The 139,781-nt window shown below is 43.1% G+C and overlaps 10 protein-coding genes across 12 annotated transcripts in view; 4 read left to right on the top strand and 6 right to left on the bottom strand.

Moving 5' to 3' along the window:
• Nucleotides 1–14,409, bottom strand: part of kcp (kielin cysteine rich BMP regulator) — a 23,883-nt gene extending 9,474 nt beyond the window's left edge. The window contains exons 1-21 of the mRNA XM_073471338.1: nt 14,307–14,409; nt 12,819–13,357; nt 12,490–12,562; nt 11,654–11,943; nt 11,389–11,563; nt 4,186–4,259; nt 3,992–4,085; nt 3,685–3,767; nt 3,508–3,601; nt 3,348–3,427; nt 3,156–3,241; nt 2,899–2,989; nt 1,988–2,087; nt 1,798–1,883; nt 1,487–1,580; nt 1,251–1,400; nt 1,064–1,170; nt 889–982; nt 632–805; nt 464–546; nt 265–358 (exon numbers count right to left, since the gene is read on the bottom strand). Of these exons, the coding sequence (XP_073327439.1) occupies nt 265–358; nt 464–546; nt 632–805; nt 889–982; nt 1,064–1,170; nt 1,251–1,400; nt 1,487–1,580; nt 1,798–1,883; nt 1,988–2,087; nt 2,899–2,989; nt 3,156–3,241; nt 3,348–3,427; nt 3,508–3,601; nt 3,685–3,767; nt 3,992–4,085; nt 4,186–4,259; nt 11,389–11,563; nt 11,654–11,943; nt 12,490–12,562; nt 12,819–13,357; nt 14,307–14,409 (2,764 nt within the window). The remainder of the gene's footprint in view (nt 1–264; nt 359–463; nt 547–631; nt 806–888; nt 983–1,063; nt 1,171–1,250; nt 1,401–1,486; nt 1,581–1,797; nt 1,884–1,987; nt 2,088–2,898; nt 2,990–3,155; nt 3,242–3,347; nt 3,428–3,507; nt 3,602–3,684; nt 3,768–3,991; nt 4,086–4,185; nt 4,260–11,388; nt 11,564–11,653; nt 11,944–12,489; nt 12,563–12,818; nt 13,358–14,306) is intronic.
• A 4,221-nt stretch (nt 14,410–18,630) lies between these two features.
• LOC141000884 (uncharacterized) lies at nt 18,631–25,220 on the top strand. Its single transcript, XM_073471768.1, has 14 exons — nt 18,631–18,721; nt 18,813–19,027; nt 20,655–20,711; nt 20,806–20,898; nt 20,981–21,067; nt 21,155–21,265; nt 21,508–21,678; nt 22,073–22,163; nt 22,250–22,356; nt 22,445–22,645; nt 22,750–22,881; nt 23,014–23,092; nt 23,191–23,381; nt 24,213–25,220. The coding sequence occupies exons 1-14, from the start codon at nt 18,631–18,633 to the stop codon at nt 25,218–25,220; spliced, it is 2,634 nt and encodes an 877-aa protein (XP_073327869.1).
• Nucleotides 25,221–27,133: 1,913 nt separating this feature from the next.
• Nucleotides 27,134–31,699, bottom strand: calub (calumenin b). Its single transcript, XM_073472117.1, has 7 exons — nt 31,651–31,699; nt 30,327–30,559; nt 29,942–30,135; nt 29,672–29,838; nt 29,521–29,581; nt 29,137–29,336; nt 27,134–28,484 (listed from the first exon to the last, which is right to left on the bottom strand). The coding sequence occupies exons 2-7, from the start codon at nt 30,545–30,547 to the stop codon at nt 28,380–28,382; spliced, it is 948 nt and encodes a 315-aa protein (XP_073328218.1). The 5' UTR covers nt 30,548–30,559; nt 31,651–31,699; the 3' UTR covers nt 27,134–28,379.
• A 431-nt stretch (nt 31,700–32,130) lies between these two features.
• gtf3c6 (general transcription factor IIIC, polypeptide 6, alpha) lies at nt 32,131–35,197 on the bottom strand. 2 transcript variants are annotated; one of them, XM_073472119.1, is made up of 6 exons: nt 35,086–35,197; nt 34,606–34,686; nt 34,415–34,478; nt 33,340–33,384; nt 33,126–33,233; nt 32,131–32,971 (listed from the first exon to the last, which is right to left on the bottom strand). In XM_073472119.1, the coding sequence occupies exons 1-6, from the start codon at nt 35,107–35,109 to the stop codon at nt 32,823–32,825; spliced, it is 471 nt and encodes a 156-aa protein (XP_073328220.1). In that variant the 5' UTR covers nt 35,110–35,197; the 3' UTR covers nt 32,131–32,822. The 2 variants fall into 2 exon arrangements, with proteins under 2 accessions (XP_073328220.1, XP_073328221.1); XM_073472120.1 differs by having other exon boundaries at nt 32,131–32,968.
• An 8,546-nt stretch (nt 35,198–43,743) lies between these two features.
• Nucleotides 43,744–58,558, top strand: LOC141001559 (zinc finger homeobox protein 3-like). Its single transcript, XM_073472675.1, has 10 exons — nt 43,744–45,418; nt 45,507–46,045; nt 46,163–46,376; nt 47,023–47,130; nt 47,617–47,753; nt 47,938–48,048; nt 49,551–49,713; nt 49,883–54,627; nt 54,737–55,402; nt 55,530–58,558. Exons 1-10 carry the CDS (start codon nt 43,744–43,746, stop codon nt 55,644–55,646), a joined length of 8,475 nt encoding a protein of 2,824 aa, XP_073328776.1. The 3' UTR covers nt 55,647–58,558.
• An 8,738-nt stretch (nt 58,559–67,296) lies between these two features.
• Nucleotides 67,297–73,021, top strand: LOC141001561 (deoxyribodipyrimidine photo-lyase). The gene is made up of 9 exons (XM_073472677.1): nt 67,297–67,689; nt 69,045–69,717; nt 69,843–70,154; nt 70,282–70,454; nt 70,547–70,631; nt 70,741–70,973; nt 71,141–71,335; nt 71,436–71,661; nt 71,807–73,021. Exons 1-9 carry the CDS (start codon nt 67,456–67,458, stop codon nt 72,349–72,351), a joined length of 2,676 nt encoding a protein of 891 aa, XP_073328778.1. The 5' UTR covers nt 67,297–67,455; the 3' UTR covers nt 72,352–73,021.
• Nucleotides 73,022–73,032: 11 nt separating this feature from the next.
• Nucleotides 73,033–75,769, bottom strand: LOC141001563 (glycine cleavage system H protein, mitochondrial-like). The gene is made up of 5 exons (XM_073472679.1): nt 75,602–75,769; nt 75,292–75,374; nt 75,109–75,172; nt 74,176–74,307; nt 73,033–73,607 (listed from the first exon to the last, which is right to left on the bottom strand). Exons 1-5 carry the CDS (start codon nt 75,750–75,752, stop codon nt 73,510–73,512), a joined length of 528 nt encoding a protein of 175 aa, XP_073328780.1. The 5' UTR covers nt 75,753–75,769; the 3' UTR covers nt 73,033–73,509.
• Nucleotides 75,770–77,163: 1,394 nt separating this feature from the next.
• On the bottom strand, nt 77,164–95,774 carry fam107b (family with sequence similarity 107 member B). Of its 2 annotated transcripts, none has more exons than XM_073472681.1 (4): nt 95,608–95,774; nt 82,240–82,411; nt 79,439–79,595; nt 77,164–78,691 (listed from the first exon to the last, which is right to left on the bottom strand). In XM_073472681.1, exons 2-4 carry the CDS (start codon nt 82,365–82,367, stop codon nt 78,572–78,574), a joined length of 405 nt encoding a protein of 134 aa, XP_073328782.1. In that variant the 5' UTR covers nt 82,368–82,411; nt 95,608–95,774; the 3' UTR covers nt 77,164–78,571. The 2 variants fall into 2 exon arrangements, with proteins under 2 accessions (XP_073328782.1, XP_073328781.1); XM_073472680.1 differs by lacking the exon at nt 95,608–95,774 and adding an exon at nt 83,327–83,467.
• A 17,569-nt stretch (nt 95,775–113,343) lies between these two features.
• On the top strand, nt 113,344–128,696 carry elapor2a (endosome-lysosome associated apoptosis and autophagy regulator family member 2a). The gene is made up of 22 exons (XM_073472676.1): nt 113,344–113,590; nt 115,048–115,168; nt 117,702–117,891; nt 117,976–118,123; nt 118,920–119,009; nt 119,788–119,893; nt 119,987–120,139; nt 121,152–121,240; nt 121,329–121,509; nt 121,594–121,722; nt 122,621–122,711; nt 122,814–122,916; nt 123,003–123,140; nt 124,273–124,536; nt 124,631–124,804; nt 124,914–125,100; nt 125,246–125,342; nt 125,437–125,538; nt 125,652–125,778; nt 126,126–126,304; nt 127,621–127,789; nt 127,977–128,696. Exons 1-22 carry the CDS (start codon nt 113,495–113,497, stop codon nt 128,043–128,045), a joined length of 3,003 nt encoding a protein of 1,000 aa, XP_073328777.1. The 5' UTR covers nt 113,344–113,494; the 3' UTR covers nt 128,046–128,696.
• Nucleotides 128,697–135,041: 6,345 nt separating this feature from the next.
• Nucleotides 135,042–139,781, bottom strand: part of grm3 (glutamate receptor, metabotropic 3) — a 20,507-nt gene continuing 15,767 nt past the window's right edge. Inside the window, exons 7-11 of the mRNA XM_073472678.1 lie at nt 138,806–139,115; nt 138,505–138,698; nt 138,250–138,382; nt 136,388–136,569; nt 135,042–135,108 (exon numbers count right to left, since the gene is read on the bottom strand). Coding sequence (XP_073328779.1) covers nt 135,042–135,108; nt 136,388–136,569; nt 138,250–138,382; nt 138,505–138,698; nt 138,806–139,115 — 886 coding nt within the window. The remainder of the gene's footprint in view (nt 135,109–136,387; nt 136,570–138,249; nt 138,383–138,504; nt 138,699–138,805; nt 139,116–139,781) is intronic.

Genomic DNA, 139,781 nt, shown 5'->3' with positions numbered 1-139,781 from the left:
AAACATGTAAGTCACACTGAATCTTCGAAATATATGTATCAAAGAAGAAGTTTTTTGACACGAATGGGGCGCTAATGGTTTTCAAGTACCTCCATGAGCTGTATCACAGCAACTGCTGCTGCTCCAGCTTCTGACTGTGTTCATAAACGAGTCCGATCAAGCTGCCGAACTGGAGCGCTGGCATGCACCCTTAAACCCTCACAGTGTGAATACCACTGCTGTGGTTATTTCTCAACACTCTCAACTTCTCTTGCACATCCTTACCAGGACACTGGGGGCAGCAGTCTCCAGGCAGCACATTTGGGTTGGAGCACGACAGTGGTGGACACCTCTTCATCAGACACTGAACATTGCCATTCTGTAAAAAAACACAACACAGACTGAAATAAAAACCTGCTCCAAGTGGACCACAGGTGATCAGCACATCAGGGGTTAGCCATGCTTTGATGCTCATTATTCTTACTATGCAGCTGCATGTCCTGCAAGTGTCAGTAGGATGGGGAAACTCCTGTCCATTGAGATACTCCTTCCCAGCGTAGCTGCAGCCTAAGGTAGAGGAATTTTGTGTCATTGTGAGATTTAACTGTGTTAAATGTATTTTTGTTTCTGACAGAAGATGCATATTCCTCACCGTTGCAGTTGTTCTGACAGCAGCTTCCAGGCAGAGGTGCGTTACAGCGAGGATGAGGGCACTGTGCCTGGTGGCAGTCAATCGTGCCGCTCACACACTTACACTCCTCACACACACTCACGGGGTTCGGAAACACCTCTCCATCCACAAATACACGATTTTCAAAGGCGCAGTCTGGCAAAGATGCAAACACTTAGAAGCTACTCAAAAACCATTTGCTTTGATTTGTGACCGTATCTGTCTCTGACTTTGAGTACCTGGACATTTAGCGCAGCACTCTCCAGGTGGTGTGTACGAGTTGGAACAGTTGAGTGGAGGACAAGGTCTCCTCTCACACTCCACGCTGCCATGCTGAGGAGAAGAGGAGGCTGTATCAGCTGGTTTGAAGGGGAACAATACTCTGTTCTGTGTGTGTGAATTGGTCATGCTTACCTGACAGGTGCAGATGTGGCAGGGCTGGTCAGGGGTCATAAACCTCTGGCCATTGTTATAGATACGATGGTTATAGGTGCAGCTTTCACACACTGCACAACAGGAGCCTGAGGAGAGGAAAGAGATTGTATACTGCAGTTACACAGGCATCTGTATTTATAAAAAGCCCAAACACACACGTTCTTACCGGTGATCTTGGTGGGATGACGACACTCGGTGGAGGGGCAGCGTGTGTGTGTACACAAAGTCTCTCCGTTCACACAGGTGCAGCTGGAGCAGGGACCCTCAGGCTGCCAGTTGAGGCCTTCCTCATATTCCACCCCGTCCAACACACACGCTACGTTGAGACAAGAGGAGTTATACTCATTGATGGGCTGCAGCTGCGTGTGAGTGTATGTATGTGTGTGTGAATGCATTATTAACCTTTGCATATCGGACAGCAGAGATGTGGGTCTGTAATAGGGTTGGAGCACTGGACAGGAGGGCACTTCTCTTCTCGGCAGATAACATTACCGCCCTATAACAGACACAAAGTGTGAAAACATAATGGAAAGGTTTATTAGTTACTTTGAAAAGTATAGAATAGAATGATTTTTAGACATAAAACAAAGGTAGAAACATGTCTCCCTTTGAGATGTCTGATGCAGATTTGCTCATTAAACTAAACTTTCTTTCAGACATAAAAACCTCAAATTCCACCACAATTTTCGAGAATATATACTGAAAAGACTTGCCTTACACCTGCACTGCAGGCAGGGTCCACTTCCAGCGGGGGTGAACACTTTTCCGTCGGCATACACCCTCCGGTCATACTCACATTCTGTGGGAACAAATGCAAACTCGGATCATGTTTGCTTGAGTTTAGATAATAAAAGTCAAACTGGAGGGTGGAAAAACAAACTGTGTTACATGAGATACACTGACCATCGCATGTGGGACAGCACTCTCCTTTGCGCTTAGCTGGATGACTGCAGCGAGGTGTGGGACACGATGCATCCATACGCTCACAAGACACTTCACCTGCCTGACAGGTAGACACAAGAAGGGATTAAATGTGTCGCTATGATAGAGCATTCTAACATTCAGTTACTGTCAGATACAAAGCTCAAACCTATAAACTAGAGATAGACAATAAAAAAAGATAAAGATAAATCTGCCTGATATTGGTTTATTGCGGATATGTCTGTGTGTTTGTCGGCAGATAAGCTCTTTAAACAGATATCTGTATGGACAAAATGTTGGTATCGTAAGTCTTCTAGTCCCTGTTTGTAGTCGGAGTTGTATTTGCCAATCACATTTGAGCTGGGCATGGGTTGCATGCATGTAAACTGTTCATCTGGAGAGCAAAAACATTGGCTCATATGCAGTCTTGGAACACAAACGTTTATATGCATTCATATGAAGTTATCTGTTTATAGAGATTAGTACCGGTGTACAGAAGGCGGAAGTAGCAATGTTTTCTGTGAGAGAGAGGAGCTTCTGTTGGTGCAGACTTCCATGACATAAAAAGCTGAATAGGTCTCCTTTAACAAAAACATATCTATACGATCCGTATCAAGATCGTTTGTCAAAGATTACCAGCCTATATATTGTCCTCAATCTGCCTTAAAAAAACCCTGGATTAGTTATGCTATGCTTTAAACTCCTTTTTTAGGACTTAAAAAAACCATTTCATTGTCACGCTTAATCCTATTATCAGATTATCAGACAGTATTCAAATTGCCGTCTGAAAGTGCGATAGGTTTTGACAGGTTTTCTTTGAACGCCTGCCAAAACAGTATGAGTCCAGTCACATGAACATCACATCAGACAAAACACACTCAGACTGAACTCACAGAGCAGCGGCACTGCAGGCAGGGGTCTCTCCTGGAGGGGAACTTCTGTCCATCCACAAACACTTTGGACTCATATTCACACTGCTCGCACCTACAGGATTGAAAAATTCTTGGAAATATTTCAGCCGTCTTGAAAAACCTCCAAAGTCTCATGTTATTTTATACCTAGACCACCTCTGTGTTCAAAGAAAGGGGCTGAAAAGGCCGACTGATGCCGGTGTGAAACTGAAATGAATGAAGTTATGAAGGATGGTTACCGTGGGCAACAGTCTCCAGCACGATGCACAGGGTTTCGACAAGACAAGGCAGGACAGGGAAGGGGTGAACAAGCCACATTACCATTCTGGAGGAGAACATACATACTAAAGATAAACTTTAAAACAATTTCCAAATGATTTATACACAGAAAAAAAAAGCTTTTATGGTGAAAACGATGATAAATGACATACCGCACATGTACACTCCTGACAACGGTCTCCAGTCGGGATCACACCTCCGTTAGGGAAGTCATGACCGTTCACACCGCAACCTACAAGACACACACGCACAAACACACACTGTGTCACTGCAGTTCACTGAACCCACACACAGTGAACTAAAGAAACTCACCTTGACAGACGGGACAGCAGGTATTAGGTGGAGGAGCAGCTGGGTTTTTACACGGGGGGTTACACCGCTCCCTCTCACAGCGAACGTGACCCTCCTGGTGAGAGCAGAGAACGATATTAATGCAGATGAAGGTGACAGAAAAGATGTAATGTTAACCTCAGTCAGTATCAGACCCACCAAACAGTAGCAGACGTCACAGGGGTTCTCTACTGGGCTCCACTTGGCTCCGTGATCGTACTGGACACCAGAATGGACACAGCCTGCAAACACATTTGACATCAGTGGTTAAATGTTAATTTATATACAGCAAATACGCAGTGTCAGGCAAAGACAATCTGTGCGAAAGATCTGAGGAGAGACTACCAAAGATGAGCCCCTATGTGCATCCTGTGCACTGGTAATATTTGTGATGTTGATGATGAATACACCGCAACAATCCAAGTTCATTTCTTGAATAAAGTTGTTGTTTCTCCCGTGCTCTTACCTCTGCATCGTGGGCAGCAGTCTCCGGTTGCAGTCTCCTTCTGGGTGCAGTCCAGTGAAGGGCAGGGTAGAGGATAGCATTCCCTGTTACCCCCCTGTTGTCAACAAAGGGACACAGTGCGAGAACAATTAGGAAGATCGAAGCTCAGGTCGGACAAATGTTTGTGTTGGTGTAGGTGTATTTCAAATACTCACTTTACAGGTACATGTCTGACATCCATCATTATTGCTGTAGGACACATTATGAACTGTGCCATCCAGCTCACACCCTGAAGACGAGACACACGTTTAAGTGCACACACATTTTTTGAGCTTGTGGGAGTGTGTCTGCATATCCCAAGTCAGAAAAAATGAATGTGGAATAAAGTTTGACCATTATAGCTGGTCCCTCTCTGTCTATGAATCCAGATTTTCTTCACCTTGTCTCTACACTAGGTCACTGGGGAACATCTGGCTCTGCTCTCTCTCCAGTAATGACAGAACAGCATGGTTCTGATATAATATACACGTGCTTGCTCTCTCACACACTATGTTTTATGGGCCGTAATAATAACCACAAGTGCCTGCAGCCTTCCAGCAGTTAAAGACTACCACCGGCAAGTCTATTAACGCTGAAAGAGAGTTGCTGTTGGAGAAACAGGGGAAAAAACTGAATGGGTTAGCAGTTTTCTGGAGGATACCCACCAAACCATACCCCATTCTACGGCTCTTTAAGTTATTGTGATGAAAAACAAAGCTGTTTACAGTATCACGCATAACGAACATTGGGAGGTCAATGTCAATTTTTTTCATCAAAGGCTTTCCGGCACCTCATCAAATATTATTTTTGCTTAGCCAGGACGTCTCAGCAGATAATTATTTTAATGATGACTCGCCAAAGGACAGAGACAATGTCTGTGTGTGAGAGACGGGAGTAATCACAGAGTGTGAGAGAAGCTAGTGAGGCTGCCTACTGTGCCAGCAGCCAAAAGGCATTTCCTCTAGCAAGCCAAGCATGCATGAGATCAAAGTGTGTGTATGTGTGTGGGAGTGTGAGTCTGCGAGTGTGTATCAACTGGGTGCCATTGGAGTCTTCAGGCCTACATGCAGAAACAATTAAGGGCAAGATGGATGAAAAGGCAGAGACAGTAACAGAGAATAGTCAAAGGGGGTGAGAGAGCAGACAGTGGGTTGTTTGTGCACATGTGTATTACATTGTTGGCAAGAAATGTGCACAATAAGCAGCACAGAACAGAAGTTTACATAACTCTAAGAGAAAGACAGAGAATCCTTCATGAGGCCAGTCCAACCTCAATTAAAGTCCCACATGTTTGTTGTTCACTCTTCTATGACAGCCGCTTGAACACAGTTGCACCAACTAGGAAGTTGCTAACAACTATATAATCACCTAAAACTTACAGAAATGCTTTGGCAAATGTTAGTAGCACAAAATGCATTGGCAAAAACACGTAAAACTACCAAGACGATGCTTCAACTGCATTAACTGTTTTTGGACTCTTGGTGGCAAGCTGTAAACAAAACATGAACAAATGATCCCCTTATAAAGTTGATATATTGAATGTCATAGCAAACAGTTATCTCTTTGCACATCCAGCAATCACAAGCAGCATTAGCATTCATTTAGAGTCGTGTTTCTTCCCTCAGAAGAATCTGAGTCCAATTTTCAGTCTCCTTTTAGCTCTGTTTTTGGTCTCTACCAACTCCTGAGTGGAATATCTGGCTCATTAGCAGCTAATTGGTGCACTATGTTCACCATGTAGTTGCTAACTTTGTCTGTAGCGTATGTAGGGATTTTTCTTTCTTTCCAAAAACAGGAAACAGTGTTAAAGTTATAATTTGTAGAATATGGGCATTATTCAAGGTAGCTCCAAAAACAGAAGGGGCAGCATATTACCACAGTGACTGACACCTGCTGCTCTTTGGTAGCTATCCTTGGCTGTAGCTAGCTAACGTTAGCGAATTAGCTCATGGCTCAGTCAGCCATGGAGCCAGTGGTATTACATACAGAACAGGCCAGGGGGGAACCTGGTTAGCAAGCTAGCTTCAGTAGCCATCTCTGAAAACTCAATACATCAACATCAATGTTGTTGTTTTTACACACTGTATTGTTAGTTAATTTTTTAAAACTTTTAAACCAAAATTCTGGCCATATCTTCCAAATTTCTCCTTTAATGCGAGTGGTAAGAGCGAACCTGGAGAGTTGTGGGATGTAAAACCAAAACAATGAGCTGCTTTAACATCGTATATAGACGAGATAGAGTACATCAAACAAGGTTCATGTCAAAATGTAAATGTGCTGGAATAAATGGAAAATCTTGGAAAGATGAAAAAATGTTTCAAAACATATCTTTCGCAGTCATCCTTCAGTCAATCTTCGAGTTTTTTCTGTATCTCTGCGCTCACAGAGATGATGTTGGCACATTAGTACCAACTGATGGTTCAATCTGTGGTGAAAAGCTGTGAAAGGTACTTTGTTCCTGCATTTTTCTGGGAAAAAATCCAGTTTTTACCAGCCATGGCATATCACATGGTTTCCAGTGGCTGGATCCCGCCACTCTGTGAAACAGGAACCACAGTTGTGCATATGACAGACAGCCTCAGGGTAAACATGGCAACGGGCCTGACGGCAGAGGTCGGGACAGGTGATAGGCGCAGAACCAAGGGGACAGCCGCTGAACCAGTGGAGCTTGAAACAAAACCTACAGAAAGCGTTTTGAGGGAAAGGGGATCACAACATTGGTTGGAATTGGAAAAGATGTAACTTACTATTCATTATATAACCATTGACATATTATCCCCATAAAGCCAGCTGATATATCTCAAGTTCTGTTTCCACCAAAAGAATTTAGTTTCAAAAACCTTAACTGAGATTTGCTTAAGCTTTAAATTTGGATGCTAAAGTTGTGGGGAGAACTGATCATGTGACTCTGGAAACTTGAGAACATCTGTTTAACTGGCTGCTGTAGCTGTTAAATAAAGTGTGTTGATGTTTTAACATCAAAGTTGTTGAAAAAATTATTTTAATGGATTGAAATAATTTACAGCCTAAGTGGTGTGTTTGCCAAACCAGGTGTAGGGAGGGTCATGTTGAGTTCTAGGATAAGGAAAGCCATTAATCAACTGTGCAACCTACTTTTAAGCAAATCCTACTGTCATACCAGAACAAACATTTAACCACAAACTTTGGGACGGCTTTGCGAGACAATTGCCACTTTTTTCTAATGATGCTCATACCTGTGATCTGGTGTGATTGGCAGCCATGTTTCGCTCCTATTTTTAGTAGCTGCCTTAAAAGTATCATCACTTTCTGGCATATATTGTCCCGTCCATTCCTGCTGTGGTTTACCATTCAGAGCAAAGCTTTTGTCTGGATCAAAAGTCATCCAGTCCTGGATGGCCCAGCTCTGGGGCAGGGAGGTGATTGGAGGGCAGATACGGGAGATGCGACTTAAAGCTCCGTCACTGGATGACACCAATTGTTGCTGCGTGTGGAAGTAGAACCGCAGATAGTGCGGCCCGTTGAAGAACCAGTTGCACCTGTCCTTGTCGTAACCGTCTGTTCGAAAGCCAAATGCGTCAAACCCACCACGATCTAAACCAAACGGATCAAACCCAGTGATACTGTAGCCTGTGTCACTGAAGAGCTCAGACATTATCTTGTCTCTGTGTATCTGATCACTCTTCTCCTTTCCATTCTTTTCCCCATTCTCAAAAACCCCATCGTTACGCATGCCAAACCAGGTGACATTAGAACGGTTGAAGCCATAGCGGTTGAAACCAGATACGTCATATCCATCCCTATCAATGAAGTCCCGGTTGAAGCCATCTTTGTCATAGCCCCACCTGTCCCAACCACTCCGGTCATAGCCATCACCATCATATCCATGCTGGTCATAACCACTGATGTCAAGGCCACCAATGACAAAAACATCATCGTTTGATTTGTGTTTGTCAAACCTACCCCGACTTCCTTGTGGGTGTGTATGTAACAATGTGATATTACAAGGTGCACCAATGGTTATGGGCACATATACAATACACATCTGTTGCTGGGAAGAAATCACATCATCAGGGGTGACATCAAAAGGCTTCATCTTGACATGCATCTGTTCAGCAGGGTAAAGGAACTTGCTCTGAGCATGATTGTCGCTAGAAGTTTGTCTTATTGATCCATGCTGATGTTTCTCTTGCCACTGTACCCACAGTTTGTCCATGAATGCCATGTGTGACAGGTATAAAGGGTCGTAAGAAGCTAGAGGTGACGCCATGTGGCCCCCTACCCAGAGCCTAAAGAGGCCTGAAAAGGTCTGCAGAGACTGGGAGAACATTTTGAAGTCTGCCTGATTTATAGTCCTCTGTAGGGTCACTGCGTCTGGCAGCCACACCTAGAGGAATCAATGGAGATCAGTTAGACAAACCTGGTTCCAGTAATACAACTCAAAACACTATCATTGCAAGTTGTTTGACAAACCGAGGAGTTGAAGCTCCGTCTGAGACAAGGGGACCAGTGGAAGCGGGATGTCAAGCCTTGGAAAGGGTGATGTGGGACGCAGCCAGAGTCGGGCTCACCGTCTCCTCCGAACAATCCAGCCTGCCAGGCAGCTGAGAACTTTATTGACCCAGAGTCCACTGTCCATTCAAAATATGGAAGGGCTAGTTTGCATGATGACATGGACTGCAGCTCACGCTCCACTAGTCGCAGAAAGTAGCGGTGCCAGGGGAGGAAGAAGGCATGATCACCGGCAAGAGGGGAGAACTCCGCTCTCAGTAGTGCAAAGCCCTTCCATAGAGCTAAATCCACATGTATGCACACACAAACACAAGTAAACCAATAAGATACAAAGGTATACTTGGAATTCTGAAAAGGTTAGCAAGATAAGGAACAAAAGCATTTAGATTTAAAGTCTTACCTGGCCTTGCGTAGAGTTTCCTCACAGCCCGTTGGTACAACCTCATCTCTCTCGGCGTCAGGTCTCTAATCTCTTTACGCTGGGTCAGGTGTCTGCACACACAGTCAACTCTGCCACTATGTGTGCATATGCACTCTTCACAGCCTTGCCTGAACCTTTCCCTGTATCTCCGGAGCTTGTGTTGAAAGAAACATCCACAACCTCCACCACATTTCATGTCAGAGCACTTCACTCCGGGAGAGAAGCTCATTACTTGTGCCTCTCCAGCTTGGTCCTTCACCAAAGTTTGACACTGTGTTACAGTGAGGTAATCACAGGTGAAAGTGAAATCCGGATCCTCATGGCACTCTATCTTTGTATGGTTTCCTGTAAGATCGTCCAGCTCAGTATGGTTAAACTCTATAATGCTGTACCATATTTCATCATCCAAATTATGCTGGTCGTATCCCGAGAGAGTCCAGTTCACAGAGGAGGTGTTGTATCCATGTTGAACGTAATGCTGGCGGCCAGAAGACAAACCCTGTCTTGGTTTACGGAGGCAGCATGCACCCAACATGCACTGGTCCCTACAGGCATTAAAGGAAGGGAAGTTGTTGCTGCTGTTTCCAGTGCAGTAGAGGAAGTCCTCACAGAGGCCAGAAGTAGGATTAAAGGCCCAGTGGCGTTGAAATGGCTGCACGCCTTCACAGTTGTTCTCTGGTTTGGGTACCCAACATGCCTAGAAGTGGGGAGGGGGGACACAGGGCCTCTTACCCAGCCTTAAACCCCACTGCAATGCCCATAGCCAGAAGTTATAAAGGACAAAAGTAAAGCAAAGCACTACTATTGGACTCACCCAATGCAGCAGGCAAAGCAATGTTTCTACAGCTAAACCACTGGCATACAGACACTGGTAAGTGATCTAAAATCTGGATCAGTTACATTCAAGGAATGGTTCGACATTTTGAGATACAGTCATTCGCTTTCTTCCTGAGAGTTAGATGAAAAGATACCTCTCTCATATCTGTCTCTTAAATATGAAGCTACAGCCAGGAGATGTTAAAATTAGCTTAGCACAAAGATTGGAAACAGGGCAAGCTACAGCTAGCCTCACTCAGCCTAACACAAGAAATCAGCCAAACAGCATTTATGAGAAGGTATCTTCGTATCTTTCTTGCGAATGTAATTGGTGTTCTTCCCAAAATGTCAAAGTCACTACTGTGATAGCACCTTGCCTTGTAAAATGCTGAAAGGAACAAAGGAAAAAAAACAAAATGACTTACAAGAAAATGCTAAAACTATAAGAAACTATAAGAAAACTACAGTAGGGGGTTTCAAACCTTTGTTTCATTTGAGATTGTGACCCACCTCAAGCATTTGAAAAGCTCTGGAGACCTGCCGGGTAATCAAACATACAATAAGCAAATCTTCTAACTAAAACCCAATCACCTCCAGTAGTAATTTGGGAAAAGCACTCAAGGTCACATGCTCAAACATATAACACATACAATCTACTGCCATGCTAGCTGCTCTGTGAGGGTGCACTTAGGCACAGTGCCTTGAGCTAAATAAGCATAATAATGTTGACATGCTAACATGCTCACAATGACAATAGCTGCATTTCCACTGCAGGAAACAGGGTCTAAATTCAGTTCCAGGGACATTATTGCCATTTGATTGGTCGAGTACTTGGAGAATTTTATTTCAGCCACCATTTTGAAAAATCTGCACTCACAAGCCAGTTCGGCTTTGGTCATTGTGCTTCAATGCTTTTCATAATAATAATAATAATAATAATAACAACGTGCTAACATATAGCAGGTACTACTGTAAGATTTGACATGTTCTCCATCTTAGATTAACATGTTAGCATGCTAACATTTGCCAATTAGCACAAAACACAACATACAGCTATGACCTAATGAAGGCACTAGATAAAAAACGGATCACCAAAGTTATTACAAATCGTTCTCTGGGTACAAATGTTCATTGCAATATATTCAATAGTTGTTGAGATATTTGGACATAAGTTTTGGACTGACTGGCTGACATTGCCATTGCCAAACATGGCTTAAAAAAAGTCTGGAATTGATATATACATTTTCACATCATGGACAAAATGACTGACACCAACACGGACATTTTTGTTGATTTGTAAAACTTATGAATCTACTCTATTCTACTTATCCTGGCATGATAATACCTGTCTCAGCTGTCTGTGACACACTGGTCCTTTGGTGTTGGGCGGACAGGAGCAGTGAAACCCAGCAGGATCAGAGGTCAAGACGAAACATACGCCTCCATTTTGACAGGGGTTAGACAGACAAGGGTCTGAGAGAGGGACGGCCATCTGCACACTAGCTACTTAAAAGCAGTTGAATGTTTGTTAGTGTTAGGTTAAGTGTGTCAAAATAAGTGTGTTTTTGTTCGTGTGCGACCAAGTTAAACAGAGAAAGCAAATGATCAAAGGAATGAGTGAGAGAAAGAGAGCTGTCAGCAGCAGAGTCACCTTTACCTTTGATGTTTGCTTGACATGTGACCTTTCCAGATGTGCACGTACACACAGTGTTGAGGTCAACCTGCCAACGCTGGCCATCCTCCACTTCACGGCCCTCCCACACACATCGCAGCCTCACACACTCACATCCCTCCAGGTACAGCACACGAGACTCTAGGACTGCATTCTGCAGAAAAGCGATAAAAAATACCACCATTTTACAACATTTCATACCACTTCATCATGAAAAGTTATACTTTTGAAATGCAATATGTACCTGAGTTTTGACCATGTCCAGCATACGAGCCAGCTCCTCCAGTCTCTTCTCCAGCTTCTTCAGCCTGTCATCTTTCTGTGCCTGAGAAACAGACTTTACCCCTTGAGGAGATCCTGGGGGCCCCAGCACCATACCTCTCTGCAGCTGGTCACCCTGGACGTCATGGGGATAATGGTTGGTTTGGTCTGTTGGCCTGTGGCTTGTTTGAGGTTTACTATGGGATGCATCCTGCTGGAGCATTCGACTGCTGTCGGTCCGAGAATCTGTGTAGCGAGACGACGGCAGAGCATCTAGAAGGAGAAAGAAGCAGTCGGTGGGAGAAGAGATTCCTCAATAATTCTTGAATGAATAAGGGAACAAATTCGGAGCCTAAACAAACATCCTGAGAAAATGCTGTCAAAATTAAGACCCACACTGAGGAATAATAAACAAACTGTTCAGGAGACTTTCTGCCTGAGGGCTTAAAGATATGATCTCATGCACATAAACCATGGTGGTCCCAACACTCTGCTCTAACTCATTGTGAGAGCGAGAGGAGTAAATCGCTGCATGGATTTCTAGACAGAGTTGCAAAATACAGCTCAGAAACTCAAAATTATTGTTATTATGTAAGTCATGTAGAGAAAAAATGACACTGCAACCATTGGGCCTCAGCATGCTGTTACAAACTGATATATGAAGAATATTTGTCACATAGAATCATATTCAGTACAACAGACTGATATATGCACATAGTGTCTCATAAAAAGGAAAAGTCCCTGGGTTTTTTTTGGGCAATCTTCAAATGCTTTTTGTCCCTGCAAACAAATAAAATGATGTAGATACTTTTCATTTACCTGTAACATTGTCACAGAGCCACGGCCGCTTACGATATGCTTTCATTGAAATCTCAGCCGTCTTCAGGTATCCCTTCATTCATAAAGAAACACAGAAATGATCACATACAAAATGTTACTGTATATACAGAAGGAACATTAAATGGATGCAGAAAATATGGAAAGTTATGTAGAGTAGTAGGCAAACACTCGTGATTACATGGTTTATATAGCATGATATCTTTGTTGAACTTCTATTAACTCAAAAAATAGCAAACGTCAGTAACGATGGTGTCTCTTGTTTCAGTGTGTGAATGTGCACAGGGATCCAGTATGTGTGAGAAACTCACACTAAATTTGCTGTCCTTCTTCCCTGGTGTGCTGGCGAGAGTGACAGCAACATCCTGAGGCAGCTCCAGGTTGATTCTCTCTTCACTTTTTATCGGTACAACCACAGCTTCTTGACAGTCTACAAAAAATGCCACTCTATCAGTCTCCAGGCTCACAGCCAACTGTACCCACTCCTCCCGGGAGAAGGGGTTTCTCCTGGGGAAGTGAAAGCTGGCGAGGCCCTGACCTCCTCCTCCTCCCCCGGCCTGGTAGTCCAAACGCAGGGTGTTATTGAGGGTGGAGGAGATGATTTGGAGAATGGGGGAGGACCCAGAGGAGAGAGAGAAAAGAGTGGCACTGGAGCTCGACGCCTGATGCCCCACCAAATGCACCCCAATGCCGGCCTGAAGGTTGGAGTATAAGAAGTTGGAATATTCACGAGGAAGACTCAGGTACGGGGCTCTGGGACGTATTCTGTAAGTCACACTGCCGGCACTCTGCACTCTGGACACACCGTTTATGTGGTGGGACATGTTTAGAGCTGCCAGGAGGTCAATCACTGGGAAGGAGATAAAACAGAGAGTCCCACATGAGACACATACATGCTACATGAGGTCGTGCTCTGTCTAATGGACGACTGCACTCAGGTTTCGGGGCTGTGATGAGTGTGAGTCTTTGAGAGGGAATCAGAATGAAGCCATTCATCAGCCGGTCACACATGGCTGCCTCACTGACCTCAAACACCAACAGGCCTGCATGACACAGTCCGACCCATCTGCCTCTTTTTTCAGGCTGTTACGACCCTTTAAATTTGGAGGTAGCTCTTCAAAAGTTACAAGAAAGCTTGTTTTGGTTTAATAACTTGTATTTGAGTACACTATCTACTTCTGCTCTACTGAATTTCAGAGGAAAACACTGCACTTTTTTAATTTTAACTACATTTATGTAGAGAAAATGAAAAATATTAGGCCTATTTGTGACATCTACAGTTACTATGAAAATAAAGCAAACCTTTAGCATAAAAAAAGTGAAAAAAGACACCTACAGTGTGTATTGTGTTGCATACTGAAGTTAGCATGCTAACCAGCTAGCCGTAGCACATCCTCACTCGCAATACCACTCCCAGCGCCCAGTCTGGACCACTAGCTACATGGCTAACTGAACTTAATAGCGTACAGCAGCTACAGTAAGCAGCCGTTACAGTAACTCTGGTGATATGCTGCCCCCTGCTTGTCCGGAGTATGAATTTGAGGGGTGGCCACTTCTTACATATTGCACCTTTAATTAGCATTAATAATGCAATATTAACAGCCTGTAACACTCTCTGTGACATAACTTGAATTTGATTTCTTAAATTTACTTTCACACTGTAGTTTTGCTACTTTTACCAAAATAAAATATCTTTTTCCACAACACACAAAGTATAACATCCACATAAAATCAACATGAAAAATAAACAAAACTACATAAGTGTGACTAGAGATCCAAGCAAATGATTGCAATCTCACCATTGTCTTGATCTGGACTGGAGTGCCCCTGCACAGACAGCGCAAGGACCCAGAGCAAATGTACCTCCAGCAGCATGAGCGTCCTCAGTCTGCCGCTCTCCATTCTCCAGACGCAAATAAAAAAAAATGGACACCCTGGATTCAATTCCAAACACCTTTACACAAAAAACATGTTATTCAGCGTCCTTTTAAACCCGATATGCTGACATGGAGCTTGAACTGTGTGTTTAAGATCCCCCTGTTCCTCTGCGAGCAGGACCTTTCCAAAGAGCGCGCAGGGGAAACATGAAACATCTGGATGCAGGCAGGGCGTCACTTCTCTGCAGTCACACACTTACATTTCCCCCTGGGGCCATATCTGCAGCACACTTTCACTCCAGGATCACAAAGGCGGATGGCTGTGAAAAAAAGTTGATGATTATTACTATCCTTGCTGGTCCCTGTTATTTCTGATGAGAGGGAGATAAAGAAGGCGTGCACGCAGAAAAGTTCAGGTGTGCAGTGCGCGTGAGGACACCGGGTATTGTCTCTGCCTCGTTCAGTGTCCAGTCCCAGAAGGATAGCTGAGAGTGGACTCTTTTCTTCCAATGTTTTCCCTCATTTTGTCAGAGGGGGAAAAAAAAAAACTCTCCTCCCAGCACTGCTCAGTGGCGATGATTCCCAAAGACCCCCGTTTTGGTAATCAGCTAAAACCTGGTCTGGAGACTGGAGGGGAGCCATGCTGCTGCTGAGGCAGCCAAAAAAATGTATGTGTGTGTACAGAGACAGAAAGAAGAGGGCGGGGGTAAACACAAGTAGTCATGTTTCACTGCTTTGGAAACAATCCCAGAGTGCATCCCACTGTGCCCGATCCCCCCACATCTGTCTCCACAACTCTTGGCTTTCCCCTCATGTTGTTGTCCTTCTCCTCTCTCTGCTGTGTTTATTAGTTCAGAGCCTTTCCATGAGTGCACCCTCACAGACAACAGATCTGAGACTTGCATAGAAAACACACATGTCCCTTTGAGGAGTGTTTTTTTGGTGTGATGAAAGGACACCCAGGTGTTTGCTGATGGATGTAGCAGACCTGAGAGCCCATCGCCACTCTGGTGCCAGATTGTTTTCAGTAAAGTTGGAAATTATATCTGTTGGAGATCCAGGAGAATGAGACACACATCCGAACCGCTGATTTTAACTAAGATTTTCACAGCCTCTGTCCATGACTCATGCTGCATTGCCTATAATAATCACAATTAAAAGGTTTTCCCGTAAGACTTGCTGTCTTCGCTTCAGTGGTTTTTCCAACAAACACTCCCTTTGGTTGGCATGGCACTTCCAGGCCGAGAGGGCTGATTGAAGACTGCGATAAAGCAGTAGAAACTAGAAGAATGCGACACGTCAAAGGGGGATTTGGCATTTAAAGTAGTGTTAAGCTTTATGAAAACAAATTCACAAGTCAAAAATGCCTCCCAGATGAACACTGACAGGAACAAAATGTTGCTACTCACACCCACTTTGTACCCAGAGGGCCTTTCTCTTGTGTGGAAGAAGGAGATAAGTGTTACACCCAGACGGTTTTGGGTCAATGTGCTGGACAAACAGTCTGCTACTAGCCAGTAAGCAATTTGTTAATTGCTCAAACTCTGTTTACTTAATACTAACCCTAAACCTATCATAAAAAACAATCAGGGAGTGTAGTTTCAGCTGCACAGACGCTACTGAAGAGGGATGTGCACGATTAGTCGAATTAACTTTGCTTCCCTCACTAGTCGGTACCAAAAATACTGGTCCGTTAAACATATTATTATTATTATTTTATTAATCTGCGCCTCTAAATAACATGTTGGCATAATTTGCACTGAAATGTCATTTCATTCTGGTCAAATATAAAACAAAAACGAGCATCTGTTACTAATGTTGGCAACACCAGTAAACTGTTGCACCTAAGATATAATATAAACAATATTTTTCAATGTGTCACCTTATAGATTAAATCGACTGTTTTCTGAGTGTTGTCTTACTTTTAGACTAGGAGATGGAGAGAGGGGAAGGCAGGTCAGAAAGATCATTTTGATGACTTCCCCCCTCATATTGCCTGTCTTCTGCAAAAGCTGTTCAGTGGAGCTGGATGCACATGGGTGCTTGAGCTAAATGCTAACATGCAAGCACCAAAATGGTGATGCTAAGCAGATATAATGTTTACCATGTTCAGAACCAAAGTACTACCAAAAGTACTGGACAAATTTTGAATGTTGACCAGATGATGGTGCGAGATGAACACCAAAGTTACAGTTCATCCTGAGGGGGAATTGAACGTCAGCCCAAATTCCATTGTAATCCATCCAATAGTCGTGGAAACATTTAGCTCAAAACCACAAATGAACGAACCTTATGGTGGCGCTAAAGGAGAGGTCAAGGGGTCACCAAAGACCAGAGGTTTCATCCTCCGGGTTGCATTTAATCTTAATCCATGGAATAGTTTTTGAGATATTTCAGTGTCGACTGACTTGACAGACTGACTCTGACATTCTTAGAGTAGTATTAATGCATTAATACACGTGTGTTACATGTAACTACACACAGTGGAAACAAAATGCACTGAAAAAATCTTGTCTTCAATTTCATATGCATCAACACACCTCTGCTGACATCCAGTGGTCACATCCAGTCAGAGCAGGAAACTCAACAAGTCTGCTCGTCTGTTAATCCGCTCAGCTATTGTTAACTTTAGCTTGTTGCGACAACACACAGGGTTTGTTTCCTCCTCTCAATTCATGCCGTTAATTCTGCTTGAAAATACCATCTTGAAACATTTATCTGATCTGAGAACTGCTCGTCCTCTGTGTTGTCTCTCTGTCGGGGACACAGATGGTGCAGTGTTCACCCTTTCCCCTGAGGCAAACTTTAGTTTCCACACACTTCTGCTCCCCCTGCTTTTATCTCACAATGGAAACCACTCACAAGGCCGCACTAACCAAAACATTTCTCATGGAGCCAGACGATAGCTTTCATCGCGGGAGTCTCTCTCTCTCTCTCTCTCTCTCTGTGTGTGCATGCTGGGACAAGTGGGGAAAAGGATGTGGGTTAATCTTCAGAAGGTGAACAGCTGATGTTTGATAGCTAATCCCTTGTCAGACCCCATTAGGTAACTGAACAAATCCAAGAGGCGCAAGCTGTGTGGCCAAGGTACATGCTCAGACTCCTTTAGCAGCTTCTAACCTATACATAAACATTTAAGTATGATACCTATTTTACTACAGTCAATTACATTTCCTGTTGTGCTCGTAAACACAGAAACTACAGCTTGAACAAGATCTACGGACACTCTGACTGCTGAGCTTCGATTGCATGTCAAACCCTTTACAAAGGTCAAGTGTCTTGTACCAGACAAATCTCTTAAATTCACTTGTGACCCATGTCTCTCACCTCACCACCCAGTATCTAAGCTGATTGGCTCGGTCTTTGTCCCTGTCCAGGTAAGCCCCGCCTTCAGGCTTTAGCCTCCGAGCTGACATTTATCCTTGGATACACACCATAAGCTGCTGTCTGCTTTTTAATGTATGTAGGGGGGGATCAACGTGTGTTTGAGTGTGTGTGTTTTGCCGGTGTTATCTACTGTTGTCACTTTGATTATTCCAAAAAGCCTCAGTCTGTCATTCTGAGGGGCGTTTAGTGGCTTTTGAGGCTTTTGGGGAATCAGAGATGCTGCTTCCATCACAAGTCAGGAGGATATGGAGACTGACAGACGAGCTGCAGAGGATTTGACAACAACAGGTCAGTCAGCTGACAACAGTCTGTTTTCATAGTTTAGCTCAATTGAGTGTGTAATGGAAGGCTTATATGTGTTAGTTTACCTCACGTTTGCAGCAGAGGAGTTGCTTCAGTAAGATGTGACCCCAGATTCTGCTAAGCCACCAGATACAGGAAGAGTATAAATCAGAAGATCTATGCTACGTGAGGTCAATGTTAACAGATTTACAGGTGGGTCTCCACTCATAATAGTACCAGTGTGTAGAGATGGACAGGGAAAGAGAAAGGAAACCATGAGGAGAAGAAGGATTACTGGTTACTATTCTGCTGGTCTGCTCCCTCAGACTGGGGAAAGCCAAGCAGAAACCCACTTAAAGGGGATTTAGAGGAATTAATGGACAAGGCAGAGTGTATCTGTGTACCAGAGTCTTAACTTAATGATGATTCTTAAGACATGTTGCCATCAAGGCACAGCTAAGCCCATTCATTCACACTGTAGAAGGGGAAAGGATGACTTTGTTTACTTAACTGTGATGGTTATTTGTCTCTCTTCCCTCAGCAAGAACTGGTTCCTGAGGCCTGACTGAGCCCAGGAATGGCCCTTATTGAACTGAAATGGAGTTTGTTCCAAGCCAAGGCTCTAGTCTGCTCACTGCTAGTCCCCTTGTGTCTGCACACAGCCACAGGTACAGCCGCTCCACATTTGTTCGCATTAGAGTTGAGCTCTTGGCAGGGATTCATTTCTTACATTTTGCATTTGTGTTTGCGCTGACACAGGGATGTCAGGGTGGGGTGGATGTCTGGATGGTCAGGATGTGTTTGCAACAATCAGAGAAAACAGCCCTCCAGGAGAAGTTGTCGCTGAACTCATGGCTGACACCACAATGGAGGGGGTTGAATGGAGGCTGGATGGAAAGGACGCTCATTGGTTCTTGTTGGATGAAAGAAACCTCCGGCTGAACGCGTCAGCTGACAAGGTCCTCGACCGAGAGGTAAATGAGTCAGGATATGCCCTCGTACGCACTGATATGAGCGTTGGAGCAATCCCATTTCCTTGAGGCTGTTGGAACGCTTGTGATAGTGGGGAGCCGCAGTGAGGAGGTTACTAAGTTTAGAACAAACTGTAAGATTGAACCCTACAGCCTCTTCCTTGGACCGGACACAGTCGCTCTTACCGTCATCCTGTTCTCAGCCAGCTGTCTTACATCATGGCAGCTGTGAAAGGGTCAACCAGATTAACAGTCTCTCTCTCTTTATTTGTCTGTCTCTTAATCAATTTCCATCATCCTATCGTATTATTTAATATATATAAACTAAAGATAGTTTCTACAGCTACAAAGTTTGAGCATTAAATCTTCATCAAATATACTTGGCATGTATCTTTTGTTTCACACAGCACCCTAACTTTTTGGGAATCAGGGTTGTGTAAAGTATGTTATGTGCCCTATGTGCCACTTGGGGATCTTGTATGACTCATACACTGCCTGGCCAAAAGAAGTCACCACCTGGATTTACTGTAACTAAGCAAATAGGTAAGAGCCTTCAATTGGATAATCGCTGATCTTCTCACTGCATCAGTAAGATGCAGTGAGAAGCTTCACATTTCTTAATCGACCATGTCGGAAGACATATCCTGTGTTTGTGGAAAAGATGTTACTCTGGTTCAGAAGGGTCAAAGTGTTGGCCTGCATCAAGCAAAGAAAACAACTAAGGAGGTTGCTGAAACTACTAAAATTGGGTTAATAACTGTCCAACGCAGTATTAAAAGCTGGAAGGATAGTGATGAACCATCATCTTCGAGAAGAAATCTTGAATGATCACTAAAACGTTTGGTGAAATCAAATTGTAAAAAATCAACTGTAGAACTCATGGCTATGTTTAACAGTGAAAGTAAGAGCATTTCAACACGCACAGTGCGAAGAGAACTCAAGGGATTGGGACTAAACAGCTATGTAGCCTTAAGAAAACCACTTATCAGTGAGGCTAATAGGAGAAAAAGGCTTCAATTTGCTAGGGAGCATAAAGATTGGACTCTGAAGCAATGGAAAAAGGTCATGTGGTCCGATGAGTCCAGATTTACTGTACCGTACAAGACTGTGGGGGTAGTGTTATGATCTGAGGTTGCTTCGGTTGGTCAGGTCAGCTGACTAGTTGAATAGTGAATGAGCAGGTTTTCTATCAATAGATTTTTTCTACCCTGATGGCGGGGCGTATTCCAAGATGACAATGCCACGATTCATCGGGCTCAAATTGTGACAGCGGTTAAACAAAATATTAGAGTGTGTGACTTTTTTTTTGGCCGGGCAGTGTAGAAACTGCATGTTACAATATTATATTTTTCTACACTTACAAAAAATATCAGACACATATAGGTCATGTTGTTAAAAAAGAGAATGAGAAAGAGAAAGGAGAGAAGAAGAGAGTGTGAGTGAACAATAAATGCAAAAGAAATTCAAGAAGGTTATTAAGCCAGGGTTTGTTCTTTAAAAATAGCATAAAAATAGCTAAATTTTACGAGTTTTTGAAATGAAAAGTTTTTCCATTGTTTTGTCTCGCCACTAGTCTGCTCTTTTGGTTTTCAGGATTTAGAAAATGACTCTTTATTCTCCTGTCTGTCAGGCTCAGGGTCCTGTCCTAATGGCTGAGTTATCGTGTCATGAGGAGGACACACTTCAGGTACACAATGTGCCGTCATCTATCCAACATCTCTTCAGTGTGTCATCCCACATTCAGACTTCTTTAATTTCTTTTGTTGTTGCTGTTGTTGCAGAGTGTGTACAGGATCATGGTGGAGGTTCTCAATGAGAATGATAATTTACCTACATTTGCAGACGACACTGTCCTCTCTCTTATTATCAGTGAGGTATGACTGTTTCACAAACACATGTACACAAAACACACAGGATTAATGTTCTAACGTGTTTTTCTGCTTGTGTGTTTTCCAGCTGACTCCAGTGAACACTGTGGTCTTTACTGTCCAGGCAACAGATGCAGATAATGACAAGATCATTTACACCATTGACCAGACATCAGTGAGTTCAACTTTTTTACTCTCCTCAGTGTTTCTACACAAAACAACCCCTCACACACACTGACATAATTGTGTGTGTGTTCTGCAGCCTGATGCACACTACTTCAAAGTTGATCTCCCCAACAGTGGAGAGGTGATCCTGGCCAAACCTCTCGACTATGAGACCAAAACCCTGCTTACTGTCACCATCCACGCCTCGGTAAGCTGCGTACATTTCATTTCTGTAAATGTCTCCACATTCAACTAAATGAAATTAATTTCTATGTTTCTATCATCCTTCCCGAGAAAATAAAGTTACAAGTTGATTCCATGATGCTCCGGATGCATACTATGTAGAGAAGATGAACTATACTTCAGTTCATGCATCCATCCATATCTTCAGCAGACATGCTTGATCAAGGCAATGTCCTCTAAAGAATTCTTGACTTGTCATTATCTCAGGAAATGACCACAGCTGAGCATTTCAATACCAGCACCAACGTCACCATCAACGTCCTGGATGGAGATGACCAGTACCCACAGTTCCTGCCCTGCATGCTGCTTTTCCAGGATGAGACCAGCACCATTTGTGCCAGCCCTGTGTACATAGTCAATGTCACAGAGGGGGCAGAGGTCAGTTGCTAAACCCTCCTTCAAGGCACACATTACCACTGCGAAAACCAAAAACTGTCCCTTGAAAATCAAGTACCTTCAAAACATAAATCTTTCCAAAAATCTGGAAAACAGCTTTGTAGGCTTGGTGACAATAAAGTACACTTATCATATATTCACTTAACTGAAATCACTTAAATCCAGAAAGTCCAGAAAGCAACACAGATGACTGGATGCAACACTAGACCCATTCTTCGTCTTTGAATATACATACTGTACATCTGTGATAGGTTTATTATTACTCTTACTACATCTTTCCTGGTGAGGTTACTATATGGTTTCAAAATCCAGATTGATTCACCAGGTCAGTGTTTTAAATGTCATAAAAATCTGACAAATGTGTGTCATACTGCAGGACATTGTGTTGGACTTCTCTCCCGGTCCAATTCATGCAGTGGATGGAGACAGAGGACTCAACTCTCCAGTCAGTTATGCCATTCTCTCAGGTACCATGCACACCGGTGCAAGTTAATATTTAAAACTTGCTGTGCTTGCATGTCTGCATCTGTGACTGCGTTTTTGTTCATGCCAGGAGACGATGATGGGCATTTCCTGATGGACAGCGAGACAGGGGAGGTGAGACTGATTCGGGCGATTACAGACAGACTCACAACTCCAGCGCTGCAGCTACAGGTCATGGTAAGTCTCACATATCCAGTTAGTGTTGGGCTTGAAAGATTTCATTCTCACTGCTCTGTCTTACTATCTGTCTGTGTCTTGCAACTAGGCATATCAGGACGGCGACCCCAGGAAGTACTCTGTTGCTACAGTGCTGGTCCAAGTTCTGGCAGTCAACGAGTTTTATCCAGAGTTCGACAGGGCTGAATATCAAGGTTTTGTACTTGCAGGAAAGAGCCTGGCCTCTCTGGTCATTACCTACGGCAACAAGGCCCTGATGTTACATGTTAAAGATCAAGACTTCAACCATGTGTGTACTCAGCATGACATATACAGCCACAGCGCATAAATGCTCAGAGCAGTCCTGTATTTTGCTAATATTGTTACCCATCCCTTGTCTCCATTAATTGACAGGATTTCAATCCAAAAATTCACTTCACCTTCAGTCCTACATCGAATCACACCGACATCTACCAGATCACACAGGACGGTTTTCTGATCACCAGGACCAACCAGCTCAAACCAAAGCAGAAACATGTTCTAGAGGTGAGCCTCAGTGAAAACTTTATCAGTGGATTTTCTTGTTTGATTTAATCAAATGTTACATTATGTTCAAAATCTAAAAACAAATGAAAACGCAAATAAGATGGTGATGACTTGACAAAAAATCCTTTGCAGGTAATTGCTATAGACCAGGAGTCAGGTGAGGCCACCTTTGCTACTGTGGTGGTGGAGGTGTTATCTGAAGGACAATCAGGTAAGGACACACGCTCACACGCTCACATTCATGGCTAATCACTGATGATCCTGCAGTCTGAACCAAACTTTCTGCATGTCTGTCTCTGTGCACTGCAGTCCCATATAGTCCACTGGGAGATGACCGTATGACAGGCTGCACTGTGGGAAAAGCGTTGTTTCTGAGCATGGTGTTCACAGCTATACTCGGATGTATTGTGTCTATGGTGATGTGGTTGAAGAAAAAACACAAGGGAAAGAGGGACCCACTGGAGAGGGGCTGTGTGGCCCAGGGCAAACACCCGAATGTGGTGAGATCCTTAATCTCTATAATCTAAATTTATTTGCCAAGATTTGTTTTTGTGGAAGTTTAAGTTTCTGAAAATATTCTCTTCTGTAATTACTTCTACAGAGCTTACGGTGGTTCCAACTGGTGAGTTAGTCATTTACTACTAAAGCTCATATTACTCCTTTCCTTGTCCTAAACCGCGTTTCCACCACAGGAACTTTCCCCAAGGACTAGGAACCTTTGAGGGACCAGGGTCTAAATTATATTCCAGCGACCCCAAAAGGTACATGCTCGGGGAGTAGTCATTTCCAAAAGTAGAGGAACTCTGGGTCCAGAAAGTCCAGGCCTTAGTTGTGTGCAAAAAATGACATGTAAAAAAAGCCATCGCTTTTCATATGTCAGTGGCTCATTAGACTGCATTGGAAACACAGACAACAATGGGCTGAAGGAACCTTTTAGTTCCTTGAAAAGTAGTCCTAAAAGTTCCAGGTTCTTTGGGTGAACACGTGGCCCTTTACTTCCCGTCTCTTCCCCTTTAATAAACTCCCTCCCCCCTTAACTAAACTGCTACACTTGGATAGCAGCAAGTAAACTGGACCTTGTTTTGATAATTTACATTCAAGCTCAAGTTTATACAGTATTTAAACATGTAAGGCACCTCATCAGTCTTGAAAGTAAATGACACACATAATAACTGATTCGTTCTGTAAAGGTTAGACTTCCTGGTTGTTAGAAGGCCTTGCAGTACCTACCTGTCACACTGAACCAGGATTGTTCACTCACCTCCTCTCTGAGATACAATAGTGGTTTTGTTTTTCCAAATGTTGACCTGATGACTGTGGTTGCTCTTCAGTTGAGTCACCGTAACGCCATGCCACACATGGAGGAAGTGCCCTACAACAACGAAGAATACGGAACCTACAATCCCTCCTTCAACTTACCAGACAACCCTGGCATCTACACTCACCAAGACCTCCCTGCCTCCCGAGGACCCGTTCCACCCAGAACGACCGCTGCCCCCGACACCAGCTTCATCCCCACTGAAACTGTGCACAGCCCTGTGATCCTCAATAATAATGTGTCAACACCAACCAAAAGCTCCTCTAGTTCACCCACCTTTCAGCCAGCCACTGCAGACTTGAGCCCCACACATAGGGCTGAAGATGCACCCAAAGTCATCCCCTGTTCATCACCTGACTCGACTAAGGCACTACCTAACACCAGTCCGAGCCCTCCAGCCCATGATGCCACCACCACCCCACCGTTCACCCGCTCTGATTCACAAACAACCACCAACAATGACCCTGCTGAGCCCGTCACCAGCCCCTCCTCTCAATCCAGTATTCCATGCAGCCATACCCGAATTGCCTCAGCAGAAATAGACAAACCCATCTGTAAACCTCGTGTGAAGACACCCCCATATTCCCCTTTACTGCCCTCACCCCTCCCCAGACAGATCGGCACACCCCCAACTACCCCAGATCATTCACCTTTAAAAGCCAAGCTGGTACATATAGATACATCTCCCCTTGAAACACCCGTAACAACACCACAGCGAACATCGATGACTCTCAGCGCAGAGGCAGACCAACCCTCCACATCACTGGACCAAACAGACGAATCAGAACACCCACACGGGGCTCCAGACGCCGGTAGTCCATCTCAGGACAGAAGGCCCTCAACAATCTCAGGAAATACGCAAGACTGCTGCAAGGCAGAGGAAGTGGATGATGATGGTTTTCTGGGAGATGAAGATGCAGGCAAGAACAGTGAAGATGACGATGAGCTCGAGTCAGATGAAGAGGAGCTGCTGAGGGTGATGGCTCGCTGTAATCCCATATTTCTAACATTTAGTAAGTGACGACTTTGCTATATCGCAGGAATTGAGAGTGATGGGATGGACGACAGGGATGGGAGGAGGTACGGTAAAGATGGATGACACAGACAGGCGACAACGGGCATGTCATCACTGCAGTGTGGGTTTACTTGTGCTGTAGGTACGCACAATTATAATACATACTGTTGTTCCATTTATACCATGTAGATACTAAACATATCAGCATAAACTATGAATAATTTTTTCAAGGATATGACATTCAAGGGAGGGTTAGTAATAGAACAGCCGGAATGAATAAGTCAAGTATACTGTCTGCAAATGTTTAAGACTAATAATGAAATTGTGTGTTCGTCTAAAGATGAATCCACATGAAATCACAGTGTAAAACTTGCATCCCGTGCGGTTCCGTGTAGATTTATCCTTTAAATAGCTGCTACTTCATGTTCAAAACTGTCAAAGCGTACTGCAGCATTAATTGTTTTGTTATGCCTAATCTACAAGCTGCCTCATTTTTTTTTTTCTTTGAACATGAGTAAAGTTATTGTCCAACTGAATCAATGAGCCAAGAGTTGTTATTAAAGCGAACTTATGGGCAGGGGCACTGCTTAAGTTTAGCTATAGCTACAGCTCAAAATGGTTATGTCAGGGTTAAGATAAGAGCTGGTTGGGGTTAGGTAAAGGTTTTGGGATGGTGAAAGTTCAGATAATAATCTGGACAGGACCCTCTTTGCCAAAAAAACTACTGTACAGCAATGCATGCTAGCAACTCAGTGGAACAGAGCTACCCCAGATGTGCCTCTAATGTGTTAGCATCTGTGGAGTACAGTAGTATCAGCCATGTTTGAAAAACCAAGAAGGTCATTTTAAGGCTGTTCTGAAGGTATAGACTCAAGCTTTAGCAGTGTTTCTTAAACAGGTTGATACCAACTACTATTGTTGTTGGCTACAATCTTTGAGGATTGTGGAATTACCCTCAACACAACAGTAAATCGGATGATTAGCACTGGCCTACATAAGACCCACAAACTGGGGCTAGGCACAGCTATGCTTTCAGCTAAATGCTAATGTCAAAATGCTAACATGCTCGCAATGACAACATTATATAAACTGATGTCTGGCAGTGCAATGTGCACCATTGCCACACATTCCCATCTTAATTTTGCATGCTAACATGACAATTGCTAATTAGCACTGAATACAAAGTACAGCTGTGGCTGATGGGAATACCATTAATTTAGCACATATTTAGTCATAAACCAAAGTAGTGGACAAATTGAATTTTTTACCTGATGGGTCAAAAAGGAAGAGAAAGCTGCATTCAGTGGGTTTGCCAAGAACAATGTATGCAGCATGTGACTAATGTACTTTTCTAATTAGCAATCTGTTACCTTCCCTCAGTAGGTCTGTTATCAAACAACAGCTTTTCACCTCTTGCAGATTAACCCACTTCCTCTAACCTCTTACACACACAGGCCTACATGCGCTTACATGCTCACAAAATGACAAAGCTAACATGTTCATGTTTGGCAGGTATGTTGATGTTGGGGTATGATGAAGTTTATTTACTCATAAACAAAAGTACTGGACAAATCTAAATTTTGACCCAATGGTGGCCCTAGAGTCGAAGTTAAGGGATCACACAAGTGAATACAGGGGTATAAAGTGGAGGGCAATGGCCCCTTTCCTACTTCCTGCCTCCTTAGTTTCAGCACCCTTGCTCAGACCACAGCCATTTTTGAGTTAAGCCTTCATTTTTAATTTGAACTGCATGGTGGAGGCAAATGATTCTGCTGAAAGAAGTGGTGAGAGGAAAAGGGTCTGGAAAAAAAAGAAACAGAATAGTGGGTCAACCGGCAGAAAGAAACCAGGAAACAGCATTTCCTGAAAAGGAAGAAAGCTGGGAAAAACACTGATAGTAAAAACAGAAACCAGAAAACTAAAAGTTCCAACTTTTATTTGATTTTATTGAGACATTCTTCTCAATCACAAAAACTGGACCTGATTGTTAAGAGTGCTCTGTTTGCAGACCAACAACTTATTTACAGTAAAGTCACTAGTGAGAGGGTGGTCACTGCAGTGAGCATGTAAAAAAACATTTTCATATACATTATAGTATACCATACAAATTACCAACAGTGGTTATAAATGGTGGTAGTGAGAATACAAGCATAACAAATTTAGGAGGGCAAAGTGTTTGTAGGGAAAATGCTTTTTTCTTTTTTTTTTTTCCAAACCGCTTACAAAACAGGACAAATATTTTTGCTTGGCACACAAATGAGTTAGTTCAGCTGAATCAAACAAAACATAACATCAAAAAAGGGGAATTCAGTCATTAAGAATACAAGTTATATATGTACACACACACAGATTCACACGCACACACACACACTATTGAGGTGATGAGAGAGAAGAAAGGAGGCAGCTTCGAAGACAAAGCATCCATCAGTCTCTAAATTCATCTTGATCCCTATCAGCTAACACAGAGCACAAGCTGCCTTCGAGTAGCTTGCATGGATGCTTTGGGGACCTGTATAGCAAACAGCGAGGTCCCACTGATGAAACTGTATTGCACAAGTCCAAATAGTCTTCATTGTCACTGGAATTTAATATTTACTCCCCATTCCAGACATCACCAGCAATATCAAATTATGGCCAATAAAGACAAGAAAACAAAGTACAAATGGGCCTGATTACATGATTAGACAGAAGAGTAGAACAAATTCTACCGACTAGAAATCAGTTTTACTCTTCAATGTCCAGTGCATTGCAAAAACAAAAAAAGGATGACAAACTATTCTGTATACTGCAAGCCTAAACTTGTCCTATTAGGGTTTTGTAACAAAACATGGCTATTTCATAAAATCATCCTTTCAAAGAAAAAAAAACATTGTCATCTAACACTGTTTGTCCCTTGCCTGACCTGGAAAAGGCAAGTGTAGTGTGTGTAAGCAGAGGAAAGGCTGGCAATATACCCCAATCTTATGGACAACTGAGCATGAGAACACACTGGCCGAGCATGTACACTTTAGTTTGAACATTAGCGTGTGTACAACGGGGCACATTCAAGAAATTAAATAAATTATTGTCCTTGGCGTTGGATCTCGTTTGAAACACTCCATCCACTGTCAGGGGAGTGTGGTGGTACAAAACATGAACACAGAGTCTTTGGAGGCAAGTGGATGTTTAGAACTCGTCGTGTCGAGTCAGAGCTTCTCCGAAGTCGGTCGCCTGGCTGCCCACGAACAGGTCGTACTTATCCACGATTTCTGACTTGGTCAGACGGCCGTCCTGAAAAGGGGAGAGCAAACATGATGAGCCTTGTATTTCTGTCAGTACACAAAGACTTGCTATGTGTTACTGTAGGTATTTGGTATGTGTTGTTTGATTTGCACTAGTGGATTGTGGATGCAGACAATAAATAAGAATAAATAAGAACGTTTCTCATCTGAAATACATATACTGTATCTCAGAGGGCCACAATACCAGCAGAGCTGAGATGAAAGCTTGTATCTCTTGCGTTTATCGTGCTTTGTTACAGCTGAAATTAAGTCAGATCCTCCTGAAATGGACTGGCTGACAAACAAAAGTGCCTCAAACTACAGGCCGACCAACTGACTATTTTCACTGAGAAGCAACTACAGGCATACAATGAGCAGATGTTTCAAGTGAGTTTCTAAAACGTGAATATTTGTCTAAATTTAGACAAACATAATTTTTCTGCCTGTTTGTCTCATTGAGCCTTATATAAATGTTCTCAGTGTTTTGTAGCCCTGCACTACAATCATTCAAACAGACTTGTGTATATACTATATAAACAGACTTATAAATTACTTTGAGCTTTCATACTTGCAGTTCCATTTCCCCCCAGTGAATTAGACGGGAAGTAAAATTCATGACAACAAAGCTTTTCTGTGGAAATGTGAAGTTTTACAGTTCGTACTTTGTCTGTGTCTGATTCATAGACCAGATGTTTGGCCTCAGCGTCAGCATGGTCGTAGTCACTGGGCAGAATCCAGTCCCTGGTCTCATCCTTGTCCATCTTCCCGTCTTTGTTTTTGTCTCTAAATTCAGTAAACTGTTCCCTCTCTGTCTTCACCCACTCGGGTTCTGAGGCATCTCCCTCCTGGTTGTACATGTCACCTAGAGCGAGAAAAGATAGGAACAGGCTGAGTGAGGGTGTGGCTGATGTTGCAATGCTTCTTTGTACACGTACACGTAATATTGGTCCAAGTATTGCGAAATTTCATAAGAGTTCCTCAAACATTTACCAATATGGACTGTTTCTGGCTTTGCAACTGTGTGTAACACACCCTCAAGAACTCACCTATGTACTCGTCTAAATCAATTAAACCATCTCCATTCTTGTCTATGTCTTCCATAGTTTCCTAGAGGAAGAAAAGAGCACACAAGACAGTGAGAAGGGATGTAAACGATACATTATTTAACACCTGTGTGAGTATGTGTTTGTCACTCACCAGCACTACAATGTCTTTCATGTGGTCGTACTCCTCGGGGTGAAGGAAGGCTGTGAACTCCTCCTTGTTTGCTTTCATGTCATTGTCTTGGTCGGCCATTTTAAATCTCCTCTCATCACGAGCCATCATCTGCCTGTAGCTGAAGCCATCATCGGGTTCTGGGTCATCTGCGAGTCAAGACACAAAGTACATTTTTTAAGCATGTCTGCACTCTATGAAGGTAATACTTCAGGGATAAATCAAATGTGTACAATAAAGTATGCATGTTACCAAGAATGTATCCGTATGTGGCGTTTTTGTACTCCTCCCAGGACACCACTTCGTCCCCATTGAGGTCATGACTCTTCCACTGTCTGTCCACATCATCGTAGATCCACCTCTTCTGTGCATGCTTGATCCACCTCTTCATCTCCTCAACTGTCACATAGCCATCCTTATCCTCGTCTATACGTTCAACCAACATGCTGTAGAGAGACGGCATTAAACATTCATTTCATTCCCTTACATGGAATACAGTTAGTAGATCACCTCAGATGAACTTTACTCCTCCTTGAGGTGAAACTAGGTCATTGCCACAGTTTTACTACCACTATGGCTGTAAGAGGACATTCATAAAACAGATTCATTCAATCTCCCAGACATGTTTTCTTCTTACCCGAGCCTCTCCTTGCTCTCCTCTGGTGTGAGCTGGTCGAAGGTCTTGGCCTCATCTTGTCCCAGAAAGGCTTCATGGTCATAGTCAAAGTTGTCTGCGTCATCGTGCTCTCGGTTGCTGAGGGGATCATCATGGTGAACGCGATCCTTCTTCTCTGTCGGTTTGCTGGTGGCGTAAACCACACAGAGTGCAAAGCACATGACAAGTGGTCGCAGCTCCATCCTGCGTTATGTCTGGATGACAGACACAAAATAAGACACCAAACGGCTATGGTTATTTCTCTAACAGTACATTCTGGTACAAAAACCTTATATTTTGAATGCACATCAACATTTACAGTGCACTTTTCTGTCAGTAGTGATCACAGCGTTCAACTTCGGGCTACTCAAGGCTGCACATGCCTGTGCATGACTCACAGTCCAAGCAAATACTTTGACTATGAGAGGTGGATTGCTAGGCTAATCTGTTCCAGCTGATGCAATCCCTTATTTGTTCCTCCTCTGGTACTTGGTAGAAGATGACGATGCACATATTATATTTTCACCAGCTCAACAATTATCAAAATATTAACATAACCAAAAATATGCAACAATTTATAAAGTACACCTAGCTCAAAATATTACAACAGCCCTGCAATTAAACCAAGCATCATAAAAGTATTGTTATGGTTATGTTGAAGCCAATGCTAATATTTAATATCAAACCAATCTATAACAGTTTCAAATAAATCTGAATACTGAAACCTACATGGAGAGTTATTGTAGGGCTGCTGTATTGGACTTCATTGGTTTCATTTTTATCTATCAATGAGAAATCCAGTGTTTACACTTTCTCAAGATCTTCTCAATTAAAAAATATCATCAATCCAAGTTTTTATAAAGCTAATACAACGTTACTGTTACTGTCATTAGGAAATATAATGCAGTATCTGTAGAAACTACTTTACTAGCTACCCTCTTACTAAAAGACGTCCATCGCTATCTTGGCTGCTTTCGTGTGACACACCACAGCGTCTGTGTAATGTCCCGACACATTAAGTCTAGCTAAAGTCGTTGTGTTATGAATCATAGCAACAGTTTTTGAGCACGTTATTTCCAATTAGTTCCCGTTAATATCCCAAATCCAAGGTTAGGGACCAACATCAGACTGGCTAACGTAGCGTACCGTTAGTTTTGCCTGCTAAGCTACATTTTCACTCGTCCAGCGAGGATAAATAAGCAACTATTTAACTGCCCATACTGCGTCTTTCTCGCCAGTAGCTACAGGAGACACACATTTGAGTTATTTTTCGTATTTTAAGCCATAATTTATGAAGAAAACTCACCGGTGTCTTCAGGGAAGTTCTTCGATGCAGTTTAAGACCCGCCCCTCGGAAACACACCCTTACACTTCCTGTGCTAAAACGCCAATCGACCAATCAGAATCCGCGAAGGCGAGTGCGATGTCGCTCGCTCATTGGTCCACTACGAGGGAACATCGATGATTGGATTGGCCGAGAACCGCCACGTCCTCAAAGGCAACAAAACTTGGTTCATTCATAACTCCACTGCACAGTGTCTGGGACAGGTAGGCTGCGCAATGAGCAACCCAAAACAAGCACTTACTCGCTTTTTATTCCAGTTAAACAAATAAAAACATCATAAACTGCAACAGAAATGCGATTTATTTAATTTCTTTACAGTTTAATTACTGTCCTGTCTTAAAAACATGAAGAGTTTTGCCAGATTGGGACGCTTTTGCTTTGTAACCAAATGCAAATTGACACATCTGTTGAAGAAATTCCCCAAAAAATCACAAACTCACATTCAAAATTTATATTTTTAATAAAGACATTTTCATTGAGCTAAATTAATTTAATAAACAAATAAAAAAATATATTTGTTTTGGCTTTATAACTACACACCAATAGTCATAGAAGTGCAGATAAAACAAACTCATCAGCTGCTCTACTCAAATTAGAAACATACAGACTGCGCATTTTTGAACAAGTCATTTCCTTTTTTCTTTAAATGTATAAACGGCTCATTCTCTAATGAGCACATCTCAACTGTAACCTTGCAGATCAAGCAGATTTCTATTCCTCTGCTAGTTAACATGAGCAGTGGGGAAAAAAAAAAAAAAAAGATGATATCAGAGAAACACAATAACAAGACTTCCTTCCAGTTAAACTGAGGGCGCCCAGCACATTTCTGAACTGCCCTTCCCAAGACCATCTGGATCTGAGAGGAATAGATTTTAATGATGATTTGTAAACGCCTCTTTGGCCTTTAGGTGTCATTTATCCATATTCATGTGTTTCAAACATTAAAGAGGCATTATGTGTTTCTGGAAATGATTGTGACACATTGTGCAAGACTGACAGTAGCACTGACACTTCTCCTTATTACTGCTGAGCTGTACTGATCAGTTCAACTGTCTGTTTCACACATGGAGTCCCTCACAGCATCACAAATGCTAGTGTCTACATAATTCATAATACAGCAAAGCCTTCATATCTCAGCTCACTGCTGAGTCATTCAAATCTGTGTTGTCCATGTCTTCTTCTAACTCTAACACTTCTTCTAACTCGACCTGTTGGTCGGCATTTTCTTCTTGATTGGACTGACAGGTTGCGTCGTTCTGTTCGCCACTATCACCACTTCCTGCTGGAGCAACACACACAAAAAAAAACATTTGCAGGTGTGGTGTGCAAAACTGTAGAAAGATTTGTGTCACAATAGTCATAAAAGGTCACATAACTTAAATTAGCTGTATTAGAAGAAAGAGATCACAAAGGTGAGTTTAGCTGTTCTGGCTGACCTGTGCTGGTTTCACCCTCTTTCTTCTCCGTGAGGAAGATTCGTTGCATCATCAGTTTCTTCGCAGTGTGGCACGTGTACTTCAGCTCTGGAACACTGTCTTCTTTTCCTGCAGACACATGTCGAAGTGGACAATAAGCAAAACAAAGACAAAATCCCTCATGTATAACTGAAACACAACAGTAAACATTGAGTGCTAATATAGAGAAGTTTACCTTTCTTTGATCCCTCCTCAAACAGCACGCAAGTTCCCAAAGTGTCTTTGAAGAAGGAAGTATAGCAATTTAGATTTCAGTTTAAAATGTCACTTTGATCAAATCTGTTATAGGAGTTTACTGAGGCTTGTTGGTAACAATTACCATCATTAAAAAATGGTAAATATATTGTTGCATAACTAATGATTTACAAAGCATCTCATTATTTGTGAGCAATGAAACAACCATTAACAAAAGTTACATTAATCAGACACCTACAATTTATTAATGATGGTTATTATAAAGTGTTACTGACTTTTTTGTGCTGGTCAGCAGTGGCTGAAAGTCACTTACTACAATTACCCAAGTACTGTTCATAAGTACAATTTGGAGGTACTTGAGTATTTTCATTTTTTTGATACTTTATACTTCTGCACCACTACAGAGGCAAATATTGTACTTTTTACTCCACTACAATTAGGGCAGCTTCAGTTACTAGTTACTTGCAGATTTAGATTGATACAAACTGACTTTAATGTACTAATTATGGTATATAAAGTATTATATTTATTTATTTAAAAAAATATATATTTTGACTTGTTTATTATGACTGTTTTAACTGATGCTCTCCATTTTGCTATCCCCTTTGCTTCTGTAATATTGCAAATGTCCCCACTGTGGCACTAATAAAGGATTATCTTATCTGATTATCTTATTTACTGTATGATTTTGAACGCACAACTTTTACTCGTGAGTACTTCTACGCTATGGTATTGCAACTTTTACTTTAGCAAAGGATCTGAGTACTTATTTTCAACCGCTGCTGGTCAGCAAAACTATGACTAATGGTGCTTGTTGACATTACGCTTCAATTTCCATACATTCTGTTGCAAAACAAGATATCAGTAATGCTGTTGACTCTGTCATCATCAGACTTTTAAAGGTGCAGTTTGGGCAATCGACTCTTTGGAGGTTGGGTAACGTGTTTCCAAAATGACAACTTGCTTTTGGAAGAGAGAAAGGAGAAGGGTGCCATTTATTTTAAAAGGCACAATTCAGTTACACCACAGAAATCGTCTGTATGTTTCATTCTTACCTTCATATTCTCCTGCAAACACATACTGTCCAACCTGCATCATGGGCTTCTCGCTGTCAATATCCTGGAACACACGAGCAAAATATGATTCAGTGAATGATGCAGTGAGAGACTTACATTAATATTGATGTCATGCATGTTGGCCTGGCTTCTCCTCTTTATTTACTACACGGTGTTAACACCCAACTCACCAGTATCTTGCATGTTCCCCTACACTTTGACAGAAAGTCATTGTTGATGATACCAGAGAGCTCCACCACAACAAGCTGCTCCTGAACACAACACGAGACAAAATGGGTATTAGATTTATAATTAAAATATACACTTTTCATAAGATAAGATAAAGTAATCAGAATATAGTCAACTATTTATATGCCAGGGCTCCTGCACAATATTTTGGTAAGAAAATGAAATAATTATGTCACACGTTTACATCAAGAAACCGATATAAACACATGCTTTAACACAAAACCAACATTCAGAAGGAAGTTTGTCTTCCAGACTCCCATTTTAAAGGTTAAAATGAACACAATAACTAATATTGAAGCTAAACCTGTCGTCGTATAGTAACGTTAGTCCTGCTGACCCCATCAGGACCTCAACTGCCCACTAGCATACTAGCCACATGAAGCTAACGCCGTAAACGCCTGCACGCTGATGTGTTTTCGTACCTCCTCTTCCCATTCCTCTTCCATGTCGAAAGTCCTGAAATACAGAGAAGTAATGTCAATTAATGTAACTGCTCCTGTCCTGTAGTTTTATCTACGCGACTCTCCCAACATGTTTTACTGAGTTATGCTTTGACAACTTCCGCGAATGTACGGTGTCCGTGAAGCCCTTTGTGTTTTTGCAGCCTGGCGAGTTGTCAGTTCTGCGCTCCGGCCATTGAGGGGCGCTGTTGCTCAGTTTTTACAGGCATGTTTTGCAGCTAAGCCACTTAATGTGAGGAGGAAATACAGTCAAATGAATAGCAACCCACCCACCTCCATCCCTCCCTCCATCTATCCGTGCATCTATCTATCTGTTCATTCTACTTATGGCCGAGTATGACTGCATCTAAATATTGGCTACCTGTAGGCACGCTCATCTACATCTAACATTAATGTTATTAATGTTCTCCTGCAGGAGGCCATAGCTGAGGTGATGAGATGAGATGAGATGAAATGAGACGATACACTTTATTGATCCCCAAGGGGAAATTCATCTGTCAAAGGCAGAGGCAACAAAAAACTAAAACAAGCATCAAACGCACCCAAAACAGAAAAAAGAAACAGTCACACAAACAGGAGGCCAGATGAGAAACCTGACGAAATTATTATCAAAGTGCACGATGAGGAGAAAATATTAAGCACAAAAGCAAACCGTGTAGCTCGGTGTGCGGGGGCATCTGAGGGAGAAGATGAGTTTTTCATGTTTTTTCTTTGCTGGGACTGCAGTTATTGAACAAAAGTGAATCTGGAGGCTTCTGTAAGGTGACATGGAGGTAGGTCGGTACCTGAACAAACCTATTTCTGACACACACACATCAAAGGCAAAAATCCACCTCAAAGTCTGTCGTTACATAATTATTTCTAACCCTGAGGTGGAAAGTAAAATTTTAAATAATTAAAAACTGAATGTGTTGGACATATAATTTATGAGCTTAAGATTTTTTACGATTCATCAAAGAGGTTTTATGAGTTTTATGAAGGGGTGGTGAATTCTGCAGTATTTAAACTGTTTACACCATTTAATTCTGGCAAACAAGGTGTAGGCTATCAATTTTAAATCAAACAAATGTTGTGGTGCAGTTTCTGGAGAATAGGGCTTTAATTCTTCATCAACAGAATTATAAGTCTCATGAGTGGTGAAATATTTTCAGTTACCTCCTTTTTGTTTCAAATATTTATATATTTTTGGCCTTGACATGTTTGACTGTTCTGTCAAGGTATCATCAATGCAATTGATACATATAAAACATTTGATATATTTAAAATATAATGTGTATTTAATACTCCTGATTAATTGATCCTTATAGGAAAGGGTGATCCTTCGGTTTGGGGTCAGAGATCAGGGTCAGCTGAGGGGCAGCACTCACGCTGCTGGCTGGGATTCGTCATCTCGCTCAAGACTTGTGTAGTGAGGATGCTTCTTCTCACCGCGTCCTCCAGTTGAAGGGCCATTGTGCTACTGACCTCTTATGAAAAACAGGACGGCCGTAATAAATAGAAATGTGAAAAATACATTAAATGTATTCGCGCAAATCTACAAGGTTGACAATCAACTATCGGTTGTGTCTTTCACACGCATACATTGTGTAACACATTTCATTACATGCCCGTTATTCAATAAATGTTCTGACATATTTACATTTTGTTTGAGAAGGAACCATGACTCCTCTTCCACAGACAGAAAGTCTAATAGACTGATGGAGCAAATAGTAGTAATACTGAACCTGTTTACTGAACTCCTGTTATTACAAAAGTCGATAAGATGGCGCTGGAACAGTAACAGTGCTATCCACAGATTTAGTAAATGGAGTCTTGGGAAGACGGGGGTTTAATGTGTTGATGTCTTTACGCTCTGGCTGGACTTTCAAATATCGGCATTTCCTCGGCAATTTGGTGATAACAGTAAATAGCAGACTCTGCGCTGAAAGCACAATAAGGACAAAGTGTAAAAACATACAGGTTTCCTCACCATTAACAGTATTTTCATTCTGTTTTTAAGAAATTGACTACTGTATTTTAGGTCTTTTGTAGGGACCTGAGAAAGGAAAATAATTAAACGTTATTTTAAAAATACAATATTTAACATATTCATATTTATACTATCATAATTTTATTTTGCATTAATGCCGTAATAAAACAAGGTCGACAAATACGCTTTCCTCCCTCGACAGTGTCCGCCCAGGTGCCGTAGAGAAAGGCAGGCAACACTTTCGCAGACGGTAAATACCTGTATAAATGTAAAGCAGGGTGATGCTGAAGGAGCCTCACCCTTAGAGAGAGGGGGAAAAACAACATTTTGAATCAGAATCAGGCAAACCAAATTAAAGGGGGTGCAAATCCCCCATGTGCCTTCTCCCTCCCCATTTCTGGCCTATCATCTATCTCTGGACCATGTCATGTCGACCAGCCCACAAGTTACTATGACAACGGCTCAAGGGGAAGCACTTGCTAGGGAGGTTATTGCCTCCTTGGGGATGTAAGAAAGACAGGGGGAATGTGAGCAGAGACAAAGATGGAGGGACTTATAGACACCGAAAAGACCTAAATGAAGGGAGAGGTCAACCTGGAGTGTGTTGGCATGGAAGCTTGTTTGTGTGTATAAAGGCTGGTTTACATTAGTAATCATGCAGATGTAGACACAGTGTGTAAATCAGAGATGTCCCATTGAAGCTTTGGATGCAGGGTACAAAGTTTTCTCCCTCCTGGACAAGGCCTTAGCCTCTCCTGCACATGATGTATTACACTTCCTGCTCAGTGCCATACCCCGGGGCAGAAAAGGGCGGGGGCAAGGGAGGGAGTGACATTAAGGACCCTCCAAGGTGTCAGATGGGTCCCCAGCTTCCCCCACATTTTGTCATATAAATGTCATCAAGACAAGTTTGGAGTTGAGGAGCTTTCGGCTCTCCTTCTGCCTGGGGGGTATCGCAGTGGTTAATTGCCCCATTAGCACTGACAGGGTAAATTGGTGGAAGGGCTAACTATATATTACAGTGAAAACAACAACCCCTGGCAAACACCTGAGGGCATGGAAAGCATGGCGTGTTTTACAGTGTGGCCTGTGCATGCGAGAGTGTGTGTGGGTGTGTGTAAAATGTGAATGTAAATGTACACACACACACACGGGAGCTTTAATATTGGTAAAATATTGGAATCCTATATTTATCACTACGGAAATGAACTCAGTCAGTGTCAGTCAGGGGGAGCGTCCCCTCTCATATCTGAACTCTCTCAACGCATACATACAAAACCAATCCGGACAATAATTCTCTATTATTCTATTCTATTCTGTAAAAACATGACTTTGTCTGAGGGCTGAAAAAACATGACTTTATCTGAGGGCTGCTGCGTAGGACGGTGCATTTGCCTGTATTTTAACGGTGAACCACAAACACGCAGACGTATTCCTCGCAGGCAAGCGTAGACATCAAATGTGTGGGTGTTCACCTGCCATTTCATTGTTTTAAATGTTGCAAATAAAATCCAATTGCAAATTTAAATGCAAATTTAAAATTTACATCAATGGCAGGCGATGCAAATAATATGAAGGATCTGGATATGAGGCAGATCTGAGAGCATTTTATTGTTGCGTCACAGCACTGAAGTGTAAACTTAAAAACCTATTGTGTATGATGAAAAACAAATAGGCTGCAAAACTGATTTAAAATCAAAGCAACATTATCAGAGCCCAGTGTTTTTAACAAAATGTTTTTTCCTTAACATCTGTAAACATCTGTTTACAAGTTACTGTTTTATATGTAAACAAGATGCACATATTTGATATGTTACGATTACCCTGCATTCCACAGGATAAACACATCAACACTGTCAAACAGCAAATATTTAGCTTCAATTAACCTTTTAACATTTTTCTTCTAATTTAAAGACATAAACAGGGACGCGCACGCACGTACACGCACACACACCTTGCTAAATGGAAGTGACATTGACATTATATCACCACTCACTGCCATTGTCTTTTTGCTCATAAAACGACATTAAATTGTCACCGTTCTTGCTGCAGCCATAACAGCAGCAGAAAACATCCATGTGGGCATGAAGACGACACATCAGGCACTGATTTATGTTTATGATAACCTGCAATCTCTGCTTGGTGGCATGTGCCACACACACACGCACACGCACACACAGACACACACACAGACGCCCCTTAAACGTTTTCAAATCGTAAAACAATTATTGGATGTTCTGCACACGCAGGTCAAATCACCTGGCTCCTAATTGAATGGCCAATGCATCGATTCTTTACTTATTTATAGTTGCACAATGCAAGAATATAATCAAACCAAACCAGATTAAAAATGTCAGTGCTTTCAAAACCAACATAACGAAATATCATTAATATTCATGTTCTACTCCGATATGGCCTTGTAGTGCGGGTGTTTCACGCAACGCTGAGCTGATAGTAACCTTCCTGCAGTTAATGCTACAGCCCTTTTTACCTCCTGTGTTAACACTGTAATATTCCAATATTTATTTTCCATGTTTCCATGAGTTATTTTGCTGTAATAGGCTACTGTATCTTTGATATCTTTCTAAATGTATATTTATACCAGTCTTAAATAAGGACGGGGTCAGCTCTGACAATCAGAGCTTGATAAAGTAAAAAAGGTACTATTTGATCTTACAAATAAATGCAGTCTTCACCTTCTAAAATATGGACGATCGACAGATTGCACCTCCGGCGTGAAATCCACAATAGTACCTATTATCATAACAATAGAGCGGCGTGGCGAGGATGGGACGGCCGGAGCAGAAAAAGCACTAAAGGTCCTCTGTGGTGACAAACACAGAAATGGACACATCAATTCAAGCTTAAATATTATTTTTTTTATTTTCCAAACTGAGAAAATTCACCAGCAAACCACTGCCCGAAACCCCCAGACCTGCTGCCTGAGTCCAGAAACAATCACAGGTGCAATGTCTCCTTTCATAAACATATTTAAACCTTTATTTTTTAAAAATCCTTTTTGTTTTAAGCATTCATCTTTACATCTCTTTGTTACAGTTGAATATTTGTCTGTTAGAATCTGTCGCAACTTCTCCAAAGCAGCAGGATATAACACAGGAATTTAAATATTTCATGGTAAAAAAAAAAAAGGATTTAAATCTAGGATACATGGCTGCATATGTGCTTTATATCAGACAAAAAGTCAATATAATATTCCTGAAACAATCCTCCGGGGCCTGGCTGTGTCCTTGTAGTCCTCAACAGTGAATCACGGTGATAATGTCGCATTTTGTCGCAGATTTTCTGGCATCATAATATTCCTCTGAAAAGCCTTTTGGGATTAAACGTGCCTGTTTTTTTGGTTGTTTTTTTTGTCAATATTGACTTTATTTTGACATTTTCATACTTCGTTGTATTTGAATGTCTTTTTAATGCAATTAATGATTTTTCTGCGATATTATTCTCTCTTTACATTTTTCAGATCAGCTATTATTTGTCTTAATTTCCGCCTAAAATACATTTTTGAAAATATTTCCCCCTTTATATTCTATTCGTGTTTAAAATCCAACATTTCAGCTGTAATTTCTCTCACTTTTTAAAAAATATTATTCTTTTCCCCCTTGTCTTCTCGATGCGTCCCCTGTAGCCTCTCCCCCTGCCTCCCTCCCTCCCTCTCTGTTCTCCCTCCCTCTCTCTCTCTCGCGGAATCCTATTGATCCAAACGGGCTAATTAGCGGTGTCTGCGCAATTACGCACATGCGCACTGGGCGTAATCTCAGCCATTTTTTGAAGGAAACTAATTAGCAGGAATAAAGAGCCAAGTGTTTTTCCCCCCACAGTGATCAGAACTCATTCTACCTCTGGAGCTCGCACAAACCCCTCCGTCCCCCATTCTTCTGTTTACTACAGCCTATATGTAGCTTTAATTACACTGTTGTTTGGTAACAACTTGGACCCCGCTGCTCTCTCTCCCTCTCCCCGGTTTTTCCTCCTGGCTCCGTAAAAACGCAGAGGATCATTCATAAGGAATGAGTGGGCTCTCTATACGATTGTTTTCTGGACTACTACACATTCAGCGTACGGAGCTTTGTACCAGAGCCGCTGCAGAAATGTAAGTCTGCCATTTGTTTACGATATTAAAGGGACCAGGGGAGGAAGCAGCCCCGGCTACGGGGAGGTGGGGGTGTTTGGTCAGTGTGCAGCTCGTAATTCGCACGAATCAAGCTTTTGTTGATCGGCTTGTGCAGTGAGTCACCTGTTACTGGATAGTGAACGGCGATCACTCTTTTGGTTTAGCTGGATCGGAGTGTGGTACGGTGCGATCCACTGTAAACAAAGGCTGAAGTAGTCTGCAGGCTGAATGTTGGTCAGTGGCTTGACAACACAGACTCAGACGGGGAGTTAACTTCAAGTCGCCTTGCCCGTCCGGTATTCTCTAGCCTGGTATGCTCCCCAGAACGATGCAAAACATAGCTTAGTGCAGTTACCTTGAGACTGGTGTGAGGCTGTGTGTGCTCCAGTGGGTCCTCCTGCGTTCAAAACAGCATCCAAACTGTGTTTATCCAGGTCCTTTAATGACAAACAAAATGCATTTTCCTAAAGTATAGCCACACAACTCTTCTCTCTGTGTCTCTTTCTGTCCCCCCACTCACACCCCTGTCTCTCCTTTCTCTTTTCTTAACACACACACACACACACACACACACACACACACACACACACACACACACACACACACACACACCAGACTATAGAGAGATCCAGGCAACACACTCCATGTTGTATATTTTCTATTGCAAAATCTGCAGCGTGCACACCTGATAACAAACATATATCTCATATATATCTAATATGCATGATACATCTCAGGTGTTTCTGTGTGCGTGCCATTATCAGAATCAGTTTGCAGTGAACAACAGGATGTACCCACATTAACACACACATTCTGTAGATGTACACACACATACACACACACACGTTGTTAAATGATGGTTTCCCGCACTTGTGATCGATAGAGAGCCAGGAATGTTTGTATAAATAGTTACATTGCCGATAGAGCCAGGTTATTGATTGCAGTGTAAATGAAAATCTTTATCAGATTAGAGACTGTTCTCAGCTGCTGGCAGCCAGGCTCAGCCCCCTCAGCGCTCTCCAGCGGGACAGTGGACAGCTGCAGTGGGCAAGGGTCTGTGGCCTGTGACATAAACACAGTACATTAAAGCACTATCAGAGTGCCGATATGAGCCATATATCTTTAAGGTGCAGAGAGGGGAGAGGGGGTGGCTACAGGACGGAGAGGGAGAGAGAGAGAGGGTGTTTAAGGAGCAGGAGGAGGAGGAGGGGGTTGGCTGGTTGAAGGAGAAGGTGAAAGGGTACATTAAGGTCTCTCCTTGATTAAAAAAGGTCAGTAATGAGATTTCGGGACACACACAGACTGAGAAAGATGTATCTGTCTCATCTGGCATCCATCTGTCAGTCAGAGACAGAAGGGGAGGAGGAGAAGCGCGATTTATTTTTTAGGAAGTCTCTGTCGTGATGCATCATTGTGCTTGTGATTCATAATCTTTGTGAGGGACCTAGTTGCTCAATTTCTGAACATTTTAATGATCAACTAGAATTTTTACAGTCAGCCATGTTTAATAAAATGCCACAGCCCTTTGCTAGTTTCATTAAAATCTTTTTTTTTTGTTCAAAAGCAAAGAATACGCTGTCTTAGATTAGGGAGATTTTTTAATACTTGTTTTAAAATGCTTGCTTTTTAAATGCAACATTTTTAACTATAAATGCATTATACATACCGCGTTATTGCAAAAAGGCATTCATTATTTTAATGTGCATCGTTGCTTTAGTGTTTACAGTATGTGTATGGGTGTGTTTTATAATGTGCAAGACTCACAGGGACACAATAATAGACACATACAAAGAGGTGAGAGAGGTCAAAATATAATACTGCACTGTAACACCACAAACTATTGCTTCAAAGATCAACACAGATTTTAATCAACACCCGTCTGAAATCTCAACTAAAAACTGTTTGAGCTTCACACAAGTATTTGTTGTATTTTCAGACTAAATGAGATTATACAGGTATTTATTACATTGCATCCATCCATCCCGTGTGTTATAAATTGGCTCGTGCTAAACAGAGACTCCAATGTCTCACATAATATCTCTGTCCTTGTGCACAACAGAAGATGTAGAGATGGATACAGTGGCTTTAAAAACTGTTCTTTTATCCGCTTTTATCTAAGTGTGGCAATTTAGTGGAAGCCCTTTAGCTCAGAAGCGTTCAGTTCTTTATTTAATCCTATCCCCTGAGGAATATTATAGACCTCCTGCGTAGTCTTTACCCGCATTCCTCTACCTAGTTTAGCGCTGATGCTATTGATTTTCCCATTAAGGGCTAACGCTAACCCCTGAGTAACCAGCCTCTGTATTGCGCACTGTGAAGGCAGTATTGAACAGATGCTATCCAGGGACTGTAATCAATGGCCTCCACTGTTATGCAATACTATTTACATGACTCATGTATTTCATTTTCTCTCCTTTTCCCTTCACTCTTCTCCTGTCTGTCCATCTCTCTCCTTCTCTTCCTCTGTATCTCGAACACACAGGTGGGGAAGTAATGCGTGGCAGCTGTAGCCTCTGGTATGGACAGCGGTGAGGGAGGAGGAGGGGATGGAGGGGGAGGAGAGGAAAGAGATGCTGACCTCAGTCCCCAGGCTTTATCTCTTCCTCTCCTGACCCTGGCGGTCATTCCTGAGCAGGGGTCATCCTCTCATACCTCAGCCATGGCCCCTGCCAAAGAGCCCCTGACCCTGCCTCAGCAGCAGGAGGAGGAGGGCGCAGAGGGGTCCCAGGCTAGAGAAGAGACCCAGGGAGGGGAGCAGAATGAAGGAGGCCGACATTCACAGGAGAATGGAGCGTGTCAAAAGCAGGGGATGAAGGAAGACTTCGGGGAGGGATGTTTGTCAAGGCAAAGGAAGGAAGAAGGGGAGGCGCATGTAGGTGTGGGAGAGGTGTCAGTTACAGGAGGCCTCCGAGCAGCCCTTAGCAGCAGCAGAGGCGGAGAGGAGGAGAAGGAAGAGGAGGAGGCCATCTCAAACCAAAGCCAAACCAAATCCAAATGTTCTTTATTACCTCAACAGAGCCAGCACAGCTCTTCTTCCAGCACTGCAAAGGCCAGTGGCACACTCGACAGCAAAATAGCCGCTTCTCCAAAGCCCTCCCCCACTCCTTCCACCTCTCCAAAGCCCTCCCCTTTTCTTTCCGCCTCTCCAAAGCACTTCACTTGTCCGTCCTCCTCTTCTGCCCTGCTGAGCGAGACAGAGGTAAAAGACATTAAGGGAGATCAGGGCTGGATTTCTGGGTTTCCTCAGAGCTTTAAATCCCAGCAGTCTACTCTGGCTTTTCCAGTGGCAGGAACGGAGCCTGCCAGTACACCTGCTGAGGATGATGGGCCGGCAGGGGTTCCTCACTCTTCCATTTCGAATGGAGATGGTGCCAAAGCTCCAGAACCAAATGACAGCCAGCTATACACAGAGGTGGATGATGAGGGAGACAAAGATGGGGAACAGAAAGAAGCTGTCCTTAAAAACCTCAACCAAGACCTCTCTCCTAATTCCCTAACTAGTCACATGACCATAATGCACTCACGCAATTCCTGCAAGACGCTGAAATGCCCCAAGTGTAACTGGCACTATAAGTCTCAGCATACACTGCAAGTCCACATGAAAGAGAAACATCCAGAGACGGGAGGCCAGTGTGTGTGTGGCGCCTCTGGGGGAAAGTGTGTTTGCGGTGGTGCAACACGAGACGTGTGTGGATATTGCAGTTCGGGGAAACCCCATCCTCGCTTGGCCCGCGGTGAAACCTACGCCTGTGGCTACAAGCCCTACCGCTGCGAGGTGTGTGACTATGCTACCTCGTCGAAAGGCAACCTCAGCATACACATGCAGTCGGATAAACACCTTAATAACGTTCAGAATGGGGGACACTCGAATGGTCACATGCACACCACTCATATTACCAACAATAGCAGCTCCTCCAACGGTCACGCAGTGGAAGAGCCTGCATACAAGCTCCCACTCTCTCTTCCCACGCCTGCCGCCCAGCCCGCCAAGCTCACACCACCTGCACACACTCACTCTCATGGTAAGCGGTGGCGGTGTGATGTGTGCGACTATGAGACCAGCATTGCCCGCAACCTGCGCATACACACCACCAGCGAGAAACACACACATAACATGCTACGGCTCCAGAGAGGTTACTATCTGTCTCACTGCAGGAGCATTGCCCCGCAGCTTAAACATCTACAAAACACAGGTGAGTACTGCGTCACGTCTCTCGCTGCGATCCAACATAAAAGTTTGAAAAAAATAAATCCTAACTGGGTTTCTTCTCTGTCTTTTAGGCGCCGAGCTCTCCCTGAACATGCGACTGACCACTCAACAAGTCGCAGAACAGCCAGTCACCCTTGGGTCTACACTGACTCCATCTCCCTCCCCCTCTCCCTCCCCCCCTCCAGCCCCATCTATGTCCCCTACAGGACCCCTCTCCCAGGGTGTGTTTCAATGCCTTGTCTGCTCCTGCTTTTCGTCCGACAGCTTAGAGTCTGTGGAGCAGCACCTGAACGCCCCTCGCTCTCTGCCCCAGTCCGAGTGGTGCTCCCTGGTTGCTGGCGGCTGCCACTGCAGGCTGTGTGGCTACACCACCCCGCTGAGGGCTAACTTCTCCCTGCACTGCCAGACTGACAGACACCGCACCCGCTACCAGCTCGCTGCTCACCTCCAGGAGGGTGGTGACAGGGGTCAGGAGGGGGCAGCTCTTATTGCTAAGGGCAACCCCGTCCAGCTGAGGTGCAACCTGTGTGACTACGTGACCAGCAGTTTGGAGAAGCTACGAGGTCATTCCCTCAGTTCCCACCATGAGGCCAGTGTCCGGGTTTACAGAGTCAGTATACTTTCAATAATAATCCCTGCAAGCAGCTTTGAAACAAAAATGTATTTAGCAATTGATGGTAATCATATAATCATTTTCTTGCTTTTCCTCTCCTTTCCTTATTTTTAGTTCTTGCAGCAGTATGATGGTGAGGTTGATGGAGGTTCGTGGCTGTTCCATTGTCTCCTATGCAACCACTCCTCCTCTTCTAAACTCCAAGTACTGAAACACAGTCAAACCCCAACCCATCAGCAGAGGGAAGGGCTACTACAGCTGCAGCCAATGGGCGGAGAGGAGCTGGCAGCCATTTTTACCATCAGGAAAAGCCCTGATAGCGACACAGGTGCAAATATGAACTGTGCGGGTGTATTTGATTTCATGCTGCATGTGCTCGCTGACATCAGAGAGCAGACGGGCGATTAAGATGAAAAGAGTGAGAAAATGAGTAATGGCTGTCGCTGAGATATTGATCGAGTAAATTGATTAGTCGATACACATCCTTGTTATATCCCCAATAACCCCTGACAACAGCTAACTAGCACCTGCTAATCAATGGACCAATACAAATCCCCGAGACAAGAATGGGGGAGGTGGAGGCCAGTCGCCAGTCTGCAGTCTGTGGAAGATAAAACACTGATTTTACTCTCTCTGGAGTGCTGGCACATTATATAAAAATGAGTAGTTCAACACTTCAGTTTTGAATTAAGTGTATCCCGTGATTTGTCAATGTACAGATTAAGACTTATCGAGGTGAACTGATGTGTTGTAAGTCCATATTAACTCTACTCCACCTCTGAGGAGAATCTAATGGAGAATCAATACTTGATCAATAGTGTATGGAGGCAAGCAAGAAGAATGAAGTGTGGTCCAAAGACATTGGTCTTTTTGAAGGATGCTATCTAGAGAATTGTATAAACTACAATTAGCCAGATAGTTTGTACGAAACACAATGTTTGTGTAACATAATTATCCGTCTTGTCCCCTCCCAGGAGAGCTCAGTGAGGATATGGATACTTCCAGTGAGACCACCACTGGTCCTTTGGACACAACCAAAGACTCATGTAACTTGGGGGCGAAGCAGATTTCTGAGGAGACGGGTATGGATGCTTCTACTTGCTAAACAATTCAAGACATATAATAGCTGACTCAAATAATGGTATGATAATATCACATACATGGTAAATATCAGTCGTTTTACATGTTTATATAAGGGCTGTGCAATTAATCAAAATATTACTGAAATCACAACATGGTCAAGTGCAATATACAAATCGCAGAGAAAATGTGTGCCAAAACAGCATTATAATGAAGTACTATAGTGCTGCAGAGATGCTCCGGCCAACAAATCTTTTTCTCAAGATGGAAGATAACATGATTGATTGGTACAGACCACGACAACCGTCACATCATGATGTTAATCGTATTTTCTTTTCTTTTTTTTGGTGAAAATGAAAAATGTGATGCAAAAATGATCATTTGCGCTCATCCTGAATCATATCACAATAATCTGTCAAAATAATCGCAATATGCTTTTTTCTTTTTTACCATATTATGCGGCCCTAATATATTTTTTTTCTGTACAGGAGAAACTAGGGAGGAGGAAAGAGAAAAGAAGGAGTCATCACCCCCAGTCAAGCGTCCATCCTCTCGATGTGAGGAAATGGAAAACTCCATCTCAACCAAACGCCCCAGAATACACCAGCAAAATGAGAACCAGCAGGTGAGCGGTCGACACTTAATAATTTAAGTCTGTACATGTGAGTATGAAATGTAACAGCAGCAGACACAATTAGGAGACCTGGCAGGTGCTTGTGTAATCCCACAAACCCATGGACATCTTATGCTCTCTTGCGGCGTTATAATTCATTTTTTCTCACTTCCATCTTTTCTCTCCCCTCTCTTAGACTGTCCAGTGCCCTTTGTGCCAGGTTAAAGTCCCATACATGAACCTTCAACAGCATCTCACACATGTGCACAGTGTGGCGCAGGACTGTGTGGACAAGCTCATCAGCACAGTAAGTGTATGCAAGTGTGTATTTGTTGTATTTGCGTTCGTCAGGAAGCAAAAAGAAAATGAGAAGGGGAAGCGATGGGGGATGGGGGAGAGCGAAATGTAGGGAGACAATTCCATTAAGAAGGCACCAGAGAGAAAGGCAGCGCTTTTTTTAATGCATGTTTAAGTAGCTCCCCGCTATCATCTTTGATGCAGCCGTACATTTTGTGTGTATGTGTATGCGCGTCTTTTAGAGTGGAAGAGAGAGGGTTTGACTGAGTGAGTGAGGGAAAAGCCAGTCTTTCTATAATGCATGTTTAAGTAGCCCTCTATTACCAGAAGTGCAGTCAAGCTAAAAAGGGGCCCCCATGCTTTTTACTGTGTCTCTCCAACTAACAAAGACTGGTCATCTATCCACATCACCATCCTCCATCTCCCTGGCCCGTATGCTAAGTGGCCTTTGTCTCTTGCGCTCTTCGCCTCCACTTGACTGACTGCTTTTCACCCTTTCTCCCCTCTGCTGTCCCTTTCTCCCCCCTCTAGCAACTCCTATCATTTCTATTCAGCAATCTCTGTCCCTGCCCCTCCCTTTCTGTCTCTCCCAAGCTCTCTCTCAATTTCTTATGCGTTACCCCTCCCTTACTTGCTCTCTCTCCCTCCGAAGCAGTTTTTTTTTGTTCATTGCCCCATACTTCCTCCCTCCCTCTCCCTGCTCCCTCTTTTTCATATTCTACAACCCCCCCTCCCGCACCATCGTCCTCCCTCCTTCCCCTCCTACCCCTCCCTCACTCTCTCTGATAGTAATTGAGGTTCATTAATTCAGACTGAGGTGATGATGGCCATTATGTACCTTGCTTTCCAATTACGCTCTCTAGATTAAGCCTGACCTTCAGTTTTCTCTGCAGTGTGTATGTGTGTGTGTCTGTGTGGTTGTTCCTCTCTTTCTCTCTTATGAAGCTGTTACGCAGAGAAAACTCTTGTCATGTAAATCTCATCTTTAGCTGTCCGTCCTTTCCTTAGGGTGGCTAGCTGTTCGCGTAGATATAGTATTTGCTCTCAGTGCTTGAAGCTGTGGAGATGGAGGTTTCTATATGAAGAATGATTTTAAATAAATTCATTATTCAGCTCAGTAAAGTTTTATTAAACCCTTGGGGCATGTTGGAGGGTGTCGTAGGAGCTGAAGGGCAGACCCACATATCTCCATATACACTTATTACCAAATTGATGTGCCTTGCTGTCTGCACTGCTGTGCAGGCAGGTGCAAGATGTAGCGATACACTTACGAATTCACACTTTAATGTTTTATGATATTAGGAGAGGGTGTGCAGGCACTCTTATGTTTATACATCTTGATATTTGCTTGCTTTTATGCTGTACAATTAAACATGTTTTATTCATAATGTTGGATTAAGAAAATATGGTAATATCCTACATTTCTTTTAGTCTGAATTGGTAAAATAACACTTGATTGTAACTGGCAATAAAAACCTCAAGCTGACAGACAATCACTTTTTTTCCCTGCAGGTCACACTTTCCATGGAACAACCGCAGCCTGAGCTGCAGACGGATCCACAGACAGAGTTGCACACAGATGATACGCAGAAAAATAAAAACACCAAGAATAACAATGCAAATTGTTCCCCTCCTGCTGATTCCATTGCCTCACCTGATTCACAGAAAAACAAAGGTTGGTGTATCACGCATGATAAAATTGACCACATTTTAGATGATAATTAATGAATCATAAATTACAGAACCATTTCATGGTCATTTGTTCAAAACACATTGTCTTGTTGGCGTAATATTATTGTTCGATCATTTGAGACCCACAATCACTATTTTTATATATTTTGCAGGCATTTTAGAGGAGAACACTGAGGGAGATGTAGCCGCACCCAAAGATGTCACAGCTCTACTCACCCCACCCCTAGAAGACAACACCACTCACCCTTCCAATGGCAGACTGGCTCCTCAGTCCCCAACTCAGATCTCCCCCTCTTCCCCGCCCACCTCCTCACCCAGCGATCCCCCTCCTCTTTCTGATCGCCATGGTTACCGGTTCCGTTGCAGCAGGTGCAGCCTGGCGTTCCCAACTCAGGAGAAGCTCCAGCTGCACTGGCAGTACCATGCCATGAGAGCGGCGACAGAGTGCCCCCTCTGTTCCAGACAATGCCGCAGTCAGGAGGCCCTGCAGAGACACATGCAGAACACACACTCACAGCTGGACAACACGCAGGGGCAGAATACACTATTACCACCCCATACTGCGCAATACATGGAGCACAATAAGAGTTCAGTCCAGCAAGATTTTAGTTTATCACCTCAAGTGGGTCAAGAAGCAGGAGAAGATGAGGATGAAGAGATAGAGCAAGAAACAATGGGCATGGAAGGAAAGGAGGAACAAAAAGAAGAAGTTCAATTTAAAGAGAAGGACATGGTTAATGAAGTTGATGAAGGTGAGGAGGATTTAACTGAGCCAGAGAAAGGGCCACATGAGGAGATTGTATCAGAACCTAGTTCCAGCTCTCTTGTCAAAAAGAGCTCTAACCCCACAATGGACCGCTATCTAGATCCAACCAGGCCCTATAAATGCACCATATGCTCTGAATCTTTTACCCAGAAAACCATTCTTCTGGTCCACTATAATTCTGTGTCCCATCTCCACCGGGCCAGGCGAGCCTTGCAGGACTCTGGCACAGGTGCTGCTGCCCCTGAGGCTCCCCGTGGCCCAGATTCTAGGCCCTATCGCTGCCGATTGTGTGGAGTGGGCTATAGCCAGAGCTCCACACTGGACATACATCTTCGCTCTGTCCTTCACCAGACTAGAGCTCGTGCTGCCCAGAACTCAGCTCCACAGACCCCAGCATCAAGTGCAACTGCTCCAGCCTCAGTCCCCACTACTGCTACCCAGGCTGCTACCACCAGAGAAGAAACATCCAAAGGTTTTTCTTTTACCAAGAGGTCAGATGTAAGCTCTTCAACCTCTTTGCTATTAGGCTTAACAGCCGAGGCCCAGCCAGCCCTCTCTAACCAAAATGACAGCCAGCAGGCTAAAAAGCGAGTGGCAGAGCTTCTAGCATCAAGAAACCAGCTAATGTTAATTCAACAGCAGCAGTTAGCCCAGGCTCAGGCACAGGCCCAAGCTCAGTTACAACAAACAGCTCTGCTCCAGTCCCAATTGATGCAGCACCTTCCCTTCGGGACAGAGAATCTCCTCAAACAACACTTCTCCCTGACACCAGACAACTTGTTCTCTCTGCAGCAGCAACTTCTTCTGCCCTATTACTTGTCAGGAGACATGAAGCTGAACACAGAGTTAGCTGTTAAGAGCCCAGACCTAAGTCAGTTAATATCTATTAACACCATCCTAAAAGAACAAGTTAAGGCAGAAGCTAAAAGGGAGTCTCAGTCCCAAATAGATGTGAAACAAACACAGAGACAAAGTTCAAACCCAGATGTTAGTCAACTCAAGGATCATGTGCAGCGTGAAGCTAAGGTTGACCAGACAGAAAGAGAACATGATTTTAGTCTTAAGAAGGAAAAAGAAGAAATGCTTGTTCCTACCATCAAAAACGAGAGTCAACAGGAGGAAACCGATTCCTCCTCAGTTAATCTTGCTGGATTGCAGTGTCCTCCTCCCAGAGTGCCCTATGCTGCTGTAAACGGGGAACCTCTCAGAGCCCTGCTGCAGAGTTATGGCTATGAGTTGGCACTGCAGTACATACAAAGTAGACACAGGCACCAGCAGCAGATATCAACTCCTATGATACCAGATAAACAAGAGTGCTCCAATATCAACAAGATGTGCTCAGAGGAGGAAAGAGATGACTCTATTGGATTACAGGATGGAAAGATGGAAGGCTGTAGGGATAACAAAGTAGCAGATGGAAAAGGAGATATAGAAGAGAAAAAGTGGAACAAAGATGAAGAATCAGCAGACAAAGGGAAAGTATGCTGTGGAAAGGGAGAAAAGTGTAGAGACTGCGGAAAGTTTTTCTCAGATGCCTTGATTCTAAAAAGCCACAAAGAGTACATTCACAGGATGCTGTTTCCCACTGCTACACTTGAGAGGTTTTCCAGAGAATACAGGCTGCAGTATGACCAGATGTACCCCCTCATGCAGCCGAAACCTGGGGAGAATTCAACTGCTTGCCCCCAAGCTGCAGCCCCAGCCCCAGCCCCAGCTCCAACCCCATCCTCAGAATCAGAACCAACACCAGAACCAGTTAAGCCTCAAGTTAAAACCCTTGCCCCCTCACCTGTATCTTCAGTTTCAGACCCCTTAACCAAAACATGCCCTCCAGGTACAGACCCAACACCAACTGCCCCTGCACCTTCTCCTCCTTCTCCATCTCAACCTCAAGATTTTTCACAACAAGAGGCACCCATCCCAATCACATCTGCCACAGCAACTTCTCCTACCACATCCCCAGCTAATTCCATACCTCTTACCTTACCTAAAATACCTATGCTTCCCTTACCCCAGCTTCCTTTACCCCCTCTGACGTTGCCTAAGCTTCCCCTACCCCCAATTCCTTTCTCCATGGAGCTACCTCTCCTCTCTCCAGTTGTGATGCAGTCTGTGGCTCTCCAGCAACCTTGGTTAGACTCAAGTATGAACTCTGAGCTGGCAAAACTCTACCAATCTCAACTCAACCCAGCACTGCTAGGTCAACAGCCACAGCTTAGTCCAGCTGTGCTATCCCAGCAACCCCAGCTCAGCCCAGCTCTGCAAGGTCAGCTCAGTCCTGCACTGCTGGCTCAAACATCCCAAACCAGCACTATCCAAACAGGTCAGCAACCCCAAGTCAACCCAACAGTACTTGAACAACAGGGTAAGAGAACCAGAACCCGGATTTCCGAGGACCAACTGACTGTTCTGAGGAAACACTTTGATATTAACAGCCTCCCCAGCGATGAAGAGATGAACAAGATGTCTGCTCTATCTGGTCTGCCACATAAAGTCATCAAACACTGGTTCCGCAACACCCTATTTAAGGAACGCCAGCGAGACAAGGATTCCCCCTACAATTTTAATAACCCCCCAACCATATCCTTGGAGGAGTCTAGAGAGGAAGTAGCACAAAACCAGCCTCTGACCCTTTCCCCCTGTTCACTGTCCCCAGGCCTTCCAGTTAACACCTCCCCACAGGCCCAGACAGTAGACCTCCAGAGAGGAGAGCCCCATAGGGGCAGACGCTCTTCCCGAACTCGCTTCACAGAGCAACAACTTGAAACTCTGCAGGGGGTGTTTGAGGCCACTCCTTACCCCAGAGAGGAAGAATATGACAGGCTGTCTGCTCTGTTGAGTCTCCCTAACCGAGTCATTGTTGTATGGTTCCAAAATGCTAGACAGAGAGCTCGCAAACATCAAGACCGGGGGACAGATGATCGATTAGAGGGGAAGAACCAGCTTGACAACATTCACAGACAGAGAAATGGCTACTTCAAGAATGGTGATGATGATGAGGATAACAGCTATGGGGATGAAGGACAAGGTGAATCTCAGAATGAAAACTCCATGGATCTGACGTATGAGTATTACACCAACCCTGACTCACCTGCCCTTGATTCTTCCTCTCACTCCACAGACAGTGAGCATCCAACAGTCAAAGGTGAACCACCGCTAGTTAATATGAAACAAGAAGATAAAACAAACTCTCCTGTGACTAGCAAGAGCCCAGCTCTTGTTGAAACTCAAAATGGAATTCCAGATGCTGGCATTGAGCGTAAGGAAATTGTTCAGGACATGAAAACAGGATCCTCTCCGGAACTGGACCCAAATCTGCAGCCTGAAAGTACTCCAGAAAGACCCCAGCCTCACTCTTCTTCCCCAAAAACAGTACCCACCATCCCGTCCATGGCTCATTCCAGCCAGGCGCATACAAACAGCTCTACTTCTGATCAAGCAGTTGAAAAGTCTGCTGATACATCACCAAGCATCCCTGCTCAAGCTGCTCCAGAGTCTGACAGAAGCCACACTCGCCTGCCTGGTGCCAACTCTGGCCTATCCACTGAAACCCAGCCAAAAAAACAGGTCCAACCCCAAACCCAGGCTCAGTTCCAGTGCAATCTCTGTCCGATGTCCTTGCCATCATTCCAGCTGTGGCAGGAGCATCAGACCAGGCATGTATTGGCAGCTCAGACCCAGGTCCAGTTTCTCCACTCTGGCTTCACAGACCGTACCTTGCCTTACATGATGCTTCACCCCAACCACACCCTGATGGCCAGTCAAATGCTTTCGGGTGCTATGTCCCAGATGCACCCTAATTCTACACATCCCATGATTTCACACTTAAACAGCATACAAATGAAAAACACATTCTCCGATCACTCAAGCAATACCCTCACCAGTCTCTCTCAAAGTTCCCTGACACCCATGAAGCAAAATTCAAAGCTTATGTCAGAGACCGGTTTTGAAAGCCAAAGGGGCAGTAGAGAGGCTGAGGAGGAGCACCGAAGGGATAAACGTCAGAGAACCACAATCACCCCAGAACAACTGGAAGTGTTGTATCAGCGCTACAGCTTGGACTCTAACCCAACCAGAGGAGTCCTGGAAGGCATTGCACATGATGTAGGCCTCACAAGACGTGTGGTTCAGGTACTTTATGGATGCTTGTTGTATTTGAATTATTGTGAATGTAATATTTTTGAGAGAATGAGTGGTAAAGAAAAGCATAGAAAGTGACTTAATGCTTTTTCATTCACAGGTCTGGTTTCAGAATACACGAGCCAGAGAGAGAAAAGGACAGTTTCGGTCAACTGGGCCAGGATCCACCTTCAGCCTGGGTTTCAACCACCTGCGCTGCCCATTCTGCAGGGCTCTCTTCAAGGTAAAGAGTGCCCTGGATGCCCATATGAGGTCTCGTCACTGGGCTGAAGCTGAAAGAGCAGGCTACACCCTCTCCATGAGCAATGGATCCAGTGGGCAGATGGGGATGGTCATGTCATCTGTCATGGACAGGCCAGGTCCTTCCATCTCCTCCAACCCTATCCCAAACCATGGCTATCTCATCAGCAACAAAGATTTTACTGTGAAGCCACCTGTGACCTCTTTGTCTTCAACCACTGATATGAACAACCCAGACGAGGATGATGACTACGAGGAAGACGATGAGGAGTACCCATGTGAGGAGGGTTCCAGTATGGCAGACCAAGCTTCTCCTAGTCCTGAAGGATCTGGGGGACCGAGCTCAGATTGGGGTGACACACAAAGTCTGCAGCACCACCACCATCAGCAGCAGCGCCAAAGGACACAGATGAGCCACTTCCAGATACTACAGCTTAGAGACTTCTACAGGAGCCACCGTACCCCCAACCGACATGAGTGTGAGGCACTGGGCCAGGAGTTGGGACTGCCTCACCGCGTGGTGCAGGTAAAATTTTCAAATATTCATGAATTATAAAATAATAAAATGTAGCTTGATCTGCATTCATTAGTGATTAAATAAGCCAAGGAGAGGCAATGGCTAATGTTTATTCTTACAAATCTTTTTTTTGCAGGTGTGGTTCCAGAATGCCAGAGCCAAGGAGAAGAGGGCCAGAAGCCTGAGCTCTGACTCTGCAGAGAGGGAGCAGGCCGAGCTGTCCGCAGGGGCAGGGGAGAGAGACAGAGCTTAGAGAGGCAGACTACGGTCCCTTTGCGTCCTTTGACTACGTTCTCCCCAAAACCCCTCCTGCACCTGCTGTCAACCTCTAAACATATACCCTGTCCGCTTTGCTGCCAAACCTGTAACCTGAACACCCCAAAGATGCAGAGCCACAGTGGCCCAAAGACAAACTCTCTCAACTGAAAGTCGGAGAGAGCCCAAACCAAGTCCACAGCTTTCCTTGTTTCATATTGTTCTTAAACTCTCTTTCCTGGTCTGTACTTTCTTGTTGTAAAGAGCTCCTCTCCCTATTCTGTCAGACACCTTACTACAACCAAACACCACCTTGATAAAACCAACCAGATGCCACAGAGGCCAAAGAGCATTCTCCAAGTATGTGACCTCACTGCCCAGCTAGACCTGCAGTCTACCTCTCAGTCTGCATGACAGACTCACAGTGGGCCCTCCACCAGACAGTGCTAGATGACTAGCTGTGTAGCATGTAGTGCCAGTCTGTAAGAGGCTGGGAAAGAAATTGTCAAAGAGATTTTAGTGTAAATAGAGAGCTCCAAAAGATAAACTTGAAGAAAAACAAAGCAGTTAAAAGTGGAAGAAAAAGAAGATGGAAAAAAAACAAAAAAAACGGAAAATATCCTTGAAATAGACGGAGGTATTCGCATAGAGCTTTTGTAAAGACTGACTCAGATTCCAAAGCTCGTAACCAAAATTTTACATGTCTGTGGATTTAGTTTCAACATGTTTGTTTTCAGTAACAAACTGCAGAGCTGACGTCTGTACGGTGAATGGGTGAGATCTGCATCCGGCATATGTAAGCCGAGTACCAATGGACTGATACGGTGCTCGGATGCAGCTTCACCCTCCACAAGCCAATGATGAGTCTTCTGTTGTACATGTACACCTTCTATGTTCCTTTAGTGGATAACAGCCCAAATAGCACAGAACGTAAAGGCCAGTTTGTCCTGTCCGGGCAAACTATTTTTTATAGCACTCAACCATTAAACTGTATATGAAAACTTTAACCAAACTCAAATTTACATTGTGTGTGTTTAGTAATAGTTTCTTAATATAAATCTTATGGATTGAGATAAACTGTCTTGCTTCGATATAATAGTGTCATGATTATGAAAAGATTATGACAGCTTTGATATGTTCAGGCAAGGTGACTTACTGCCTTTCCGTTCTATTTGAATATACCAATGGCTGACCAATGTTATGTGATTAATGTAAAGCTTTCTATGCTCAGGTCAACAGCTCAACATAGCACCACTTCAAATGTGATCTTAATACTATACTTTTCTGTTTTTAAAGCAGAAGAGGCATGGTTTAACCTTGGACTAAGTATTAAAAGATATCTACAAAAACATCTCTGTATTTCAAAGATCTGAGCTTTTCACCTCTGAGTAATAGATTGTTACAAAAACCTTATTGAAACTAAAGTGTTTAATAGTGTGAGGGGTAAATGTACAGTATTTAGCTTTTGTATGGTTGACTCAAGACTTCATTGGATGATTGAGACATAGCTCCCTTTTCCACTTACAGATAGGGAGCTACTGCGCAAAGCTGAGAAAAACTTTGGATGTTATTGATGTTATTTTTGTACACTTAATTTATTTTCCCTCTTTCTCCTTCCCTACCTACTTTCCTCTTTTTCTCACTACCTTTCTTCCTGTGTTCATTTGCAACCAGTCCTTATTCTAACTGTAATAATGATAATATAACAATAATAGCTAAACAATAATTAATGCTTTAAGACAAAAATCCAAAGACGTGATAATACTTTAACCATATGACCTACAAAAATAAGCGCTACTGTTTACTTGACGATGTATTGCTGTTTTTAAAGAAGGAAGGAGTCCCTATATCTAAGCTACTGTTTTCTGCCTCTCATAAGCACACTGGAGACTGTAACCAAAACCCCAAACTAGAGCCATGGCAGTCTGTAATATAGCGGTTAAAGAGTTTTACTCCTCTTGAGAAATGTTGCAGTTTATTTTTCTTTCTTTTTTTACCATAGTGTTGAACTTCAGCCCTTAAGGATGTCCAGTTTGCTGCTAATGTACTGTAGTTTCTAACGATACTGTAGAAAGATGCATGCTCTGATCGCTTTACCACTAGGCTTTAATGACTACAAACTGTAATGATACCTGTGATGCTGTTGATAAACTGCGCCTCTCTTATTCTGTTGAAAACAAAAATGGATATGTGGGGCTCAATTCCATCAGGTTTGTTTTTCAGTATCTTATTAATTACCCCTACTCAGAAGACAAAAATGGCTTTCGTAATACCAGAATTATTTTTTCAAGCTTCCAGTTTCAGAGAAACCTGCCTGGGGCATTAAACTTCTCAATACTTATGGAGATACTGCATAGCTATTTGAAGGAGTTTAGTCCCAAACCTTCTACTGGTATGTTTTCAGTCTTTCTGTGTTGCAATGTCTCTCGTCAGTTTGTCCAGCTGAAACAGCTTTGCTGAACTCAAACTGACATCGCAGCCAACTTTCCAAAGGATTTGGACTGACTAACGCTGTCATGTTTTGTTCTTAAACTAACCAATGTTTACGACAATACCAATGAGCTTTCTTCTGTACAGAAATGTGCATTCCAAATACCACAAAGGCAGTTTTTTGTATACTGATTATTTTCAAATTTCATTTCTCTCATATTCTCTTGATCTTAGTGACTGTAAGATGTACATATTGGGGTCCTCTATGGTGAAGGGACTCTGTTATCCTTACTGTAGGTAAAACTATTCTTTTCATTTTTTTCTGGATATGTTGTTGCCATAGTGATGACCAAAAAGATACCTGTGATGTGCACCTGTCCTTATGTCCTGCTCCAGTGGTTTAGTGTGTCTCTATACTGTCCCTCCCCTGGTTCTCCTCTACTGGTGTGTGTTTCTCTTCCTTCCCCTTCCCTTACTCCACTGAGCTAAATAAAGTCTGCTTTGGTGCATGCTCTGGTCTCATCCCTTTGGTCTACCCGAGAGAAGCCATTTTGTGAATGCTGTGGTATGCAAGGGTGTCTGCGTGTAATGTGTTTCATATTCCAGGTTGTATGTTATGTGTTGGTGTGTGTCTGGCTGGAAGGCTTTTGATGTGCAACCGTGTGTGTATGTGTGAGTGTGTGTGTGTGTGTGTCACACGACTGTGTGTGGAAGGCGTTTGGTGAATGGAGCCATGACCTCTGGGGTCACTTCATTAATTACATCTGTGACATTCAGCCAGATGAGTTTCCTTTGTGACTAAATGATATGATGAATATTAACGACCTCGGATGAATTACACTGCTGCTTCTGCTGCTGCTCCTGATGATAATGTGTTTTACGACTCTGGGAGAGAGGGGAGGAAAATTGCACACTACAGCACATTTAGGACACAGATTTTCATATGCAACATTTCAAAGACCAAAGCGTAGGTTGCTTGAGCAGCTTTTATTATTTTGTTCTTTTGTTGAGCAAAACTTTCCAGTGGTTGATGAGACAACTTGTCAGAGAGGAAAAACTACAATAAAAGAAAGTGTTGTTTATTCAGAGTCTCAAGCACAAACTGGTATCTTCTCTCCCAGTTCTCTAGCAGCAAGCCATTCATTTAACCATTACACATAAATGCGACAACACAGGAAACATATCCGTGAAACAGTTCTGATTGGGGTTGCAGGGAGAAGACAAACAGATACATGGCGAGGACAATAGCAAAGTAAACACAGAAAAGGGCTTGAGATAGCTTCGGAGCTGATGATAGCCATCTTAGAAAGTCATCCTGATAAAGTGATCCCCCACCATTTCTCCTTCTCCCTGTCCTCCCCCTCTTAATCAAATGAGTACTGTGCAGCTGGTGGGGTTGCGGCAAAAAGGGGTACGAGTGTGTGCGCATACGAGGTGGAGGGGGGGCTTTGAGGGATGGCGTGAAATTATTGCCTGCTGGTGTATATGTGTCGCTGGGGGTAGTAGGGTAGAGTAGGGGGTTGGGCTGGGGCTGGGGTGGGGGGGTGTAATGTCATTGCCTGCTGGTGTATCTGTAGTGGGGGCTCATTTAGATTTAGATTGGTTATGTGAGGAGAGAGCTGAAAGGCCAGCTCATGTTTATGCATGAATCCCAAAGCATGCTGCTGTGGTGGAGCCTTGAGTTAAAGAGACAGAGCTGAAATACATTCGTACATTTAGACACAGCTCTGCTTCTTTGGATAAAGCTTCAGTCGAGGCGACGCTGTGCTATCAGATACATTTCAATCAGTGTGCGCGTGTGTAGGCCTGTTTGTGGCACTGTGTGTACACGGGTAGATTACACCCCCAACCAAATGAACATGAATCATGCTGCATCTCTTAATCTAAAAATTGTGATCTGATTTCAGTTTTAAAAATGTGAAAACCACTACCCGCTGCCCTACTGTGTCCTTAAGACTGCTTTGGTATCATCTATAGCTGATGCAGAGCTACACAAAGTATATGGGTTCTTCCACACTCACTCACACACCGAGAGTAATCAGTAAATGTCTTTGAAGGAGAGTTTGTTCAGCACTTCATCAGGTATAAAGTGGTTTTTATTTGGAAATGTGGTCCCTATCCATCTTTTAAATGACTTTTTAATGGTCGTCACACCATCCTAATCAATCATGTGGCAGAGCTAGCCTGCAAGCGCAAATACACTCTATTTATAATTCCTACATTCTGCCGCAAAAACTGACACTCTGTGCCTTCTTAGTACAGTAACCGAACGGAAAAATGAGTGAAATTGTCTCTTTGATTTTATGGAAACATTTGAAAGACTTCCTATACTGATCTCCAGCATCTTAGTTATGAGGCACCCTGTGTAATCTGTCTTTATATTCTATCAGCACTCTGCAGAAGGAGTGGATAGAATAACTTTATAAAAAATACTGCTGTTCATTGTCATTCTTTGGTGTCTCTATATTCAGGCCCACACTTTTTTTTGTGACCCCTCACCATCCCCCATCCACACTGGCACCCCCCTCCTGTGTCGGCCCCCCTTTAGTACTTTACATCTATAATGAGATACAAATACGCATCAGCAGGACAGTGTCTACGCCACGCGTCACTGTGTGAATATTACTCACACTTATTAGCTGGATTATGTTAATCTTTACACTCTCTGCTCACAGACAACAGACTCCCCATGATATGGTGCTGGTCACGGCAGTAAGCGTGTGCTGTCGCGTGTTTGTGTGTGTGTGTGTGTGTGTGTGTGCGCATGGCTGTATGTGTGTGTTGGAGTGATTGCCATGTTGTCAAACTGATCTGCATGTGAAAGGGCGGTCTAATTACATCACTTATGCAAATGAGAAATGCATGTATGCATGCACATACATACACACAGCTGACAGCTTGCTACTAAGGTCAAGAAGACAGTGTGAGCTATCCTCTTTCTGACTAACACAGAGTGGCATCGCCACCTGTCAGAGATAGACATGTCTTGACACAATACATAGAAGTCACAATGGATGTTTTGATACACTCCTTCAGATAAATGAGAAAAGAGAGTGGATGGGTCAAGCTCAAAGTAGACTAAAGCACTTAGACTGTTATTGGAAAATGTCCGACCGCATATCAACTGATTAGTCTTTTTTCAGACTGAAACATTGATAGTATCCCTGTTGGAATGATTGATTGAGTCTGACACATTTTAATTACGCCCAAATTAAATGAATCGGCTGGCGGACTATAAAACATTGCTGTTTAATAACGAGTCCCTCCATTTGCCTTTTTTTTCTCCCTTCCTTCATCCAATCCCATTTTGGCTGCCCGCACCAAATAACCTCTCTCTGTTTAATGATATGCAAATGAATTTTCATGAACCCCATGATCCCATGCGATGATTAAACTGAGATGACATTAGCTGCCATGCTGCTGCCACCGTCAGTGTTTCTGTCTGCCTCCTTTTCTCTCTGCCTATCTTCACCATCTTTCTTCATATCCACGACACCGGCCAACTGGTGATATTAAGGGGTTCATTGCCACCATTCCCTTATGAATTTGCTTTGTGAGAGATGACATTCTGCGTATCCAGTGTTATTTCAGAGAAGTTTTTCCAATGGCAACAGAAAAGGAGCATCAGATCACGACATGTTGGTTCTCCCACCACACGTGGTAGTGGCACACAGCAGACACACTGTACATGTCAAAACAATAAACAATTATTGTAATGCCATAACATCACATAGACGATTTTGGTAACCTTCCACATCTCTTCATTTTCCTCTTCCAGTGCTCCCCTCCCACCGTTCCATTTCAGTCTGGATCCAGCTCCACCTCTGCTGTCGTTTATTGTACTCCATTTGCATAATGAAGCCCGGGCTTAATTAAGATCCCACTGGAGTCTGGAGCCAAGGATGAAGGAAAGAAGGACGAGGAGGAGGGGAGGGAGGGGGTATCCGGCGTTCCTTAGCTTATCCGCACGTGTCCAAATAGGAGGCACAATTTAAGGGGGGAGAAAAGCGTTGACGAGCGATTAAATCGCTAATTATGATCGGCTGTTAGAATTAGTGTGTGGCTGTTAATTAGCTGCAGATGAGATGCCCAGACAGTTGCCCGCCCCTGACGACTGCAGCACCCTCCCTGACTGGCAATACAGAAACACAGCTTGACACCCTGGAGATGATGCCAACACATCCCTCCCTTTGACTCACACAGCAGTGTGAGGGGATATCCCTTTAAGAACATCCCAGGTGTGCATGTGCAGGAAAGAGGCTCTTCATCATCCTTGTCCACCCACTCCCACTGTTCTTCGTTAAGCACAAAATTCCTCGTATTTTTCTTCTACCATATCCTTTATTAATTTTGCTCATTATTCCTCTTCTCTTCCTCTTCTTCTCTTCGTACTGGAATGGTATGATCCCTTGTCTTGGTTCTTTGTAATGAGCAGCAGCTTCCTTCCAGTGCAGCAGTTGGCACTGAGTAGAGTTGGCATTCAGGAAATGGTTTTTATCCCATACTCTCACCACAGTTGCATTTGTGGCTGGTTCCAACCTTCTGCTACTATTTTGTGTCCGTGTTTACTACGCTTTCGCACAGCTTCTGGTGGCGCCCGCGAATGCCTCCCAGTTTGCATCTGGCATGGTGCCATCTCTGTTCCTGGTCTCTCCCTTGAGGGGATGCCATCGCCAAAACATGTAAGGCATCCGAAATGTTCTGCTCGCCGTATGGAGGTTTCTGTTCGCAAATGTGTGTGTTATGTTGGCTTGGCAGCGTGCCATCTTCCTCCCTGTGCCCTCGCCACCCTGAAAAGATGCCATCACAGAATCGCTGGCAACCGTTGCCTGGGCACCTCTTCTTGGCTTTGTCCAAGCAAACAAACGGTGATTAGCAGCAAATCCTCCGAGGTGAGTCTCCTTGTCTTCAACTAAGACAGTTCTCTGTCGGCCACGTTGATCGCTTCGGTTGTGCCACGACTGCAGGCTGGCATGGTGCCCGCTGGCTGGCACGCAGCAGCTGGCATCAGGAGAAAGAAAAATCAGAAAAATTAAAGAATGCCGGATTTTCCGCCGATGTTTTTCCTTGTACGATCAGTGGTCATCACGGAGTTAGACCTTACAGTTTCATGGTATCATCCATTTCTATCTTCAACATCCTTCTACGCTTTCCTTCATTAATCTACATCTGACTCATCCTCTGCCTGCTGGCATCTTGCTCACTTCCATGCTCTGCTGTCCTCTGATATTTCCTACATCTTCCTCTTCTCTGCCCATTCCGCGGCTTGTATTTCGCCTCATTGTGCCTGTGCCAAGGTGGCACCATGGTAGTAGTATGGAGGTCTGTTTCCCTTCCTCTTCCATTCTTATTCTCCTCGCCCCTTCGCCCATGCCCATGCCCGCCCCCGCTCAAGTCCTGACTGGATGGCACTGTGCCAACCTGCCACCGCCATCGCTCTCATTTGTAGCTCATCCCTCCGTTGCCCTTCCCCCTGTCTCTACATTTCCATCCCTCTCTCTTCCCCTCGTTTCATTCATCCACTTTCTGAATCATTTACCCTCTCTGTGTGTATGAAATGGTGCGTTTGTATATGTACACAACATTACTTAATTGACGTATATATAACGTTTCATTTCTTAAATGATCGCCGCAAATCGCCGGCCTCTGTTGTCATTTGGGAGACTTTTTTTGGCACCTGAAGGAATGCTCTGAGTGAGTGCCCGGTAGGTAATTACCGCAGCGCTTACTTATTCCACCGAGACAAGAAGAGAGACGACGGCGAGAGTTTGGCGAAAGCTTGTGTTGTTTTAATTAACTTTTACCAACCCCCATCTTGTGTGCTTTGTTTCACATCTCTTAACAGCCTCGTGCAGGTTGTGCTTGTTCAAGCACTCACTATACGGCAATACGACTGATGTGATTATCAGTAAAATCGATTGTGTACCATTGACTTCACCCATTTGACCAAGATGACCCTTGCTCCCTTGTTTTTCTTTTTTTTTGCTCTCCTCTTTAAAATCTCTCGTGTCGAACAAAAGCTGCCAGTGGTGGTGGAGGTATTAAGCAAATACTCTCATTAGTACACAAAACATAATGAATATGTAAATGATGTGTGTAATTTATGCATAGGCTCAGAGACTTGTTCTCTTTTCAGTCCTCTATTGTATTCACTCTATTTATATCCCCTTTCCTTAAAACTTCACACCCTTACGCCAATTCTCCTCTTTTCTTAGACCACATCCTGTGAATGAATCCAAGAGGGACTTCTCGAGGTCTCACTATTGTCTCTTTTATTAAGCATATTTTACACATTTCTCCTCGCCTTCTTCAACCACAGTTTTTAAACAGTCTCTCAGAGTCTCTCTCTTTTTCTCTGTTTGCTTCTTTTTGCTCGCAGCCTGTCCTCTCACAAAAAACAAACCCTGCAGTGACGCATTAAACCAACAGCTGAGTGTTTGAGCAAGGTCTTTCTTCCAGGAATATGAATACTGAATAATCTATCTCACTAAATCACATCCGCACTTGAACTGTGTTATGCTAGCTTTTCTCTCCCTTTGTCTCTCTGTGACTGTTTTGATCTTAATGTGTGGTCCAAACTGTGTGGTAAATTGAAGCGTGTCCTGATAGACGGTGAGTAGCCTTGCTCCTGTCTAGGATAAACACCTATAATACTCTGGCTCCCTTGGCAATCACCATAGCAACAAACCATGGTACCCACGTGAGTTGCATAATAAGATGTTCCCCAAGACCACGGACCATAAAGCGGCGACAAGCTAGATACCCTCGGCGATGAACGTGAATCAGAAAATAACCGTTCAAACGTCAAACTTCGCCCCAGACTCATCCCAGACCTTTCTTTTCTATTTATCTATATGCTCGCATCACACAACACACACTCTCCGACGCACATGCACCTTCTCTCTGTCTCTCCAGACCTTAACAGGTGCTGATGAGCCGCAGTCAATGATTGTAATGAGCTATCGATCACCGTGGGAAAACAGAGGGACAGAGAGGGGTGAGGAAGGTAGGGGGAACCAGAGGACACACACACAAACAGAAGGAGGTGGACTGCCGGGGAAAAAAAAAAGGAAAAAACTTCAGATGAACTAAATGGAGACAAGCCACCCAAGACAGAGTATCAATACTTGCTTTAATCAAGTCCTTATCTCCTATTGTCCTGCTTAAAACAGAATTTATGGGAAAGCGCAGGTTGAAGGGGGAACTCAGAGCAGCTTCTGGACCGGCTGATCTGCTCGGGATGACCATGCAGACACGCTTGTCATGACCGAGTCCAGATGCCGGTGAATGGCACTGACGCAGTATCTCTATTTTCCTCTTTTTTTTGAGCTGCGTGCATGGAGTGGAGGCAGACAGCTTTAGGGAAGGGGGAGGTGCATTGTGTGTGTGTGTGTGTCGTGTGTGTTGGCTGGCGTTTCAGATAATGAAATGCAGCAGGGAACAAAGAGCTGGGGGCCCCTATTCTCTGTGCTGCAGCTTCATTTTCACTCCCGTCAGTCTATGATTCTTCCATACCCTCTTTCTTGTGTATGTATGTGTGTGTGTTTATGTTTGTATGAGCAGTTTGTTGTGTATACCAGTGTCCCCCTCCTCCTCCTGTTAGTATTCTGCATGGCAGATCCCCCTAATGTAATAACTGTGTCTGCATGTCTAATTTACAGCAGGAGAGAGTAAATAGCCTGTGGTTAATTACAGTACGTGTGTGTGTGTGTGTGTGTTTGTATGGGTGTGTGTGTCTACGCGTGTGTCTGCATGCGCGTGGGTGTGTCAGAATGATTTATGAGTTGCAAATAGCTACACCAGTGGCCCGTTTCTCCTCACTTAGTTTTTAATCTGTCTTTCCATTAATTTTCCTGGAGACGTTATTATGGTTTTATAACAACGTGCACGAGGATGCACATGTGAGTGCGCGAATGTGTTAATGAGACAAAGGTGCGGGCATTTTGTGAGGATCGAGGCTTCTCGGGCACCTGAGCTGCACTTTGCTTCCCCCCCCCCCCTTGTTTTCACCTCTCCGTTTCCCCGTCCTTTCCTTTTCCTTTCCCCCGTTTCCTTTTTTCCGGTGCTTCATTCACCCTCTTCATTGAGAGCCACAATGAACACAGATCTTTATTGACAGTACATGGTGGAACATGGAAACAGCAGGTCAATCCGTTTAGCCCAAGGGCCGATACACCAATTCGCCAATTTGTCAGTGTTAGTTTGAGAGAGAAAAGCAGCTAATCTCTCCTCTCTGCTCTCTATTGATCACACACTTAGACTCCACTTCTCTGTCTAAACACTATTGATTCTCTCTCTCTCTCAATCTCTTTCTCTCTTTCCCCCTCTTCCCGTCCAGCTCTCGCCACATACCACAGCTCTCAACACATCTTCCCCTCATTCACTCACGACTACTTCTCAGACAAAAGCCTGAATAATCGAGACTCTGCGTCCTTGTGCATGGAGCCTCGTGTCACATTTTAGACGAGACACTTGACGATACTTTAGCGCGAACAAAATAACACGTATAGTCACATGCTACAATTCATGGAGATTATCAAGCACACAAAGCTTTTCAGAGTTTGGGTCCACAAGTGTCTCAAATGATTGTTCCCTGCTGCGTACATTCAAACGCTTACGCAGGGTCTCATTAAAAAAAAGAAGAAAATCAATTACTTAGCAACCCCTCGACGGCGTGAATACAGACCATGATTAAAAATTCACTGCTGGGTGTACTGTCTCCTGGCTTTGTTTTCCAGTCTCACATCACAGGGTGCACTTGAAAAGGACCACATTCCTGTCAAGATGAAGGCTACGCAAAAAAATGATAGAATTATTGTCTTAAGGGAGATGTCCTCCCGGCATTTTGTACATCAGTTTCAAATTGAACCAAGGATCTTCATTTGATTGGATTTAGCTTGTGGGGGGACCTCTGTCATGACAAATTGTGGATGAGATGTTATGATCTGGTGGAGGAGTGACAGGAAGATGAACCAGAGAGTGAAACATATTAACAAAACATACATTCCTACAGCGTTTATTATATCTATATCACTCTTCCCTGGTGTCAAATTAAGGAAATGTAAACAGGGAATCCCAACTGTTACTCACATGCAGTGAAGAAACAGCCATGGGCTTCATGATCCTCCCTTCATAGCTCTCATTTATGAGGCTGGTACGCCCCCTACTGGCGACACACACCTGTTACAAACCTTTAAGTTTTGCAGGTTACAAAACACACACACACATGGCTTGTGTAACTCAAGAATCAGCTGTTTGGTAACCACCACGGAGAGCAGCTAACACTTGGGTTTTAGCGATGTGCTAGACTTATTACGAGCTCACAGGAGTTTTGCAGACTTTCACAGCTGAAGTTTGTCGTCACCTTTCGCTTGAAGATGCCTCCTTCAGGGGCGGCTGGTGCCGAGGACGGTAAAGCCTTGGTGAGGAAGATGTTGAGGGAAGTTCTGGCGGGTCGAGAGGATCCAGAAGGGTTCTTTGCGATGTGTGTGTCCGCCTTGGGACACCAGGAGACCCGGTCGCAGTTTCTATCCCTCATCCAGCCTCTGTCCACGGCCAACAGCTCCCTGTACTCCACCCTCACCTCCATCTACAAGGAGTATTTCTCTAAGGTCAGTGATGGGTTATTGACTTTATGTGTCACTGTATTTTTTTTTTTTTTCATATCAGGGATAAAAGTCGTTTAAAGGTACGGATAAAACAACATATAACTTAAGGAAAAGAGACAGAAAATGAGATATCACCAGTAATAATAATAATAATAATAATATACATAAAAGAGGCAAGTAAAGGTATATTTTAGTGTTAAAAGCCTGAGAACCAAGTAGAACAACAATATTTTTTAAGTTTAGTTAAATAAAGTTGGTCTGGTGTGTCTTACTTACCCATTATTGACCAGTACAAGAGACATAAATACCCCAAATTAGCATTAACGTGAGAGTGAAGTTGCTGTGGCTAACGTGTTAGCAAACAACTAGCTAAGCTATGTAACGTAAGTTACGTCGACGTTAGCAGAAATAGTAAATATAGGCATATCTTGATGCGTCTTTCTGGCCAAATTTAAGTGTCACTTTCATTGACTTTCAACCCCTTTTATTGTCCGAGAAAAATAAGCTTGCTAAATTTACTAATGTGTTCACGAGTTACTCCTGCAGCCCACTCCTACCCAGGTAAACGTCACCTGCTCCTAATACTTCACAAATAAAGCTAGCTTGTGTTAGCTCGTGTGCTAGGAGCAGCTAGTCCGCGGTTTTAGTCACAATATTTTGTCTTTCTTGAACCAAATACACCATATAGTGAGTTGAAAGTTAAGAATGGGCTGTAAGAATAAGATTAGAAATTGTTAAAACATGTACTTCAAGCTATAACAATTGTAAAATTACTTCAGTGTCTCAACATACCAGCTTTAGGTAAGCAAGGTTAGCAGTGTAAAAACAACAACAACAAAGATGTACTCCTTTATGTTAATACTAAGTTATATTTGTAATATAAATGGGAAATATTGGCCTTAACAGCAACTTTAAAAAAAAAAATGGATAGGGAAAGCCTATTGTTTGGGCTTCTGTGATGTAATTAATTTATTAGTACAAATCAATATAATATGTTTACTCTATTTGAGTAATCAGAACTAATCACTGCAGGGATACGTAACACCTGCACACCCAGGTGTTTTCACATATTCTAGCTGATTAGACCTCTGCTGAAAATTACCCAACACAAATACTGAGTATAAGTAACAAACAAACAAACATACTATGTATTAGTATGTCAATTATCAGTGCTCACCAATTACTAACAAGAATGACAATGGTTTATGTTGTTGCAAAGCACTTGTAATGCTTTAACAAATATTTTGTTACTATTTGAACATGTAGCCGCAAATATTGAATAGGAAATTGGTCATCTTCACCCCAATAAGGAGTCGCTGTAACAGTTACTGTAATGGGTTGTCCTGATCAACTTGCAGACTGAAGATGATGAACTGGAACTTGCACTGGCTGTCTCTCTACTGGAGATGAAAGACCACCAGCTGTCAACCCCCAGCCAAGATTCTCCACTTCAGCGACCCGGAGACAGATCGAATCAGAGACGCTCTGTTCAATTGGCCTCAGTATCTCAGCCTCAGGGAAGCAGCCCCACCCAGCTAGCAGATGTAGTTGGCATGAGAAAAAACACCAACTCATCACAAGGTGCACCCTGGGTCAAGTCGAGCCCACCGCAAACAACCCGAGAGACCGCGCTTCAGGAAAGCGCACATGTTTACAGATGTAATAAGGAGACACCAGGGACAAGTAAGACTGAGTGTGTCTCCAGACTGTCTGGCTCAATTTCCAAGCAAGACACAGTGGAAGAAGACAACCAAATGATGGATGAGGGGGATTTGACCGAATCACAGAAACCTAAACGCTCTAAGAACAGGCGACAGCGGCGTAAAGGCGCCGGCCAGCAGGTTGTAGGTTTGCCCTGCTCTCCATCAGCACAGCCACCGGTACTGCTGTGGTTCAGGAGGGACTTGCGGCTTTGTGACAACCCCGCTCTCATTGGCTCATTGGAGGCTGGCGCACCTGTCATCCCCGTCTTCATCTGGAGCCCTGAAGAAGAGGAGGGACCTGGGATTACAGTGGCCATGGGGGGAGCTTGTAAGTTGACTGAGGAATCAGTGACTACCTTTAGTCGTGGTTTTAATATCTCACGGATCTAAAGCATATTCATTTTTAAGTCTCCTAAAGGTTGTCTGATCACATCTTTTTTTATATTATCACAGGTAAATACTGGCTTCATCAAGCTTTGTCTTGTTTCTCTTCATCTCTGGAGAGCATTGGCAGCCATCTTGTCTTCCTGAAGGCAAACAGAGAGGGAAATGGGGTTGGATCTTCTGTTCATACCCTTAAGGAGCTGGTAAAGGAGACAGGAGCAAGAACAGTTGTGGCGAACGCCCTGTATGAGCCCTGGCTGAAGGAGAGGGATGATAACGTGGTGTCAGCTCTTCAGAAAGACGGTGTTGAATGCAAGATGTTCGACTCGTACTGTCTCAGAGACCCCTACTCTGTCAGCACGGAGGGTGTGGGACTCAGAGGTCAGTCACAATGAAATGACTTCAGTGTGCTGAGCTTGTTTAGATACTGGTGGTTAATATGAAAGCTTGAAATATGTATGGTGATGGCAGCCGCTGACCTGGTGATTTTTTTCTTTTCTTGATGTAGGAATAGGTTCAGTGTCTCACTTCATGAGCTGCTGCAGTCAGAACCCAGGTTCTGCGTTAGGGGCTCCCTTGGACCCTCCTGTATCTCTACCCACACCTTCCAACTGGCCTCAGGGTGTCTCTTTGGACACGCTAGGACTGGCACGGATGCCCCGCAGAAAGGATGGCACAACGGTCAGTAACTGTAGTAAAGAGGTACGGCCCTATATCAGATTTAGATTAGATCATGATGTGCTCAATATTCTTGTGTTCATTTCGGCTTTCAGATTGACTGGGCAGCTAACATTTGTAAAGCCTGGGATTTCAGTGAAGAAGGAGCGCATGCACGACTAGAAGCCTTTCTTCAAGATGGTGAGACACCTGGTGTGCACATTATACACACATCACATACAGTAATGTTTGGAGGAATGTTAGGAAGCGAGGCGTTAACAATCTCATATGATTCTCTCATGTGTCCTAGGTGTGTACAGATATGAAAAAGAGTCAGGCAGGGCAGATGCGCCAAATACCAGCAGTCTGTCTCCATACCTTCACTTCGGTCAGCTCAGCCCACGCTGGTTATTGTGGGACGCCAAAGAGGCACGCTGTCGACCGCCGAAGTTCCAGCGCAAACTGGCGTGGAGGGATTTGGCTTACTGGCAGCTAACTTTGTTTCCTGACCTCCCCTGGGAATCACTCAGACCTCCATACAAGGTAGAATTAGGCTTTAGATACCTTGATAACACATTAATATTTACTCGAAGTAAAAGAGAAATATGTGAAGTTGAACTGAGCTTCACCTTCTGCCGCAGAAATTTTAAGCCTTTATCACTCTATTCTATTTATCACTCTAAGACTTACTCACCCACTGGTATTTGCAGGCCCTGCGGTGGAGCAGTGATCGTGGCCACCTGAAGGCCTGGCAGCGAGGGCGAACAGGCTACCCTCTGGTGGATGCAGCCATGAGGCAGCTGTGGCTCACAGGCTGGATGAACAACTACATGAGACATGTGGTGGCATCTTTTCTCATAGCATACCTCCACCTGACCTGGCAAGAAGGCTATCGCTGGTTCCAGGTGAGACGCAGGCACAAAATGCTCTCACACAGATTTCATACAGCAATGCTGAGTGTAATACTGTAAGTAAGTACTACTCACCAATTGTATGTGTGTTTAGGACACCCTAGTGGATGCAGATGTTGCCATAGATGCTATGATGTGGCAGAACGGGGGCATGTGTGGTCTGGATCACTGGAACTTTGTCATGCACCCCGTTGACGCAGCAATGACCTGTGACCCCTGCGGCAGCTTCGTCAGGAAATGGTGCCCTGAACTTGCAGATCTGCCTGATGAGCTTATTCACAAACCCTGGAAATGTCCCGCGTCTATGCTTCGACGGTCTGGTGAGAAAGTTTATCAGTCTGCGTCACAATATTCTTGATTAAACGATTTTTCAGTGCAAAAACATGCTTTTATTTTGAAAGATTGCTACCCACAGTATACACTTACTTTTATAAGTCTTCTTTCTTTGCTCTCCTCACTCTTTAGGTGTGGTGTTTGGCCAGACGTATCCTGAGCGAGTAGTTACAGACCTGGAGGAGCGGAGGAGTCAGTCTCTGCAAGATGTAGCTGTGGTGCGGAAAAAGTTTGGACAGTATGTGGACAAGCGCTCAGGTTGTGATCTGGTGCCTCTGCCCCAACGCCTGGTCTCTGAGGCTTTGGGCTTATCACACAGCGGTGGGGGTGTGGTGACAGCAGGGAAACAGTTCTTGTTGCCTGTTATCACCCGCATGGAATTCAAACACCAGCTAGAAGATCCAGATGCAGATGCCGCATCTAACCCCTACAACGCTGTCCTGAAAGGATACGTGAGCCGCAAGAGGGATGAGACCATCGCCTTCCTTAACGAAAGAGACTTTACTGCCAGTGTGATGTATGAGGGAACCCAGAGGAGGGAGAGGCTGGAGAGTGATTATCGCAGGATGGAGGGACTCCCTCGGCCTGCTGCACCTCGGGGCAGGGCCAGGCGAACTCCAACAGCCAAGGACAGGTTTTCTGTAGTACCTGGTGGGGCGGTCACCTCACTCAGGTGACCCAGCGATCAAGACTGAATGTTTACAGGTTCTAAGTGACCATACAGTCAAAAATAAAATGCACAAGTATGAAATGTTACAGAACAGCCTTTAAGATGAGGAAAGAAGACGAAGTAGTGGGTTGACAAAGCCAAAGCTCATGCAAAGTTCACCACAGGCTTGCAATACCTCTACATAACCAGCAGGGAAATAACTTGCGCCAAGTCTGGACTTCACTTTGAGATAAGCTTATTTCCACTTCAGAGTAAAGATTTATAAATAACTACTTATACATTGTTTTCCTGAGGCCCTATGTTAGCCAGTATGCTCAATTTCAGTGCAGCTCCCTTTCTTACAAATCTAAGGGTTTATTTGACATAAATATAAACATTCATTGTAGTTTGAGTTTCATGGCATTCAGTGTTTCTCAGCCGGGGTTGGGGTGCCTTTTTAAGTTTGTATGTGTTCTAACTATAAGCTGTGCAATGTGTGTGTACATAACAGGTGGTTGACAAACACGGTTTTCTTTGTATTTATTTTATGTGATGCAGATGACTTAATATGCAAATATCATTTTCATCATGTGTTGCTCTGACAATGTTTGCATATTACCTGCACACTGACAAGCAGTGTTTCTTCAAACACTGCCCAGATTTATAATATGAAGTTGAACCTCTGGGGAATAAAAAATGACAAAAAACACAAAGTTTGAGGAAATGTTTATTTTCTAATATACAGGTCCCATGTCTACAGTGTTGCTGTCAACATGCAGTGTAGACCAACATTATTATTAATAACATAAAGACCAAAGTGCTTTTTTTAAGTCTAACAATATCCTAAAACAGAAATTCAAGTTTTGACTGAAATGCTTGGAAACTTCTATAGACCGAGAGTCTCATTCTCTGCTTTTTGAGCATTTGAGGCTGCAACAAAACAACATTGGATGTTTAGTCAGTGCAGACCGACCGGTCCCCTAATGTCAGTCTTAAACAGTAGATAAAGGATTCCTAAAGTTCACGGCTCTACAACACTGGCAGGTCAGCAGTCTGGAGCTTCTGAGCTCCCCTGGTGGATGCTAAGCATAGCATTGTAACTGACACAGGCACAACTTGAGGATCTCCCTGCCAGTGGTGCTTGAAAAGGAGAGAGGGAGCTTAGCACTTATTAGGAAGTGTTGGATTAGTCCTCAATGGAGCGGATGTATCTCTCGTAGGCTGCCTCGTCCATTAGAGCATCAAGCTCTGCAGGGTTGGCAATGGTCATCTTCATCAGCCAACCTGGATTAAAGAGGTTACAATCTAGTTTGTTACAAGTTAAAGACAATACATATCAATATCTTTGCATACTTCAGCCCATTTATACAAGTGTCATATTTTTAACATCACAGCCACTGTTTTCCACCATTGGCTTTGTTTGTTTATTTCAGTATGGAGACTTTGAACCTGCTTAAACTGTTGGATTATCATATCATCCAAGTGGATTTTCAGATTTTTAAGTTAAAGGAAAACATAGTTGCAGTTTGGGAGGAAGGATAGATAAATGAAGAAATGTAAAACACTGGCAAAACCATCTTCCTCTCCAGTGGCTGCCTTCTATGTTATGTTGCATTACTGCCATCTACTGTCCAATAACAATAATAAGGCTTCTGAGTGGTTTCCTTACACCTCAGAGCGCATTACAGTGCAGAATTATTGTTAGTTGTTAATAAAGTCAAATATGATCCCACAATTTGCTCCTGTTCACACTGGCCTGAAGTGTTTTTGCTCATTTCACTTTCCAAAGCCTTCTCCAAATGACAGAATGACCTTAATAGACTGGACAACGTGTTTTTAAGTGTGTGCTTACCATCTTTGTAACAGGATTTGTTGACCAGACCAGGCTTGTCTGCCAGTAGTTCGTTGACCTCTACAACTTCTCCAGTCAAGGGGGAATACAGCTCACTGGCTGCCTTGACACTTTCCAGAGCTCCAAACTCATCTGTGGAAAAAAAAAGGTAGAAAAAAGACATTTCAGAGATATGGCACCTACACAGAAAGCACCAGCATTATAGCTAAGTTATGTTTACCTTAATTAAGATAGGTGTTTTTGGTCGCCCCTGACCACTACTCAATTTCTGGGGCCGGTGCCAATACAGATATGTGAGAGTAAAAAATGTTGGTATTGATATATCAGCCGATAAATACATATTTATTTCAATGATCTTTCAAATGTGGTTATCAAACAGTTGTGGCAAATAAATGTAATGAATGACATCAGTGCACTGAAATAGTAAACTTCACTGGAAATTATATAGTTATAAATGACCCCCAGCATCTTTTTCCGCAATTTAATTAATAATTTTTCATATTGGCACATTTTCAGACAACATATACGGTGACACTGATATATCTGTGATAGGCCAATAGCGGCCAATTAATGCATCAGTCAGGCTCTAGTTCTTGGGCATGATGACAACTTAATGCTGTATGTTTGCTGAACCACAGGAGCTATTAGCTAAATTAATTTTACAACCAGACGCATCAATCAAAACTGCACACAAAAAGCATTGAGGACTGATGACTTATTTTCTTGGCAAACTTGGCAACTTATGTCATTTCGGATGCCTTTTGGTTGAACTAAAGTAAGAGTAGCTACCTCACTGTCATCTATAATGTATCAATGTTGGTGATATTGATAAAATATGATAATCAATAAGTTGGACTAAGCAAATAGGGGCGTGATTGGTCATGTTGCTCACTAATCAGCTAAGCCTGAGCCACACTGCCTTGAACTTCTTACCTTGCTGAGCCAGCTGTGTTCCCACCTCTGGCAGTCCACAGTAAACTACGTCTCCCAGAGCCTCCTGTAAAGCAAGGTCAAAGGTTGAAGCAACCACATGTACTTTAGTGTGTGCTTGTGCATGTACGTGTGTGAAAGCCTGTGCATGTGTGTCAGTGTGAGTGCACGGGACAGGCAAGTTACCTGCGCAAAGCTGCTGATACCGACGGTCCCTATTCCGTCGTCTCCTACTCGAATCCATTCGTGTTTGTCTGTGAATTTAAGTGCTGCAAGACAACACAACAGACTCAGAACACAAGGAAACTCCCACTAGAAGAGTTTAAAGTATTTTGCAATCCCCGACCAGCACGATGACCAGCAGAAAAAACAAACAGACATGCAAACAGCGTCGTCAGCTCTCGTGTCCTTTTCATTAGCTAACGTTACCCTCTAGCTTAGCTACCGAGAGTGTTAGCTAACACGGCTACCATAAAACACATTCACATGGGAATACCTGCTGCTAATCGGCTAGAAGAGGTTAGTGTTCTTCCAAAATAAGGTTTAGATGCCAGCCGCAGCGGAGAAAGTGGCGCCGAGCGGGTAAGTAAAGGCAAAACTGTGGAAAAGTTGGAAGACAGGGAGCGGAGTAGCCCACAGGCGGCCATGTTTGTCGCTTACTGATGAGAGCATGGGTCCTTCTTCTTCTCCCTGCAGATTAGAGGCAGCAGTGGCGCGTTACTGCCCCCTGCGGACCAAGAGGAAACTGCTGGCATGAAACAAATTGTTCTGTATCATTTGGTGGGTCACGTTTGGATCCAGGAGGCTTACAGAGGAAATATTTGGATCTGACAGGCCTCATTTTTTATGCCAGTTTACTGATAAAGCCTACTAAGATGCTAAACTGTGCCTGAACAGTCACAATTACACAATATTTTGGACATAATACTTTGATATTGCTGTTGCGGCAATGTTGTATTATTGACACAATGAGCTTTTTGATATATAATCATCAGTAATGTGGGTGTAATGTATTGGAACAAGTAGAACAGTCTGGTAAGTTCAGAAAATGACATCACTTTACTGTAACGCAGCCTTTAAAACCAAGAAAAGACAACACACCATGTCGTGATATAACGATATCCAAAATCTATGACGATATGTAGTCTCATATCACGATAATGATATCTTTATATATTGTTCATGTTATAATATAAAAATAAGTATTTTTTAACTTCTGTGTTAGTTTTGACTTGTGTAAAACTTTAATTGCCAAAAAAAGACATTAATCAAAGTGCTTAAAACTCTTAACAGCCCTCAACATTCTGATTTTGAACCAATGCTTCGTTTTGAAATAACCATTTCCTTACTGTCCGCTATTTGCCTGCTTCAACAATCTTTCCACTCTGAGCTCACTTTTATTTATAGCCTACTGTGGTGGTACGCTTCACCCATCAAAACCACAGATTCTGTGTTTTATTTTGGAAAGTAGCCTAGACTTTAAGCTGTAGGCTATTTATTTATTCTATTGGCTCCAACCCTAAAGTGACCCAGTATATCATTAGTGCCACTAAATAGTGCAGTTCCTCTCGCTGGCATCTCATTGATGGAAATACTGAAAGTCTTTGGTGTGCTACAAAACAATACTGAATCCAGATAAATAATGTTGCACATTTTAACTTCCTATTACCAACAATTGCAATAAAAATACAATAGTATAGTTGTTTCTTCTTGTTGCTATATTCTAGGTTGATCCACATGTGGCAAAATCTCTGATTTGCCTATAAAACCAATCACTAAAAACCATCTGTAGCCTAATCGAGAGCTTGGTTCTGTTCCCAATACTGCTCTACGTCCAGACATCTGAATGTTGGCAGTCTGTGAGCAAAATCAACATTAGCTTTGGACTAAATAAGCAGAGCTTATCACGGTAATAAGCTCCGGTTGATAGATAGGTACTGCTCGCTGTTATCTTTGCATCACATTCCATTCAGAAAATAATTATTAGTGTTAGCTATTAGTTAGATAACAAACCCACAGACTCCCGCAGCAGCACACAAAATAAAGGAAAAATAAATGGAACGTGTTAAAATTAAGTTTATTTAAAAGAAGATTCTGGAGAAGAATACAGGGTTATGTTGTTAGAAATCTGCTTCTTCCCTTTAAAATAATAGTTATCATCTCTTGGAGACCCACAAACCAGAATTTTAGACCCATAGTATTACTGTGTGATACTTAAATAACCACCACATGTGCACTTTAACATCCATAGTTATCACACTTCCTCACATCGAGTGACCGTTTTGGAATTTGGGTACGGCCCAAAGATTGCCACTTTAATTCAGATTTAATGATCCTGATCCGTCCGCACATCTATGGCTCCACTGTAAATAGAGAAAACACTGTAGTTATAAAGCTCCAGGACTTATCACAGTCGTTTCAGGAGCCACGCAGACATCCCAAGAACCATTAATCAATTATATCTTTCATGAGAGTCGGCCTAAATGTGTACACGTTCTACCAAACGCTTTGTTCACAAAAGCACACAAAGACTGAATCAGACAGGGCTCAAAGGCTTATTCTCATTAACCAACCTAACAAAAACTTAAATTATTTATTAAGCAACACTTTTATTCATACAAAACAACAGAATATATAAAGAAAAGGTCACTCTCATGCCTGGGAGTTCTACTATTGCTCAAAATTGCATTAGCTGAGGAAATGGCATGTTTGGAATTTAAAAAATAAAATTAATAATAAAGCAAACTTGAGTGTTTTCACATGACCATACACTCCCTTTGTCCCGTTCTGGCTTCAATAAACTATGCTGTAAAACAAACTAAAATACAGAACGACTAAAAAGTGTCCTCCCCTATACCTGGGCTAAAAGCTACAAACATAAATAACAAAAAGCACATTTGTTTGGCTTTTACATTACACAGCTTCAAGAGTCCATCCAGTGTCCACTTTTCCTTATTTGATTCTGAAGATGAGAACAAAAAAAATAAAAATAAAAACAACAACAATAACAACATCGATAACAGTAAAGAGAAACGACAGCTCGCTGTGGAGAGAGGAGTGAAAACAGAGGGGATGAAAACTCCTGCGTGTGTGTTTGTGTGTGTTTCTCCATCAGAGCTCATTGGAAGCTTGCTCTGCCCTCTGTTGAAAGGCGTGTAACATGTCTGTGTTCGGTCCCTCCTGCGGGGGTCGCTGTATGCTGCTGCTGCTGCTGGATGGCTGTGAGGAGCAGAGGTGAGTACTGGCAGGTCCCGTGGCAGGCAGACAGAGGGGGTTGTCTTTAGTCTGTAAAGTCTCTCTCCTCACTGCGGGAAAGGAACAGCTAGGTTGGGAAAGTTCATCTCGAGACCACGGTCAGGCCACCACCACACACGCTCTCTTTTTTTGTACACACACTCCTGACGACTCTGTGCACCACAAAACATGCGCACAATCAGCCAGACCCAGACACCCCTGCTGGTTTCTTTTAGGTGGTTCGTTCCTCGCCGTCCGTCTCCTGCTTGGTCCTGCGCAGGTTGCTCTTCATCTTCACAAACTCGGGGGTGTTCTCCTGCTCCTCGTCGATTTTCTGTTGCTCCAGCTCCAGCTGCAAGAACAAAGACAAGATTAAGCTAATTATAGCTATAAGCTGCATCTTGTTTCAAATCAGTGGACAATATCTTTAAAGCCCCCTCCAGTCAGAAACAGTGGCGGACTTGGCATGTTTGAGATGCAGGGGTGAAAAAACTAAAAAGGGCACCAGCATACAGAAAGTTGTGATATATTTACAGTGAAGAGAGGGCACTTTATCAACTTTCGTCTAATATATGGGCAGCCAAGAGGGCACTTTCTTGGCGTTTTTTCACAGGAGGGCCATCACAATCGTTCCTACAGTTGAATGTTTGATCTCAACTGTGTAGCATGATGTATGTGCAGAGTTTAAACTAGAAATGTTCACATTTCTTTGCTGAAATTGTAAATTTTCTCTGTTTCTTGAGCATGATTTGTGACATCACAGATAGTTAACTTATAGCCTCGGGTGCACAAACACTGAGAATGGACTTTACACTGAAGTAAGAGACATCTATTGTCCAGCAGTTACACTTGTGAAATGGAAAATATTTGCATATTCATATTTTCTGGAAAGTTTTAATGGAGGGGAAAAGCATTAGGTGACATTTAAGTATTTGCGTTTTTTCTGCAAAAAACCATGTCAGACACACAGAGAGTTTTTATGTAAGCCTTAATACATGTCTCAAGGGGCTCCTTAGTCTGTATGCTCAGATACAGTAGCAGCGTGCGTCCTTCAAAGTGCTGAAAAGACAGTTTACATTTCGTTCTTTCAATCATTTACCTGCTCTAGTTTCTGTTGTCTTTTCATGAGCTCGATCTCCAGGTCGCTCCTCTTCTTATGGGCCTCCTGCTCCTCCTTCTGAGCCTTGAGCACTTGCTCCCTCTTTCTCTTCTCCAGAACCTTCTGGAGCTCAGGTTTGTTCTGAGGTGCCAGGCCCCTGTGCAGAATCAGATCAGTGAAAACGGCATGTTACTAAATGAACAAACCTCCCCGACAACCCAAGCTGATGACACGGCGTAGCCCCGGAGATTAGTATTCACATTCATACGTAACAGATGATGACCATGACCTGATTCTGGTTTGACATGCAGATCTAGATGTTCTGGATTAAACATTTTAGTCTTGTTTCAGGGAAAGTCACAGATTGTTTCATATCTACCAATCTGTGAATGTGATAGCTGCCAGCTCACTTTGGAAAACTCATTGGACCTTTTTTTCCTTTTTCTTTCCCGAAAAACATTCCCAATATATCAAACCATATCGTAACTCATCTAACATATTACTCATGGAAGCTGTCTTGCGGTGGTTAAGTTACTTGGAAAGCAGGAGGGATTGTTACACAACTGCCTGGATATGTGCAGCACAATACAAAAAGAGAACAGTGGGACGTCTCGGTGCGAGTGCGAAGAAATAGCAAAAATACCAAATGTTACGTAATGCTCAAAACTCTTCCAAAAATTACGCGAGAGAAGGGCGGGGGCTGAGGATGAGGCTCGGGGGTGCTTAAGACAGAGGGGAACAGAGATGGGTTGGAGTCAGCTGGGAAAGGCCAATGAACAGCAAAGCAAGTGAAGGATTAGGGACGCGCAATAAAGTGCCACACGAGAGAAGGACTGAGGCTATCAGTTGGTAAAAAAGTGTAATCTCCATACCCTTCAGAGGATCAATTTAAAAACCTTATTATCCAGATTATTTTCTTTTCCCGTGAAAGCCTGACTCTACACAGGCTGCGCCGCCTCCTCAGAGAGAACACAGCATGCCCACCTGCCTGCAGTTTAGCAACAACAGCGCCTTAATTAAATGCACTATTAAACCTCGAAGATTACATAACCGAGCCGGCTATGTTCCAAGAAGTCGTGGGAGTTAATTCACAACAAGTAACTACTTTACCTACAGTTGCTGCTGCAGTGAAATGCTCTGGTTGCCCTGACTGCGAGGGTCTTATGAAAGCACTTTACGGGTTAAAGGGGGAAAGTATGTGATTTCTGAACATGTCACGCAGAATGGGAGGAGGGTCAAGGTCGCTCAGCGCAGGTAGACAGTCTATAAAGATGTTTACGCCGGTGTCCTTTTCACTGAGGGCGACTTTTACATAACCACTGACCCTCATTACCACAATCCCTCCCATGAGTGCGTGCCCCTTAGCAGACTAGAAAGAATGTGTGTTCAAAACGCGACACACCAATACCTCCATCTGCTGAACTGCTTCACCAGGCTTCGTGGCTGGATGTCTGAAATTCCTCCGTATATGCGTGTGTGTGTGTGTGTGTGTGTGTGTGTGTGTGTGTGTGTGTGTGTGTGTGTGTGTGTGTGTGTGTGCGTAGGAGGGGTCACCACAGCGAAGGTAGCAAAGGCAGAGAAAGGCCCTCAGCTAGAGACTGTTTTGTAATCTTGATTACATAACACATTTTTTTTTTCCTCACCGTGCAGTCGGCCATCCATCCATGCATCCATCCACCCACCCCCCCCTCCCCTCTCTCATCAGCGTGACTAATCCACCATGCAGCCGAGCTTTCTATACTTTCAGTACACGACAGAGAGCCCAATGAAAACAAGTTCATCCACCCCAAAACCCCGAGATTTATCTCACAGACTTCTACTGATACTCCGTCTAGACGACTACAAACACTCTGCAGCATGTGGAACGGAAGAACGGCTTTGCTCCTCATGTTTTTTATTAAATTTCTTCGTTATCCTGCCCACTCCGGCCTCTTTCCCATCACGACAAAAGCACCCCAGTCTTTGATTAGCAGCACCGCTGCTGTGATGTAACAGCTGTCAACAGCATGTGTGTTTACGTAGCTATTAATAGCTCCAACACAAAGCTGCCAGCACCGTTTGGTGAGAGAAAATACAAACATTTAGCGTCAAAGACATGATCATAGCTCCCTGTATGCATGTGTATTCCCCATGCACGGACATCGACACGGATGCATGGATGCTTGTACCGTGTAGTATGATTAGCAACAGCCGTCAGACCGGGTCGATCCTGCATGGTATATCTGTGTGACCTTTACATAACCAATTTTTGACACACTAATGCACTTGGGCTTTTATATAATAGCTCCTATGAAAGTTTTATGTGCTGAGCTTTACATAATACCGCTGCTGCTGGGGGCTGGAGGGACCAGTGGAGTAAACTTAAGTGACACACAGCATCAGCGCAGTCTGCATGGATACTATCAGACCAATAACAAGGAAGTTGCAACGATACAGGAATAACTCCACCATGAATAAAACATATTAGCCTGGATCTGGACTTTGTGCTGTCTTAACCGGTTTTGGAAAAGGGCAGAATGTGTATTGTGTTCATAAACAAACAAGGAGATGAGGATTGTCTGGAATTTGTTGGACAACAACCACCCAATAAATGCATAAACCATCTGCACGTGAGGAATTCACCTTTGATAATCAGTGGCCCAGTTTCGTTTGTGTGCCATAGACCGTGATAAATCCTTCTGTTGCTAGTTGTAAAGTAATAATCTCTGGGGATTTATGACGCCTATTTACCAGGAAACAAATTAGACAGACACAAACAAGAGACAAAGGGAGAAAAATATTGTTTTTTTCTGCCTCCTAACCTCTTCTGGTTCATGAGCAGCTCTCGGTGCAGGTCCTGGTGGTTCCGAGAGTTCTTGACCGGGTTGATCAGCTTCTTGGGTTTGATGAGCTCATCACAGTCTCCCTCCAGGTAGTCGGGCTCCGCCATGACACTCCTCCCCGGTGACAGCGACAGACCAGGGTCACACGGATCTGAAACGATAGAAGCAAATGAGAGGAACCTTAATTTAATCATCACGATGTCACAGGTTCAGACGCAGCAATGCAATGGTGAGAGGAAACTTCCATATCTGTGTTGCAAGGGGTTAACATTTATCAGGGACGTATTATTTCTTCCTTTCAAAGCATGAAATGAACATCTGCCTGCTCCTCTGGTGTTGGCACGTGCAGAGTTTTTTGAAATGGTCTCGTTAGTGATAGAGCTGGAATTACATAATTGTTCCACACTGAGTGAAGAGGAACATCTCACACCTCTATCAGAGGGCGTATGGACAGTGATTAAGAGATGAATCAAGAAACTTCTTCAGGCATCCTTCAGGCACATATTTAAAGTCGCTGATACATCACTAACCCAGAGGTTCAACCCTCTGTTTTACATGACCTCCAAAATAAAAACAATTCTCATTAACAACCCCCAAATGTGGGCACACTGCCTCTGGCCATATTACTTAAGCAGTTAAAAAAACATGTATTCTGTATTTCTCCATTTATAGGGATGATAAAAACAACTATCCATGCACCAACAGGATCACCTAAAGCCGAGAAATGACTGACTGGGATACAGAAAGTTTGACCAGTGCGTCATCGTAATCACAGGGTACATACAATAACACCAAAGCAAAAATAACTTCTACGGCAGCTAAGTGCCACCGTTCATGACACCGCTTTGCTTCCGACTGATGGCTCACATGCTCCATTTAAGATCATGAACGTTTAGGGATTTCTAAATGAACACGTAAACAAACTGAAATGAGAACAGAATCATATTTATGTTTATTCCACTCGCTATAACATATCTAACACGTGAGACTGAAACAGCAAAGTACTTCACTTTTATCTACTGTTAAAAAAAAAATGCACAAAATTCAATCTTGGCTCAACTCTTACCCTGCAGATGAGGAAAGACGGGGTATCTGAACATTGTCGCCATCTCTGCTGTTTTGAGTCGGTATAGTTTTGTCCGGTAAAAGCTATTTTAAAAAAATCTCGCTGTCCTGTTTATCAGCGTGTTGCGGAGCGTCACACAGGAGAGGTGCTTTGGTCTGCACAGCTGTCTGCTTCTGAGCTGGGTTGGATTTCAAAGTCTGTTTTATAGCCACGCTCACGCACAAACACACACACCCTCTCTCTCTCTCTCTCTCTCGCTCTCTCTGTGTGTGTGTGTGCTCCCTCCCTCACCTACTCCCCTCCTACTGACTTTCAATGTGCATCTCCAGGCAAAGAACAGTTTTTCCCTCAAGAAACAGATTCACTGATTGATGATTATTCTCGCTTACTATTTTATTGAACTTCATATTTTAAATCCCGTCTGTGAAATAGTCGCATACAGAATTGTGCAGAAAGAGGTCTGCCTTAAAAATAACATCAAAGTGGTCTAATAGTGCATTACAAAAATAGTCTGCTCAATATTAGATAACAAAGTCACGTGCATTTCTTCTCCCGCAGTCCGAGGACTGACTCAGATTTTCTGACAGTCGTGTTCTCAAACGCCTGCGAGTTGAGTCTCTCCTGAATGTGACTGATCAGGACATAAAAAGACTGACAACATCACATCATCCAATCACATTCACCAGCTCCTACCAAGGATGCATTATCCTGCACGTGCTAGACACAAAGGTGGGGGAGCGTGTCCTCAAAATCAAAACAAGCACACACAAGGATGGGTGTAATGAGCTACAGACTCCACTAGGGGTCGACACTCGTGCATCCTAGAAAGGATGTCAGTTACATAACAAAGAAGCCTAAGATAAACACGGCTTGTGGCTGCGCTGCAGAACAAAGGCAGAGAAATACCACATAATAAATACTCTTGATGGACGGAGTGGAATATGTTGACAAATGGAAATACTGGTGTTCCCAGTCGGTTGTGATTTTTACAGTCATAGTGGTGGGTAATCCCTTCTAATCTCAGATTAGTAACCTTTTAACATGATGTTTACTGACTCATGTGGCCGACATAAATCTTAAAATCCATGGATACATTTCATTCATTTTTAAATAACACAAGTTTGGGGTCAAGTTTGGAAAAGGAGGTACTCCTAAAGGGATTTTACTACTGTAGTAAACAGTATTTCCATCTACATACACCACTGGGTATAATGTTGTTGCACTCTGTGACACAGCCAGGACATGTTATGTGTGGGTGTGTATGCATGTGAGATGGCAGAGGTGGGCAGAACAGCTTGTGGCTGCAGTCAGGGGCTGCTTGTGAACCACGTGCTGTGTACATCAAAGGCGGTTTGTGTTATTGCCGGTGGTAGGGGGTGGAGGAACTTACAGACTGGCAGTGTTGTCAAAGTGTCCGTTAGCTTAACACATCTGCTCCGACTTCCTCTGTGCCCCGAGGGAGAGGGGAAGTGACATAGGGAGTTCAAAAGGAACCTCAAATTGGAGGCCCGCTTGAAGGCGGCCTCCTCACCGGTCGTTCTGCACGTTGTATTTTATGTCCACTCAAAAGTTGTATTAGATAACATGTTCCACTATCGGTTAGGTTCAACACCTAAAGAGTACAGTCGATAATCAATGTTCCAGTAACTTAACTAGGACAGTAATTGAATGCATGTCTCACTCTGTGTGGGATTCAGAGCGATATATAACGCTCTAACAAACTGCCAGAACAGTGGAGTGTACGTGTTGATATCTGGAACACAACTGTGTTACAAACTTGTACAAGCATGTTAGTGTGTGGACCAAGGTGCACCACTTTTGGGAAAACACTTCCTGCTGCTTCAGGAATCCCATTAAAACAGTCTGTTTATTGGTTTTGGAAACACAGCCTTACAGCAAAGACCACAGGCAAACACACACACACACAGACACACAGACACACACACACACACACACACACTCACAGATAATGAGCCTCATAAAAGACCCGAATCTCCGAAATGCCCAAGAGAATGGCCGCAGAATTGAGAGGATTTAAAATGTCCAAGCATTTAGGGATAAAACGAGCAGAAACTTGTGGATAACAACGGAAAAGAAAGGAGAAAAAGTGGGTCAGAGGAAAGTGTCTGGGGTAGGAGAAAAGGGAGTTGGCCAAAGACAGATTTCCTCTGTTTACTTCACCCTCTCCCTGTCATCCTCATAACCTGCGTATGACTGTGGCGTTGTAAACTGTGAAGTGTCACATTGTTAATCAGCTGCAGATGAATCACGCCAGAAAAATTGCGAAAGACAGACAGAAAGTTAAATCGATGTAGAAAATGAAACCCACAGGTCAAACCATGCTCGCACACACAGAGCGTTCTTTTCACTGCACAAATACAGACAGAAACGTGTGGTTGGCAGCTTTTTTAGTCTAAAAAACAGGAAGCAATCGGACGTTTTTACGTGATGTGCCTGATAAGCACGCTTGCGCTGGTGACTGTGTGGAAGTGTACCCAACAGTGGCAGGTTGCATTAGAGCTGATAGAGTGACTTATCTTGGAAGGAGAGAGTGCCCTCACTGTGCCAAAGTGATTGCGTCACCTCGGCCAGCTCTGCTATACGAGCAAACACGCACAAAGACTTGCATTCATAATAAGCGCCCATTTCTCAATTTCCCCCTCAACTGTCATGTCTCTAAGTTGCCATGGCGACCTGGCACCCCCCACGCTTTATTCAGTGACACAGCACTCAGGGGCCGGAAAGAGCCGCTGCCAGCTCATACTGACACCTGAAGGCTGCAAATGGGCATCACTGGGGAGGACTCTCACCAACCGAAATAAACTCCTCAAAAACAACCTCACAGCGGCTACGAGCAGTATTTTTAGCACAATGGATCCGATGATTGTGTGAATGATGTGAAAGGTGTCCATCATAGTGACAAACGCACAGAGACAGACTGTGCAGTTCGTGTCGGCTCGATGGAGCTTTACAGCATCAGTCAGCTCACTGTTGTTTTTGAGCCGGCAACTTTAAACTGCCGACAGATGATGATACATTTTATGCAAAGTGTAGTGCAGGTATTCATCATCATCATGTCATCGCAAACCAGAATTTCCCTGTCACAGCCTGATGAGATTTTTATTGTTGCTAAGCTGATGTTTTCTGGTCACCGAGTGTTTGTATAGCTAGCTGTAGCGATACGATACGATCATACACAAGGTCATGATCAGCTAAGCTAACTTCAGCATTGGGATTTAGCTGGATTCATAAACTATATGCCCCATCACAAACTAGGCAGCCCCATCTGACTGCCTACATTTCATCTGGCAAGATTTATGGTAAGTTTTTAATGTTGTGTGACATACATTATTTCGGGGGAAACTCTTAAAAATGTCACTTCTGGCTGTGCCACATGTTGTCTTATTGCTTGTGCTTTGAAAGGTCGGGCGGCAACTGAGGTCAAAGTTGAAAAAACTTGAAGCAGGCAGCTATTTTCAGCAAAAAAAAGCTCACACAAACTCACTGTATGCTACCTGCCCAGCATCAAAAGGCGTACAAAAACAAAGTTAGCGACCATCTGCAACATAGCAAAGCATTTAGCAGCTACACAGCCAAATAGATTTCTCAGTTTTGGAGACCAAAAATGGAGCTAAAAGAGAGTAAATACTCAACTTTCAATCAATCTGTGTGCTAACATACCAATATAAAGATGATACAGTAATATGTTATTGTTGGTTACAACAATGACAAAAACATATGTATATTTATATGCATGAAAAGGATTCTTCCTCATCTAACCGGACCGAGAAGAGCACAGATGGACAGAAAGGCTAATGATGAGGGATGGGGAAGAGAACCTAAATTGGCCATTATCAGTGCTTCGCTTTCATTTCACTGCCAGGAAACAAACAAGACTGTAAATACTAAAGACAAACAGAAGAAAGAAAGCAAGCAAGCAAGAAAGAAGTGGATAACTTTTGAGTTGGGATCAAGATGCACAGACTGGGTTCAGCTCTCATGAGTCAAGAGTGGCCTTCCCCCTGCTGCTGCCTTGACAGACCGAGAAAATGAAGGCGAGGAGAGCAGCTGGTGGACTGCTTCACCATCTGACCCCCCCCCTGCTCTCCTCCAAGGTGCAGGCACGACCAGGGCAGGCCATCCAGCGCTCTGCACAGGGTGGGGTTGGCCTGTCAACTGTCATTGGTTATGAACACATGGCTGACCACACCCACTCCATCTTCAGCGAGCCAGGATTTGTTTTTCTCAGTATCCTGCACAAATATACGCACGGGTCAGGTTTCCAAGAATGGACTGATCAGCATGTTGGCATCTGGTTTGATACATAGCTGATCGTGGACACAGCTGACATGACAAAAGGGATTACTACTTTGTGGTTTCTTATTGGATGAAAAGAGGCTGACAAGAGCAGCTCCATAAGAACAAACACTAAACCATACTTCTATAATAGTATACTGACATAAAACATTGAAGAAAAACATTTTCTCCCTCGTGACCCATATAGTTCCTCTTGTTCAATCTCCATTTATCTTTTTCTTTTTTGGCCAGATCCTGTCTATTCCACTCACAGATGGGAGGTCCACCCCTCAAGGGGAAATTGCGTCACCAATACCCCTCAAGCAACCCCCACACCCCGTTCTTTCTCTGTCTTTCTCTTTCTCACACACACACACACATCCTTTCCCCCCCTGGCTGTATGTTACAGGCCGGACAGATCCAAGTGTGCGTCTACTAGCCTTTCTGTTAATGAAGCGGCCATTCAGCCATAAATAGGGGAGGCCCTAATTAAAACACACAGATAGATGAGCTTTTAACTGGCAGCTGCGGGGGGATGGGGCAGGGAGAGAGAGAAAGTGACAGAGAAAGTGGAGGGGAAGCAGAGAGTTGGGGGGGCCTAGTAGTGACAATGTGCTCATTTCCCGGACGAGCCGAGTCGAGTGTACGTACGTGCTCGTTTACAAGCCTCCCCCCTCATGACGACACATAAATCACAGTTGGCAGCGCAGTGACGTACATGTGCGCATATTTCTAGAAATCAAACAATGGAAACGCACATTTTTCCTGTCACCCGCGCATAAAAATACATTCAAAGTCAGCATCAAATAAAAATAAGACAACCCACACACACACAGTTTCCTTTTTAGTGTAGTACTTTACATGTGTCGGCAAAATAGTTTGCCACACTCCCCTCAGGAAAGGCTGACCTGCCAGTGTGTGCCAAAAAAAGAAGCAGCCAATAAGATAAGACCAAACATAACACTGTGAACTTGTAAGGAGCTCGAACATGTTTCTGTCTGTGCTCAAACACAAAGTTCAACTCTTGCTACTTTAGACTGAGTAAATTGCTCAAATGTAGTTAACAATCTTCAGAAGATGCAGATGCAGAAGATACGTCCAACACTAATAGCTTTTGGACAAAAGAAGACTGGACTATGAGATGATCTGAGGGAGAAACAATGCAACACAGACAGTGAGAGGAAAATGGTTCCTCAAAAGTATGCTTGGGAGTTTGGGGGTTGAGATCTGTTTTGTATTTCCTTTTTCCCAATGGGTGGGGGTCTGGAGCCGAGGAGAAAGAGGAGCTGGGGAATTCTGGGGCCTCATCGTGTACCGACCTCCGAAAAGCACCCACCCTGCTCCCACAATACGATGATGTCACTAGGGAGACGCAGGGGTATGGGAATTTACAATCGGGGTTCATAAAGCACAGATGCGCACAAACACCCACACAATGAAAGGGTAATGTAACACATTGCATCATGTGAGGGAAGAATGGGCTGTTAGCCTCTAGCTATGCAGTGCTGTGTGTGTGTGTGTGTGGATGTGGATGTTTAAAACACCCTGATGTCATTAAGGGAGTACTGGGCGGCTCTGCAGACTGTCATGATGAAGAGCAAACACCCAAACTCATTACAACACAGAGCAGCCAGCAGTAATAGTTCATATAAAAACATCTAAATTACTGAAACTCACTCCCTATAACTTGGTTCTCAACTCTCTGGCCACCCAGTGCTTACTGCAAAAACATATTTTTTTCACTTGCAGCAACAACCCTTAAGTGTCTTTAAAAGGCCAGCTGGGGGCGACTCCACTGGTTGCAAAAAGAAAGTCCGATTTATTTCCTCAGTTAACATTTTCCTAATGAGTTTATGGCCTCAGTCGCTAGTTTCAAGCCGTCTTTAACACATGATATTCATTTTGTGCAGTATGATTTAGAGTAAAATAGACAGATGAAGCAGGTTATGCTTCAGGGTGTGGCAAAATTGTTACTGACAAGTCGCTACAACAGCATGTCCTCAGGTTCTCAGTCAGATCCAATCAGCTGCACCCTTTTGTTCAAATATGGTTACAGCTAACACTTACCCTGGATTGATTAATTGTCCACGCTGATATATTGGTGCATACTCCACTCACAAGTCTCACAGATCTTGCATCGCTCAGGCTATATTTTCTATCACTATCAGCTGATCTTCTCATGATGACTGTACGCATTTAGGGGCCTTAAGGCTCAGACACGCCAAAGAACTAGCTGTGCTGAAGGCTGACTGTTGCATCGCCTCACATCTCCTGTGTCTCGACCAAAAAGGTGCACTTGAACACACCGCAAAGACTGCAGCCGACCGCCAACAAGCCTGTACGTTCTGCGGCTCTGTGAAAGGAAATACCTTTCTGGGATAATACAAACTGGGACACACTGCGCTGACTAGAGCCATGGATGCTCACTGACGGCCCTGACAATGACAGATGGCTGATCATCGCCCTGGTGTGTCAGGGCCTTTAAGCTCTTCAGGAAGCGGGACATTAAATGGCAGTTTGAGGAAGTTTGAAAAAAAAAAAGGGTTTAAACTAGCCCATCACACAAAGGCCTTTGTTGTTCATCGGACATGGTAGTTTCTCAGAAACAGAAGAACAGAGGAACCTTTACAACTCTACTTCTCATGTCTTTGTCTTTCACAAGTTCCTGTGCAAGAAAAAAAGTGAAACACAAAACAAAACAGTACATTCATTACTTTGGCAATGATTTAATGTACAGTGTTAATGTGATTCTGGGATCCGATTAGAATCAGTGTTGTGATCCTGGCCTGTAAAACAGCCGTCTCTTGTGGCTGTAGTTCTTCAAATCTCTGTTACTGTGCATCCCTCTTCGTGTCTTGCATCTCAGATAACCACAGTGGCTGCGTTTGGTCATGTCTGATTATAATGTGGGTTTGACTGCTTCCAGATCTGACTTTTAAGAGCTGATTGCACTCTGAGGAAATATCCAGAATCTGTCAGCTGACATGCCTCAACAACGGCTGTCCTTACAAGTGACACGAATCTCTGACACCTCTCATTGTTAACATGATGAGGACAAAATCGATCATGTTGTTTAAACATGCCTGCATTAGACAGCTTGTGCTCAGCACTGACCGAAGTTATTTATTGCGGTAGCTCGTCCGCGGCCCTGTTGCCACACGTTGTGAGCCCCGCGCCGAGGCAGATTACAGAATGAATGGGATGGATTGAAAAAGGCACAGACACCACTTTGAGTCACACTGTAGGAATGTGATGAACCTGCAAAGTGATTATCGCTTCGGACGCACAACAGCGTATACATGTAGGGGCACACACACCGACACAGCCGGGGAGGCCTATGTTCCATACACTGACGGTCTCTGAGTGACGGCAACACTTTTCTTTAAAAAGGTTAAAATCAAAACGCTGACTCGCACCGAATTCTGAACACATGTCCTGAATAATTAGCGAGGGGGGGGTCACACCTGTCAGTCAGATACAAAAGGCCGGTCTATACTCCCTCACAGCTGACACTGACACATGTTCCCGTATGTATATGTATAGGCCGGATTTGAACAGGTGGACTGAGACAGATGAACGACACATGCACCGAATCCAGACTGTTTTTCCATATAGACACACCCTAAGACGGCAAATTATAGACAGAGCGCATGCATGTTTCATGTGGCTCCTCCTCGCTGAGATGTAAACATGTGCTTATATACTGCACATTCCTCACGCACACACATAAATGCAGCTCCGAATATCTGTCTCTTAAAGCCATGCAGTTAGAAAAGCCACAGCCGTTTTGTCTGGCTCAGCAGTGTGAAGTGCCGTTCGGTCGTAAAAGGAAGAGTCTTTGTTATGGCTCGGCTGTCTGTTCCAGTTCCAGATTCAAAGCTTTGTGCTTTACTGCTGTTTTTTCCTCATGGAGCAGAGTCACGCCCCCTCTCGCCGTCTACTGGCTGAGCCCAGCTGGGAGCTCAATGCTCATTGGCTGGGGGGCACACCGGGGAGGATTTGGGAGGTTCTCCTTTGTTTACATGCTAGTAGAGAAAACCCCAATAACAACTGTTACCTTGGGCAACCGGGCAATCGACAGTTATCCAGACAGACAGGCACACAAGGTGCGAGCTGATCGTGCACGCTCCCACATGTATAATGAGGTAACCAGGTGTTCAAAAACAAGCCAAGTGAGGAGTCTTTGTTCTCACCGATCCTATGCTTTATGCTTGGCATGATACAAAATATAGCATGTAGATGCATATTTTTAGACGGGACAGTCGGCAATCATGTGGTTTCATTGTCTGATGAAACTTTCCAAAAGCATGTATACATTCTGAGAGCCACTGTTGGCTTCAGGCTGTAAGAGAAAATAAGTGGCTCTGTCCCTCAGTGGGCGTATGTTCCTGTTTGTAATAAGACAGGATCATATATCTTGATAGAGACTTACAAAGAGCTTAATCCAATTCATGTAGCTCAGACTCCCAACCTCTCTATACTTCTACCTAACAAGCTGGAAGGAGGAAGGCATTGAGAGTCTGTGTGCGTGTGTCATCCTTTCTCCAAGACTACGCAAAGTGGTCGGCACAGTAATGGTGCTTTATTGTGATTGAAGCTGCAGCATAACAGCAGGAAAATCAATGGGATTCTTTGAGAAGCTGAGTCTCTGTAGGCGAGTATGTGCGTGTCTGTTTTAGTCTTCGGTGCACACATATATCTTATCTTTCTTTTATGAGCAAGACAACATCAGGCGGTCGAGCCTCTGCATGTCTGACGTTCACATGAATCCATCCCACACCAGCCCTCCATCAGGAAACCCAATACCTTAATCGTGACATCATAATCTAAAACCATGGCAACACAACTACAGCACAGTGTAAACAGATCCTTTGTCCTGATTCAGGGGGCTGTGATTGCATCACTTCTGTTTGCACAAACCTGCCATGCTCATACAGAGAGCTGTAGTGCTGAGTGAAATGTACTTCCAGGAGTGGGTGTCAATAAAAAGTGCTAACAGTTAGCATCAAATGCTTTGTCAGGTCTTTGTGGTTTGCTTTCAGGAAGATGTTTAGCCGAGGTGGCAAACCATCCAGGTCCAAATATAACTTGCCTCATAATCAATTTAGGTAGCAGTGACAGTTTAAACAACACCTCCCTAGACAATAAATACATGGCATTTACTGTGCAAAATAGCACCTCTGTCCTTTCCCCCTAAACTTTTCTTGTTTCATTTCCTAAAAGCGTACTTATCCTTTAGTCCTGTTAGAGGAGTTACAGCAAAAATTGTGATATTTGACGTTATGATGCAAAGGAACAAAGCATGTTTACAGATTGCAAATGGAAATTTAGTTATGAAGTTTGAGGACAAGTAACTGAAATGAAAGACTTTGCTGCACAACCTCCCAGCATGTTATGGCATAACTACGGTGTACTTTCAGCGAAAAACGAGTAAATTCTGTGTTGAATGATTTTTCTATTCCCATTTTGAGGGGAATTTCACACCCTGCACCACAAAAAGAGATAAAGCAAGTTGTGTGCGTGTTGCCCTTTGACTCATTTCACCAGGTTGCACCACAGGAAATCGTTTAGCGGAGGTGGTACACCACCCAGATCCTACACATCTTCCGTCACGTGATCAGTCGAGTAGCTAGACAACAGACACACTCGTTAAACACGACACTTGCTGTGTGAAATGGCACCTAAAAACACTTTTCATTTCATCAAAGAGCATAACTCAGGATGGTAGTGAAGGTGGTTTTCGTGTCAGGCGAGGTGCTCCACCTCCGGGCCCGGCTGGGTTGCGTTCTTATGTTCTTCAATTGGATATTTCCTCATTTAAGTCATAGCTTTAACAATTTTAATTTGGCAAAGTGTTTGCACTGTTGCTGAACACTACTGTATATGAGTAAGTGTGCTTGTTTTGTTAATGTAAGAAAGAAATGCTCAGAAGAAACACTGTATTCCTCAAAGTATGGCATCAGTATCCAACACGAGTAGAACACTGACAAATCTAAACAACGCTGAACAATATCCAGCCCGAGGCTAACAATTTTTAGATCATGAAAAAGGGAATAAAACATTGCACAAATCAAAGTCTCTGGGCAGGTTTGAACTGGACAGAGTGGAGACGTGTCTGGTGAAACTAAGAGAACAGAGGCCCTCTGAAAACCTCACTCTCTGTTTACTCGACTCATTACAGGGGAAAAGACTCAAAAACATCTGCTACAAGGTAGTCTTTCACCACCCATGAACAGCATGTCTGCGAGGAACTAGTAACTGAGCATAATCATGAATCACACACACAGAAACAGTGTGTCGTGTGCGGCGCTTAAGGATCAGTGTGTTCTGCTGAGTAATGAAGATTCTGCGCCCACAGACAGACCAGCAGGACTGTGGGAGATAATACTGTCAACAGACATGTGGTTGCCAGTTACCCCTCGTGGACACACACACACACACACCCATTCCTGACCTAAATACCTTGACTTTCTTGAGGTCAGGTTGAGTCCTTGACATGGTCTCAGCTTCTATAATGATACATCTGCGAGGGGAACCGCTAATGTGCCATTATAGGATGGAAACCCATTTCATTCACATATTTAAATTCCCTGTGAGTGCAGTAATAATGCAGGAGAGAGCATTCCAGTTGTAACACACACACACACACAGTGACAGCATCAGCGCTTACAGGAAACAGAAGACAGCGAGAGAGTCAGAGAAACAGGAGAGAGAGACAGAGAGGAGGGAAGGAGGGGGTTCAAAGATCAAAAAACAGATGTAAATCGTTTAGCAAACTCCGCTCTAAATGACTAACACATGTGCGAGAAACTTTCCCCTCCTTGCGCGCACACACACACACACTCGAAAAGCTCTTCACCTTAGAGATTTTAACAATATTCATTCATACCACCTGCCTTCGTCACTCCACTACAAGTGGAGTTAAACTACTTTACATGTTAAAGCTGCTATTCAGCCTCCACCCAGCAAACACACACTCACACTCAGCCCTCTGGCTCGAGTTGGGTTGAGCCCTGTTTGTTTAACGTCTTGTTAAAGTTTGACAGCGACTCCCCGAGACGTGTTTACACTGCGAATAAGAAACTCCATAAGTTTGAGACTTGCAGCCCTGTTGCCAGATCATAAAAAAAAAAACCCCACAACACAGGGCTCTTCACATGACAGCTGACCTATGTGCCTGATGACAGCACAGGCCAGTGTGTAGCCATGTGCTCTCACCCAGGAGGCAGCTGTAAGTCACTGCTGTGCTATTACACACAGTCTTACTCACACATTTCCAGATAAAGCTCATACATAAAACATGCTCAGTTTTAAAGCAGTTTGTCTCACCCATTTCAGGATGACATCGTTATTTGTCAGGTTACGGTGACAAAAACAGCAAAAAAACAGAGGGAGTCTGGTGTAAAGCACTCCGGGACAAACATGGGATTTTGAATTGGATTAATAATCTCGATTTATCTTTAAAAAAAACAAGTGATTGCACATTTTCAAAGAGGAACAGATATTCCCAGCTGGAATATCACACGAGCCACAAGCCATAAGATCTCTAAAAGCTTCAGACACACCAGGGATAATAAAACACAGATTTTTTTCCTCTCCTTCTTCTATTCTTCTCCCACAGAGTACAAAGTGGCAGCTGCCATGAATAGTATCAGTCCAGAGTAAATGTTAACTGTACGTCCTGTACAACAAACCCCAACGTGTTTGCTCCCTCACTGTCCCGTCGGCTGCAGTCATGCGCTGCAACAAAAGGAGACAATGAAACAAGAGTTTGTGTTTTTTTTTTTTGCAATCTCATTCTCTCACTCCTCAGGCTCTTTTCTTCCTCCTCTTCACTTTACAGCTTTTTTTGTTAAAAACACCAGAACCAGCCGCTCCAGCAGACAGGACAGTTAAAAACGTGCTGCTTTTGTTAGTGAAACAGAAAAAAACAACAAAACGAAAAACGCACGAGCTCCCAGACACACACACAGACACACACCTACCTCAAAAGTCGACCCCGACACGACTTCTCCAACTGAACTTGTTCAATATTTAAAAGAAAATGACAAAGCGCCTCTCCGGATCACTTCTCGGGGCTGAGGTGTGTCCCGCCGCGCCGCTCTTGTAAAGTGTTCAGCGCACACACACTCACTCACACACACACACACACACGCAGGCAGTCAGCACCCATAGAAAATGTAAATTTAAGATGGGTGGGACGGGGAGGAGTGACGTCACGCCAGGGCTCCTCCTCCTCCTCCTTCATCTGATGAGTGGGGGACTCCTCGAGCTCAGGGCGGGGCGTGGATGGGACGCGCGCGCGCACCCACGGACACGCGGACCGCGCACACAGACGATGAGCACTGGATTAGAGAAAAAATAAAAATGTGTCATCACTTCCCGGAAAAAGTTAAAATCTGTGTTGTGGATAGATGCATTTTTCTGTAATGAGACCTCGACTGTGGTATTCAGAAGTAGCCTCCATGGACCAGCTGCAGCTACTTTATGTATTTATTTTATATCTTTTCTTTTTATTATTTCCTTGATGTTACAATATTATTTATTTGTGACCTCAAAGACAAGTCCAAGCCAAAATATGTGGTCTGACAATAAAGTTGTTCAGAATCAGAATGCCTTTGGTGCAACAACACAACATAGAATAAAAACATTAAAAACATATGAACATATAAATATAAAAACTAAGTATAAAAAGTGAGGAATCAGTATGTTGAAGTGTATGTTCTTCATTTATTGATGTGTTGTGACTGATTTCAACAGGATTTTTTTTACTTAATAATAATAATAATAATAATAATAATAAATAAACTATTTATAAAGCACCTTTAAAAACAAAGTATACAAAGTGCTGTGACAATCAAGCAAAAGCAGGAAACTCAGCAAGACAATATTACGAAACAAACACTCAAAGGTCACGCCAAACACAAGGAGGCCTCGTCAGAAAGCCTCGAGCAGAAAATGTAAAAACACAAAAAGTCAATATGAGTCCTTACAAGTTGGCGGAATAAAAGCGATATAACAGGCAAAATCCCAGAAAAAGAATGAGAGAGAGGAAAAGTAATGCAATTGCAACAAAGGAATTAAGAGCAGATAACAAGATTATGGACAGTAAAAAGAATAAAGGACAACAAACAGATTAGAGATAACAAAATAAAAGCAGTAAAGGATGGTACAAGGGAGAAATTAAAAATATTTAAATAGATAAAGATAAATTTAAATTCAGTTAAAAAAGGTTGCTTTCACATAACAGCAAGTCTATAAAAGTGGGTTCTGAGAAGTGATTTAAAAGAAGTTACTGATTCTTTTAAATCAGTTGTGGGATTGTGTATTTTAAGCGGCAGTAACTGTCCAGGCTTTTTAACATTAGCTTCCTTAACATACGCCGAGGCTACTTTCCCCCTTTTCTTTTCCTTAAAGCAGCACCATCAATATTTTAATATTAACAGTGGTACAATGTGAGGGGGTTTCTTGTAATGGCAAAACCCTAAGATGGGCTCATAGAGACACAAAGTCACGCCCCCTCCAGTGGACCCCACGGGACCTTATTGTAGTGAATGGAGAGAGGTATAGAAATACATGGATCTTCTGTGTTGTTGGGCCCATAGATGGCGTGCACCAGAGACTTCCCCCAACCGAGCTCGCTTCATTAGAGATTAAATGATTTAATCTTCTAGACTTTCCAAATTTTATGGGACTGAATGGTTCAAATTATGACAGCGAAACGAGTCATTTTGGGGGGTTGTAATGCTCAAAAAATGTTATCATCCGTTTTACAGCCGCTTCTCTCACAATGTAAGCTCATGGGAAAAAGTAATTACACAGTTTGGCCATTGCAAACTTGGCCTGGACCAAAACAGAGCTAAAAAGCTAATCATACTCTGTGTCTGCTGGATGTGCAACTGTTTGCTAACATGTTCAACACCTTTATGTCAGGATTAGGTTCCCCTTGTGGCCAAAATTTCAATTAATGTTATGAAACTTCAAGGTATATCGTTCAAATATTATGGCTCCTTTTCTTTTCAGAGCTTATAGGTGAAATAATCATTATTCCCTCCGGTATTTCTTCTTATCATTCTTCACTTTGATTACATCAGATCAGGCTGCTGTCTGTTATTGTCGCAGACTGAATATCCTGACCATTCTTTGTGATAAGGAGTAATCTGCTTACTGATGAAGGGTCAGTGGATCTGCTTATCCACCCTCCTTCTGTTAAGTCGGCTCACAGAAACCCCGAGTTTCATGGTGATCTGTCGGTTCACGTTGCCCTGCTTATTTCAGGGGGGTGTAGCCTCTCGACTATATCTCATTGGGTTGGATAAAAATCTAAGTTGCTGCACAACTACCAGAGCAGGCTTACTGGAAATGACAAAAAGAGCAGAAAACAGCCCAAAGGGTCGGGTTTGAAATCTAAACATGTGGGAGGCGGGGGCGTCAAAGAAGTAAAACATTCCTACGGACCTTCTCATAACTTAGGAGAGGGGTGACTAAGAGTGTTGATGTGAACAATAGGATGAGTCATGAGAGGGGTCGCCTCTGACAGAGAGGACACTCCCTCCAGAGACGACCACTCTCAGAGCTCCCGCCATGCAGGAAACAGATGTGTATGCAGTGTGAAGTAGACAAGTATGTAGAAGTATGAGAGAAGCAGAGCAAAGCTGTACAAGCCGTCCTCACCATGATATTTAAATACATGTTACAATTTTAATACTTAAAAGAATAGTTTAACATTTTTTTGCGAAATATGCTTGTTCGCTTTCTTGCCGAGAGATGAGAAGATTGATACCACTCTGGTGATTGTAGGCTGAATATGTAGCAAGAGCCAGCAGCAGTTAGCTTAGCTTAGCATAAAGACTGGGAACAGGGAGAAATAGCCTGGCTCTGTCCAAAAGTAACAAAACAGCACCTCTGGAGTTTATTTATTAAAATGCTTCATCTTTTTTGTTTAATCTGTGAAAAAACCTAAATGTAAAATTGTCAATTTTTGTATTAGGACCAATTGCCAGGAAACCACTGAAGACACCTTATCTCGCGAGGCATCTGGATTTGCGATGCCACATGTTCATATTCAGGTTAATGTGATCTCACGAATTCATCTTGCCAGGCTTCAATGTATGCACTTATATCTGAACCAGAGCCCTTGAGTAGAGAGATGTGCGTAATCTCTGTTTACTAATTGACATTTTTTTCACAGCAATGGTGGAGCCTCTCAATAGTTCCCTGAAGTTACCCAGTAATACTAGCAGTGCAGCAGAGTTTCAGCAGAAGAGCATTTGTGCATTTATCGACTACTAATTACCAAAAAAAATAAATTCCTGGAACTATTTGAGGTCTACGTGATCAAATGTCAATCAGCATTTTGATCTTGTTGTCACCACTCTCTCTACTCAAGGGCTCTGGTCTGAACCACAGTGGTTCAAACCCAGCAGCAGCGACTGTTTGAAAATGGGCGGCTCCTACCGAGGTTAGCGTAGCTGCTATAACATTAATATCAGAGCTGGAGAGTATATTTCACTGACAGAAGAGCAAAGAAAGTCTGAGAGTGGCATTGGTGTGGACAGCAAATGTATCCATTTATTTCCCAAAATGTGTAAAGTCTAAAACTTTAACCTTTAATCTTACCTCAGGTTTGTCTAACTAAAAAAAAAAAACACTTTCACTGCTATCTGAGCTGAACGGATATTAGATTTAAAACCTCAACCACTGTTGGAAGAGAGTACTTCCTCACTGCTATGGCAACCGGTCTGTGTAAGCGAAACAACTTCTCTATAGATATTGGTGGAGATATGGCATCTGTCAGCGGTTTTCCGTTTCAGATGGTTTCAGAGAAGTGTCACGCTTCTTCCTCTGAACCATCACTGGATGAAGAGGGACGTTTGCACAGCCACGACCAAATAGTGGTTTGCACGAGTGAAACCCCCTTTAGGCTGCTCTAGAAAAATTCCATTCAAAACCACTGTGTTCTTTACCCTGATTACCTAAATTTGTTGTTATGAGTGGCTTAAAACATCAATATGACTGACCTGCATGCACCCATATCAGCTGAACGTATCCTTGACTGTAAATACAGGTCGATTGGGTGATGTGGACAGGTGAGGACACTGAAGGTCGTGTTGTTGCCTTTTCCTGTGTGTAAGTGGGCGTTTCCTCATGTCACTGCCTGTAACTGGACAGTTTTTTCCTCCCCCTGCCTCTCTGTATCACACTGCTGGTATCTGAGGTCTAATTTCTGGGACAGATGTTTCGGTTGTCGGCCCAGGGTTTCCCACAGTTCTTGTGTGTGTGCATGTGTAGGTTTGCATGTGAGGCCCCTCTGTTTTCTCCGTCAGGCCTCCAAGGGCCTCCACTTTAAACAGGATATGACAGTTATCTGAACACCATGGCAGAGAGGTCTTCCTGTAAGTGAGGGCAGGTCTTATAACTGATGATAGCGAGTCTCCTCTGGCAAAGGTTTGAGGAAAGCAACAAAGCAACATTATTGGGCTCAGTGGTGAAGTAAACTGACATGAAATGGGATTTAAAGAAAGTCATTTATCCATCACCGTTGCGAGGAATGTAAAGCCATACTTAACATCACACCAGTACAGGAAAGGAGCAGATAAATAATTGCATGTAATTGTAGTGTACATAAACACCACCCCCACGTGTGTGACCTACTTCTGAGTAACTGGGGGTTTACACCAGCAGCACACTCACCATATGCTGAAGCAGAGTATGTTCTACAGCCCTTGGTTAAATTTGAGATACTTGTTGAAATCGTCAGTGCCTCTCTTCTTAACGCCAAGCGAGCGTTTTCTTTTCTTTCTCATTGTCCCAAATAGACTTAATGCATTCTTTCCACTCTGTTTTTCTCCCTCATGTCTGACCCAGCAACTGTTTAGGGCATATAAACTCGCTGCACTGGTGGAGAAACCGCAAGATAAAACTCTCTACTGAAGTAATATTCCACATTTATGACATGTGTTTTGGAAAGAAAATGCCAATTAGGTCGCTGGAAGAGACTTGTGTGTACATTACAAAGAGGGTGTTGGTGTAGCTTTGATAACGCTGGGTGATATTTTAATCAAATCTGTCCGACACTCCCACCGTCAGCCTGTCTGTCTCTGAGATGTGTTCACCAGTTCTCGGGGTAACGTAATGCATTCAGCTTTTTTTTTTTCCCCCTGTCTGTTCCCTGTTGAGTGTTCAGCCAAAGTTCAGCTAATTCAATCACTGGTGGATGACTCACACCACCACCAGTGTCCCATTCTGCACAGATGTACAGGCGCACGCACACGGCCATCAGAGCACACACACACACACACACACACACGTACATCCAAACACATTCACCACGGTGCCTGGCTGGATGAGGTTTATGAGGTCAGTGCTGCGTCAGCCTCTCAACGCACTTGTGAAATGATCTCCTGTTCCCCAGCTTCATTACAAACCCTTCACTTTCTCTGTTTTCTATCAGCTGATGCAACGTCATGCTCCGTCATTCACTATTTTCTTGTCTGTATCCCCTTTGTGAGGTGTCTCTTTCACGCAAACCCAGCATCTCCCTTGTCATGAATATATAGCAGAGGGATACAGATAAGATAAAGCAGCCGGTGTAATAATTCTCATGACATTTAAACCTCACTTTTTCAGGGCTGCCTCTCCGTGATCCATACTGGTTCAGCAGAGATGGCATTAGAAATGTTTTTGTCACTATTCTTATCATTCATTGCAGTTTCCATTGCTGTTGTCTCAGCCACATCAGGGGAATTTAACCGCAACGTCATTTCGATTCAAATGAAAAAACGACGCAGTCAAGTATAACAGATGAAAACATTTATAAACTGCACGCTATTCTTTTTGCATTTGCATGCTTGCATGTGTGCCCGTGTTTGCATGCATTTGAATGTCACGCATGAAAGCGCATATGCAAAACAATCAAGATACAGTAATTTAACTGCAGTCCTCGGATGTTGTCGCTGGGGCTGTTATTACTGGTCAAGCCACCCAGATTTATTGAGCTTTACAGTACAGAGCCTTTCCACTTAACCTAATGACTGCCAACAGGAATGAGAGCAGATGGCTCTGTTACAGTACAGCGAGGGTGAAATATCCACAGAGTTGGACAAAAGTGCGCGCTACTTGGTGTGTCTATTTCATCACACAGAGCAGAGACACAGAACATTTGGCTACAAATCTTTGCTTGACACTTAAGACATGATAGAGCGCACAGTGTCAGACTATTAGGAACACTTAACTTTGTTCTTGGAAACACAAAAGAAGTCATTCATTACTCCCTGTACAAATACTAACATTAAAAGCTGTTTCTGTACTTGGATATGTGCACACTTACAGTACAAACAAAGTCAAACAGCACTAAAGGTGCACTAATTAGTTTGAGTAACTATTAAAAGTTATAATTAAAATATGAATAATGTATTAATACAAACTCAGAAATGGTTATTTGATATATTTCCATTTAAAAAAGCGGTTCTCGAGGGCAATAAGGTCCCCAGAACACTGTTTGATGCTAGAAATGTAGCTACTCAGAACAAAGAACAAACTGCTAAAACAGTAAGTTTATTCAGTTTATGTAGTCATCAAAATCAATTAGTGAAGATTTTCGTCTTACGATTTCTTCCTCAAAACTACATAGCGCACCTTTAAAGTTTATGTGGAGTTAATTGTAAACTAATCGGACACAAAGGAAGGGAGGTAAGCCAGCCTGGGTAAAGCCCTGGAGAGACAGGCAACATAATAGAGAAACCTTGTGTCTGTCCCTCCCTCTGTCCGTCCACCCTTCTCTCTGTCTGCTTGTTTGTGTGAATAAGCTGAATAAGCAGGATTTCCAACACAGAGGACAGGAAGGCCCTTCCAACAACACGCACACACCGTGACCACAGGAAATCAAGGTCAGTGTGACAATTGTGTGCACGAGTGTGTGTGTGTGTGTCGGAGAGAGACAGAGGAGGTTCTGTACGTAAATGACCCCCCGGTGCATCATAATCTCTCCCATTTTATCCATGGCGGACTGGGGTACAACAAAGTGTGCTTGTTTAAATTTCTCTCATTGGAATAAAGAGACCTCAGTCGTCAGACAGTACAGCGCTCTTTGTGTTAATTATAACAACCCTCAAAAAACCACATGTACTGTACCCGAGCAGATGTTCTCTTGTTTTCTTTATCAGCGTGTGTGTTCATGTGCTCGTGGCGCAGAGGCATAGTTAAAGATGTTAATCCTTTAAAAGCATCTGAAACACCGTGCTGGGTTAGTAAAGCATTAATGGCAGTGTAGTTTGGTTAACCTATTTTGCACTGTTGTTCTACCCGCCATACAGGAGAAGACTTGAAGAAATTAAAATGATTAATGACCTTTCTTACATATTTTGATGAGGTTTGTTCTTACATTATCCTAAATGATGCAAGCAATGTTCAACCCCCAGAGTAATTTTATTCAGTGTAACGCTTCGTTTAATTTGGGTTCCTGCGACTATAACTTCCAGGGAAACAGCAGTTGATGCGTCAGAGTGAGGAAGTAAGTATACAAGCGTGACAAAACATAACGTGAAAAAAAGGGAAAAACACTTGTCACTTCCGATAAAATTTAATTGCCAATTGTGGTGTTTAACAAGAAAAGAAAACAACTCCCATGATCCTGCGCCACTATGACACCATCACACTTTGTCTTTTGTCTGTCATTGCTTGGATTGAGACCCCTCGCGGCAATAATTACATACTGCGTGTTTAATTATGGATGGTATGAGAAACATAATGTGTGTTTGGAACATAAAAGCATGTACAACAAATTTGAGTAGAGCTGGAAACAGAAAATAACCATAATGTGTTAAAAACGTGTGATTTTTACCTCACATAAAGCGTTTTAATGATTCAATTCACTAAATTCAACCCATGTAAAAACATAGAAATTTTTTTTGTTGTGCCAGACAATGTTTGAGGCTGTAGATTATGGTGTTTTTGCGCTGGACCGTATTATTTCGTGAGATGTTTTCATCTCCCAACCCCCACTCCCAAAATCCACTCTTTGTAATGTTATCAGACGGGGGTTAGAAAACAAAAGGTTGAGGTTGACTGCAGATGGGGCAGCCTTGGTTTGTGCATGCCAAGGCTTCGATACACAATACACACCCTCTCCTGTAGGTCAGCTGGCACACACAACTACACTGAAATCACACTTACATGTAGACACACACGCAATCACATTATTAATCAACCACTCAACTCCATCCTTTTACCCATTTGCAGCCCTCCACCCCTCCCAAGGCTTTGCCCCAAGACTCATCGCCAAGGTAACCGCCAGCTCTCAGCTGCTCTCAGACATCCAGGCAAGGTGAGTGAACACACACACACACACACACACACACACACACACACACACACACACACACACACAGTAATACAGTAATACACAAAGAATGTCCGTCCTTTCCTATGGATCACGTCTTACTGTACAAAGTCCCCCTAATCACTCATAAACAGATAAGTTATGGAACAAATTCCTCCTCAATGACATGTTGACACATTGACACACAACTGCATGAACCCAATCATTCCCTCACACGCAGAGCAACTCATCTTTTCTTTACAAATATGTTCCTCTCCACATAAAAATCAAAGTTGTTTTTCCCCAAGCAGACGACAGCTCCAGCCAGAACCTTTTTTTTTTTCTTTTCCATGATCAAATCTGTACCCAGCAGCTCCAGCGTGGAAGAGGTGGAGAAGGGAGTGGAGAGAAAAGAGGAGGAAGCTCCTGTTGTTTTCCGTACCTGATAACCCTCCATCCTCTGTCTCCCTACCGTCCGACCTGTCAGACGCTGTTTCCTGGAATTCTGAATCCTGAGGGCAGCGTGTGGAACGGGAACACAAAGGGATGCCATCAGTCACTGTAAGGTCATCACTGAATAACAAACACATTAGTCTGATGAGCATGACCTGCCACACATCAATATGTACAAACATGCCTGCGTGAGGCTGAATGAAGTGTAACAATGGGCAATCAAAAGGTGAATCCAAGATTAATAGCTAATTTAAGACAAAAAACCCCAAAATAAAATCACATTTGGAGACAAAAGACATGTTTGATAGCATTCTGATTCAGATTAAGTCACAGGTCAACACAGATGGAAGGGAGTCGTGGCCCTTCAGCTTAGTTTGTTTCTCGTGAGAAATATCAAAGAAGTTTCAAAACCTACTGGTTCAAAACCTACCATCACAAAATGATGTCACACATCATTGCAATGAATATTTGCAAGCTGTACAGCTCTTGCATTTTAAAAACAATATATTGTACTTACACTTCAATTTTATTGTCATTTTTTCTATTTAGCATTTGTGTTTCTTGACTTTTGCAGTACCTACTTCCCCCCCCAAATCTTTTGCTCCTTGTTATGCACCGAAATACCAAAGCAAATTCCTTGAAAAGGGAAAAAACTGGTCAACAGATCTGTTTCTGATTAACATTAAAACATGTCTCAAAGGGGCCATATTCAAGAATCTTTGTTGAAAACGTTCAAAAAATAACTCAAATTATCAACAGAATGTGAAGAAATAGCCGTTTTGACATTATGATGTATTGTGTTGCAGATATATCTACTGAAGTTAGCATGCTAACCAGCTAGCCCCGGCCTGTCCTGGTCCAAAGCCCCTATGCTAGTTAGTGTAAACACTAACACTTCCCTTGTCCCTGTGCTTCGAGTGCGAACCGCTAGCTGCATGGTTAGCTGAGCTTATGAACTAACAGCGGCTACAATCAGCAGCAGTTAGCGGTTACTCTTGTAACCTATACCAGCTATACCGCCCCCTATTTGTTTTGCGTATGAATTTGTCAGGTGGCTCATTCTTACATATTGCAACTTTAACATTAAACAAACACCAAGGAACTGGACTTCTGGGCTCATCACCCTTTTATTTACAGTTAAATCTCTGTATGCAACAAAACCCACTGTCAGATATCAGAACATGTGTAAACAGAGCTCAGATATTGTAGCTGACAGTGATTGCCTTATAGGGGAATGTTCACTCTTTGCTCTCTGTCCTCTTGCTCAAACCAACCCCTCCATTTGCTTAATAACAGTAATCTTTAACTTCTGTGTGTGGCTCTGTCTGTGAGAGAGAGAGCGTGCAGAAGAATTTTCTATCGAGTGTTCACTGTTAAACATTGTTTGACGAACCATAAATCATTGTTCCTGTGTGTGTGTTTGTGTGCTTGCTGTGCTGAGTGACAGAAGTTTGTGCTCTTGATAAAGGAAGTCTCCATAAACATGTCCGCCTTTAAAGGAGGGGTCAGAGATAAATGCTACAGCCGTATTATCACACACTGATACGGACACACACACACACACACACAGATAGGTCTTAGTGTTCAGGAGATCAAAGCTAAATCTGCTGCGCTGGATACAAAGACACTGATGATTAAGTCTGAGGAATTACACACAGTGGAGTGACACCCTGGACTGACACATAAATACTCAGAAATTACCTTCTGTTAGTCATGCTCACACACTCACACTCATATCTCTTACTGGACATACTGTACTGTCCTTTTTACAGCATTATGCCGCTCATTAAAAGCCATTGTTTCTACAGTCAGTCCCTTGAGCTCTACAACAGAAGGGACATAAATTTGCGCCTCGAGGGCAGGAATCACTCAGGCTTTCGGGCTGTGATTTGTGAGAGGTCAGCTGATAAGGAGGTGGAATGCATTAACAAGGGTTAATGCACATGCTCAGATCACGCCTACATCCAGTGGGATCAATCAGGCTTTTTTTTTGACCCTGTTGTCAAGAGTACTGTTCAATAAGGAAGCAACCCCGGTGTTACACATGTTCAATATTTGCCTTACGAAAATAAACATTGTGAAACCTCTTTCCTGTGTCAGAATAGAAATTGCGAAACATATGCCGAAAACACTGTTTTGTAACTCATTCTGACACGGCACAATAATGGCTATGTTGGGGGAGGGCACGGTTCAATACATTCACAAGCCTTATGCCATAACCCCGGGAGGTGTCCACCACAAACATGTCTTGTGTTGTTGGCCAATGAGCGGCTATGCTGTAGTTTTACTGGGAGGCTGGTACAATGTAGTAAAGAGGGGCTTTTATATAAAATGTTGAGTAATGGTTACAGATGGCGCAGTGTTTTCATCATTCAGCGCGTTTAAAATTCTCATAGCTCGGTTCTGACTGCCACAATAAATCAACCATGTGTTCAATACTTTCACGGGACATTTCTTAACTTAACCCGTACAGAAACTGACAATCCCCCGGCCTAAAACAATCAAACCCAACAGATGTCTAAACATCTGCTGATGAGATGTCTCCCTTTGGATCAAGTAATCAACAGTGTAAATTCCTGGATTCCTATTAAAACCCTCCCCTCCCCCGTCTCATTCTTCTAGAGTTTCCACTGCTGATCAGCATTATTGATCAGAGCCTGAGGACACGGCTTACATAATGGGCCCACCTCCTCTTGGAATAAGGAGGAAAATCTTACGCACACAGTCTGCGTTTGGCCAGTTACTGTCAGACTACAGAGGAACAACCACCCAACACAAAGAGACATGTACGAGCACACACACGCAGCCACACGTGTGTGTTCAGAGAGATCAGCAGACACAGATCATGTTGAACAGGAGCTCAGGACACATTTCACTGACATCCTATCTCCAGACACCGAGCCCTCTGACCACAGTGTGTGTGCGTGTCTGTGTGTGTGTGTGTGTGTGTGTGTCAGAGCTTTACATCTCATTGATAAGATGATTTTGTAGTCTGATGACTGAATTAAATCCTGACAGTGTCTACTTACACCACACACTCAGTGTATGATTAACTTCATTTGGTTATGCAGCCCCCTTGTGGTGATATACCAGTACTTTATTTTTAGAGATATATTTGTTTACCTTTTGTTTATTGTTATGCACAAAAATGCCAAGTTACTTGCAGGAGCTGAGAGGTTTACTCCATAAGTATTTGCACCCTGTTAAAAATAGTTTTATTTTGAAAGGCTGTATTGATTAGTATTTTAATAGATCAGATTGAAAGCAGTGGCTCTAAGTAAGTGTAATCATTGTGCAGAATAATCAGTGATTTTTTTGATATTCTCACTGTATATTATTATTGATGTATTAACGTGTATTGTTTATGTTGTAGTTGGTCAAAATGGGGCTAATTTGAATCACTCCATATGCTGCTGGGTAGTGTAAACTGTATTAATACATTATATGTTATATAACATGTGTCATAAGTTTAATCCGGTAATGGACAAGTTTTCTGCTTGAATGTATCATTATGATGTAAATGTTGATTGCATGATGTAATGGATGTAGAATAATGAAACCATGAGTGTTTACATTGGTTACCTATGAACCCCACTTTAACTATACAGTTTTGTCTGCCACCAGGCACAAAATTACCAGGAAAAGGAAGATTAATTGGTGCTCCAGTCAGGTTGGTGAACTCGTACCAATTCTGTCTTCTTTCACATTTCTGTTTTAGATTTAATGATTGAATAAACTCACATTTAGTCTTTACCCTAAGCCCTTACCCTGACCCTGGATAACAGCGGTGCCAACTATAATACCATTTGGAAACAGGAAAAGGGAAGTTTTCATTATATGTATCACTATTTTGATCTGAAATGTGGCGGGGGTAGAAGTATAAAGTATCACAGCATTAAAAAAATGTGTACTCACTGGAAATACTGTACTTGAGTAAATGTACTCAGTTACTTTCCACTTACTGACCCCAGCATTCTTACCTTAGGCTTTCTGATAATAATGGAGGGTCTGGGGATCTGGGGATATTTCAGCTCCAGCTCTGGACTACAGTCCAACTCCAGCTCATCCTCCTCTGAGCTTTGAGAAGGGCTACGGCAGGGTGGAGGTGACTCAAAGCATGGGTCCTCATCTGCTTCCTGCAGGTGGCAGATCGAGTTTGAGTTGGTACCGTTTACTTTTCTGGCTCTGGTGGAGTGTGTGGAGATACAGCTGACAGTCCTCTGAGCCTGTTCGTGCTGCTGCTCCTGGAGACTGACTGGCAGGCCTTCTGGCTGGGATGTAACCGGGTCTGCTGCAGGTAGCCCGTGGCTACTTCTGCTTCGTCTGGAACTGTTTGGCTCCTGGGCAGGTGCTGGATCAGTGTTCACGTCAGACGGATAACCAAAACAGTGACCCAGAGAGGAGCAAGGCAGTCCGTGCATGCTGGGGGATTCAGAAATGACCAAAAGAGACAGTAAAATAAATCCTAGTTGCACTGGCATTAAGTGGATCTGGGGTTTCCCTGAGTGTGGGGAAACACCAGGCAGTTAACCTGGAGGAGCTTCTTGTGCATCATTAAACTTTAGAGTAGAGTATGAACTATTACTAGTAAGGAATATATGTCATTTCCTTTAATAGAAACATCTCTTTATCCAGGGAAGACATTCAGTTTGATCCATACCAACAAATATCCTCAAAAGCTGTCCTCATTATCAGCACGTCTTCTTCTTCATGTCATCAGTTGTCGACTTGTCCAGCAGCAGCAGCAGTTGTATCAATGGATCATCAGTTTATCCCAGACTCTCCCTCCAGTCACCAGACTTTCTGGGTCAGTAGGTTGAGCTCTCATTACATCATTCTCCCTTTTTCTCCAGGAAATACATTCCCAACCAGGTTGCTTAAGTGTCTCCAACCACTCTTACAGGCGAGGGCGACTCTTTCTTGCTCCCTTGTCTGCCGCCCTGACAACCTATATGTATATGAGTGTCTCAGGGTTTTTGTGTGTGTGTGTGTGTGAATTGCAGCGTGTCACTGATGGGTGTCTCATTTCTCGAACAGGTAGTCCCTGGCCTGTTGTGAGTTTGGAGACAGGGGTTGGGCCACTGCGACTCCGGTTACCATCTGATTCGGGGTCAGTTACTAATACACTTGCCCTACACTTCACCAGTATTAATTAATGAACTCGTCTGATCACAGAGCGGTGGCTCCGGAGTGTAAAAGGTTACTGGAGTGTTACAGATGGTTGAATATGAGAGTTCATGTTACAGGCAAACACCGTAAGCGATAGGGGCCCGAGATGAGAAAGAGAAAGGAGGGGAGAGAGAGAGAGAGAGAGAGAGAGAGAGAGAGAGAGAGAGAGAGAGAGAAGGGAGAGAGAGAGAGAGCATCCCTCCACAGAATGAGCGAGACAGGAGAAACCCAGCTGCCCTTGGGTGACGGCTACTTAAATATTCATACAATCACATAAAGCAGACTTGCATCAATACTTTATCCAGCCTGGCCAAACTGGTCTATATGTTTTTTTTCATAGGACGCAATATGACAAAAATAGAGAGCATTTAATAGCAGACACTGTTTTGTTGCAAGCTCAGCCTTTTTTTGGGTAAATTAGCTGATGACATAATAATATATACCAAGCAAACGCAGCTGATATGTGGCAGCACTGGAAAAAGCAATTCATCATCTACGCTTCATCAAGGGTTAACAAAAGCACTGAACTCACCTAGATGGCAACAGTACATCTTTGCCGTAATGTATTTTGGGGTCGGGTGCACACTAGTGGAAGCATTGCATTTCAGCTAAATGAAACAGATCTTTGAATCCATGCTTGCAGGAAAATTCAAAACCATGTACAGCTGTACTTAAAAGATAAATTACAGGTGTACTTTTCGTCCATCAGGTGGCAGATTTAAATGACTGGGCCACATAACAGCAATACACTAACGCGCCCAGAAAAAGGACAATCAACAAATAGTCAAAATTCTGACTAAGTCTGTCAGGTCAGATGAAACGTTTCAAAAGAATCCTGCTCGTTGATGTCTCAACAAAGGGAAGTCATGTGGACGGCTTCTGCAACCTGGGCGGTCTCCGGGTCAGCACACAGCGGTTGTGACACACTTTTATGCTGAATGTCATTTATTATCCATGTGAGCTCTACAGGAGATGGAATACGCTCTAGGATGGTTATCTTTTGAACCATAGCTGAAATAGGCATTACACATCAGAGTCAGATTTCCTTGAATTGTATCCCTTCCTTTGATGCATGCCTTAAGATGACACACGGGATTTGTTGTACTCATCAGAGGCACGTTCACTCGCAGCCAGTGTTTATTTGTCATAAATATGGCTGCTTCAAGTTTCCAACAGATCATAGCTTACTGAGTCGCATTGTGATAGTAGGAAACATGGCATCAGAAGAGATAGACTAAAGGTTTCTAAAGGGACAATACATGGAACTCTAAAACAAAATTTAAGCAAATCTGAATATTGAGCATTTTCATCTCACTGGTGTTGATATTTTTTGATAAAATGCACAAAAACTACTTACTGTAGTAACTTTTAAAACAACTGATCAGCTGTCACGCTATGATATTGCTCCTACTGCCCTCTATAATAACCCAACATCTCTTGTTCGTCTGTTTTACAGTGATGTGACTTGCACACTCAGCCATCTTCTCCTGAACAGTGATCTGTTCTTGATCTCTGGGAAGATATTGACACTCTTTCAAGGTCTGACAGCTGTAGGGCTCGGTCTTGTGGATGTGCTGTCAGGAGACACACCAGACACAACAACCACTTTAGATAATGTTGCTCAGGTGGAGCAGAGGTAGATTAATGTCCATGCATTAACAAAAATGTAGCTAATTAATATGCTGTCAGACATGCTGCACATGTAAGGTGTCTGCAGGCCCCTGGATATTAATAAAACATATTCTTATACGTATTTATTTATTGAAGACTTGCACAGGTAATAGACCTCATTCATAATCTCTGTCCACTAGAAGGTTGTCAGAAGGTTTCCTGTCATTACAGTACAAGAAACTAAATCTGTTATGAGCACAGCTCTCTGTCTCTCCGACAAATTTGTGCTGTGAGTGTAACACACCCTGACAAATTGAACCAGGCTGCGACTATTAAACATGCATGAACTCTTTTGTCTCAGGATGTAAACAGAGACAAAGTTTGCGCTCACTATTTAGAAACTTAGCAGGACCACATAGTTATGAGGGCAATTAATTAATAAAAAGCATGTGATAACTTTCTGCACTGCTATGTAATGTATGTATTTTTCACAGAAAGGGCCTTATATTCAGGAGATTCACAGTTGCGCATTCTTTTGTATAATTCTCGTGTGGCCTTATTTCTCTCTACCTGTGCATGATGGATTAAGCCTTGTCAACACAGCTGTTCTGACCTACAAAGCCAAAGCACAGTAATTACTATTTTGCTCAAAACTGAGTTATTACTGAATCCGAACTTTTACATGTCTGTTTGAGTTCAGTCTTGCTCTGTCTTAGAGAAAAAGCGATGTAAAAAAAAAAGGACAAAATCCAACCTGGAATCAAGACAAACTGCAGTAAGTGCAGTGGCTGAGCTCTGTCATGGTTTTTCTGAGCTTTGGCAGCACTTACTGTGGTCAGCTATCTAAATTTTTAGGCTCATATGTCAAATAATTGATAATACATATTTAATAAGAACTTATAATAAGAACTCAAAAAACTTGAAAGCCATTTTTCTTGGTTACAACGTTACCCTACTTTGGTAAGGGCAGTGTTAGTGTAGTTCATTTAAAGCAAATATTCACACCCTACCAGAGGGGATCAGAAGAGAAGGATCGACTTTGACATTGACTGATTTTTTTTAATGCAGAAACAAACTAAATAAACAAAAACTCTCTTTGTTTTCATGGCTGAATAAACTGAATAAACAATCTGGCCTGAACAGCTTGTTTATTCAGTCTGAGTTTGAATTTCTTCTCCAAAGTACAGTTTACCCTTCTCTCTAACAGGCCACAGCACCAGGTCCAAAGCCAAACCTTCACAGTCTCCGGAGGACATTTGTGTCTTTAAAAATCATTCAGTTTTGGCATCAAAATACAAAATCCAAACATTTCATTATAGGCAGATGAACAACACAGAGCAGCAGCCCTGTGTGACGATAATGATTGTGGAGCTTGGCCTCCCTCTGGCGGTCAGTGATATGGACTACAATGGTCAGGATTTAAGAACAGTGTAGTCCGTCTATCAGAGGCTGCGTTCAGGGTCAGGACAAAAAATGCAGCTGGGGCATTTATCAAAAAAAAAAAAAAAAGTCTATTCTCACATCATCAAAAACAAATCTGCAGCACTGACCTCAGCAGAGACTGTACATTTGCCTTTATCGCTTAATTTTATTATATTCCACCTCATCTAAACACATACAGCTTAAAGATTGTAGCCTTTATTGTACGTATTGTTTTGTCAAGCTGGCTGCAACACAACAAAACACTATTTTTTTTCCTGAGCGACGTCACCGGAGCGTCAGAGCCGGTGGTTAAAGGCACACACACACACACACACACACACACACACACACACACACACACACACACACACACACACACACACACACGCACACACACACGCACACACACACACACACACACACACAGAGCTGCGTCAAGTCAGGAGAAAACACCGGATGTTGAATTGTATTCCCTTCAAAATAAAACTACTAATGGTCACGATAGGTAAAGTTAAGAGGTTATTGTACACAGCGATGAAATTTTTGTACATGAACACAACTACAACACAATTGTGAGACAAACGCGCATGTACAAATAAATGAGCAACCGATATTTCCCCAATACGTGTGTCGTGTGGGTTTTACTTTGAAAACGTTAACCGGAAGCTCTATCTAACGCCGCCTAGCTTGACCGTGATGAGGCAGCCCTGGAGCGCACAGTCTGAGGATAATCGCAGGTGGTAAGGGTTACAATCTGCCGACAAGGAGCGACAGGAGCAGGTGTCGATTTGTACCCGAACAACCATCGATCTCTGCTCAGGTTTATGAGACGATTATCTCTCCTGGATCGAGGCTGTTGTGGCTTTTTTTTTTTTCTATCTCCCCCTCGATGATCCACAATGCGGTCCTTGGCTTGGTTCGTCGCCAGTTGCGCTCTCATCCTCTGCGCGCTCCGGCTGATTGACGGGGCCAAAGGACAGCGGCAGTGTAGTGAGGTGAGAGATGCCACAGTCGATCAATAAGGGCTCGTCCTGTTTCACTGCTTCAGCTTTTAGAGCAATCAGAAGGGGGAAAATACCATAAACGGACTTGATTGTGCTGCTGTGGTTGCTGACAGTGAGTGGTGGGGTAATCCAGTACTCAGATACGATTAATAATTGATGACACATTTCCGGGTGTGATGTTTGAAAAACCATTCCCTTGTCGTCATCTTGCAGGAGGTGGGAAGAGAGAGTCATTGCAAAGAGATCAAGTTTGAACTGCACGGAGGAGAATCTGTGATGAGGGTCTGGTGTGTGTTGAACTTCACCACTCAGTGTTGTGCAGGCTGTTATCAGCTTCCTGCATGGACTGGCCTTTCCTTCCCTCTGGTCTGGCTCAGCTCGACACCTCCTCGGTCCTGACTGGCAGCACAGACAGTCCCAAGATAGAGAAGCAACATTCCTCCCAAGTTATTGTCCCAATCTGTGCTTTCACACTGGCAGAGAGATTACAGCCCCTCCCCAGTTAAGGCCATAATGGTGCTAAAATGACTGTGCTGCTGGCTTTGAGCTGTCATCTTGGGTGGCTGCATATGACATCAGAGCTGATATCTTGGATTCAGTCTGGGGAAAATGCATCCAGGGACCGAGGCTCTCATGCTGAATAATGGTGTGAGATGAGTGTTGAAAGTCTGCCATATCAGTGATTGACCACAGCTCAGGATATGACGAGTGTGACAGGGTTCAGATTACTTTTCTTGGTAGATTTGTTATGATTTAAGCGTCTGCATTGATTATTTTGGTCTACAATAATGCTTTTCCTCGATCACAGGACCCACAGACAGACAGACAGACTGACAGCAGTGAAAATTGTTCCACTCACAACAGCCTGCATGTATGCGCCGTGGTGTCAAAATCTGGTTTGGCTCAAGGAGCAACATTATGTAAACTGTCAGAAATTAGGCCACCCTCCTCTGTAGACACAAAGATGGCGTGGAGCTCTGTGGAGGCGAGAAAGCTAATGGTTTTTCGCTCCAGACTCCACATTAAAAACTGTAACATCAACATCGGTGTTCATCCTGAAAATGTGAAAAAGCTGCTGGTGAGACGCCTCCGCCTGTTTTACTGGCAGCCCCAACGCTGCCACCAACCCCCCGCTGTTCCCATCGCCGTGGAGATGGTATGTTGTGTATCCAGGGCAGAAGAGTGGCTGGAGAGATAACAGGCGGACATGTTTTGTGAGGCTGAGCAGCTGGATGTGGAAGTTAATTTCAGCACTGGCTGCTAATGCATTAGCTCTGATTTGTAAAACACTCTCACCCAGAATGCGATGACTCAGGGCTTTGATTTGGGTGGTGGCCCTTGTGGTTTGATGTTTACTGACCTGACTCTGGCCTACTTTTGCACATTGTTTGGGTCGTGGTGACTGATTGCTTATGCATATGTGTTGTATGTGTGTGTGTAATTGGCAGGCGGACTTCTACTATGAGTACACAGAGTGTGACAGCACAGGATCTCGGTGGAGAGTGGCCATCCCACAGAGCCCCGGGGCCTGCACCGGACTACCAGAGCCAGTACGCGGCACCGAGTGCAGTACGTATATGTGTGACTGAGTGAAAGTTGATTAAGTTCTTAGTAGTGAGATACAGATACTCAGTAGCCTGGAAATTCCAGCACCACAACCTGACTGACCCTGTTTGGATTTACTCCAACCGACGACCAAGTGAAGCCTCAGGCCAATAATATCAGAGCAAAACTCTGTCACACAGCTGCTCTGCTGCTGGATTACTTCACAAGCCACATCATTATTGGGCCATGTTGTCGCACACAATAATTTAGGGCTGCAACTAACACTTATTTTCATTTCCAATAAATCTGTTGATTATTTTTTCAATTTATTGATTAGGTGTTTGGTCTATAAAATGTCAGAAAACGGTGAAAAATGTTGATCAGTGTTTCCCAAAAGCCCCAGATGACGTCCTCAAATGTCTTGTTTCATCCACAACCCAAAGATATTCAGTTCTCTGTCCTAGAAATAAAGAAACCGGAAAATATTCACATTTAAGAAGCTGGAATCGGAGAATTTTGACTTTTTTTCTTAAAAAAATTACTCAAAAGGATTAAAAGATGATCGAAATAGTTGGAAATTAATATATAATACTTTTGCAATTAACTGATTTATCCTTGTGTCTTTCGAGGCCGAGGACCCCTTAGCTGATAGAGAGACAACTCACCGCAAAAAAACAAAAACACTGTACTGTCTGCAGCAGTTGTAGTATAGCTAATGTTAGCCATGTTAGCCTTACCCTCTGCAGTCTTCTCCAGTGGTTTTGGATATGGAGGGTATGTCGTCTCTTGCTTGATAAGTAGAAAAACAATCCATTGTGGCTTACCACAATGTCTGAACACATGGGGTGATTATAATACAAATTGCAGACCAATGTTTCATTAATACGTAGTGAGCTGACTAGTTTTCCGTTATGGATAGGTGCAGCACAGTGATTTAGCCAATGGTTAGCTAAGTTAGCATGCTCACATGATTGCACAAGGAATCATGGGTAGACTATCATCAATGTTTTCTTTTTAACAAAAATGTATATTTGCTAATAACATGTTAGATTTATGTTAAAGGTGCTATATGTAAGAATTGGCCACATGTTAAATTCCTACAAAAAAAAAAACAGGACAGCATATCACTGAGTAGCTGAGTAACTGTAGCTGCCGTTAGCTCGGTTAGCCGTGCATCTAGTGGTCCAGACTGGGAGCTTGGAGCACCAGGCTAGTGTTGGTGTTCACACAGCTAGCCAAGCAGCTTTGGACCACTATAATGTCAAAACTGGTTTTTCTTTACATTTTGTTTTCAACTAAAATTCTTACAAATTGCACCTTTAATGTGTATAATCAGACACATTTAAATGTTGGATTTATATGTATCTCATATGAGGTTCAGTAACTGGTGTTTCACACCAATATCTGTCACCAGGAGGAAATCCATTCAAGTACAGTTTCTAAGTAGTAAACTATCAGAATAAGACAGGACATTCGCAGAGTTGGAGCTTTCTCAGTGTCAGTGCTCATGTATTTTTCCCATGGAATCAGATCTAAGTAAAAGATGAGTCACAAGGAGCGTTAAATTCTTGTTTGTGTTCTGACGAGGGTTGGCAGCACTCACAAACATTATCTGTCTTATCTCGGCGGAGCCAGGAAGAAAGATTTTAATTGTGTGAAAGCCCCCAAATTTTAAGGCCCCAAAACAGGTCATACAAGTTTGTCCCTTGTTAGACTTTTTCCCTAGAACAGGTTTGCCCTATGCTGTTGCAACACTGCTTCACTAATGTCTAGATTGAGATTATCACTGGTGAAATCTGTGCAGAAGATGATCATGCATGTGGTGCATAATAATGGCCAGCTAAGGCTTTCTAACATGGATGCTTTGCATATGTATAAACTGCATGAAATGCATGAAACAGTTCTTGTCACAATGGATCATTTGATAAAACACTTAATACCTTTTGTTATTCTGACTGTTTCCCTCTTCCTGTTCAAATTCCGTGTAAGAACGTCAGACGTGTTTCCTTGTAGCAACTGGATGAACTATCTGACACAGGATATGATGATGCTATCCACGATAACATCATAACACAATGCAAGAGGCCCAGTTAATCAAATTACCTGTCACCATGAAAATGAGTGCCACTGCAAACTATCCTTAAATTACACCTGCGAGCTCATTATCCTCGGATGACATGCGCTACAGATTTCACACCCACACGCGTGTTTTTTTGCATTCTATGCTTTGAAGCATGACGAGGCATCACAATAGCATATGACCAGCTCAGGTATGCAGAAAGGCTGACACTGTCAAAACACTGGCAGCGGCAGAAGACATGATGGCTCAGTGGGAAAAAAAGCACAGTGTGTAACAGGATGTAAGGATTAAGCTCCCTCATCACGGGAGCTACATGAGACTGAATGCAGCAGCGATTTTGCACGACCATGTCTCTGTCATCTTCATCCGTGTGAATTCACTTCGTGTGTATTATTTTTGTAGGAAAAATGCAAAGAAGTTTGGGCCAATGACTTATTCAATATTCTCCCCTTCTTTCTATCCCTCTGTGTCTTTCAGCCTTCTCGTGCGATGCCGGGGAGTTCCTGGAGATGACGGCTCAGGAGTGCACCCAGTGTGCAGCAGGAAGCTACTCCCTCGGCAGCGGCGTCCGCTTCGACCAATGGGATTCCATGCCTGCTGGATTCAGTAGCCTGGCAACCTCGCTGGAAAACGGTCCCCGCGGCGATGACAGGCTCACCTGCAACAGGTGTGCGAGCTGAATTTTAAAAAACAAAAACCCTGAAAGCCGGATTTTAAGTGTGAAATTAATTTAGCTCCTTTTTCCCTGCAGTTCGTCCTGGGTGCCTCAAGGTAACTACCTGGAGTCCAACAGGGATGAGTGCACGGTCTCTCTCATCTATGCTGTCCATCTGAAGAAGCAGGGCTCTGTCAGCTTTGAGTACCAGTATCCAGACAAGAACCTGCTGTTTGAGTTCTTCGTGAGTTTCATTAACTTTTATCTTCTTACTTCTGTTTGTCTGTCGATCTGTTTAAGTGGATGCTGAGCGAGTTATTACACAACCAGTAAGATGTTTTAGACACCCTGGAGAGCACATCAGCATGTCTTTTCACTCGCCATCGACGCCCTAACATGTAATAGTCACAATGCTAATGTTGATGCTAAAGGAAAAATGCTACATCTAATTAGAGAAAGCCCCAGGTCGTATGTGCATGAATCAGACAACATACTGTTGTCTTACAACTGATACTGTAAAGCTATTAAGAGCACTGATACACCTTAAGGGCAGTTTCTCTGCAAAACTGTTTCCTCAGTGTAGCAACACCTCTTCTATTATCTGTCATGAGCTGACATTTGCTTCACATGACACCGGATGGCTCCAGGAAAGACCTCTTTGTGTTAAGAATCTGTTAAAAGTCAAGTATACTGACAGCATTCCACGTAGGTTCCAGTGTATTGTGTGTGTTGGCTCACTGCTGGGATACTGACATAGAACAGACCCATAATTAATGTTATTAGTTGCACCTGTGCTATTGCTGCTATGGCAAGTCAGATGATGAGTCTCTTAATTAGTGCTTAATTAAAGGCAGGTTTGCTGGAAAGATTAAGTTTGTATTGAATCATTATGTTGTGAGGAGGCAGATGTTTTGTTTATTGTTTAATTAAATTGCCCTCACAGCTAAACAACAAAATCCTCCCAGTGCACACGTGTATATAAGCAAATACTGTAGCTATACTGTATATACTGTAGTTTGATCGTTTTTTGTGTGTTTTAGATCCAGAATGACCAGTGTCAGGAGATGGATCAGTCGGCTGATGCAAAGTGGCTCAAGCTGACCAACCACGGTGAATGGGCGACCCACACGGTGAGCGTCAGATAAACAATAGCTTCAGAGGACAGGTCTTTGGCAGCCGGGCTCTGTCCTCCAAATAAATGTGTTGAGCTCAGGCCCGAGCAGCAAGAAGTGGGTGGATACAAACAGGAAGCCTGTTAGTTCACAGAGAGAGGCTGGCATCACTTATTGTTGTCTCCAGTATTTTTCCAGTTGCTGTAAAAAGGCAATTAGCTGTAATGTTGGGTGGAGGGTTAATACAGTAAGTGGATCTTCTGAAGAGCATAAAATGTTTTTTTTTATGTAGCTTATGGTCAGGTTTAATGAAATGAGTATTTGTGGGGACTGAAATGTGGTACTTTTTAGTCGCTTTCAGACAGCCGGACTCAATTTGAAAACAGCTCAAGGAAGTGTTTCTACAATATAAGATTAAGCAAAGAAAGGTTAGTTATTCAGTCATATTAATTGAGTCACATAACATTATTCTACCCTGCATTAAAGAACCTTGCATGTATGACATTATTGCTTAATATGAACTACCGACTGTTTTCGTTTGAGAATATTAATTTTGCCATAAAGAAAAGAATTAAGAATAAAATGTTGTGTAAATCAGGCTGTTATGGATATATGATATAAGCCCTCTGTTAAAACCTTAGAATATAGAAAGGATTATATTATTTGAGCTGATCTCTTAAAACCATTTTAAGATGGCGTATCTCATTTCTCAAACCTTTTGACCTGTTTTCTGAACCACTGTACCTGCTCTGTCACACAGCTTGACTGACAACACATGATATTTTGTGTATTGTAGGTGAACCTGAAATCTGGCACCAACATCCTGTACTGGAGGACAGGTGGAGTCCTGATGGGGACCAAAGTGGTGAAGCCTGTTCTGCTGAAAAATGTTCAGATAGAAGGTCAGGAAACAACTTCCTTCTGTTCTAAATGACAAATCAATACACTTATCATGTATTTATTTTCCTTTTTCATCCGTCACTTCCTTCTACCAGGAGTCGCCTACACGTCAGTGTGTTTCCCCTGTAAGCCAGGGACGTTCAGCCACTCCCCGGGCTCCTCCACATGTGACCCCTGTCCTCAGGACACCTACTCCGGCCACGGTGCCAGCTCCTGCACCCCCTGCAACACCACCACTCAGTATGCAGGTAGGAACACAAATTCAAGCATTTCAAAACCACGGTATGTTGAATCTCTGGAGCGACACAATGAAAGTGCAGTGCAGTGCAGCGCTCAGGGTGGCATAATTGTTATCGGTGCTGCTCGCAGGAGCACAGAACACAGCAGCAGGATAGAAACAGAGCTTGTCCTACTTTCAGTCACATTAGTCAAACTTTAGATGGAGAAACATGCTTGTTAGTTCGGTGGGGAGGGCTCGTGTGTCGCAAGGGAGTAGCAGATTTTTTTCAGATAATGCCGTGCTCTCTGTATTTCTCATAAAGCTCCTATACAGCTTACTTTTTCCAAATTTGTTTTCTAATCTGCCTTTTCTGAGGACAAAAGCAATGTGCTCCTTGATCTATTTTAGGGTATTTCTGCACTGCCACACGAAAAGCAGCCAGTGTACGACTATACCCTGTTGAGAGGCAAGGCTAATAGATTAAAATCGAGAGAAGAGAGCTGATGTTCTTGGTTATATTAACAGAAATCTGGCTCTCATCGATTTGTGACATCTTAACGTGGTCTAATGAAATTACTTCCTCCTCTCTTATTTGCTTCTGAAACTGTGAATGCATGTCCTGTTTGTTAAAGTCACTGAGAAGAGACTGAGAGAAGCCTCGATTATTCAGAACATATTGCATATTTAATTCAGTACACCTCTTTATGCATATTGAATGACCCCTTTGCTTTACTGCTGTGTCTTTTAACAGTCTCCTGCCGAAGTGGCCTTCTTTAAGAGCACATTATTCTTTCTATTCTTCTGTTATTTCTAGTCTGCATTCACATCTTGCATCACGTATCTTCCTTTGCTTCACTGTATATTATTTCAACTAAACGGCTCTGCAGTACGTTTGGATTCTTGTGTTTTAATGATTCAGCCTGATGTCTTTTATGCATCGTGCTTTGCAAAACTGTATTATTTATTAAAGTAGTCAGCAGCTGTGTTTCTTTGGCTAATGTAGTTTAATTTTGCTGTTTTATGGCCTCTCGTCTCCATAGCTGAGGGATCGGCCATGTGTAAGGACAAACCTCCGTGTTCCAAGAAGGACTATTTCCAGATCCACACGGCGTGTGACCACGACGGCAAGGTGAGAGAAGGTTAAAACACCCAGAGAAGACCCGTTCTGCAATCACAGCTCTGTTCCATCATCCGTCTCCATCTCTGTTTGGTTTCAGACGCAGATCATGTATAAGTGGATTGAGCCTAAGATCTGCCTGGAGGGCGTGACCGGAGCTGAGCCGCTGCCTCCGAGTGGAGAGCGAGAGCCCTGCCCCCCCTGTAACCCCGGTTTCTATAACAACGACACAGCCACCTGCTCACCATGCCCACCTGGGACCTACTCCGATGGGATGAAACGTACAAAGAGCTTTGTTTATTTAGATCCATCACTGCCTTTTTTCTTCAGTTTCCTAATTGTGTTTTTTGTTGTGCTCTCCGCAGCGTGTAAGAAGTGTCCGGCAGGCACTGAGCCCACTTTGGGTTACGAGTATAAATGGTGGAATGTTCTGCCTGCGAACATGAAGACCTCCTGTTTCAATGTCGGCAACTCCAAATGTGACAGTATGAATGGTGGGTGTTCTCTATATGCATATCCTGCTATCGCTCTTTATTTTGGTCTTTCTCTCCCTGTTGCTTCTCATAAAAGAATGTGTCAACTCAGTCAGAAATATGCTAATATAAGATTAGAATGAAAACAAAAGTCTGAAACCCAAAGACCCTTAATTTACAATCATAAATGACAAAGAAAAGCAGCAAATCCTTTCATTTAAGAAGCTGAAACCAGCAAATGTTTGACATTGTAGCTTGAAAAATGACGGAAACAATTAATCGATCAGCAAAATAGTCGCCCTTTAATTTTCCACCAAATGTATTTTAACACTTGGGTTTTCTGTTTACAGACTTAATGCTAAGCTAACTAACTGCGAATTATAGCTTCATTTTTATGGATATATTTTTTATATTTTTATATAAAAAAAATGTTTTTATTTATTTATATATTTATTTATATTTTTATTTTGATTCTCTGCAAAAAAAAAAGAAAAAAGACAGAAAATAATGATAATAACATTTTCCTTAAAGGTGCTTTATGTAAGAACTACTCAAAATAAACTGCATGTCACCAGAATAACCGCTGACTGTAGCTGCCGTTAGCTTGTTAGCTTGTTTAGCCGTGCATCTAGTGGTCCATACTGGGAGCTCGGGGCAACGGGACGGTGTTGGTGTTGGCTTTGGACTGGGATGGGCCAGGGCTAGCTGGTTAGCATGCTAGCTTCAGTGGATATCTCTGCAACACAATTCATAGACACCATAACGTCAAAGCCGCTTCTTCTTTACATCCTATTGATAGTTTTAGTTAACATATTGCACCTTTATAAAGTAGATTGACCAAAGTTACTCCAGTCAGTATTACCTGATTGTATATATGTCTGGAAACAGTAGAGTAATGTGAATTTGTCCTGTCCTTTAGGCTGGGAGGTGGCAGGCGATCATATCCAGAGTGGAGCAGGAAGCTCAGATAATGATTACCTCATCCTCAACATCCACATTCCTGGCTTCAAGTAAGTACAGTCAGGTTGTGTCTCCATCTCTTATGTCACTGAGCGGTCTGTTTGATTTGTTCTGACTAATTTCCACTTTCCCCTTCTTGCATCTGCCATCAGGCTCCCTACGTCTGTGTCGAGTCATTCTGCGACCGAGTTTGGCCGCATCACTTTTGAATTTGAAACTGTGTGCGCGGCTGACTGCGAGCTCTACTTCATGATGGTGAGGATAGCCCCAGACAAATCTTCGCTGCTACGTTTACATGTTAAAGGCGAGGTGAATGAAGTGAATGTGTTTTTTTTTTTAAGGATGTAAACAGGAAAAGCACTACAGTGGTGGAGTCATGGGAGGGAGCGAAATCAAGACAGTCGTACACGCACGTCATGACAAAGAACGCCTCAGTGTCCTACACATGGGCTTTCCAGAGGACGAACCAACCATCAGATGTGAGTGTGAGGGCAACACTTTTACATGTAGCATTCTGGATCATAAATAAAGACAGCTGCAAAACACTGAACATTACAAACATGGTTTCAGCAGAGGGTAAATATATCCTCCAACTTTGTCAGCTGCCAGACTCCTGTCTTCATAATGTCTATGGACATTATGTAGACTAAGAAGAATATATACACAGTATTACTACTCTAGCCAGTCTTATACAAAGTATCTAAAACAGGCTCGACATTGATGAACTACACCTTTTAAAATGCCCTCACATGTATTTGTTAGTGACCAAAACAGAATAATATGATATTTTATAATAATGTCACATTTTAAAGGAGCCATTCTGCAGAATGTGTATTTATTTTGGATGCTTTAAGCACATTTTGCTGGTAATACTTTCATACTTTTACCAAAGTAATGTTATCAGTGAAGGAGTGACTTCTTTCACCTCTGTAAGTGCAATAATCATTATTGTTAAATACATGAATCGACATAGGAAAACCATAATCAGCAGAGGGAGGACAAGCCTACATCCCTATAGGTTTAAACCACTTTTAGTGTATGTTGTTGCATATCCACATATCCGTCTTCATTGCCTTATGTCCAGAAACAAGAAAAGGTCTGAAAAACTTCCAATTTTCCAAGTTCATAGAACAACTGAGACAGCCTCTGGACCTGTAAATCAACTCCACACTTGGTACACTGAACACTCCCTTCTGTTAGGTATTAAAGATCATTCCTGCGGTGGTGTTAGTGTTTAAACCAAACCACAAATCAAACAGACTACTTCATCACTGTGCTTACTTATTACCTTGCACAATCCATGAACACTGGAGAAAATAAAGTGTTTTTTTTTTCTTCAGTGGCAGAGATAGAGGTGAAGCTTAAATCATTAACTTGTTTTTAAAATCACGTGTCTATTTCAAGTGCGGGCACAGCAACAGTCGTTTATGTTGTGATACACTCAAAGCAAAAGAGAGTACATACACCAAGTGCTTCATATAAAAAATAAACAAAAAAGGGATAGAAAATTCATTCAATAGAAAACCAACTTGGTAGTAATAGAAAAAATAGATAAAGATGCATAAAAACAGGGATTGAATGCCTTAATAACGACAGGTTTGTCTCTCTCAGGTTCGTCGGAGAGTCAACGACGTGGCACGGCTCTACTCCATCACGGTGAGTAACGCTGTCGACGGGGTGTCCTCCGAGTGCCGGGCCTGCGCCCTCAGCACCCAACCCTCCAGCTCTATGTGTGTGCCGTGCCCACCTGGACATTACATTGACAAGCGCACCAGCCAGTGCACAGAGTGTCCACATAACACGTACCTCGTCTCTCACGCCACGCCGGGCCCAGACGCCTGCAAACCTTGCGGGCCCGCCAGCAGGAGTGATAAGGTTTGTAGGTGTCGTGATAGGAATCGAGCTACTCTTATAATAATTGTGTTTGCCAAACTTTAAAAAAATGTTTTATATGTGTTTTTTTTTACAGGACCACAGTTTATGTTACAGCGACTGTCAATTCACCCACACTGAAGGCAACACCACTCTCACTTTTGACTTCAGCCTCCTCGGGTCGGTGGGATCGCTGATGAACGGTCCGAGCTTCACCTCCAAAGGAACCAAGTACTTCCACCAGTTCAACATCAGCCTGTGTGGGGGACAGGTGGGAAGAGATGAAAAAACACACACACAAACAGAAAATACTTCCCTTTTTTAAAGTTTATGTGGCTGAATGCAATGCCTTTTCTATTTGCTCTCTTTCTTTATCTAAGGGTCAGCTGGCTGTATGCACCGACAACGTAACGGACCTATCCGTCACCGACTCCCAGAGAGAGAAAGGTGAAGGAGCCAACTCTGTCAAGACCTTCATCTGTCAGTCAACAATAATCCCAGCGAGTGGACGAGGCTTCCACACAGCGCTCTCCTCGCAATCCATTAACCTGGCTGACACATTCCTCGGTGAGTGAACATAACGATGCTGCATTGTGGTATGTTTTGTACCGCCGTCGATGCTTTGAAAGATGAAAAAGAAAAGGGTCTGGTCACATGAAGAAAGAAAATCTCAGACGTATTGAATCAGTACGTCTTTGTATGTGATTAACAGGAGTGACAGTGGAGAATACACTCGATGGAATCAGGACGAAACCAGAGCTGTGGCCCCAGACCTCCAAGAAAGTCCCTGATATTAACTTCTACTACAGGTACCTCCTAAAATTTCAGATATTTTTTCCTACAAAGAAGAAAAAAAAAAGAGGATCGCTCTAAGGTTCTTTCTTGCTCACTTTTTTTTCAAAGGTCCTTGGAGGAGACCTCATCTTGTGACTCAGGTCGGAGCGCAGTGGTGACACTTCGCTGTAACCCGGTAAAGAGCACTAAAGGAGATCTCTCAGTTCCCAGGTACTCTAATGTCTGTCACATTCTCTGGCTGCCTGTCTCACATCACATGAAACCTTTTTTATCTATGTTGTGGTGTGGGTGTAGACCTGACAGCTTGTGCTTGGCTATTACAGTCAGTGCCCTGCAGGAACATGCGACGGCTGCACTTTTCATTTCCTCTGGGAGAGCTCGGGAGCTTGTCCTACATGCACAGAGAGAGACTACCATCAGATAGAGGGAGCCTGCAAGGGAGGACAGCAGGTGTGTGTGGACAGATATATGCTCCATAAGTACTGAGACAGATTGGATTTGAAATGAAACAATGTGCTGACTGAGCTTGAATCTGTGGGTGTTTACACCCACATCCAATGGTCTGTAGGAATTATATTCCCCGAGCATTAAAAGGGTTTTGATGCACGCACCATTAAAGCTGACAGTCTTTGTTTCACTTGAAATGCTGAGGAGTAAATCCAAAACAATTTAAACACTCCTCTCTCCGAATGCTGTCAAACTGCACTACATACGTGGGGGTTTCTTAAAAACAATTAGTGTTTTTTGGCTCCGTATCATTCTTATTTCATGCTTCGTATGTGTGTGTTCATCCTCAGGACCTGCTGTATGTGTGGACTGAGCCGAAGCTGTGTATGGGAGGCGTGACCTTGCCCGAGAAGAAAACGTTGCCATGTGAGGGGATGGAGTTCTGGGTGAGACTCGGCGCAGGATCAGGAGCTTTCACTGCAGTGCTGCTCCTCTCCCTCACCTGCTACTTCTGGAAGAAGAACAAAAGGTATGATTCCCTTTTTTTTTTTGTTCTCTGTGTCTCCTTCCACCTTTCTTTCCTTTCCCAATTCTTTTCCTACTCCAACTTTTGATTGATGAAATGGATCTCAGTCTACCTAAAAGAAGAGAAAGTAACTTCTGGACAATTTTATAACGAATATGTAACTACATTACTCTCCGTTCACAGGCTGACAAAACAGATCCTTCACTGGATAACGCTCAAAATAAAAGACGTTCAAATTAAGAGAAAAAAAAGTCTCCCCTGTCCTCTGTACCGACTCTGCATCCCTCTCGTGTACTGAGAGCCGGAAAACTTGATGTGATTTCAAGAAGGAACAAAAACTCAAACAATGTCTTTGTCTCTCTCCACGATGCATGGTGGGTCATGATCTCAATCACAACACAATATAACAGCATCCATAAGATTATAAACAGTCAGCGGAGACATTTTTAGATGAACTTTAAGTGGAAACTGGGTGGAAACATGCTAAAACAAGTCACAGATCTCAATGTTATGATGTGTATTTCAGGTTCCGGTTATTGATGACAGCTTAAAGTATCTACTGTTCAAAGCTCAGTGTTTTAATATGTTGGAAATCATTGATGGACGCTCCCAGGCACTATGGTGAAATATGGAATGGGCAGTCTGGGGTCTGGAGTGTTGTATAACAAAATGATATTAAATAAGAACTTTTGAATTTGAACTTTATTGCAAACATGAATTGCAAACATACCAGATGCTACCTGTTGCACCTACAATATTAGGGATACAGCTAGTCTGTCACTGGTTCCCCACCCTGTCAAATATCGACGGCATGACAGCTCCGTGTGCATTTTCTTTTCAATAAAAAAGCTTGAAGATGCCAGAACAGCTGAAAAATATTGCATATGACGGCACCAGGCCTAAGAACAGGACATTGTCCGGAGATTTCACAGTGACCAAGTGGACGTGTTGATGATGCTGATGATGTTGTGCAGAGTGAAGCTGCTATGTGCTCTTTTCTGCTTGCCTGTATATCACTTTTGACTCTATGGATGATATTTCAGATACGTCCAAATAATGCAAAAACATGCAAATCACTAATGCACCGGAGTCCTCTTCCTCCTGCATGCTCTACCTGGGCGCTCCCCCTCCTTTCCCATCAGCTTCCTGTCATTTTTACTTCAGCTCTCCCTCTCCTCCGAGCTCCTGTTGTTTGATCCCTCCTGCCATTCTCTCCTTGTCACATCACATCCTTTTTGTCAATATTCATGTGGGCAACATCTTTCCGCTTCTTGTTTTTCTTCCTCCTGTATTGATTCCATCGCTTGTCTCTCTGCTAGGTTGGAGTACAAGTACTCCCGCTTGGTGATGTCTGCCAATAAGGAGTGTGAGCTGCCAGGAGCTGACAGCTGTGCTGTGATGGAGGGAGAGAACGAGGCAGACATGGAGGATGAAATCGTGTACACAAAACCTTCTCTGCTTGGCAAACTCAAAGCCATAGCGTCCAAAGTGAGTGGCACTTTTACAGTAAGAAAATCTCACTCTGGTAAAAACCAATCAATCAAACTTTATTTATACAGCACCTTTCCAGCCAATCAAATATGATTCAGAGTGCTTTGACAAAACGTAGGATGTTGAAAAGATTGTTTTTGAGACTAATGAAAGTGCTGAATGACTGTTTGTATTGGCTTTTAAGGGGAACGGAGAGAAATACGAACATGTGCAGCTCAACTCGTCTCACTCCAAAGCGTTGGTATGGAGCTAGAGAGGTGGTGAAGCGAGTGGGAGTGACTGGGGAGAGAGATGGGACCCTCCGGAGACTTTCCACTGAACGACCCCCTTGAACCAACCACCCCCTTTTATGAGCTTTGGTACCTGGAAATACCAACTGTGTGTACACACACACATACACACACACACACATCACGCACCTAGGGCCAGGTTCAGAGAAGTCCCACGAACACGGTGGCCTTAAAGCTCGGTACGACAGAGCCGTCCAACTCGAAGCATAGTACTGTGAAGCCGGTGTGTGTGTTAGACACTTCCTGGTAATATTCTGATTCAAGCTGATGTCAGAAAGGCTGTAAGAAGAGCTCAGGGTAAGACAAGGACCTATTTGATTGATGTTCTGTTATGTTTGTATTAATTTGAGTCTGTGTCTAATACGTCTTCAGACAGCCGTGGTGTAATTGTCATCAGGATCACCGTGGCGAGTGTGTGTCCATCTCCCACAGACGTTTACACAGACTGCTGGTAATATTCTGGCCATATAAAGCCTCTATCTTCTCATCTGTTTTTCTTGTTTTGTTGCAATTATTATAATGAGGAGAAGATGAAGATGTCATATGAGATGAGGTGCCGTTGTGGTGTTGGCTGTCCATGTATGTCAAATAAATTATGATGTATTTATGTATAAGTTGACTCAGTTTGATTGATTATCCTGTCTTATAATGTTGAATGTAACATTTATGATGTGATATGAAATGTGGGGCTTTTCTTGGAGCAACATGTTCAATAATCAGTCCAGAAAATGCAGGTGACTTTGTGCATTTTTGCCTGTTTTTTGCCTCAAGAGTCTGACTGAGCTGTAAAGTTGTTATGCAAAGCGACTACATTGTGCTGCATATTACAGCGACAAGATAATTCCCCATAATTACATGATTTCGTCTTGTAATGGCAAGTGTTCACTTACAGTGACAGAGATAATGTTTCCCTATCATCATAACGTACAGCACATAAATGGAGTTCTCTTCAAGGGAGAGTCACAACTCACAGCTTGTTTCTGATCTCGGTAGCAAAATTAGCCAAAATAAACTGAATCCATGTCATCATTTTGACACGCATAGTTACCATTGTGTAGGAGCGATTTAACTCAGTTTCTTAAAGCTGATTTATGTCACAGGACTTTTTGTGGATTTGAATTTTTATGATCCAGCTGCTGCTTCTTCTGATTTAGTGGAAGTTGAAAAAAACGCTCAGGTTTACGGAGCTTTCCTGAGGGCTGAATGATGTTTGTAATTTGAAGTTGATGATGAAAATCATTGAACACCTGATGCAATGTTACATATTCAGAACCCTGGGAGCACGCCATGTTTTAGATTTTTAGTTTTTGAGCGTGGAATGAACTATGCACAGGGTTCAAATTTAGTTTCCTTGCAGACAGTCATCTCTCCGAAGATTTGTTTCTTGTCTGGCCCCAAATTGTTCCGTGCTTCAAAAGCCTCTGACTTCTTTGGCCTGATAGCTGAGTGCACAGCAGTTCAGTGTTATTTTAACGTGATGCATTACTTTGAAAATGACACAACACAAGTCACACCACCACTAATGGGTCAGAATTGGCTTCTTTTTAACATGTTACACTGATATTGACATGCAGGATGTTATATTACCTCACACAGCTTAAGTAAGCAAGTTTTCAGTGTGACGTTTGAAAACGAAAATGAGAAAATAAAAGCATCTTAGACGGTATAGTAATATTAATTTGGTGGGACACTGTGACTGATTAAATTCCAGGTTCTCACTCCAAGTCCTACCAGAACTTTGGTGGTAATAGTTTGAAGATATATTTAGAAACCGGAGGAACAAAACTCCAATTTCCGTGAACAATTTTTAAATAATCTGTCGCTGTTCTGACCCTCGTCCCAACACGCCTCAGCTTCTCATAAATCTGACAGGAAAGGTCCTTTGATATTTTTCCATGATTACAAAACTATTAATTTATATAAATCATTTTTGTTGTATGATTATTTAATAAGCCCCTGTGGCTCCTGTTGCTCAGCATTTTTCTGGCCTTCAGTGGGCTCTCCAGTAGAGGGCAGTGGACAACAGAGAGATGTTTAGAGAAAACTTATTACATTCTTTAATTTCCATATCTTCTTTGATTTTAATCAGTTTTTTGTTTCCCTACAAGCAGAAATCAGGAATCCAAGTGCTAACTAAAGTGCTACCAGTCAACAGTGGCAGAAAGTAACTGAGTGCATTTAGTCACAGAGTTTAGTGGTCCCTGATGTGAAAAGGTTTGTATACCAGTTTCATAATAGGCCTATATCAGTCACTAGGACCATAGTTTTCTGCTTTTAAATACATTTTGCTGACAATACTTCTGTACTTGGATTTGAATGCAGGATGTTTACCTGAACTAAGTCACTTTCTACGTTGTTTCATTAGTATATTGTGTTACTAAAGTAAAGGATCTGAGTACTTCTTCCACCAATACCAGCCAGTTGAACATACACGCTGCCTAACTTTTAATGTGGATGGAAATTCCTGGCTGTAGCACATACCCTCTGTGTGAAGTCTATTTGTGTAATGACCTGAGCTGACCACCAGAGGGCAATCATTGCCTAGTCACGAGAAAAGTCAGCATCTAGTTCTGCAAAAGTAGAACCTGTAGGCAGAGTGATGTAGGTAGAAAAAAATAAGGGACAGGAGCAGACATTTAGTAGCTGCAATAACAACCTAACAGACACGTCCTCGTCTTTTTCTTGAAAAACCCACCAACGCACCCTGCTGCTGTGTCACAATGCTAAAGGCAGCGAAGGACAAAACTATTGACAGATGCTGCCCTAAACATTTCACTTTTCTTACTCCATGTTTATTTCTATCTTTTTTTTTAGACCTTTATTGTTTCTTTTTTATCTCTTTACTTATATTTTTCCTTCAGTCTTTGGTTTTTTTGGGGGGAGATGGAGCCTACACACTGGAGTGCATTGTCCTAAAGCAGGGAGCACTCCACTGGATGGTTTAATTGGAGTGCCATCACTTAGGGAACAGATTAGGAGTGTTAGAGACATCTTTCAACATTTGCCAGCGCACACTATGAATAGAGCCCGTGTGTGTGTGTGTGTGTGTGTGTGTGTGTGAAAGTGATGGTGTGGGGGCTATTAATGCTGCTGGAGGGACACATCTATCTACGCTCCTGTTCAACGTTTTAGATTTTGGCTGAGATTTGCACAGATCTACTTTTTTCCGGGCAGGACACACAGGAGACACAGAAGGATGAGCAGACGACACCAGCTTTTTGCTTGTTCTTATTTATTATGATGTCATCACAGCCTCGTTATTGCACGCATCATCAACACGGGAACTATTGCTTTTTTTTTTTTTTTTTGCGATTGACCAGTTCCAGAGTTCAGCCTGACCTCAGCTTCAGAGATTCTGTCTGCCTGGAGGCCGAGGACACATTTTGTGGTATAGCGGGGGGGCTACAGCACAGAGACCTTTGTAGAGCACATGGCAGTTGGCAGAGGCTGAATAGGGGAACAATGTAGTGGATGGTTTGCTGTTTGAAAAGGGATATTCATGAGTAAAGCCAATTAAGGGAAGCCACAGAGAGAACTAGTGGGTACATGAGATGATACACTGACTGTAGTGTGGTGAGGAAGGTGGTGTGTTTCAAAGTGATGCACTTTCTTTACATCTAAATCCCATTTTTTTTCTATTCTCACACACTCTCCAACTCCTCTATCTACCTTTCCCTTATCCCTTTTCCAACCTCCTCACGGCCGCCTTTGTTGGCATGCGCTGCAAGTGGGTGCCCACATCTGAGTGCTTCAGTTTAAGTGTGGGCTACCAATCTGTTTGGTCCAGCTTAGGTGGTGGTCTTGGCTGAGATCAGCAACTTTCACACATAGAGCAGAGACGAGGTGGACACTGGTGGCAGGGGGGTGAGGCGGATTAAGAGAGAGAAGGGTCAGGGGAAGAGTGTGAGACTGTTGTCGGAGACTAGTCCCCGGACTAAATGAGAGCAGAATCAGGGTTAAGTGCTCTGTTTTGTGCAGCCATTAAAAGCCGGGTGTAGAGCACCGGGCCTTAGCGAGCCAAATCTCATCAGTCACTGCCAATTTGAATCAAAAACCAGCACCCCGTTTTTCCTCTTTCTCTTCCTCTTCTTGTGCCCTCTCCTCCCACCCTCCTCTCCATGCAGACAAATAGACATTCCGGCAGCGGATGTGGTGGTGGTTGTCCATAGCAACCCTGCCATGCGGGGTGTATCTTGTGGGAGCAGGACCACTGAGTGGATGGCTAAGCCTTCTGCTAACAAAGGCTGTGAATCTCTGAGATGCTTTTGAGCTTCCATAGAAGCGCTGTGACTTCTGGGCTGTGGGAGTGCTTTACATAATCCAGCAGCAGCAGCAGCAGCAGCGGCAGCAGCAGCAACTCCCCTCTGCTCTGCCACATATCGCTCTCTCCTCCTGCTCTCTGCACCTAACACACGCCCCGATGTAGGTCGGCTCGTCTTGGTGCATCCTCTAAAAATTCTTTCAATCTATCATTCATTGTGATAATCGCAGGGTGCTGCTGGAGGACCGGCTGTGCAAAAAGGTGTGGACCGCCGGTCAAAAGACGGATGTTCAACAGTTCTTCTCTGTACCTACTGTATGAATTTTAACAGGAAGGAACTTGATTTATTAATCCTTGTCTGGGAGTTTAACAGTCACGCTTTATTTTAGACAGCATATTATAGTATTTAACCATTTAAGACTAATTAATAAATGACTAACGTTCTTAATGCAATGAATTCTTACACGACAGGCCACTTTTTGTAAGCAACATGTAACAATTTTAACTTAAATCATCAAATGTATGTGAAGAAATAACAGTTCTGACATTATGACATTAGGATGCTCGCCCTGTCCTGATCCACAGCTCCTGTGCTAACGGGCTAACAGTAGCCACAGTTGGCAGCAGTTAGTTACTCTTGTCATATGTTGCCCCACGTTAGTTTTGAGTTTAAAGTGAACAGGATGCCAGTTCTTACACATTACGCCTTCAAAATGATATATGCCATAACGCAAAATTAGTCCACTAATTTAGTCTATTTAGATTTACTAATAAAAACCTTATTCACACGTTTTTCCTCATTTATTCCCCAACCTCGTAACTCTCATATTTCCAGCTACAAAACAATTGATGGGTATGGATGTTTGTAAATGTTATGTATGTTATGCATATGAGTGCTACCCTCGACATCCTCTTTGTTAGTTGGGATCTGCCAGCAGCTGACATTGTGTGCTCTGCTTCCTCTCGTGAGCCTCTCTGGGACTGCCGTAGCCAGCTGCTCCACTGTGCCTCTCAACGTCAACACATTTAACACAGACATGTAAACCGCACACTTGAATAAGTCGACGAGTCAATGACTTCATCTTAATGGTATAAGAGCTTCTCTTCCCCTTTCCTTCTTTTTATTGGAGCCGCTAAGCTGTAAGAAATGTCAAATAAAATCAGTGTGATGGGTGTTTATCAGAAATATCCACTTTTATGTTTTTTAATCACAGACTGGAGAGAGAAGAGGGGGTAGAGAAAGTCAGTTTAACCTAAGGATTCCTCAGATTCACACTTCAGGTAAACAATCAATAGCAGAAGGCTTGGAAGGGAATAAAACTAAGTGGCAAAGTCATGCCCTGAAACATGTACTCTACTATACTGTGGGGTCACTTTTACATTTACCAAACAAGGATTTGCAGCTGGTAATGTAAAAACTGATCTCTTACAACCTCTGCCTGGGGCACTATCAAACATACATTAAGGCACATAGCCATATTCAAAACATCACCACATATTGTATCTATTGGGGAACAAAAACATCAGCTACCACTCCCCTGTAGTTGGAGAAAAAATCAACATGTGTTCAGCAAAGCAGACACTTTCCTTCTAATAGAGTTGTTTGAGGAAAAAAATCATAATTAGCGGGTAAGACGCCAATTTGTTTTTTTGTTGACAGAACCATGGCAGCACTGCAGGTATTGACAGTTTTGAGGCAAAAGAAATGAGTTGATGTACGATATCTTTTCAGCCCTGCCATTAGTTACTATTCTTCACAGCAGTCCTCTAAAGAAACCGCAGTTTGAGAGTGGGTGTGTACATACTGTTGCTCTGGTGAACACATGTCTGGAACTATGGCCATTTATATAAAGGGATTCCATGGTTAGAAATAGAAAAATGAACATTTGTATCAAAAGCAAAACGTGTTTTTTTTCCTGCAAAAAACAGCCACAATGGGTTCTTTATACGGATTCAGGAGGCAAAGCAAAATCTTACAAGATGTGCAGAGATGAACTCTCAAACTGAAAATGATGTTCGGGCACAGTGTAACTATAAATCGATGAGCTTGATGGATTTTTTTGTACATGCCCGTGCCTGCCGTCTTACACTATCCAGTTTATCCTTTTGTCCACATTCATTCTAGGGTCACAAGACTGTCAACATTGTGCTGTTTGAACCATCAGTAGTATAATATACAAATGTACAGATACACAATAGAAATGCATACATAATTGGTTATTACAATGAGACCTACAAAAAAGCATGAGAATAAAAAGTCTGTGGGATATTGCAGGTGAGGCAAGCAGAGCCACAAATGTGCATCCAGACTGAGAGGGACACACACCCTCCTACCATGATTAAGCGCGAGTCTATTTACACCGCATCATAACAAAGCTATCAAAAACAAAGGCTCCAAAAATTCCTCCTAAAAACTTTTTTTGTTCTTTTGTTTCTCTACTTACAACAATGTCGATTCCATGTATGTACATCCCTAGAAAATAATTTAATTATAGTTACACACTTTCTACATTTGTGAAACAATACAGTTCTAGTCCACAAGGAAGGTTTGTTTGTCTGTTTGTGCGTGTATTTGTGTGTGTGTACGTGTGAATACAGTGTGTGCATGAGGTGGGGGATGATGGTCGAGGGGGGATAATGTTCATGGATTGGCTAACAGTCGCAGGGGGGCAAGATTTAGAGACTGGACTGGATGTGGTCACAGGGAGGACGTGGTGGAGTCGACAATTTCTCTCCCGTTGCACACGGTTGGGACTGGGTGGGCACTGACAGAAGCTGGAAAAAAGAGACAGAACAACAAAGAAGAAAAGACACATAATTACAAAGAAATCAATCATTCTCAGACATTAGATGTGTGCAAGTAAAAGCCTTCCTCAGATAATAAAACAATATCGTTATCACATTCTGCCAGTACATTTAAAGCTACAGCATAAAAGCTTGACCTGAAATCTTTGCAAAAATGTCACAAAAACTATCAAATAATCTTAGTGATGATGGAGGTCTAGATGCTAGCCTGGCATCAGCATTGCCCTTATTGGCAAATTAAAGGGTAACTCCACCAATTTTTTGTTTACAGGTCCTTGGGAGTGCTACTGCGCATGTGAAACAGTAGTATAAAGCCTTTTGTGGCTCCAGAAGAAGCTGCATGTAATCTGATAAATTGCCTCCAGTGATGTCACTCAATGAGCAAGTTGCATTGTGGGTAATGTAGGGTGCCAAGTTTGTAAAAGCAGTCAACTAGTCTGCATTGCATTCCTATAACACTGTTGGGCTCATTATGGACAGTTTAAAAATCGACACAGCAGAACAAGAGATATGTTCCATTTCAAAACCTGGCGCCTACATTACCCATAATGCAACGTGGCTACTGAGTGACACCACTGAATGCAATTTGTCAGATTCCACGCAGCTTCCTCTGGAGCCACAAAAGGCTTTATACTACTTTTTACACATATGTAGTAGTACTTCCCATGAACTGCAAATGTGGAAAACTGGTGGAGTTGACCTTTAAAGTTTGTATCGCTGCCAACATTTTTTGAAGCCCATTAAGGTTTTGTATTCATTCTGGGGTGCAATGTGTGCTACAGATATTTTAAATATGTACATCTGTGTTTGCTGTTGTCACAAAAAACTTGAAATATGTTCCAGTCAAAAATTCCATTCATCATACTTCTCTCTTGGCATCTCATTGCACTGCTCAACACTGCAGCTCTGTCAGCAGCAGCATGCCGTTCTGTACAGTCTTACAAGCTCATATTTCTACTTGTCAATCACGCATCACTGCAGAGGTTACCTTTGGAGTGACAGTAACAGACTTTCCAAAACTATTCTGCGCTGTTCTATAGGAACGAATAGAGATAGAGAAATAAAGATATTTAAAAAAAAATAAAGTTGTATCCCCTATAGCATGAGTGGAACAGCGCTTTCTGTTGTTTCCGAATACTGAAAGCTGAAAACACCCATTTGACAGAGACGTGATAAAAAAAAAACAGAGAGTGCAGCTCTAACCCCTGTCTCTTTAAAAATGAGGTAACTGCATGTAACCTACCGTGAGATGCGTATGTGGTGGCAGCCCCACTGACACTGAAGCGATTGAGGTTAAGCCTGTGGCTGATCACATTCTTCTGGGGCTGGAACATGATGATGTGGACCTTGGGAGCAAACATACAGCCCAGAACCACGAAGCCACTCAGGCTGACTGAGATACACATGGTAGTGGTCTGAACCTGCGGAGAAAGGAGGAGGAGGCAGTAATTAGCAGCCAGACTTTGATGGATACATCTTATGCTAATGTAGTACAAAGTAATTGCCGTTAAGAGCTAATCTGATGATGATAATCTGTAATAATGAACATTTTTCAAAGGCGCTTTTTCAGTGTCTATTACAAAGTGCTTGACAGAGAATAAAATAATAATAAGACATTAAAGCCAATTTGATACACAGTAGATAAATATAGACTATAATAAAGCCTCGAGTAATTTAACAATCACTAAATGTACACAGAGCCAATGAGGCCTGCAAAAGGAGAGTAACTCTTTATTGAAAGACTTTGTTACCTTGCAATGGTCCGGAGGATAACAACTACACCGTGGATCAATAAAAGACTTAATCAACAGAGACCACACAGGCTGAACTTAACAGTATCTAAGCTTTGACTTCATTCTCTGTGATTCAATGTACCAAATCAATCCTAAATACTATCTTAAGTAGGTGCAGAGAGGTGCACGCCGTACGTCCCATTCGGGTTGCCGTATCATCGCTACGTCTAACTTTGTGTGGAGGGGTCTGCAGGGTTGAATAACAGCAGCTCGCAGTAAAACCACAGTGCTGTACAGAAGCAGCACATTAGTAGTCAACCCCTTTAACATCTCCTCTGTGTATGTATACACTTACGCGTGTGTGAGTGGGCGGTTGTGCATGTTGGTGATGCAATGCCTCTACCTGACTAATCTTAAAGTCAGATTACAAGGCCGAAGAGATGCTTATTTACAGAGAGGGAGAAGGGAAGAGAGAGTGAGCTGTTTTTTTTTTTTTTTTTACAGGGATCAAATGAGCAGCCCTGGCATCAGCACTCCTCTCTTATGCCCTTTGATACAGTGTACTGTGCGTGTGTGTTTGTGGAAGTGTGTGCTTAAGATTTGTATGGATCAGGTGAACACTCACTCACTCCCCTTTGCTGTTAAATCTGGACATGTGTCAGCAGTTTGACAGAGCCTGTCTGTTTGTCATCCCAATACTGCAGAGCCGGGACGTTTGCCAGCAGGATTAGAAATTGTTTAAGCTTCCGCTACACCGGTGTAGTCACTGTTCTGTGACTACACAGTGCTTAATCATGTTGAAGGGGCAAAAAACTGCTCAGACAGTTACTTTAAAGGGACTCCCCTCCTGTTCGAGAAAAATAAACACGTCTCCAGAAGGCAAATCATTATATTTTGGGCTAATGGGAATAATTAAAAAGTTTGAGAGATACACTTTCTTGCCTGGAGTTAGATTCCACTCTATTCCACTATGAAGCTACAGCCATTGTCATTGTCATTTGTACGGATTAAACAAACAAGATACCATTTATTAATTAGTCATCTTTAAAGGGACTCCTGTTTCCCCCTGATTCGAGTCTTTATGCCAAGCTAAGTTAGCCAGCTGCTGGCGGTAGCTTCATATTTAGCATGAGACTGATAATCTTCTGATCTAACCCTGGGCAGGAGAGTGAATAAGCTTGTTAAGCCTATATACTTTAAAGATTATGTGACATTCAGTTTTTGGGTTGGGGTAGGCATGTCGCAGTTATGGTTGGAATCAGGATTACTCAACAGGAAATTAATGTAGGTCAATGCAATGTCCTCCCAAAAGACACAGATAAGTGTTTGTGTGTGTGTGTGTGTGTGTGTGTGTGCTCAAGAAGATACCCTGTAGTCACTGGATGTGACATAGAAAATGGGAAGAAACGCCAGCCAGATTATACAGGTGGTGTACATGGTGAATCCAATAAACTTGGCCTCGTTGAAGTTCTCGGGGCACTTCCTGGTCTTGAAGGCATACCTAAAGGGAGAGATTCATATTTCTACATTAAGATAGACACCACCTCGAAAAAAAAACACCCCAGATTCCAACTCACTGAACTGATAAACCTTCTGAAATCAAACCAGCTGTGACACACTTACACAGTACACAGGATGACCAGGAGCACATCATATCCCAGTGACAGCAGCATGCTGGAGTCGCGTACGTTACACTTGAGGATGACAGTCTGTCGTCGTTCTGGCAACGTGAAGCGCCTCGTCCCGGGAACTTCCAGCAGCAGCCACACTGACACCATCACTAACTGGACGGAGATTAAACTCAGACAGATGAACACCTGAGAAAGAAGGGAGGACAGGAAGGTAAGGTCATCAGGATCTGCTGTCTGCCTGTCCATCCCTCTGATGGATGCAGATGGATGGATTCGACGCTGCAGTCACTCACCTGAGAGGACGGGCTAATGAAGCGTGGCCTCGCTGCACCCGCTCCATCTTTCACGCCACTGAAAATCCTGGCGATTCTGTTGGTTTTGGTGAGCAGGGCGGAGTAGCAGACAGCAAATGACGTGCCCAGGCCGAGGCGCCGCAGGGCACAGATGGCAGGAGATGGTTTGGCCAAGAAAAGGAAAGTCATGGCGTAGGACATGAAGACTCCCGAGAGGAGGATGTAGCATAGCTCCCTGCCTGAAGCTTTCACCAGTGGTGTGTGGTTGTGTCTGATAAACACCCAGAACACCAGACCAGTGCACATGAAGCTGTGGAGAAGGGGGGAAAGTATATGTAGCCAAACAGACAAGTAGTTTCATTACGTCACAGTTTCGATAGGTTGTTTTAAACACTAGGTCTGAGCTGTTTCTAACAAAATATATTTCACAATAATCTGAAAATCTTCTAATTGGGACAAATCATAATCACAACACAGGTAAAGTGCACTAGTTACTCTTGCTACGCCTGTCAAAGACTAAAGCTGCATGCCCCAGGCAAACGGTCTGAGTCCTCCCCAGTTCGAAATCCACGACATGCAAATAAATAAGCACCATTGTTCTTGTATTGCGTTGTAGGGCTTGTATTAAATTCTAACGATACAAGAGAAAATGCCTTCAGGATGAGGACTAACTGATGTGTTTTGTAAATGCAATGGTATCTTGGGTAACAGTGGCTGAAACATGGCTGCCAGCATTAAACTGCCAGCTTCCACATAGTGAGGAAATACTCTACAGTGGATATAGTAGCCGGAGACAATAATGTAGTAAGCTAATAATGTGCTCCCTTGGCCTTGAGAGTATAAAAGTAACACTCTGTTGCTGTGGGTAGAAGGCTAGGCTAGTTAGCTGGACATGCTATTTTCCCTCTTGCAATTTTGCTCTTGTGTTTATGATTTAGCAGAGGCTAGAGAGAATGACACCCTCCAGGCGTTTTAA

Source organism: Pagrus major, chromosome 8, assembly GCF_040436345.1.
Source record: "Pagrus major chromosome 8, Pma_NU_1.0".
In the NCBI taxonomy this organism is placed as follows: domain Eukaryota; kingdom Metazoa; phylum Chordata; class Actinopteri; order Spariformes; family Sparidae; genus Pagrus; species Pagrus major.
Note: the sequence above shows the minus strand (reverse complement) of the source record. Positions and strands in the feature narration are given on the sequence as shown.

Bases quoted from the DNA above. Each gene is read 5' to 3' on its own strand.
- LOC141000884 (XM_073471768.1), top strand. From the start codon at position 18,631: ATGGCCCTTATTGAACTGAAATGGAGTTTGTTCCAAGCCAAGGCTCTA. The intron at 20,899-20,980 runs GTATGACTGTTT...TGTGTTTTCCAG, and splicing joins TCTCTCTTATTATCAGTGAG to CTGACTCCAGTGAACACTGT. The intron at 23,093-23,190 runs GTAAGGACACAC...TGTGCACTGCAG, and splicing joins GTTATCTGAAGGACAATCAG to TCCCATATAGTCCACTGGGA.
- calub (XM_073472117.1), bottom strand. From the start codon at position 30,547: ATGGAGCTGCGACCACTTGTCATGTGCTTTGCACTCTGTGTGGTTTAC. The intron at 30,136-30,326 runs GTAAGAAGAAAA...GTCTCTCTACAG, and splicing joins GAGAGCAAGGAGAGGCTCGG to CATGTTGGTTGAACGTATAG. The intron at 28,485-29,136 runs GTACGAACTGTA...TCCCCTTTTCAG, and splicing joins ATGAATCAGACACAGACAAA to GACGGCCGTCTGACCAAGTC.
- gtf3c6 (XM_073472119.1), bottom strand. From the start codon at position 35,109: ATGGAAGAGGAATGGGAAGAGGAG. The intron at 34,479-34,605 runs GTGAGTTGGGTG...CGTGTGTTCCAG, and splicing joins GGGGAACATGCAAGATACTG to GATATTGACAGCGAGAAGCC. The intron at 32,972-33,125 runs GTCAGCCAGAAC...GTGTTGCTCCAG, and splicing joins AGAGGGTGAAACCAGCACAG to CAGGAAGTGGTGATAGTGGC.
- LOC141001559 (XM_073472675.1), top strand. From the start codon at position 43,744: ATGGACAGCGGTGAGGGAGGAGGAGGGGATGGAGGGGGAGGAGAGGAA. The intron at 46,046-46,162 runs GTCAGTATACTT...CCTTATTTTTAG, and splicing joins CCAGTGTCCGGGTTTACAGA to TTCTTGCAGCAGTATGATGG. The intron at 54,628-54,736 runs GTACTTTATGGA...TTTCATTCACAG, and splicing joins TCACAAGACGTGTGGTTCAG to GTCTGGTTTCAGAATACACG.
- LOC141001561 (XM_073472677.1), top strand. From the start codon at position 67,456: ATGCCTCCTTCAGGGGCGGCTGGTGCCGAGGACGGTAAAGCCTTGGTG. The intron at 71,336-71,435 runs GTGAGACGCAGG...ATGTGTGTTTAG, and splicing joins AAGGCTATCGCTGGTTCCAG to GACACCCTAGTGGATGCAGA. The intron at 71,662-71,806 runs GTGAGAAAGTTT...CTCACTCTTTAG, and splicing joins GTCTATGCTTCGACGGTCTG to GTGTGGTGTTTGGCCAGACG.
- LOC141001563 (XM_073472679.1), bottom strand. From the start codon at position 75,752: ATGGCCGCCTGTGGGCTACTCCGCTCCCTGTCTTCCAACTTTTCCACA. The intron at 75,173-75,291 runs GTAACTTGCCTG...CTTGCTTTACAG, and splicing joins GTATCAGCAGCTTTGCGCAG to GAGGCTCTGGGAGACGTAGT. The intron at 73,608-74,175 runs GTAAGCACACAC...TCTTTAATCCAG, and splicing joins CAAATCCTGTTACAAAGATG to GTTGGCTGATGAAGATGACC.
- fam107b (XM_073472680.1), bottom strand. From the start codon at position 83,369: ATGGCGACAATGTTCAGATACCCCGTCTTTCCTCATCTGCAGG. The intron at 82,412-83,326 runs GTAAGAGTTGAG...CTATCGTTTCAG, and splicing joins CGTCTTTCCTCATCTGCAGG to ATCCGTGTGACCCTGGTCTG. The intron at 79,596-82,239 runs GTTAGGAGGCAG...GATTCTGCACAG, and splicing joins CTGCTCATGAACCAGAAGAG to GGGCCTGGCACCTCAGAACA.
- elapor2a (XM_073472676.1), top strand. From the start codon at position 113,495: ATGCGGTCCTTGGCTTGGTTCGTCGCCAGTTGCGCTCTCATCCTCTGC. The intron at 124,805-124,913 runs GTGGGAAGAGAT...TCTTTATCTAAG, and splicing joins TCAGCCTGTGTGGGGGACAG to GGTCAGCTGGCTGTATGCAC. The intron at 127,790-127,976 runs GTGAGTGGCACT...TTGGCTTTTAAG, and splicing joins TCAAAGCCATAGCGTCCAAA to GGGAACGGAGAGAAATACGA.